Here is a 120000-nt window from a genome sequence, read left to right as displayed (position 1 = left end):
TTTCAGAATCGCCGCAGTTATTCTCAGTCATTTTTTCTTCTGCCAAACAGTCTAGAATGTTTTGTATCACCATCACTACGTCTGCTAACGAGCAATTGTCATCGAACAAATAACCACACAAATACTGGTTTATTAATCTGCGAATATGTTTACGGACAATAGCTTTTTATCACCTTCTGGGAGATTAGCACTTCATGTAGCAAACGAATCACAATCTCGATAAATGTGAGAAGCAAAACTAAGAACTGTCTCACCCTTTCGAATTTTGGGTTTGTAATTTTCTTTCATGTCCCCCTTTTTTCGCATTGGGTAAGCCATATTTCTCTATAAAACGTTGTTTTATTTCAGTATAACTTATTAAACTGTCTTTTGGCCAACACATTACCTCCATTGCCGGAGCATCTTTCATCAACCTAATTACTTGAATTTCTTTTCTCTTTCTGACCACCCTTATGTGGCTACTTCAAAGTCTATCAAAAACACTTCGATTGATTGAAACCCTTCTTTAGGCTACTGATCATCAAAAGGCCTAACACTTGCCTGGAGTTCTGGCAATTTTTGACGTTTTGCATATCTTCACTCGGCTGTACATGTGTGCTTCCACTTATGTGCGTTCGAACTTCGTTTATGTACGTCAGATATGCTGTGGTTGCGCACTGCTCCTCTTCTCATTCAACTAAGAATCTGTTCATTAACTCATCTAGGTTATCTAACCTATTTTCTAAGTCCTACATTCATTGTTCTCGTCTATATTCTTCATCGACATCACTATAACCAACTGCTTCTTTGTTATCACCTCCCACAGCAGCAGTGTCTGCTATGTTAGTCCACGCGTATCTAGGCGTCTTGAACTTTTATATTACCAGCTTAAAGAACAACTTCACTCACAGCATACACAAACAGATGTATTTTTAAACCTAGCACCAATAATTATGTCCCATTTCAACAGATAATAAGACATCGGAACATGGGTTTTTTCACTTTATTACAAAAAGGTTTGTGAATACACTATACACAGCCCAATCTCTCAGACGGGTACCCACTTTCTCTTATGTTCACTCGAGTGGTACTGCTTAACCGTCAGCAAGTAAAATGCAATGTCTCTCTGTCAATATGCTGAATTGTTAGATTTTGTGGAATTCTCCACTGTGATGGAATAATCTGTCACCAATAGGCTTTCAACACATTATCTTATGAGACTGGCACACGTCACCTATAACAGAGTTCAGTGATCGCGCACTACAATTTGTGATAGTCATAGTACTCTTAAAAAAGGTCATTAATCTCACTGTATAATACATATTTTGCATAAAAGGATTAGGACATATATATATATATATATATATATATATATATATATATATATATATATATATATATATATATATATATATATCATATATATGCATATATATATGTGTGTGTATATATGCATATATATATATATATATATATATATATATATATATATATATATATATGTATATATATATATATATATATATATATATATATATATATATATATAAAATTTTACACATATACACATACCATTATGATTATGTATGTATATATAGGTACGTAATAGTGTAGTTATTTATATATATATATATATATATATATATATATATATATATATATATATATATATATCTATATATATATATATATATATATATATATATATATATATATATATTCAACAAACAACCTTATTATTTGAGGTACTCTTTTCCAGCACAAGGACATCCACAAATATACACGGACTTCACAATGTGGCAATTACAAAAATCAAATAGATTACATAACCATTAATAAAGAGAGAAAGAAGACACTGAGACATGTAAGAAGCTATAGAGGTGCAGATATTGGTAGGTAACACCAGCTCCTCATTGCCACACTGTACCTAGGTTTGATACAACTAAGCTTCTAGAAGGTGAGAACAGAGAAACATTTGCTATTGAATGTAGGAATCGATTTCCTGTTTTAGGGACTTTAAGAGACGTACAGTAGATAATTGATGAAGAATAGTGTGAAATTAAGAATATATATCAGCAAGTTGGTAGTGAAATTTGGGACATGCAGTTACAAAGAGAAAACCATGGATACCAAATGATACTTGAGATACTATAAAAAGGAGACAAAGACAGAAATTGATTGTTGAAAGTTTTATAGGAAGTAATGAAAATTACAAAGTAGAGCATTCTAAGCTAGGAATGACTGGAGAGAATATTTAGACAGGAAAGCAGATGAGGCTGGCATAGTTATGAATTCATGAAGTGGCTATGGTGTAAGAATTGCACAAAGAATTATTAAGTAAATCTCTATTTGGGCAAAAAAGAAGCATATACCCATCAAAAATAAAGATGTATCTGTTATAACAACAGAAGATGAAAAGGGCAACGTTAGATGGAACACATTAGTGAGGTCATGAACAGGAGATAAGAAGGGAATAGTTTGATTTATATTCCTGATGCTGAGGAAGACCTTCCAGAGGCGTAACTAGGGTTACTGGCGCCATGGGCAACCACAGAAAATTACGCCCCTTGTGATGGAAAAAAATCTTATGGATTCTGGATCTGTACCATAATGATTCAGTTGACAATATGAAGATCAAGCTATCATTATTTACTGCCAGAAGATATATTGAATTTACAAATATAAATTAACATTATACATTACCTGGAGATATAGTCATGAAGTTTAGTGTTACCAGCATTATTAATGGAGTTACAATTTTTTATCAACACTATTATGCACAAAACAAAAGAAATTAAGTATGTATTTAAACAAACAAACAAATTTTCCTACATGATTCTGATGATCTAAACTGAAAAAATATCGAAATAAACATTGATAAATACAGTTTTAGACCAAAATTTTAAATGCACTGAAGCTCTACAGTGATTCAAATTCGTTCGTTAAAGTCATAGAATTTGGTGATACCATCATTATTGAGGAAGATACACATATATTACCTACACCATTATGCACAAAAATAAATAAATGAAATAAGGATTTATTACTTGTGAAAAATATAAAGAACAAGGCAAAATCCTGAAATTCGGAACTAAACTAACTATGAAAGTTATCATTGATAAAAACAGGTTTAGAGAAAATATTTAAATGTACCCGAGCTTTACAGTGTTGGAAATTTGTTAATTAGAATAATGTTTTGACTGATTATTCTCTAATAGCCCTTACCAATCAAAGCACTTTCATTAAAACTGAATAAAAATTTAAACTAATTTGTCAGCTTCTGAAACTACTTAGATTTACCATTTAAAATACAACAGTGATTGTAAAGAGATTAGAGAAAAAAAATAATAAATTGATGCCGATTAGGCTATATTTTGTCTGGGAGACTGCTGAAGCAAAATTATCAATAACATCATCAAAGATAATGATTTCTACCCGTCCACTCTTAATACTTAGAAATGCTATTATTATTATTATTATTATTATTATTATTATTATTATTATTATTACTTGTTAAGGTACAACCACAGTTGAAAAAGCAGGATGCTATAAGCCCAAGGTCTCCAATAGGGAAAATAGCCCAGTGAGGAAATGAAACAAGTAAAAATAAAATATCTTAAGAAGAGTAACAACATCAAAATAAATATCTCCTATATAAACTATAAAAATTTAACAAAACAGGAGGAAGAGAAATAAAAACGAATAGTGTACCTGAGTGTACCTTCTAGCAAGAGAATTCTAATTCAAGACAGTGGAAGACCATGGTACAGAGGCTATGCCACTACCCAAGACTAGAGAACAATGGATTGATTTTGGAGAGTCCTCCTAGAAGAGCTGCTTACCATAGCTGAAGAGTCTCTTCTATCCTTACCAAGAGGAAATTGGCCGCTGAATAATTACAGTGCAGTACCCCTTGGGTGAAGAAGAATTGTTCGGTAATCTCAGTGTTGTCAGGTGTATGAGGACAGAGGAGAATATGTAAAGAATAGGCCAGACTATTCGGAGTGTGCATATGTAGGTAGAGTTAAAATGAACCGTAACCAGAGAGAAGGATCCAATGCAGTTCTGTCTGGCCAGTCAAAAGACCCCATAACTCTCTAGTGGTAGTATCTCAACGGGTGGCTGGTGCCCTGGCCAACCTACTAGGGCGTTAAGTCTACCCTGCCCCATTGAGGCTCTGAGATAAGCCATAATCAATTTCAGTTAACTTAACAAACGTTCACAACTTGAAATTGAAATTGTTACTGTGGGTATAAGTTGGATTGGTACTCTTCAAGTTAGCAGAAACATTTTCATCACCTTATTGTATAATGAATTGGATGAGCTTCCCTGAAGTGGAAATCTAAACATCCGTTCTACTTGCCAAGAGCATTAAAAAATCTAAGATTTCCTCATAAAGTTCAATACCATACAAATAGTTACTGTAGAATTCGCCAACATGTAACAGGTTTCCTTTATTCTCTCGTCATCCAGTAATCCTGAACTTTTACCTTTTTAAAGAATTTATTCTACATATAGCAAAACCCCCAACTTGTCTATACTGTATATTCAAGTCTCGTGCTACGTTGTTTCATTTCAGTATGCAGTCTATCTATTGTACTTTTCATTAGACACATGATATCTTGTTTTGTACTGAGGCCCACATCAGTAGTTTTTTCTCCTGGCTTACTTTTCTTTATTCTGGTTGTCAGCTCTACCATGACATCATAATTCTCTCATAGTTCTAATGCTGCGCTGAGCAACTAATTACAGATGGCTTCTCTGTTTTCAATTAAATACATTTCTAGTGCCTTTAAATCTTTGACAGCATTGTGGAAGTATTTTGATGGTCTTGAAGTCTCTTTTGAATGCGGTCTATTTTTTATAATATAAGATTCCCAATGAAAAGTAATGTAAGGAAATGAAATGTAAGAATCTGGTGTAAACAGCTGACTGGCTTCACTTCATGTATTTACATTTTCTATCAGATCAGTAGACATTTCTTCCAGTAGATTAATCAAGTCATGAAAGTGGTGACAAATTGGTTCTTCTCTTGCATGATACCGGCTTTTAGATCAAGATTTTAGTGTGATTGCCACTAGTCTTCCTCAGCTTGTCCCATGGCATTGTTGGGCATAAGGAGACATTATACGGTTCGTCTAATATTCCCAAAAAGTTTTGCTGTAACTGATTCTTCGTTGGCTGTGTGAATACAAGTTTGATTAAGTGAGTGGCTGTCACAGTTGACAAATGCAGTTTTACTCTTATTTTCAATGATCATCTACTGCACACCAGATTTGTGACCCGCCATTACCGCAGCGTTGATGTAACATTGTGACCGACAGGACATTAGTGGCATATTGTCATTTTACTAGCTGATTACATATTACTTCAAATATGCTTGCTGCATCTTTTTGTTTAACTTCAGTGAAACCAAGAAAGACCACTTTTACAGGTACTGTTTTTGTCTCAAAGTTTATATCACATATCTCACGGTTTCAGACCTCGGCTCTCTTATATATGGGCGCTGTCGGGAGTAGAATAAAATAAAAGCTTATACTTTGGTCGACGGATATCATTAAATACTTTGTCCCTTGCAGTTAATGCTAAGAGTTGCATAAAAAGTTGTTTTAAGGATCATTATCTCTCTCTCTCTCTCTCTCTCTCTCTCTCTCTCTCTCTCTCCTCTCTCTCTCTCTCTCTCTCTCTCTCTCTCTCTCTCTCATTTCAGTTATTGTAATATGCTGATAGTTTCTATTTTTTAATAGTATATCACACCAATATACAGATACATGCAGATGTGTGTTTGCATGAAGACTACAAATACTAGCAAGTCCTTCATATATATATATATATATATATATATATATATATATATATATATATATATATATATATATATATATATATATATATATATATATATCGATATATATACATATATATATATATATATATATATATATATATATATGTATATATATATATATATATATATATATATGTATATATCGATATATATATACATATATATATATATATATATATATATATATATATATATATATGTATATATATATCGATATATATATATATATATATATATATATATATATATATATATATATGTATATATATATCGATATATACATATATATATATCGATATATATATATATATATATATATATATATATATATATATATATATATATATATATATATATGTATATATATATATATATATATATATATATATATATATATATATATATACGTGTGTATGTGTATCTGACAGTGATAGTGATACAATTTAGAAAATACTTTTTTCTCTTACAGTTCCCTGCAAGTCGCATAAATTGTTCTCCAGATTCATTTTGGCGCCACCTAAAGTCGGCACCCATGGCACGTGACCCCTCCCCCCCCCCCCCCTACCCCCACCTTAGTAATGCCTCTGGGACCTTGATGTGCCGATGAATGAATTCAGTGCGTTTGAAGTCGAAGCTATTATAAAAAAAAACTCAGGAGATGGAAAGCCCCTGGATACGATGGAATAACTGCTGTGGTGATTTTGGCCAAAATCGAATTGACTCCCAGAATACTTACAAGATTGTGTGGTAGAATTTGGTATGAAGAGGCAAAATCTGATGAATGGGAGCTATGGGTGTTGGTGAAAATTGAAAAAAAAAAAGAAAAAAAAAGAGAGGTCTGACTGATTGAAATGATTACAGACTCATCACACTTACGTCAGTTATCATTAGTATGCTCATTCTCAAGAGACTTGAGAGAAAGATTGATGAAATTCTGAGAGATGAACAAGCAGGATTTCGAAAAGGTAGAAGTTGTACTGGATAAATTTTCATTTCAAGACATTTTGTATAGCAAAGTGTAGAATATAGAAATCCATCTTTTATGGCATTTGTTGAGTATTAAAAGTCCCTTGATAGTGTGCACCGGCCATTTTTGTGGAGAGTCCTGCGTTATTATGGAGTTCCTCTTACATATGTAAATTTGATTAAGTCTGTTCATAAGAACAGCAAGTGCAAACTTGATATTAATGAAGTCCTATCAAACAAATTCCCAGTGAACAGTGGAGTATTCCAAGGGACTGTGTTGTCACCTATGTTGTTTATCCTCCTCGTGGATTTTGTAATTAGATCATAGTTCCTAAATATTTAAGTGATTCCACCCCATTAATCCTTTCTCCTTCCAATGATATTTCATCTTCCATTGCACATTCTGCTCTCATCATCTCTGTCTTTCTTCTATTTATCTTGAGCCCCTCAAGATAAATAGAAGAAAGACAGAGATGATGAGAGCGGAATCACTTAAATATTTAGGAACTATGATCTCTAATACAGGATCTAGAGAATTGGAGTTTAATTGAAGAATGAAAAAAGGCAAATCAAACATTGGATGATTATGTTTATTTTGAAGGTTGATTATCAACCTAATAACTACTACTCGATTCCTTTACTTTGTGATGGGCCGAGAGAAAGGTTGCGACTCAAAGGCAGGAAGCAATCAACTGAGTAACTTTATTATAGAACACTCTCCTTTATATACAAAACTTCAAGGCAACAGGCATTTTCATGTTCACAAGACAGACAATGTTACAGAGGAAAATCGGAGACATGATTATTCAGGTTCTTTTTAGTGCGAGGGAAGAGCGCAGATACAAGCATAATATATATAAAATAATTTACGTACGATCGTGTAACACACGGTTGGTACAACTTATTAATAATTGTAACAAATTCTTGGCTAGGTTAAGTGGAATTTGGAAATAAAATCTCCTGAAATTACATATAAAAATTAGGCTATATATCAGTTTAGTGAGATCGGTGTTACTGTGTGGACATTAGTCGTGGTATGACAATGAAACAATATCCAACAGATTTTTTAGATTTTAAAACAAAGCCCTCAGAAGAATATTGGGAGTTAAATAGCAGGACAGGATTAGAAATGAAACTATAAGAGAGATTACTTGATTTCCATATTTGGATGAGATGGTTTGGCATGCTCTTCGTCCCCAAGAGAGATTAGGTCACCAAACTCTCGACTGGGCCCCGCAAGGCACTATAAGAGCTGGAAGACCCAGGCCTACGTGGCTGAGGACTATGAAGCGTGAAGAAGGAGATGATGAATAAAAAAGTATTGATTTAAAAGCTCAAGATAGAGACAACTGTTGAAATCTAACCAAGGCCCTTTGTGTCAACAGGCGTAGGATGATGAAACTAGAAATTGAAGGAAATTAAAAAGATAAAAACTTAAAAATTGAAAGATAAAATTGGAACTGAAAAATAAATGATAGATATAAATCGTAAGTAAAACATGGTAGGATTAGAAAACTGATAGCCCAAACTTGATCAATATTGGAATGAGTTTATAGCTAAGAACTAACATCGTTAGCATTATTTTGGTAAATTCATCAAGTAGGTCTATCAGTATTTTATAATGATCATTGTGTACAAATTGTAATTGGTCACATACAAATCGTCCAAAAATGTTTTTTTTTTTTTTTTTTTTTTTTTTTTTTTTTTTTTTTTTTTTTTTTTTTTTTTTTTTTCTACAATCTGCTGTCAGATGCCAGGAAATCGCAACTAAGAGTGTTTTATTGTAATTTTTTTTTTCCGGGGGGGAACCATCACAGCCGCCCGCTGTCAGTCCCTTTTCAAACTTTAGCACCCCCACCTCAAAAGTTGCTCCTACGCCCATGTTTGGTATGACTTGACTGACGTCACTTTGGGTTCTCATGGGGTTAGCTTCCGAAAAGTGAGCCTTATTAAGGTGCCATATCAGGAGTTTTGTTCAAGGCATTATATTTTTATAAGGCGTGAGATGGAGGCAGGATTATGTTCAAAATACAAAGATCAATCTTGTAACTCTAGGGCAACATACATAATAATCCTACCTATTCTGGCATGCAAAAAGATAATAATGTAAAAAAAAAAAAATCATCAAAAGGATGGTGCAATGGAAATAACATCTTAAAACTGGCGGGGCACTCAGTAGAGTGCAAAGCTCCGCTGCGGCTGCTTATTTCTCGATCTTTTGCCTGATCTTGACCTTTGACTGTAACATGTATCAATTGGTATGGATTTTCATACACTTAAATATGAGCCAAGTTTGATATCCCAGTAACAAGGATGTCCATGGCCGTATTGCTCGTCCGTGACCTTGACCTTGGACCTTCCAAAATCTAATCCTTGCCAACTCTTTACCTAATAGTTTAAAATACTTACAAGTTTCATTACTTTGCAATTACAATTATGGCCGTATGGATGATGACCAGATTTTGACCTTTTGTTTGACCTTGATTTGGACTCGACCTTAACCCTAACATGGATTTTCATACACCCTACTAGGAACCAAGTTTGAAGTCCCTGTTGCAAGAATGTCCAAACTTATGGCTGCTTACGGGACATGGACGTTTTGCTCATTTGGGACCTTGACCTTTGACCTTCCAAAATTTAATAATTTCCAGCTCTTCACATAACAGTTTAAAATCCCTGCAAGTTTCATTTCTTTGTGATTACAATTGTGGTCGTATGGTTGATGACCGGAATTAACCCTTTTGCTTGACCTTGACCTTGGACTTGACCTTGACCATAACATGCATTAATTGGCGTAGATTTTCATACACTTTAATATGAACCCAGTATGAAGTCTCTATATTAAGGATGTCCAAACTTATGGCTGATTACATGATAGCTACACATTGAGATACTACCGCTAGAGAGTTATGGGGTCCTTTGACTGGCCAGACAGTACTACATTGGATCTTTCTCTCTCGTTATGGTTCACTTTCCCTTTGCCTACACATACATCGAATAGTCTAGCCTATGCCTTGCTAATTCTCCTGTCCTCATACACCTAACAACACTGAGGTTACAAAAAAAAAAAAAATTCTTCTACATCCAAGGGGTTAACTACTGCACTGTAATTGTTCAGTGGCTACTGTCCTCCTGGTAAGGGTAGAAGAGACTCTTTAGCTATGGTAAGGAGCTTCTCTAGGAGAAAGACACTCCAAAATCAAACCATTGTTCTCTAGTCTTGGGTAGTGCCATAGCCTCTGTACTATGATCTTCCACTGTCTTGGGTTAGAGTTCCCTTGCTTGAGGGTACACTCGGGCACAGTGTTCTAACTTATTTCTCTTCCTCTTGTTTTATGAAGTTTTTTATAATTTATATAGGAAATATTTATTCTAATGTTGATTCTGTTCGTAAAACATTTCATGTTTCTTTATTTCCTTTCCTCACTAGGCTATTATCCTCGTTGGGGCCTCTGTGCTTATAGCATCCTGCTTTTCTAACTAGGGCTGTAGTTTAGCGAGTAATAATAATAATAATAATAATAATAATAATAATAATATGGATGTTTTGCTCGTCCATGACCTTGACCTTTGACCTTCCTAGATTCAATAAATTCTACCTCTTTAAAGGTTTAAAGGCCACTCATGAATGGCAGATGCAAGGGACAGCAACATTGCCTTATCAAGCAGGACAATGCCCTAGAGACTGACCATATTACACATGATCTGCACCCAAGCACCCTCTCCACCCAAGCTAGGACCAAGGATGCCCAGGCTATGGCTGCTGATGACACAGCAGATAGACCTATAGGCTTCCCCAAACAACCCATACTTACCTCACAGAGATTGTGGGGTTGCAATGACCAAAGGAACTAACGAGTTTGAGTGAGACTCAAACCCCAGTCTCGCAATTACCAGGCAAGAATGCTACCACTATGCCACCACAACCCTGTTTAAAATCCCTGCAAGTTTCATCACCTTAAGATTAAAATTATAGCAGTATGGTTGATGACCGGAATTTTACTTTTTGCTTGACCTAGAAGTCGACCTTGACCTTCGACCTTAACGTGTAAAAATGGCAAGGATTTTCATGCACTCAAATATGAACTACATTCGAAGTCTGTGACAATGCTGTCCAAACTTATGGCTGATTGCGTGAATTCGACATTTTGCTTGACTGTGACCTTGACCTTCCAAAATGTAATTACTCCCAGCCTTTTACATAACAGTTAATCCCTGCAAGATTCATTATCCACAATTAATATCGTGGCCTGGGAGCAGTTCACTAACAAACGCAAAAACACACAGACACACACAAACACACAAACAAGGGGTACAACATAACCTCCTTCCAGCTTCGTAGGCGGAGGTAATTAATCAAACATGAACTGGTATTGAGAGATAAAATCTGCTAATAAGTCAACAATACTAAATTTATATTCAAACCAGTGTAATAATTTATCTCAATCCACGTAGATGAAAGAAAGAACCAACCTTACGCAGTGTATGGTCTTTGCCTGTCGTTTCTACCAGAGGTTTCCATGCCGTGACGTCACGAAAACAATGCATATTTGTCAACACTAGCTAAGCCTACCCATGCCTCGATAGAAGAAAACGTAAAGTGCGAAAGCAAATAATCAGGGGTAACTACTATATTAGTCGGAGCGCGGAAAAAAATACAAAAAGAAAGAAGAGGAGGGAAGAAAATCTTCGCACTCGAGGGTTTTTCGTCTTTCATAATAGCCATAAATATTTCATATGATTTATTTTTAAGGGAACTTTGTTTTAAATTTCTAATTGTGGGTTGCGTTACTATTTCCGTTATTTTTCGGGCTGTTTTTTCTCTCTTGTTTAATTTTGTAGGCCTTTGATAATTATCACTAAACATTTATTTTATCATTAACGTTTTATTTAGTATAATTTTTAGTACACTAGATCCTATTGCCTCTTTATTTTTTTTTTTTCTTGGAATTCTTTTTACCTGTTTCTCGGATATATAGGGATTTTCCATTAGTTCTGTTTTTCTTTATATCGAAGCTCTCATACGCATGTGCTCTCTTATTTCTCTTGGGAATGTCTGTTCTAGTGCATTTTCTTCCGTTTCTATTTCCTTGAATTCAGATACTACCGCTGGAGAATTATTGGATCCTTTGGCTGGCTAGACAGTAATATATTGGATTCCTCTCTTTGGTTAAGGCTTTTTTTTTTCTTTGCCTACACATACACCGAGTAGTCTGGTATATCTTTTACGCATTCTCGTTTTTCCTTATACACCTGCCAACACTGAGATTATCAAACAATTCTTCTTTACTCAAGAACCTAATTGCTGTACTGTAATTGTTCAGTGACTACTATCCTCTTGGTAAGGGTAGAAGAGACTCTTTAGCTACGGTAAGAGCTCTTCTAGGAGAAAAACACTCTACACCATTGTTCTCTAGTCTTGGGTAGTGCCATAACCTCTGTACCATAACAACTGTCTTGGGTCTTGGGTTAGAGTTCTCTTGCTGGAAGCTATACTCGGCCACATTATTCTATCTTTTTTTCTCTCTCTCTCTCTTGTTGTTTGAAATGGTGTGTTGGACAATCTTAATAGAAGAGCCATGGATTCCTGATGGTTTATCAAGAGGTTTCATTTTCTTTGTCTGTTTCTTCCCCTTTTCAAAAGCATCTTTACTGTCCTCCCTCCAGTTAAAGTGGCTCTGCTGGCCTTGCATGGTGTATGGGCTCATCCATGTTGACCAGTTTTTCCGATTTTTTTATAGTCTATGGGATTCATCAATCACTTTATTTATATTTCTGTACATATCGTTTTTTTATCATTCTAATTAATTTAGTTTTTAAGGATGATTTATCTTTTTTATTACCATTGATTCTTATGCTGTCTTGAGACATTGAGCGAAATCCGGGACCAGTACGTCCAAGATTTCGTCATTTTCGTCCACTGTATTGCACTATTCGTGGTCTTTATGCAAATATTCAAGACCTTACAGTTGCCTCCAGACAGTATGATATTCCTTTGGGCTCAGAAACTTTGGTTTCCAATATGAGACACTCATCTGAGCTCCATATAACTGGCTTTAAGAAGCCAATCATTGTGAAACGGGATGCCATTCCTAGGGCCAGGGGAATGGCGGTGTATATTAGGACTGAGTACCCCGCTTCTCATAAGTCCTGTTATGAATGTGGATATCATGAGACTCAGGTAATAAGATTTTGTGGCAGGCATAACATTTTTTATGTGTTCAATCTACCGAAATCCATACATGGATGATTCTATCTTCGATTGTCTTCTTACCATTATGGCTAAGATACAAGATGTTAGAAAAGCCTCTTTTGTCTTTGTTTGTAATTTAAATGTTCACCATAGGAAGTGGTTGAATTGTGTTTCTCCTACAGATCGTTATGGCTTAAGAACTTTAGACTTTTCCTCTGAATAAGGCTGTGAGCAAATCATAAGTGAAGCTACTCACAGGTCCAGTAACTGCTTGGACCTCATATACACCGACTCCCCTGGGGTTATAAAAAAGTAAGGTTGGTTCTCCAGTTGGGACATCTGATCATACTTTGATTTCATTAGTAGTGAAAACTGAGCAGCCTGTCCCTGATGCATCATACTCATGTAATATTTATGTGAAATCTCAAGCAGACTAGAATGGGATTTTGCATGATCTTTTGGTCTTGAATTGGTCTCAGTTGTATAGTAGCGTTGATCCTGATGTAACTTTGAATGAGAATCTAGTCATCATAATTGATAGGCGTATCCCTTCTCGTGTGCTAAGGTACCGAGTGAAGGACAAACCATGATTCATTAATGCTTGCAGACGTGCTTATTTGGAGAAGCAGGGGTCCTATCATCTTTGGAAAGGTAACAGATCAGATTTGACTTGAAATATCTATACTCAGCTTCGAGCTTTTGCTCAGGGAGTTTATGCTTCAACTGAAAAGTAATATAATTTGACCATAAAAGGAACCCTTTCTGGTACAACCCATGAACAAGTGGTGGACTACCCTTAAATCTGCATCCTTCTGTAGATGGAACAGTTCCTCCTTTACTTAAACCAGATGGCTCTGTCACTCACTGTCCAAAGGGAAAGGCAACCCTTTAAGCTGATGTGTTTTGACAGTAATGAGAAACTTAATCTTCCTCATTCCTGTTTTCCTGGGGCTAAACTAACTAGTTTAGCTTTCCGATCTCGTGAAATTAAAGCTCTGTTGATGAACCTTGATGCTTATGGAGGTGTAGACCCAAATAGTATTTTTCCTATGTTTTTCATAAAGACTGCAGATTTCTAAGCTCCAAAGTTATCTGTCCTTTTGCGCAAGTTAGCAAGAAGGTGAGCTTTTAGCACTTGTTGGAGAATTGGTAATGTTACTTCACTTTTAAAATGTGATTGTGGTAGCTCGAGTTCAGTTAATTACCACCCAATTTCCAAAATTCCAAAATTATCTAAGGTTTTTTTAACGTCTTTTGGCAAAACATCTTAATAGGTTTGCTGAGGTTAATCATCTGTTCCCTGTTTGCAATTTGGTTTTCGTAAAGGCCTTGGAGAATGTGATGTTGTACAAAAATCCCTTGATTGTGGTCAAGAAGTTCGTATGATTGGCCTTGATTTTAGTGCTGCCTTTGACCGTGTTAATCATGAGGCCCTTGTTTTCAAACTCAAACATTTGGGAGTGGGTGGGTCATTTCTTAGCATCTTTGTTGAATTTTTCAGTAATTGCACAAATAATTGGCTCATTAAAAAAGTCTTTTAAATTTTTCGGTGATCTATTCTAAAGAAGCATTTTAATTATTTTATTCTACCTTGTTTTGAGTATTGTTCTCCTGTCTGGTCTTTTCCTGCTGATTCTCATCTTGATTTGTTGAACAGGAACTTAGGGTCTATTAAATTTCTTATTCCTGATTTAGATATTGATCTCTGGCACCGTCGTTCAATTAGTTCGTAATGCATGTTGTATAAGATTTTTCATAATTCCGATCATCCTTTACATCCAGATCTTCTAGGAAAGTTCCATCCTGTTCGTAATACTAGACATGCAGTTAATAATAATAGTCAGGCCTTCTCCATCATGCAACTCAATAGAATCTACACAGTATTCTAGAACTTTTATTCCAGCTATGAGCAAGTTGTGGAATGATCTTCCAAATCGAGTAGTTGAATCAAAAGCTCAAACTTACAGCAAATGTTTTTACATTGAACAGGCTGATATATGCCGTTTTATAGTTTATGTATGAAATATGTTTTAATATTGAAACTTTCTTTGAAATATTTTATTTTAATTGTTCATTATTTCTCATATTGTTTATCTATTCCCTTATTTCCTTTTCTCACTGGGCTATTTTTCCCTGTTGGAGCCCTAGGGATTATAGCATCTTGCTTTTCCAACTAGGGCTGCAGCTAATAATAATAATAATAATAATAATAATAATAATAATAATAATAATAATAATAATAAATAAATAAATAAATAAATATATATATATATATATATATATATATATATATATATATATATATATATATATATATATATATATATGTATGTATATATATATATATGCATATGTAAATATATATCAATCTTTCTTCATCATTCCATACCTCTTTCATTTTAAATTCATGCAATTTGTATATGCTTTCTCTAACCCCTCAGAATATATCTACAATACAGTATTTGTTCTTCTGGTTGTTCTTTTGAATTTTTTTCTCAATTTTCATCACATGATTGTATTTCTTCTTCATTTTTCTTTTCGCCTTTCATAGATTATCAATATTTTGGAATATTGTTTTCCCTTTTCTACCTTACTTTATTAGATTTATTTTTTCTTCCTTTTCTCACGTAACTTCCTTTACCCTGGATGGGTATCGTTATTTGACTACCTTAAATAGGCATCGATGGGTCGACCTCGGCTCGAGGTCCAAAAAAATTTCATAAAAAATTAATTTAAAAATTAATTCACAACTTTTTAATATAAAAAAAAACTTCAAAGAATATTCTAATCTTCAAAAAAAGTAAATGAAAGCTGTCTAAAATAAATATTTATTACAAATAAATTGAAAAAAAACAAGTATACAAAAAAAATGACTTTACAAAAAACATTTCCTAAAATGTAAATATGGAAATAAACTAAAACTATTCAAAGCACTTATTCTATTATGATTGAGCACCATTTGTTGAGATCCATGAGTGGGGGGACCAAAAGGGAACGTTTCATGAAATGAGAAAAAAGTGTATGTTTTTTTGGCTAAAAAATCTATCCTCTTTTTAAAAATTTTTGGGGTACATAAATGACATAGTTAGTGGCTGAAATTTCTACAGGATATTACGTCATTATCGCACAACAAAAATGTGTAAAAGAATCTGGACTTTGATATTACTTATGTTATAAAAATGAGATTTGTTTTTTTTTAGTTCTATTTTGAAATTTTTCAAAAAAAAAATCCTTATATCCATTGCTGAGCATGGTATATATGCATGAAAATATCAGAAATTTTATAAAAAAAAAAAAAAAAAAAAAAAAAAAAAAAAAAAAGAGGAATACATAGAGCTATGCCAGCTTACCTGTCGGATATGCTCACAAAATGGCCGCCAACCACACCACCTCGTAAGGCCAAATATGCTACCTGGAATGGAGAAAGATATGTCAATATTAGCGAGTTATTTACTTATATAATTGTTCGAAGTTTTGCATGAAAATTTTATTGTTGCTAGAATGAAGTTTATAGATTATTTTGCAATGATAAAAAAGTTCTCATAAAGGTACAAACTTACACAAAATGAGAAAATTATAAATTATTTTATAAAATCAATGGATAATATGCAATTTCATGAATTATTGAATGGTCAAAAATACGAATATTTATTCTATTTTCTTACCTAAAACAACTATCAAACACATTCTGGACACAACACAGTTTGGTACTGCAGACACACAGGGTTGGGACACTTCAAACAAGCTGTGTTCGTTTTGTGATCGTCCTTGGATGGGCAGCTATGGCCTCTAACCCTTTTTGGCAGCTTGATGTGGCTTGAGTTTTGAGCTTGAAGGTGTCAAGCATTAGTTGATGGAGCAACTTTGAAAATTTCCCCGCAAACATGTCGTACCGATGTTTCACTTGGGGAGCACACAAATCAAAGGCGATTTCCTTGAGGAAAGTTCGCCTTGGCATCGGCTTGGAGAACGGCATGGACGTGTACACAATATAGGAATTTACCATTACTACATTCAGTATCCCATAAAAGAGACACAGTGGCCAGCGTCGTGTCTTACGAATACAATTGGATGTAGCACACATCTGATCAAATGTCTCTACACCCCCATTCGTGGAGTTACAGAACATTTTAATGTCAGTTTTCCTTTTCTTGATCTCAGTAGGATCGTGATGAAGTGAACTCAACAACATGACCTTCTTTGTTCTATTAACTTGCAGACATTGAAGGGTCAAATTGTGTTCGTAATTGAACACAGCTACTGAGTCCTTGATAAGAAGCACCTTCTCAGAAATCTGTTTGGGAATGTAAGGTTTCTGTCGATTGGTGCCACACAAGTACATGGTTTTTTTCTCGAGTGCCAAGACAAGTGGAAGACTCGTGAAGAAGTTATCCACTGTCACCGTGCGGCCCCTTCGATGAAAAGGGGCCACAAGGTTCATCGTGAACATTTCTCCAAGAGACGATCCTCTCGGCACCTTGTTTGCGTCCTTCCCAAGATATGGTACGGCATTACACACGTAGTGCATGTCTGCACCACATGCCAATAACAGCTTTATGCCGTACCTAGAGGAAAAGAAACTAGAATTAGTTACCAATAAAATGAAATAGGATTAGAAAATAATATATATATATGTATATATATATACATATATATATATATATATATATATATATATATATATATATATATATATATAAATATATATATATATATATATATATATATATTTATATATATATATATATATATATATATATATTTATATATATATATATATATATATATATATATATATATATATATATATATATATATATATATGTGTGTGTGTGTGTGTGTGTTTATATAAACATATATATTATACCCAATCTTTTGCATCTCTTCATGAGAGAGAGAGAGAGAGAGAGAGAGAGAGAGAGAGAGAGAGAGAGAGAGAGAGAGAGAGAGAGAGAGAGAGTTATCAATCTTTGCATCTTCACGAGAGAGAGAGAGAGAGAGAGAGAGAGAGAGAGAGAGAGAGAGAGAGAGAGAGAGAGAGTCTTACCTTATTGCCTTATTTTATGTTTGGGTTCCCCCAGGTCCCTCAGTGTGAGGCACCTCGTATATCCACCAGAGAGTTGCTAATGCATCTTCCGGTGTATTTTGCATCTTCCAGTCTTGGATGGTCTGAGATGCATCTTAGGTATTTATCGAGCTTATTCTTAAACACATCTACGCTCACTCCTGATATGTTTCTTAGATGAGCTGGCAGCACATTAAATAGTCGCTGCATTATCGATGCTGGTGCGTAGTGGATTAATGTCCTGTGCGCCTTCCTTAGTTTTCTTGGTATATTTTTTGGCACTATTAATCTACCTCGGCTTGCTCTTTCTGATATTTTTAGCTCCATGATGTTTTCAGTAATTCCTTCTATTTGCTTCCATGCTTGTATTATCATGGAGTGTTCTCTTCTCCATTCTAGACTGTATAGTTTTAAAAATTGCAGTCTTTCCCAGTAGTCAAGGTCCTTAACTTCTTCTATTCTAGCAGTATAGAACCTTTGTGCACTCTCTATTTGTGCAATATCCTTTTGGTAGTGTGGGTATCATATCACATTGCAGTACTCGAGTGTACTAAGTACATAAGTTTTGTAAAGCATAATCATGTGTTCAGATTTTCTTGTTTTAAAGTGTCTGAATAACATTCCCATTTTTGCTTTACATTTAGCCAACAGTGTTGCAATTTGTTCGTTGCATAACATATTCCTATTTAACATTACACCAAGGTCTTTAATTGCTTCCTTGTTTGTGATTGTCTCGTTATTAGGTCCCGTGTATGCATATACCATTCCTTCTGTTTCCATAATTTATTGATTCGAATTTATCGGAGTTAAATGCCATCCTATTTATCTCCGCCCATTCATATATTTTGTTTAGATCTCTTTGTAGTGAGTTCCTATTTTCATCACAAGTGATTTCTCTACTTATTCTTGTGTCATCGGCGAAACTTCTCACTACAAAGTTTTCAACATCACAGTCTATGTCTGAGATCATAATAACAAACAGCAGTGCAGCTAATACCGTACCTTGTGGCATGCCAGATATTACCTGAGCTTCATCTGACTTCTCGTCATTTGCAACCACTATCTGTTTTCTGTTTTGCAGGAATTCTTTCACCCATTTTCCTATCTTTCTCACAATATTATGCTTTCTCATTTTTTTCTCTAATATATTATGGACTACCTTGTCAAAGGCTTTTGCAAAATCTAGATAGATCACATCTGTGTCTTTTTCATTTATCATATTTTTGTATATGTTTTCATAGTGTGCTATCAGTTGGGTTTGTGTACTTTTTCCGGGCACAAAACCATGTTGACCTATATTAAACAAATTATTTTTAACCAAATGATTCATTATTTTCAGTCTATGTCTGAGATCATAATAACAAACAGCAGTGCAGCTAATACCGTACCTTGTGGCATGCCAGATATTACCTGAGCTTCATCTGACTTCTCGTCATTTGCAACCACTATCTGTTTTCTGTTTTGCAGGAATTCTTTCACCCATTTTCCTATCTTTCTCACAATATTATGCTTTCTCATTTTTTTCTCTAATATATTATGGACTACCTTGTCAAAGGCTTTTGCAAAATCTAGATAGATCACATCTGTGTCTTTTTCATTTATCATATTTTTGTATATGTTTTCATAGTGTGCTATCAGTTGGGTTTGTGTACTTTTTCCGGGCACAAAACCGTGTTGACCTATATTAAACAAATTATTTTTAACCAAATGATTCATTATTTTCTTTTTTTATTACCCTCTCATACACTTTCATAATATGTGATGTTAGACTAACAGGTCTATAATTGCTTGCCTCTAGTCTTGATCGTATTTTGAAGATAGGGGTTATATAAGCTAATTTATGTTTAACATATATCTCGCTCATATCTACACTTTGTCTTAGCAGTATTGCAAGCAACTTCGCGATAGTGTTTGCAGTTTTTTTCAACAAAATCGCTGGGACTCCATCTGGTCCGGCTGCCAATCAATTTTTAATTTCATTTATAGTCTTGACAATATCTACTTCATTAATATATATATCCGTTAGATATTCAACATTTTCTTCTCTCATTTCTGTTTCATTATTCTCATTCGCAATTCTTGGCGTGAACTCACTCTTATATTTTTCTGCTAATATGTTGCATATTTTCTTTTTTTCATCCATTAGCCGTCCTTCAATTCTTTGAGGGCCTATTTCTAATCTCCCTTTATTCATCTTTTTTGCATAGGAGTAAAGTACTTTGGGGGGTTTTTTTATATATTTTGAAGTGTCCTTTCTTCTAAGTCCCTTTTTTCATTTTCTTTCGAGTGTATAATCTTTTGTTCTGCACTTTCTATCTTACATTTTATTTCCATCATTTTCCACACATCTTTTTCTTTTGCAAGATTTTTCTTCCACTTTCTAATTTTCTGAAATAAGATCCTTCTGTCTCTTGGTATGCATGTCTTTTGTTTATTGATTTTTTTCGGCACATATTTTTCAACAATTTTCTCCAGTATTTTGTACAGTATGTCCATATTTACCTGTATAATATCACTTACAAATACATTTTTCCATTCTTTATTCAGTTCTTCATTTATTTCTGACCATTTTATATTCTTACTATGAAAATTATATTTTCCATATCCTTCCCAACGTTTCGTGCTTTGATTAATTCTGCGATCACTTGCTTTGGAATGGACTATTAATTCTATGACATTGTGGTCTGAAATTCCCGTGTTTTACACTATTATTTCTTTAACATAATTCACCTCATTCACAAGTACTAGATCTAGGACATTTTCCTTTCTTGTTGGAATGTGGTTTATTGTTATATATTATATTCTAATAGCATATCTTGAAGCTTTTCAAATTGCCTCTTATCTTCTGCGCTATTACTCTCTTTTTTATATGTATACATACAACCACTTTCTTCTATCCGTTCTTTCCAATCCACGAAAGGAAAGTTAAAATCTCCGGATAGGAGTATATTCCAGTCTTTATGGTTTCTACATACCGTATATCATCTATTTTTTTCTATTATTATGTCAAACTCCTTAGTATTTGGGGGTCTGTAAACTACAATATTTACTAGTTTTTCAAATTCAAAGTCTACCGCAATCAATTTACATTCTGTGTTGCTGTATTTTTCACAGACTTTTCCTTGATTTATGTCTCTTCCATATATTGCGGTTCCCCCTTGATTCCTATTTGTTCTGTCTGATCCATAAGTTTGGAAACCCTTTATCTGGTCATCACTGCCAGTCTCTTAGGAATACCATATTTCACTTATATTTAATATATATTTTTTCAATTTAGGTTAGTTCTTCTAAGAACTCTATTTTCCTTTTAGAGTTACTCGTGACTAAACCCTGTGCATTCATCACTATTATGGTTTGTGTTTCATCCCCATTATTTAATATTGGTAATAATATGGATTCTCCCATGCTTCCTTCCTGTTCTGATATGATGTTCTTTTCTTCATTTCCTGGAATTCTGCCATTAAAAAATCCAACTTTTCTATTATATTTGCTCTTTCGCCTTCATATTTATTTTTGTGTGTATACCTGCAATTATCCCCATATCTGCACCAACCCCTGGCATCATAGATGCATTCTTTGTAGTTGGGCTCTAAATGTGCATATTTGGGTTGAAAAGCCTCATATCTTGGGGCCTTTGGTGCATAGCGCGGTATATACGCGGCCTGCTTTTTTGTTTCTTTTTTTGTTTCATTTTTGCTTTCATTTTTCTTTTCAGTTTGCTGAGTTTTCTTACTTTCATTCATGGTTGCAGGATGCATATATCGACATTTTTTGTTGAAACTGCATCCTTTTCCTTCTTTTAAGTTTTTGCATATTTTTGGATGGAGATCTCTGCATTCGTCTCCATATCCGTCTAAATATGCACATTTACCATGTATTTCATAACTATGGCATATCTTTGGATGCTTGTAGTAGCATCTTTCGCCAAATCTGCAATTCCCTCTTTTCAGAGAGAGAGAGAGAGAGAGAGAGAGAGAGAGAGAGAGAGAGAGAGAGAGTCATCAATCTTTGCATCTTCACAAGAGAGAGAGAGAGTCATCAATCTTTGCATCTTCACAAGAGAGAGAGAGAGAGAGAGAGAGAGAGAGAGAGAGAGAGAGAGAGAGAGTCATCAATCTTTGCATCTTCACAAGAGAGAGAGAGAGAGAGAGAGAGAGAGAGAGAGAGAGAGAGAGAGAACAAAATATATTACAAACGAATAATATGAATAAAAGAAAATAAAATTAAAATACTTACCTGGCAGGTTTGTTTGGAATGTACATTTTGAAGGGGCACCGTCCAGTGAAAGCCACACATCTACAGTTAGGTGTGGCCCGGGCTATACAAGCGGCGGCAATTCTCGACAACACACTCCCACAACGTTCTGATCGGGGTGAGGTGATCTTCTCTCCTCCTCTCAGCTCTAGTGGTTGTGTCGTCAAACCGAGCACACGAACCAGCGAGGAAAATTGTCGCTCGCTCATAGTACATCGGTACAAAAGATTCCCTTCCACGATGTCCCATGTGTCCTTCGTGGTAGTGTGGTTGTCATTTCTCACTGCTGTCTTTACCAAAATCCCAATGAACCCCTTTAGCTCCCTCAAGTCAATATCCTTCAGGGTAACATTACCTTTCTGATGATATTCTCTTCTGAGAAGAGCAAGGCAGACATTGGAAAGAACAACGATTTCCTCAAGGATTTCATCATCCAGGAACAAAGAGAAAATGTCAACACCGCGCCTAGCACTCGAGACAGTGGACTTCGGGCCTCCTTGTTCAATGTGGGGGGTGTATATGGGTGGAAGAGCTGGGTTGGGGTCCTTGTGCCAGATCGTACCATCAAGACCTTGAACCTTGGCTTCCACTAAGCGACGTATAGGCGCTCCCCTGGCTGGCTGGAGTTCCCAACTCCTCCTCTCCTCCACCGGGGTAAGCCTGAGATAGGGGGAAAGCATGTGAGGTCGACGCCAAGGGTGGGGGGGGGGAATGTTGGTGTAAATACTGACGCACTATCCCACTCACCATATGCCAACGCACTAGCCCCCTCATTCTCCCCCTCAACCTCCATGTTGACAAAGGGAACTATCTCCTCCTCAACACTTGACTCATCCTCCCCCGCCACACTTCCCTCTATCTCAGCTACGTCGTCTTCGACATCTGAGATGTCACCAACTTCCAAATTGTCCTTAGAATCACTCTCCAACTCAAAGAGGAGAGAGTTGATCTGATCGAAGCTAAGAGCTTGACGTTTTGCCATTTTATATTGATAAAAACTGAAAAATGCAAAAAAAATTAAAATTAGCATTTGCAGAAAAATATGCTACATAGCAACTTATGAAAACTCAGCCCGCACCAAGGTCACGCATACGGGGTACAAGACATTCACAAACAATTTGCAATAGACCTTTTTTATACACGCCTAAACACTAATGAACATTCAATAAATGTATAAAAACTTTGATCATTCACAACTTATCTTAATTAGGTAGTGATGGGTCGAGCTCGACCCAAGGGTATCTCAGAAATGGCACAAGGATATAAGCTGCGGTGAAATGCATCCTGACCCAACTGCTGCGCGCACTGATATCGACCTGCAAGACCTCAGTCTTGCTGGTTGATATCACTGGCAACCAATACATACGAGAAATTATGGCAAAAAAAAGTGTTTTTCCGAAACCTCCTCGGGTCGTATACGACCCACCACACCTATCCGAGGTTTATTGCGATCAGTGTTTTCTGTTTTTGCTGTGCATGCAGTTAGAATGCTTTTTCCTTTTCTTCCCCTGTCAGATATTGTCACTTTTTACTTCCTTTCGGATTTTATGATTTATTCAACTTGGTTCTACCTTTGTCTTTTCTTGCCCAGCTATTCTCCATCTGTACTTCGTTTACAGTTCCTGCATTGTTGCCTCTTCTACTATCTCATCAAATTGTTTCATCCTTACTTACTTACTTTACTTTGACAGCAGTTTTTCCGGTCTCATACAGCAGGGAAATCCCACTCTCTAAAGGACCTCCACTGTCGTTATATTTTGTTCATTCAGTTATTCAACATTTCATATAATATATTGCTCATTTACTGTTAAATCCTCACTGTCAAATGACTCACAGAATAAGAAAGTCTTCAGTTCCCCTTGAAAGCCTCAATGTCTTCAATCATTTGGATGTCTCGTGGGAGCTTATTGTATTATAGTCTCGGAGCCGTATATCTAAAGGCTCCGGAGCCTACAGTAGACATATAACTAGGTTCCAATAGTTTGAAACCATCTGTAACTATTTTAATGTCTACACTATTTGTTGGCTGCAAAATATGTAGCAATTCTCTTAAGTATTTTGGATGACCAGTTCTGATAACTTAGTGGGTTATTGTACATATTTTAAATTCAATTCTTGCTTTAATCGGCAGCCAGCGTAAATCAATTAGTATACGGGTGATCCTTTCTCTAGGTGCTATACCTTTTATCAGTCTTGCTCATCTGTCTATTATGTTTTGTAATTTCTTAACTTGTACTTTTGGTAAATTGTAATAGATGGAGTTGCAGTAGTCAATCCTGGAAATATCACAGTTTATCACAAGTTTCTTTACAGAATTTTAATCTAGGTACTTTTTTTTTATAAAAGCAATGTTACTGAGATTATGAGGACAGGAAGATGAGTGAAGAGAGACTGACGGTTTACTAAACTTGCAACGGTCACTATATTACAGAGTGCGGACGAAAAAGTAGCCCCGGAAGGGAAACAGTTCCAACCGCCAAAATCATTGTGTTTTTTATACAAAACAAATTTACAAATACTAAAGCGGTAGCCTAAGGAAATATACAATATTATACATTAAAATAAAGCTCTCAAAGAGCGCAACATCATGATACAAAATTCCACTGCATGGAACAAATGATAAATTACAATCATCAGAAATGTGTCCAGGGGGAGAAAACACGACGGGTAAAATGATGTCCTTACAAGTATCCCCCCCCCCCAGACAGCGGGCATCGGAGATGGTTGATGCGATTAATCCCTGTATTCTGGAGGGAGACATAGTTCCCCTCTGGTGCTTGAACGGAGGGAAAGGTTGCTCTGCTTCGGAGGAATCATTTTCTTCTGTCGTTGCGTGGTTTTCTCCCGCTTGGTGGATGATTTGTTCTGAGGCAAAATCCTGGGTCTACCAGGGCCTGCGGTGATCTTCTCATTGCTTTCAAGCTGGTTTTAATCGGTCGATCGTCACCAAATCTTCTTGTCCGTGGACGTTCAAGAGGAAAGATTTGGCTGTTCTTCTGATGACCTTGTAAGGGCCGCGATAAGTTCTAGTCAGGGGTTGGCGATGAGCATCGACCCAGATAAAGGCGTAGTCGCAGTAATCTAGGTTCTTAGGTATGAAGTGTCTGGTCCTGTTCTCGTATGTTTTCAGGCATGGCCTGAATTTCCCAGTGATCTCTCTCAGGTGATTCAGCCTAGTGTCATCGGTAGTTGCCGGGAAGAACTCGCCAGGGACTGTAAGCGCCTCGCCATAGACCTTCTCCGCAGGGGAAGGTTCGCCGTCTGCCCGGGGAGCGGTGCGAAGGCCAAGGACGACCCATGGGAGTTGCGCTTTCCAATATTCGTCTGTACATCTCGCCATCAGAGCTGCCTTGAGAGTGTGATGAGTTCTCTCGACCATGCTGTTCTCTGCAGGGTTGCATGCCAGTGTTGTTCCCATCAGGTTTGCCAGAGAGAGCCGGATCTCTGACAAGAAGGCAGAACCTCAGTCCGTCATGATATCATCGGGGACACCGAAGCGGTTGATCCAACTCGAAAGGAGAGCTTCGGCGCAGGCATGGGTGGTTGCTTCGGACATCGGAGTCAGTTCTAACCATCTAGTGGAGCGGTCGACGATCATCAGTAGGTATCTTGTAGAACCTGAAGGCGGCAGAGGTCCCACGACGTCCACGTGGATGTGTCCGAATCATCTCTTGGGTTGGGGAAAATCGCCGACTCCCAACTCAGTATGGGGGTTGACCTTACTCGTCTGGCAGTTAATGCAAGTTCTCGCTCACTCACTGGAATCTGTCTTGATCCCTGGCCAGATGAATTTTTCAGATAGTAGACGGGCTGTAGTGCGACCCAAGGGGTGTGATAATCCGTGGATGACGTCAAAGATCTTCCTTCTACAGGAGGCAGGAATCCATGTTTGTGGACACCCTGTCCTGGTGTCACAGAGGATGGTTTCTCCGGCCGGGCCGAGGGGTATGTCCTTCATCTGTAGCCTTGGTGTTGTTTTACGATAGTCCTGGGCCTCTGGGTCGCTCTGCTGTTCTATGGCAAGGTTGGCGTGGTTGATCCCCAGGTGGACTGCGTTGATCTCGATCCTGGAGAGGGCATCGGCGACGAGGTTCTTCTTCCCTGGTACATAGCTGATAGTGCAGCTGAATTCTGCAATGGCTGCCAGGTGTCGTTGTTGGCGAGAGGACCATGCGTCTGAAGACTTCATGAAAGCATGGATCAGGGACTGGTGGTCTGTCGGGATGGTGAAAGGGGTACCTTCAAGCATGTATTTGAACTGGCCGACGGCGAGGTAGACAGCGAGGAGCTCCCTGTTGAACGTGTTGTACCTGGTTTCCGTATGTTTGAGTTTCTTGCTGATGAAGGCCAAGGGCTACGGGCAACCGTTGACGGTCTGTTTGAGGACAGCACTGCAGGCGCTGTTGCTGACATCGGTAGTCAACTTCAGGGGGCGCTGTCGTCGTGGTACACCACGGTGGTGGCTTCGGCGAGAGTGGTCTTCGTCCTGTTTAAGGCGCGTTGCTGCAGGGGACCCCAGGCAAGCTTCTTGGCTTTTCCCTTCAGGACGCCGTTGAGAGGAGTCAGGATGTGGGCGATGAAGCGACAGTAGTAGTTTAGCATCCCAAAAAACTCCTGAAAGTGCCAGATGGTCGTTAGGATTGGGAAGGTTTTCACGGTGTCTACCTTGGTCAATGTGGGCTTCACGCCCGCTGCGGATATTTGATGTCCGAGGAAGTCCACCCTCTCGGCGCCAAATGTGCACTTGTCGAAGCACACGATCAAACCGTTCTCCTGAAGGCGTTTCACCACAGTGCGGACGTGTCTCCAGTGTTCCTCTTTCGTCCTGGAGAAGATTAAGATGTCGTCCACGTAGCAGACACAGATCAGCAGGTCCCCCTGGATGCTGTCCATCAAACGTTGAAACTTGGCCCCAGCGTTGTGTAGGCCAAAGGTTGAATATGAGAAGGTGTAGGAGCCGAACGGCGTTATGATGGCGGTCTTAGGCATGACCTCTGGGAACACAGGAACCTGAAAGTATGATTTAAGAAGGTCCACTTTAGTCAAAATATTTGCCCCATGAAGGGCGCTGGTGAGGTCTTGCATGTTCGGCAGAGGGTAGTGGTCTGGCGTTGTGATGAGGTTAAGGCGCCGGTAGTCACCGCAGGGCCTCCTTGTCCTGTCCGGTTTCTTCACCATGTGGAGAGGAGACGCCCAAGGACTGGATGTCTTCTTGCATATGCCCATTCGCTCTATGTCTTCAAAAGCACACTTAGCATCTCTCAGCTTCTGCGACGGGAGGCGGCGGAACTTGGCATGCGTGGGAGGTCCTGTTGTGTTGATGTGGTGGTAGACCCTATGCTTGGAGGGGGACCCCGGCGACTGTCGAAGTTCCGGCTTGAAGACGTTTGGGAACTCCTGAAGAAGGGCAGCATAGGGCTGCGCTACGACGGCAGAGATGGGTGTGATATCAGGATCAGCTCTTAGTGGGCGGGTTCGGCATGTCTCGGTGTCGATGAGGCGTTTCCCGGCGACTTCGATGAGGCGTTTCCCGGCGACGTCGACGAGTAGACCATGGTGAGCCAGGAATTCTGCACCAAGGAGGGGGTGTCTGACATCGGCGATGGCGAAGGGCCAAGAGTAAAATTGCCCCATGATTCAGATTTCCAGCACCCTAGTCCCATAACACCGTATGGGAGATCCGTTGGCGGCGATGAGCGAGGGAGCATCACTGCTAGGCACACGGTTTAGGTCGGCCTGTGAGGTAGGAAATGTTGACTACATATAACCAGTATCAACCATAGGCCTACAGTTGGATACGGCGTCGAGGATGTAGAATTCAATCTTGCCGTAACCTGCTACTGCGGCTACGGTTGATGCCGGCGGTGGCTGGCATCGAAATTTCTTCGGAAACTTGCAAGGAGCCCTACACTTCATTGCGTTGCTCCCAAACTGCTGGTGGTAGAAGCACCAAGTCGGGTTTGGTCTATGGTTCTGCTGCATCGGCTGCGGAGGTTTCTTCTTCATCAGGGCGAGGATTTCGTCGTCATCAACAGAGGGCGCCGCTGAGGAGTCGAGGGATGAGCAGCTGAAGGAAGATGAAATGCCAAGGCAGGAGGCCTTAGAAGCTTCGTATAACTCCTGTGCCGTTGACAGGAGGTCGTTCATTGGCAGGGTGTCGGTATTGGTGAGTAGGGCTCTTAAGTCCTGCAAAGGCGTCGAAGGAATATTTCACGAGATAAGCTCATCTCTCGTCGTCGTCCATTGGCATCGGTCTCGGGCTGCATGAGAAGTCAAACCAGTTCATCCCACGCTTCTACTGGGGAGGTGTCGCCCATGGGTCTGTTGCTGAGATCAAGGACCTTCTGTGCCCTTGCCGAAACGGAGAGGGAGTATATATTAATTAGTTTGGTTTGCAGGTCGTCGTAGGATACCTGACCGGAGTAAGCGTTCAGCCATGGAGAGATCTTGTCAAACACCTCCTCAGGGATGGAGGTCAGGACGATGTCAGCTTTGGGCTCCTTCTTGCATATGCCCATCTGCTCCATGTCTTCGAAGGCACTCTTAGCATCTCTCGCTTCTCGACGGGAGGCGGCGGAACTTGGCATGGGTGGGAGGTCCCGTTGTGTTGATGTGGTGGTAGACCCCGTGCTTGGAGGGGGACCCTGGCGACTGTCGAATTTCCCCCTAGAAGACGTCGGGGAACTCCTGAAGAAGAGCAGCGTAGGGTTGCGCTACGACGGCGGAAATAGGTGTGATACCAGGACCAGCTCTTATTGGGCGGGTTTGGGCATGTCCCGGTGTCGATGAGGTGTTTCCCGGCGACGTCAACAAGTAGACCATGGTGAGCCAGGAAGTCTGCACCAAGGAGGGGGTGCCTGACGTCGGCGATGGCGAAGGGCCAAGAGTAAAATCGGCCCATGATTGAGATTTTAAGCACCCTAGTCCCATAACACCGTATGGGAGATCCGTTGGCTGCGATGAGCGAGGGAGCATCACTGCTAGGTGCAAGGTTTAGGTCGGCCTGTGAGGGAGGAAATGTTGACTACATATAACCGGTATCAGCCATAAGCCTATGGTTGGATACGGCGTCGAGGATGTAGAATCCGATCGTGCCGTGATCTGCTACTGCGGCTACGGTTGATGTCAGCAGTGGCTGGCGTCGAAATTTCTTCAGAAACTTGCATGGGGCCCTGCACTTCATTGCATTGCTCCCAAACTCTACTGGTGGTAGCAGCACCAAGTTGGGTTCGGTTTATGGTTCTGCTGCATCGGCTGCGAAGGATTCTTCTTCATCAGCGCGAGGATTTCGTCGTCGTCAACAGAGGGGGCCGCCGAGGAGTCAAGGGATGAGCAGCTGAAGGAGGATGATGGGCCAAGGCCTCGGAAGCTTCGTATAACTTCTGTGCCCTAGACAGGAGGTCGTTCATCGGCAGGGTGTCGGTATCGGTGAGCTGGGCTCTTACGTCCTGCGGAAGGCGTCGAAAGAATATTTCGTGAGATAAGCTTATCTCTCGTCGTCATCCATTGGCATCGGTCTCGGGCAGCATGAGAAGTCCAAGAAGTTCATCCCACGCTTCTACAGGGGAGGTGTCGCACATGGGTCTGTTGCTGAGATCAAGGACCTTCTGTGCCCTTGCCAACACAGACAGTGAGCATATATTAATTAGTTTGGTTTGCAGGTCGTCGTAGGATACCTGACCAGAGTGAGCGTCGAGCCAAGGGGAGATCTTGTCAAACACCTCCTCAGGGATGGAGGTCAGGACGATGTCAACTTTGGCACAGGGGTCGTTTAGCTTGGCCACCCTGAAGAGTACGTCCGCCCTCAGGAACCAGGAGGCGGTATTGTGCTGTGAGAACAGTGGCAGCTTGACTTTGGGCGCAGCTAAGTGGTTGCTGGGCACGATGGGCTGGGTGGTTTCGTCATGGTCAGTTGATGCATCGGGCCAAAGGCGTGACCTGGTTATGTCAGATATACTCATTGTTGCTGCCTCACGAAAACTGAAGTGAAGTGTGGGATAAAGCCAAAAAACGTCGTTAAACGTTAATGGCAAAAGGAGATATACGAAGGTAATGCAGCTGTAATTAGTCCGTTAATGGCAAGCCAAAACTGCTATGTGTTACCAACACATCCAGGGTCACCAGTTGAGAGGACACCAAGATGAGTGGAGAGAGACTGACGGTTTACTAAACTTACAACGGTCACTATATTACAGAGTGCGGACGGAAAAGTAGGCCCGGAAAGGAAACTGTTCCAACTGACAAAATCATTGTTTTTTATACAAAACACATTTACAAATACTAAGGCAGTAGCCTAAGGAAATATACAATATTATACATTAAAATAAAGATCTCAAAGAGCGCAACATCATGATACAAAATCAACTACGTGGAACAAATGATAACATTACAATTACCAGAAATGTGTCCAGGGGGAGGAAACACGATGCGTAAAACGATCTCCTTACAAGATGATAACCAGCAGTTTTTACTGTGTTGTTTAAGTGGGCATTGAGAGACAAGTTACAGTCAAGAAATACACCCTGGTCACAAACTATACTAGATATCGGGACAGAGTCGTTATTTGTGTTTATTTATGTTTCTTAGGCTGTTTGTCTTCCCAACCTCAATATACTCAGTTTTGTTCTCATTTAATTTTAGTTGTTTGATTGCCATCCGTTCTCTAAAACTATCAAGGATTCTGTTTAGAGATTCAGTAGTGTCGTCTCTATCATTTATGGAGAAATAAAATTGTGTTTCAATTTCACCCTATGATTTTGTAGTATTCTCGATAGACTAATGGTATAGATACAGAATAAGATTGGGCTAAGTACACTCCCCTGAGGTACTCCTCTGTTTAAAGGCTCATATGATGATTAAGAGTTTCCAATTTAAACAAAGTTATTTCTGCCATTCAAGTAGTCTTTTAGGTATTCAAAAGCTTGATCTTCAACACCGATTGACCGTAGATCATTTATTAGTAGTTCATGCACAACTGTATCAAAAGCAGCACTAAGATCGAGTAACATAAAAATTCCACATTTTGTTTCATCCAATATTTCCAGCATATCACTTACAACAGAACAGATGGTTGTCTCCCTAGAGTATAATTTTCCGCAACCTGACTGGTTTTCTAGTTCTTCTAAGTAGCTGATTAATTGTTCAGCTACTCTCGACTACTCTCTATGATATTGCATAGCTATTACCTATATTCTTTTAGACTTCCTCTGTTTTGTAATATATACTCTCTTCACCAACTTTTGTTTTTCTTGTAATTTTCTGTCCTCGTTTTTATATCTACCTCTAGCTGGATCAGATTGGGATTTTATATGTCTACTTACTCATTCTCTTCGCATATATTAGTTTCTTTACATTACTTCGTTTACATTATTACTAGGTCTGTGGCTCTCTTTGAGTTGCCTCTCTTCCCAGTTCCAAGTTCTTCGTTGCTCCCACCACAACTATGATTATGAGGCGCCCACTACATGTGGAGCCTAGGTGCAAAGAGCTGCAATTTTCAGAAAGTTCATATCCCTAAGTTGCCTCCTCCACAGACACAGCTTGCATTTTTAGCTTCCATATCCTGTCTGATATATCGGACAACTTCTTTGGTGGGTGATTCTATCCTCAATGCTAGTGCCACTGTTTCTAAATCTTTTTATTTCCTTACAGCTAAACATAAGCAATGTTGTATTATCTGCCTCACTTCGTAACACACAAGGATAGTAGGTTGGCATGGGCACCAGCTATTACATTTTAGGGGAGCCAGGAACTGAAGACAAACACGAAACTTAGAGGACAGGAAATCAACTACTTTATTAGCCACTAGGTGGCGTACACAAAGTTATCAGTTAGGGTTTTACACATGTATTCTGCAAGGCATCATACAACATCCCCCTTCCTTGGAAAGGAACAAAAATATTAAAACTTGGTCAATACCATAAAATGCAAAATCTCTGGGAGAGTATCATGTAAAGGACATAATAACCTAATGCAAAATTCTCTGGGGAATTATGTGGATAATACAAATTAACTGAATGTGGTTTACAGGGCTTCAGTTCAAAATATTATCAGTAAGTATTTGTGTACCTTAGTTAATACTTTCTAGATTCATTTGACAGAGGAAAATTATCATGATTTATGGGTAAGACATATCAAGGTCAAAAGTTCAATCAGTACACAATTCTTATATAGTAAAAAAAAAAAAACATAGTATTTACTGGCTGGATGGGGTAGACTGTCCATGCCAGCTGATTGGCTATCAATGAAGGTTTATTCTGCCATCAGTATAAATAGCTCAGTGCCTACACATTTATATTTGTGTGATAAGTCGTTGGGTAGGTTTCGTCAGTCTGTTAGAGTGGCGGGTTGGTTGTTGATTGGTTGCTGATGTTCGGCCCCGAGTTCGAGCTGGCGAAACCTTAGACGGTGTGGCGACATTTCCAGCGGGGATGGTCTGAGCTGCTGTTGTCTCGGGGAAGAGTTTGCGGTTCCGTTGGCCATGCGTCATCCTCAGTGGTGTTTCCGAGCCAAGCAGGGCTACTCGGGGAATCGAAGAATGTGACATGACGCAGACGCAAGAGCACACAATTTCGACGTAGAGCTCGGCCGGTGTTGTCACAAGTGATGGTGTAAGATCTTGGCTCTGGGCCATATCCAATGACGGTACCGGGAGACCACGTTTTGCGAGCGGCGTCCTGGTAGAAGATAGGTTGGTTCGGTAGGAGTTCAGGCAACTCCTTGCTGTGTTCATTGTATCGTTCTTGGCTCGCTTCCTGCCTACTTGCTTGATATTCCTCAAACTTGTTATCGCTAGGTGTGCGGTTGCATGCGGGCAGGGTTGTTTGTAGCTTCCGTCGGAAGAGAATTTCCGCGGGTGACGGGAGCTGAGGACCGAGGGGTGTCGTACGGTAGGCTAACATTGCCCTATCTGTGTCCTCTGCAGATTTACGGATAAGTGCCTTCATGCTACGGATAGCACGCTCAATAAATCCATGGGATTTCGGATGTAACGGGAAGCTGCTTATATGCGTAACGTTGTACGATTTGAGCAAATCTTAGAAGGGTTGTCCGATAAACTGCGAGCCATTATCGGTGATGATCGTACTGGGTATACCGAATAACGAGAATGTGCTGCTAGTCAGCTGAGCGACTGTTCTGCTTGTTGAGTCAACACTTAGTTGGTGAATGACAGGGATCTTGGAGTAGTAGTCGGCGATAATCACATAGTTCCGGTCATTTACGGTAAACAAGTCCATGCCAAGGGTGTGCCACGGTTGGTTCAGGAGGTTTAGAGTGATGGCTTCCATGGGCTCCTTGGGTTGTGAGGCTTGGAATGTCTGGCATTGTTGGCACTGATTGACGAGTTGTTCGATATCGAGGTTAATACCTGGCCAGAATAAACACATCCGCGCACGGGCCTGACATCGCGTGATGCCTTGGTGACCTTCATGAATAGTTTCGAGGTACTGTGTACGCAGACTTTCCGGGACTATGAGCTGTTCACCCTTGATCGTAAGACCATTTTTGATACTGAGTTCGTCGCAATATGGCCAATATTTACGGATCTCGGTAGGCAAGTCTCTCTGCTTCTCGGGAAATCCGCTGATGATATACTTCTGCAGTAGTACGAGTTCGTCGTCACTAGCTGTTGCGCCTCCGAGTTCCGCTAGCTTGTTGTTGCTGAACTGTACATAGCACACTTTGATATTCAAGTCTATCGGCTTGTCGGTGCCGTGTTTTGGGAGTCGCGATAAGCTGTCGGGCAAAGTCATCTCCCTCCCGGGTCTGTATTTTATATCGTAATCGTAGCGCTGAAGACGCAAGAACATCCGTTGCAGCCGTGCTGGGGCGGCAGTTAAGTTCTTCTTACTGATCATTTCGAGTGGTTTGTGATCAGACTCGATGACAAATGGTTTGCCGTAAATATATGTATGGAAACGTTCGGCACCGAAGACGCATGCCAATAGTTCACGTTCAATGTTGGCGTAGCGCATTTCGGTGTCTGTAAGATTTTTCGATGCAAAAGCGATAGGTCGGCCATCTTGAAGTAGTGCCGCACCAAAGGCTTCTTGACTCGCGTCTACTTGGATTACAGACGGCTTTGACGGGTCAAAGTAAGTGAGAGATCCTGCTTGGCAGATAAGCTGTTTTACGGACATGAAGGCTTCGTCGTGTTCAGGATGCCACTGGAAATCAATGTCCTTTTGAAGTAACTTGCGCAGCGGGGCGGTGTGGTCACTTAGGTTGGGTACGAACGGTGCCAGATGGTTCGCCATTCCGAGGAACGATTGTAGTTCACTGATGGAAGTCGGCGCTTTGAGCTGAGCGATGGCTTGGACCTTGACTGGGTCAGGTCGGACTCCACTTTTGGAATAGATGTTGCCAAAGAATTGTACCTCTAACATGGATATCGCGCATTTCGCGGGGTTAAACACGAGTCCTCTCTCTCTAGCTCGATTGAAAAGTGTGGATAGTCTCTCGGAATGCTCTGCTGGTGTGGATGCGTATACAATAATATCATCTGCAATCGACACAACGCCGGGTAGCCCCTGCAAGATCTCGTCTATCGCTCGCTGAAACAGATCCTGACTTACGTTGAGTCCAAAGGGGAGCCTTCGGAAGCAGTACCTCCCGAATGGGCTGTTGAATGTGGTCAGCAGCTGGCTGTCATGGTCGAGTGGGATGCACCAGTAGCCATGCTTTGCATCGAGCTTGCTAAAAACTGTTGCACCAGCAAAAACATGTGTTAGTTCTTCCACAGTCGGCGTGTGGTGTTGACCTCTCTTTAGAGCACTGTTGAGGTCTTTGGATCCAAGCATATTCTGAGAGATCCATCAGGTTTTGTCACATATGTAATACTGGACACCCAATCGGTGGGTTCTGCTACGGGACGGATTACTTCTAGACCCACCATACGATCGAGTTCGCTTTTGATCTGTTCGCGTAGTTGAATGGGCGCTCGTCTCGGCGGGTGTCTTACTGAGTTTGCGTCATCCTTCAGCGTTAGTTTCTGCTCAGAACTGAATTTACCGATACCCTCAAACCGGTCAGGGAAGTGACTTTTCATGTCTTCCAATGTGGTATAACGCACACTGCTGTCGGATTGAGTAACGGCACAGTTAAGCGTGATTAGACCGAGTTTCGTGCACATGGGTAGACCAAAAATAACAGGACCATCGGTCTCGGCCACATAGAACTCACAGTTCCCCCATTTATTTTTGGCAAATTTGCACGGCAGTACGAGGGTACTGTGCTGGCGGATGACGGTTCCATTGTAGGCGGTGAATGTCGTCTTGGAAGGAGTTGTAGATGTCGGGATGCCATCCAAGTTGACATAGTGAGGGAATATGTTACGGAATGTCCTGAGTGGAAGGATGTTACTCTGCGCACCGGTGTCGAACTTCCCGCGCAAGTTTGTCGTGCGATCAGGGTACGGCTCGATTTTTAGCGATGCGTAAGCTTCCGATCTGTTGGCATCATTGTTCACTGCGTTGAAAGACATGCTTTCAAAGTCACTGCTCAGGTTGTACGTATTCACGGTGCTAAATTGGCGGTCGAATCGCTGTTGCGGCTTTGGCTGTGATTGGTTCGCATTTGCGCTTGACTGCGATCGGCTGCTCTGAGGTTTGGAGCGTACACTAGACTTAGAACGGACTCGCTTAGTGTTTTGACAAGCCTTTGCCCAGTGACCGGTTTTCGAACACAGTTTACACATATCGTCTACGGCGGGACAGTCCTTGCGGTCATGCGGTTTTCCGCCACAGAAAAAACAGTTTTTTGCTTTCGGACGGCTCTTGTGTCTCGACTTCGCCTTCTGAAGGGAGTCGATGGATTTGTTAATGTGCCCCAATTGTTATAGCTGGGCCTGCGTTGCCTCAAAAGTTCTCGCAAGATCGATTGCTTTGTCAAGCGTGAGTTGTTTCGAATCTTAGTCCAAGAGCTTTTTTCTTACTGCGACATGTGCTGTATCTTTGATAACCTGGTCGATGAGGTTATCTTCAAGGTTGTTTCCTTCAAAATTGCATCGTTGAGCCTGCACCTTGAGACGGTTGATATAGCTGTCAATCGGCTCCTCCTGCCGCTGTATGAGTTTGCGCAGCTGGAAACGGGCGAGCCTGAAGTTTGACTTAGGCTCGAAGTAGTTAACAAACGCTTCCCACACATCGGTCGGACTGGAACGTTGCTCATCCGTGAGGTGAGTCCAGTTGTCAAAAATCTCTACCACTTGAGGCCCCATCCAGAGGAGTATGTAGTTTACTATCTCTGGCCCCTGTTTGCAAGTGTAGGTGGGAGTGGCAAGGATCAGTTCGCAATATCTTCTGAAAGTTTTGAATGAATGTGGCAAGTTGGAACCTTGCCAATCAAAGCTGGGTGGCTTTATGCCCATCAAGTCATTTGTGAATACATATGCTGGGTTGCCCCCTACCGCACCTGGGTCATCATTCCCCATCTTCAGGGAGTAAGATTGTCACAGTTCACAGGTAAACACAAGTATAGAAAGGTCACTGAAGCCAAGTGTTCAGGTTTTTTAAGATGGCGGCATCCATAAAACTCGCGTGGTCCAGGATCTGGGGTGGTTGATGGTCTGCCACAGTGGCTAGGCGTGATGGCAGGGCCTCTAAGTCGTCGAGAAAGATGGCTGGGATCTTATTTACACATTTATAGTTCGTTTGGCATGTAAATCACTCACTCGCTGCCACCATATTACATTTTAGGGGAGACAGGAACTGAAGACAAACACTAAACCTAGAGGACAGGAAATCAACTACTTTATGAGCCGCTAGGTGGGGTACACAAAGTTATCAGTTAGGGTTTTACACATGTAGCCTATTCTGCAAGGCATCATACAACACCAGCCACCCACTGAGATACTACCGCTAGAGAGTTATGGGGTCCTTTGACTTGCCAGACAGTACTACATTGGATCCTTCTCTCTGGCTACGGTTCATTTTCCCTTTGCCTACACATAGGCTACATCTAATAGTCAGGCCTATTATCTACAGATTCTCCTCTGTCCTCATACACCTGACAGCACTGAGATTACCAAACAATTATTCTTCTCTCAAGGGGTTAACTACTGCAATGTAATTGTTCAGTGGCCACTTTCCTCTTGGCAAGGGTAGAAAAGACTCTTTAGCTATGGTAAGCAGCTTTTCTAGCAGAAGGACACTCCAAAATCAAACCTTTGATCTCTAGTCTTTGGTAGTGCCATAAGCTCTGTACCAAGCATGGTCTTCCACTGTCTTGAATTAGAGTTTTCTTGCTTGAGGGTACACTCAGGCACACTATTCTATCTTAGTTCTCTTCTTCTTGTTTTGTTGAAGATTTTATAGTTTATATTGGAAATACTTATTTTAATTTAATCTATTTTTCCATGTTTCCTTTCTTCAATGGGCTATTTTCCCTTTTGGGGCCCTTGGACTTATAGCATCCTGCTTTTCCAACTAGGATTGTAGCTTAGTAAGTAATAATAATAATAATAATAATAATAATAATAATAATGATAATAATAATAACAACAACAACAACAACAACAATAATAATAATAATAATAATAATAATGATAATAATAATAATAATAATAATAATAATAATAATAATAATAATAATAATAATAATAATAATGATAATAATAATAATAATAATACCTGTTTCTGTAATTTTATTTTAAGTCTATCATATTCAACGTTGTCCTCATTACCATTTCTGATTCCTTAGTGTTGAATTCATCTGTGTAATAATTTATACATTTTAGTAGTAGCCTATGATTGACGCTATTTGTCAATGTCAGCAGTCAACACTCAGTCACAAGTCACAACTCAATTGGATTTGAAAGAAGAGAAGGAAAATAGTAGAATTACAGCAGCCGTACGAAGAAGAAAAGAAGATAATAGGAAACGTACTGTTTAAGAAAGAGGGAATAGAGGAAAGAAAAGAATATATTTATCAAATGTAAAAAAAAAAAGAGAGAAGAAAATAAAATAATTAGAATAAAGAAGAACACCTAGGAGGTGCCGATGGAAAGGCGAATTTACTGAACTGAACTGAAGTGAAGAAGAAGGAGTCAGCGGCGAATGAGAAAGCCACGGCTTGATGCATTTGTTTATTTAAACTAATGTTGTAATTAAAAGTGAAGTGACATCATGGCTGCAGGCCCCATAGCTGAAAGAAATCAAGGTAAAATCCTTCAAGAGCTTTAGCTATATAGTGCGAAGGTGTCCCGTATAATGCATAGCATAGGATTATTGTCACCACCTTAGGATATCTTTCATGACCAAGCTTTCTGTAGGCTACACTTCACTACCGGTACTTTAATGTCCAGCCAAATACATAAACCTTAAATTTTTCCTACCCGCTATCATATGTTTTATCAATTGATGGCCATAAATATTTTGGAAAATCACCCTTTCCCGAGCTTTACTACCTAACCCATACATGTATAAACACTACCGTTTTCCCAGTTTATTTCCCTACCCCCCTAAAGTCTTGGTTCCCACTGGGTGCTCCCCATTATCGGCTGATACATATTGATATATCACTAATTTTATTTTTTATTTGCGCTGAAAATAAGTGTTATTTTCTAAGAAAATTGGCTTTTTTTCCACAGGAAATGCATGTATTTTAGTAGAAAATGTCGCATCCGTAACAGTAATAACCCCAATTTTGGGGGAGGCCATTGGGAACTGGGATTTTGGGTAGGGAATCATGGTAAAATTAAAGAACAGTGCAATAATTGGTTTGTAGGGAATAAGACAGTGTATTTTGTTGTGTTTTCAAGGTTTTTTTTTGTAATGGTACTTGGTGGAAATCCATAATTTTGATTTATGATGGGTCAACTACTACATGTGAAAAGATATACATATTCGCTAGGTGTCGTCATCACTTACGTACGATCAAAACGACTTAAAATATACAGTGTTCCAGTCTAATTGTATGGTAGGAGCCTTTGTATAGCGACAGAAAGGTCCTCTCGTGTGCATAGAAGATGGGAATTTCTTTCGCATTTTGTATTTGTTTGTAAACCGTGGCTGTTGTACTACAAAACACGTGTCCATCGATCTGCAAAACCTCTGCACAAGAACACTCAACCTTAACTTCCCCACATAACCAAGCCTACATACCATGTCCTTACCTACATACCTAAGGGGTGGTGGTCATTGCCCCCTTTCACCTCCAGTAGACTGTCGAATTCTTACCCCATGTTTGCTTAACAACCCGCTTCTCTCCTAACAAGGTATCACAATCCTATTTCATAAAGGAAATCTATTTTAGAAGTAGTAAAAATTTTACACATTTCCCAACGAACTACATTCAGCCGTATCTTCTTTTCAAGGGACAACTTTTTATTTTGAGGCGGATAAGATGAACCGGCAATTAGTGAAGAAAAGGAATAGGTTATTCTGTCAAACCTCTATTCCCAATCGGATTGAATCACCTCTTGCTTACATTTAAGAATGATAGCAAACAAGTATTCGCTTATAGGTGTGCTAAGGCGGACAGGTGGACAGATGAAGGACTGATTGCTTTACTAGTTGCATGTCTTCATTATGGCCACACACATGCTTACGAACATCTTCACAATGCTACTGCTGGTCAATGATCAATTCCTTTTGAGCAATGGTGTCGCATACACATCATTCCCGCAAACGATTCCATGAGCTACCTTGGGGGTGCTTACACACGGAAACATGTTCACACTACTCTGCCTTGTGTACGAGCACTTACCACCCTGAATCAGGGAAGTTACGATTTGACATACCCGCATGCGGGCAAGAGAGTTACTACTGCCGATTAAGGTTGTTCGCTTTGCCAGTTGCATGTGTTAACCTCACAGGTGAATGCACTCCCGTGAGGGGTAGTAAGGGCTACTTACCATCGTAAAAAACAAATTGGAACCTTGTTTCAATACATCATTAGTTGTTCCCATACTAACAAACTTTGAATTATTTATTGTGGAGTATCTTTTGGCGAAGCTGGAAGGTAGGCATTAGACTAAAAATGGGAGGTGGCAACCCTGCCTAACCACTTGAGTGGGTAGGCTGGGGGTACTCAGCTGCCTGTATATACTCTCACAGCTGTGAGCTACGTCACTTTTTTCTTTTGGCTTGTAGAGAGCGGACATATCTTTTCTCTCCTCCAAAGGCTGTCATTGGACTTTGTAATTTTTTGCTTTTTCTTTTCAGGTGTGATTGTACTTCTTGACACCGTCATGCGTACGAGTCATGGCCGCGAGGGTGCTGTGTGCACTACCTTCGTGTCTTAAAAGGATACCGACTCGCACTCGTGTCCAACGTGTAGAGGGCTTCGCTGCGAGCAGGGTATGCCCTGCACCGAGTGCAGGGAGTGGTCTGCCTCCCTGTGAGAGAAGTTTGGACGGCATAAGAAGAAGGCGAAACGCGATCTCTCTCCCTCTTAGGCAAAGAAAGTGCGTTCTTCTTCTTCCCGCATTCTCAAACCTCTTTTAGAGCCCCTTCTTGCACGATTTCTTCTGGAGGGCGGTTGAGTAGCAGCACAGACTAAATAACACCTTGGCAACTTTGGGGTGTTGGGAGATTAGTGGCTTCCCCTAGATTAGCAACTTCCACCTCGATCCTCCCTGCAGCCATTTTCTCTTGCAGACGTGTTGCCGTCGTGGCTGCTTAGGAGTTTTTGCACCCCATACTAAGGAAGTATTACTTTGACTCCTTCAGCGCGGTGCCGGGAAGGATCCCTCTCCAACGGCCTCCAGCTGACAAGGTTCTTGATCGCCATCCTGGGACCTCATCGTCTCTTAACCTTCAGCCTTATGTTTCTCCCCACAGGAATCCTCTGGCTGTTGGTAATGATCTTCACGAGACCAGCGCTCCTACCAGTGGCGCTCGAGGACAAGACTCATCCTTCGGGACACTCGTCTTCTTATATCATTATAAAAATCGCAGGTCATTGTGATCTTAATGCTCATTTTCTAGAAGGCATTCTTGCTCTAGAGCTTCACGCTCATGAGATCGATGGTCTCAACGCTCTCTTAGAAGACATATCTCTTCTTGAGGAAAAGTCTCGTGATCGTGGTCATCACGATCACAAGCAAGACAGTCTAGATCTAGGTGTGGACGCTCGCGTTCTAGATCACGAGGATGACGCTCGCGTTCTAGATCACGAGGATGACGTTCGCGTTCTAGATCACGAGGATGACGCTTGCGTTCATGAGGGCAACGTTCGCGCTCGCGAGGGCACTGTTCACGATTAGGGGCTAGACGCTCATGATCACGAGTCCGATGCCCGCGTTTGCGAGCTAGCCACTCGGGACGTTCACGCCATTCTCGATCGAGGGCTAGACGCTCACGATCACGAACAAAACGTCCACAATTGGGAACTGCGCATTCACGATCACGATCTAGACATTCCTCACCAAAAGGAAGAGATAAGCGTACGCGCATTCCATCCACGCGTTGCTCCTCAACTCGTCACTTACCTAAACGACCTCGGACCGAACTTAATTTTGCAACGGAACACTCCATAGACAGGCGTCCTGCTAAGCTACCCCCAGTGCCTTTTGCTGCGTGGGGTGCTTTAGCAAAGCATCCGCCTAGGTGATGCTCTCCAACATCCTATGCTCCGGGTTTTCCCTGTTCAGAGACCCCTCACTGCCTACTGTGTCTGGCGTAGACAGTTCTCTAGAGAAACAGGAATTTATAGGGCTTCCACCTTCCAGTTCGGCTCCTGGTGCTTGAGAGAAGAGCACATCTACTCGTTAATTGCGCCCGTTATCACGCGAAACTCGCGATTTCGCATCTGAATCTCGGGATTTCACGCACAAATCAGCGATTTCCACGTGTGATTCATGAGTAAAGCTACTGGAATAGCGATCAAATGTCCCAACACCTCCGCCTCTAACCACTTCCACCATTAGCGGCAGGTTAATACCCTTCCCAGAAGGGTTCAAAGAGCCTCCTAATAGGTATGCTAACGTGCCTATTAGCCTTAATCGCCCACTTCGACTGACGAAAGAGCATTTCTTGTTGTAGTGGTTTGCAGACTGTGGCTAGACGTAGCACTACACCTATCCTGGTTTCGCAGGATTGGCTTCTGTCTCCTCCGTTTCTGGACGACTGACTGACTTTAGCAGACTTGGTGGCAACTTTGCATTAGCACCGGAACTTCTGAAGTCTTTTTTACCAAGATCCAGTGATCAAGGCAAACCTGTGGAAGTCTTCCCTACTTCCCTCTCAGAAGACTGGTGTATCTGGGAATGATTCTAGATATTAATCTCCTCAAACTTTCTCAAAATGAGAAGAACACCCATCCCAGAGTGACTTGAGTCCGATTGGAATCAGGCCTTCGATCCCCTAGACATTCTGACCCCCAGGTACCAGAAGTTTGGACGAACCTCAAGGGATGGGTGTCAGTCGAGAGTCTGCGGAGTGGTATAACCTTCTCATCCTTCCCCACCTCTCGAACTTGATACTGTGCTTTAGACACATCAAAAGAAGAGAGGAGGGAAATAGTGCTGCACCACACGACCTCAGCCCTCTGGACAGAGTCCGAAAGTACCTTCACTTAAATCTCCTAAGAGATGAAGGCCAACTTTCCGGTCCTTCAGCAGCCTCATCAGTTCCTAACAGGCAACTCAGTGATGTGATGAGCGACAACACCACACTCCACATAGAGGCTCACAGCGACAAGCTAGAAGGAACTTGCTCGCAGCCTTTTCCCATCTAGCAGTATAAATACAGTACTAAGATGGGCCAAAGTCCGTTCGTTACCACTATCAGCCCTTCATTCCAGACTAGAGGAATGTGCTCGCCGACAATCTGTGCACAGCATCTTAGATAAAGTGTACCGAATGGTCTTTGGATCACCTTGTAGCCGACAAAGTACCGACTTTACGGGGTTCTCCAACTAGGGATCTGTTCTTAACGCCCCTGAACCTCAGGTTTCCGTTGCTCCCCAGTCCTAGACCCCAAGGCTCTCTGGCAAGAAACATGCCAACACCGGTGGGTACAACAATGAAGTTTACGTCTCGTCCCTGTTTTGTCAGGAGAAGAGCACTCAAGAAGGCTAGAAGATCGGTCAGCCTCTCAAGGGCTCTCATAGCTCTGCTATGGCATTACGCAGAACGGTTTCCAAAACTTCTGCAGCTCCTGATAGTCTCTCCAAGAGAACCCTCTCCACATTACAGACAACGACACTTCGACATCTACCACAAGCTATAGCTTTGCTATGATTGTACGCCTGGAGACTACCCAGTACCTCCTCTCTCACAGAGGCTTTTTGCAATAAGTTGCAAAATGGTTGTCTAGATATCTGAGGAATTCCTCAGCATCAGTCTACCAGGCAGTATAACGTCTTCTGTGGTTGGTGTCATGGGAAAGTATCTCTCTCCACTTGATACCTCTATTCCAGGAATAGCGGAATCCTCAAGTATATGCAAGACCCCCTTTTTCAGTTTCAAAAGGTAAAGACAATCACTCAACTTAGAGCCTCGCCTTCAAACTGAAAGGAAAGGACATCCTCTCATCGCTAGATCTTTCGTAACTCATATGGACTTACAACTTGCCTTTTCCCAGTCGGAATTGAGACCTTCCTCTCGGAACATGGTTCAAAATCTCCGGTCTCTAAGGAGACCTCCTTATGTTCCACTTCACCAGGCAACAAATTTTCACCTGGTTTACAAGGCAGTGTTCCTACACACTTTGACAGCAGCCATACGAGTCAAGGAACTTCGTGGTCTCTCGTTCGACATCGCCCATTAATGAGAAGGGGGAAAGGCAACATTCAGTTTCGTCCCCGAGTATGTCGCCAGACACAATCTCCAGAGGTGACGGATCCTACACAAGTCTCCACTCGGTAACTGACGATCCAGATCATCTGTTACTGTACCCGGGGTAAGGTATGAGGCTCTACCTTAAGAGAAAGGCAACAGCCCACCTGGGTCCCTTCTCTTGTCATCAGCACTGGGAGAGACAAAAGGAGGATCACCAAAACATCATCTCTGTTGGATTCACAATCACCAATTATGCCCTGAATCCAGATCCTCACCCAACATGTCGACTCACAATGTCAGGGGCATAGCTATGCCCATGGCCCTTCTAAGCAGATTACTCTGCGACGTAGATTTTACAAGAAAGGGTATGAATGCTCCAGGGGACTTTCACAGCCTTTCTCCTGCAAGACGTAACCCAAAGGAACTTGATACGATCTCTATTGGTCCTGTGGTGGCTGCACAACAGCTGGTTGTATACCTCAAGCTCCTTATTGGACAAGTAGCAGAAGGTTGAGGACATTGTTACCCAGTTTTAGTCTGCGTGAATGAAAAAATTTGACTGACTCTTATTCTTTTCTTCATCCTTCCCTCCCATGGGGAAAGCAGCATCCTGTGTTCTCTGCATAAGCTGACCTCAAACCACTGCAGGTAAACCATGCTCCCTTGTGTACCTAGTATTAAGCTAATACTGTTGTGTCCCCATACCCTGGCGAGGTGGTATTGGGAAAGTCTTGGTTACATCAGGTGTTTTCTACAAAGACCCAGAATAACTTTACCTAGACAGTCACACTTCTGCATGTCTCAACACACAGCTAGTGTAGGCCGCGGACCTTGCGTAGCAAAGTTTTAGCGAGGGAAGGGACTCCTTATTTTTGAGTACTAACATACTCAGATAAGGAGCCCCCGGGCAAAGCCAAAAGCCAGATTGGCAGGGACGTCCACCCTTCCTAATGGGTGAGTCACCCCTAATAAATAGTGTGGTTTGTATTCCAGTTACGGAACAAATGACAAATTCGCAGATAATTTGTATTTTTCTTATCTATACAAACTTTAGCTATTTATACAAACTTGCCCACCATCCCTCTCCCCCTTGAAGTCCTACCTCCAAGCAAAGTGACTAAATCACAGGTGTGTGAACAGGAGTGGTAGCAAGCTACACCCCTACCCCCGCTAACTAGTGGTGTGGGTAGTTAACCCTCGCTAAATTTTAATGGCTCGTCAAATCAGCTCCGCCAAAAGTATAACCCCTAATAAATAGCTAACATTTGTATAGTTAGGAAAAATACAAATTATCTACAAATTTGTCATATTAAGACTAGCTACATTACAAGTATCACAAATAAACCACTTCTGCATGCCTCTAATTGTGTATCACAAACAAACCACTTCTGTATGCCTCTAATTGTGCATAGGACAACTATTTTAGCGAGGGCGGGACTCCTACTACTTTCGGTCTGTGTGTTAGAAGTTGACCACCTTTATTATTGCTATGCGTACGTGCCCTGGAATTGCCGGCCGCCCTTGTGGTACCTTTATGTCGGCCACGGATACGGATCCTCACACCCTTTACCCGCAGTGTCGAGGCCGACGGTGTGATCAGGAAAATATGTGTAGTGAGTGCAGGGAGTGGTCTGCCTCCCAGTGGGAGAGGTTTGGCCGCCGGCGTAAGAAGAAGTCCAAGAGGGACCGTTCTCCTTCTGGGGTTGCCTTGAAGGAGGAAGGTTCTCGGGACTCTTCTTTTGCCGCCCAAACCTCCTCTGAAGCTCCCCCTCGTTCGGCTCCTAAGGAGAGTCGGCCGAGTGGTAGCGCAGGCCCTAGTTCTGTTTCCCGACCTTGGGTGGGGGGAGAGGGCGTCGCCTCCCATAGTGGGGCGGTTCCCCCTCCTCCTCCGGGGGAGGTTATTGATGAATCACTGTCTAATGATGATTTTTTACAGATTTGGGCTTCCCTGGGGCTTAATGGCTTGCCCTCCAGGGTTGCCCTGATTGACCTTGTCCAGTTGGGGGCTGCCGTTAAGCAGTCGCCGGTGATAGCAGAGGTAGACCCTCTGTCTATCGTCGACGTCGTGGTGGCAGAGGCCTCCGACGGGGCGGGGCAATCCTCTGCAGGTGCAGTTTGGGATGTTTTTGCTGACGGCTCTCCTCCCCCTTCCGTACATCCTTCGAAGGGGGAAGGGAGTCCTATGGGCTCGTCTGCTGTCCAGCTTCCCTCTAAGGGGAGTGCCTTGACTGAGACTCCCCTTCGGAGGACTGATGGTCCTGATGATCTTCCTCGTGGCCGCCTTTGCCGTAAGGCTCACCGTCCGCTGCGTCACAAGGGCCTCCCATCTCCTTATAAGGGTGTTAAGAGGCGCCTTTTTGGATCTTCTTCTTCCGAAGGGGACTCTCCTTGTCGTAAACAGCCTACAGCTCCAGCTTCATTAGACCTCTCTGGGGATAGGTCTCCTACTCCTGCTAGAACTTCACCTTCTGGGGCAGATGTGAAGCAACCTGACCTCGTCACCCGACGGGCAACGGTCCCTTCGGGGCAAAGGGATTCTTCCCTTACACGTGCAGTGTTAGCGCACAGGCGCTCTCCTGCTCGTCAGCGCTCTCCTACTCGTCAGTGCTCTCCTGCTCGTCAGCGCTCACCTGTTCGCCGGCGCTCTCCTGCTGTTCGCCCTCCTTCTCGCCAGCGCTCTCCTGAGGACATCCTTCTACCTGTTGTTCCTGAAGAGCGCTCCAGCGTTCCCCTGCTCGACCTTCTGCAGTGTTAGTGCACAGGCGCTCTCCTGCTCATCAGCGCTCTTTTGATCGTCAGCGCTCTCCTGTTCGTCAGCACTCTTTTGAGGATCATCGCCCTCTTGCTCGCCAGCGCTCCCCTGTGGTCTCTGAATATCCTGCAGTCCCTGTTGGGCGCCCTGCGTGCCATCAGTCTCCTGAGCGCTCTCGCGATCCTCAGCTTGTTCCTGCACAACATCGCCCGCGTTCTCCAGAGCGTGTTTCTAAAGCACATGTTCGCCCAAGTGCCTACGCTCTTCATGTTCCTGTTCGTGAGCGCGCCGCGCCAACTGTTCCTTCACAGGATTTCACGCGTCGCCCTCTTGCTCGCCAGTGATCACCAGCTCGCCAGCGTTCACAGACAATTCAACAATTGCCTGCTCGTCAGCGTTCTCCTACGCGTCAGCGATCACCTGAACATCAGCGATCTCCGGATCGCCTGCGCACATGCGGTCTCCAACGCGCCGTCGCCCAGAGATTCTAGAAGGACATGGTTCGCCCTCTGCTAGCTCGCCCTCGCGCGATCGTTCGCCTGCGCGTCCTACGCGCTATCACTCGCCAACGCGCCATCGCTCGCCTGCGCACCAGCGTTCGCCAGCGCATTACCGATCGCCTGCTCGCAATCGCTCTCCCTCGCGCTACATGTCTCCTGACCAACGTCGCCAGCGATCTTCGGAACGTTCTCACTCGCCCGAGCGGCAACGCGTTCCCTCGCCATCGCGCCAACGCATTCGTTTACCGGCTCGCCCACGCTCTCGTTCGCCTGTACGCCCTCGTGCCCACTCGCCTGCGCGCAACCACCGTTCGCGCCGAATTTTGTAGCCAGTGATAGCAGCAGGAACGCGTGTTCCCAGACAGCACTCTGGATCGCCTCCAGCAAAACGCAGGACTGTTGTGCAGGACAAGGAAGACACTTCAGAGAGGTCAGTGCGTCTTTCTTCCCCCTTTCCTTTTCAGGCAGGTCCAGTGGTGTCCACTTCGAAGGATCGCCCGATCCTTTTTCCTCCAGCGAGGATTTCGGACTCTGTGCCCGTGGAACAACAGACTTGGTTTGGTCCTCTGATGCGGGCGTTAGTGAGGGTAATGAAACCAGCACTCGCCGATCAGGGTAACAAACCAACGGCTGCCTCACCTACGCTGAAGAGAAAGAGAGGAGTGGACTTCGTGGTGACTTCCCCCAGGGAGAAGTTGGTTCCTAAGAGGTCTGTCGGGAAGGCCCCTTCCCCTGCTCGAGCGTTTTCTCCTTCTCCCGTGGACGATGCTTTTCCGTTCTCGGGTGAGTCCAGTGAAGCGATAGTCTTCCCCTCAGCACCAAGGGGGGAGCCTTCTCTTCATGGAGGAGAATCGTCTCGTGCGGAAGGGGCTCTTCGAACCTCTTTGTTGGGATCCCGTATCCCTCCCAGGAGGGAACCCAAGGACTCCAAGACCATCCCGAAATCATCTTCGAGGATTCGCCAGGAACCCGCGGCTCCCCGGGGAACCTCCACGCTTCACCCCAGGAAGAGATTCCGGGGACAGTAGACTTAGCTGCCAGCCCGCAAGGAGGAGATCAGCAGGAGTCTGAACAGGCCTTCTGGCAGGTCCTGAGCCTGATGAGGCAACTCAACGGGTTCATGGACCCCGTGACCGCCCCCCCGAGAAGGCAAGGACACAGTCTTGGACGAAGTGTTCGACGTTCGGAAAGCCCCTAAGTCCAGTGCGGCTCTGCCCTGGTCTCGGGGTCTGAAGAGTGCCAGAGCCAGGGCCAACGCCCAGCTCGCGATTCTTGCCTCCTTCAGTCGTTCCTCTGCCGGGAACAAACTCATCCCTCCTCCTCGTCTCCAGCAGAGGAGGTATTTTGTGATCTTTTGTGAGTCCAGTCTCGCTCTTCCTCTCCATCACTCCGTGGAGGAGCTGGCGAAGGGAGTTCCTCTTGAGAAGCTCTCTGCCCGGCAGGTGTCGTTCTCGGCGTCGGAGATCCTGAGCCATGAGAAGGTCGCGAAGTGCGCCATGCAGGCCACTTCGTGGTTGGATTTTTGGCTAGGAACTCTGGGCATCCTATTGCGCTCCGAGGACTTGTCTAAGGAAACCAATAGGAAGGCCCTGGAGACCTTCTTACTGTCGGGCACCCGCTCCATCGAGTTCTTGGCGCACCAGGTCACCACCCTGTGGGCCAACTCGGTGTTGAAGCGGCGCGATGCGGTGACCGAGAGATTCCATCCGAAGGTCCCCGCCGTGGATGTGTGTAGGCTCAGACATGCTTCCCTTCTTGGGGAGAATCTGTTCGAGCCACAGGATATGGAGCGAACGGCTGAGAGGTGGAGGAAATCTAGCACGGACTCCCTCCTCCATAGGGCCCTTACAGCTCGGCCCTATAAGCCTCCAGCTCCGCCGCAACAGCAGCAGCAGCCTCGTAAGGCTCCGAAGCAGGCACCGGCAGTTAAGAAAGTGGTGTCTAAGCCCCAGCCCTTTCCAGCCAAGGTCAAGAGGGGCGGCAAGTCCTCCAGGGGAGGCAAGACTCCTAGGGGTAGTGGCCGCGGCCGCAAACCCTAGGGGTGGCAGTCCCCCTGCGTGTCCACCTGTAGGGGGATGCCTTCAGCGTTGCGTCCGCAGGTGGTAGCAACACGGGGCCGATGCTTGGACGGTTTCAGTGATCGGCCAAGGCTATCACGTTCCGTTCACAACATCTCAACCTCCCCTGACAGCGAATCCAGTGTCGTTGAGCTCCTATGCCACGGGGTCGGCAAAGGGGCTGGCCGTTCGGGCTGAAGTCGAGACCATGCTCAAGAAGGGTGCTCTCTAGGAGGTCGTCGACGGCTCCTCAGGCTTCTTCAGTCGACTCTTTCTTGTAAAGAAGGCGTCTGGAGGCTGGAGACCTGTCATCGACCTCTGAACGGGTTTGTCAAGCAAACCCGGCTCAGCATGGAGACAGCGGACACGGTCAGACTTGCGGTGACACCACAAGACTTCATGTGCACACTGGATCTAAAGGACGCGTACTTCCAGATCCCAATCCATCCGTCTTCCAGGAAGTACCTAAGATTCTGCCTAGATGACAAGATCTACCAGTTCAAGGTGCTGTGTTTCGGTCTCTCCACAGCTCCTCAGGTGTTCACCAGAGTGTTCACCCTGATTTCATCTTGGGCGCACAGGAACGGCATTCGTCTCCTTCGTTATCTGGACGACTGGCTGATCCTAGCAAACTCGGAGTCGACCCTTCTTCGGCACCGAGACAGGCTTCTAGGTCTTTGCCAGGATCTGGGGATCGTGGTAAACCTCGAGAAGTCCTCTCTGCAGCCGTCCCAACGACTGGTTTATCTAGGCATGCTGATAGACACCAATCTCCACAAAGCCTTTCCATCAGACGACCGGATAGCAAGGCTGAGGAGGGTGGCGGAACCCTTCCTCAGGCGAGAAGAGCTCCCCGCCCAGTCGTGGTTGCGTCTCTTAGGTCACCTGTCCTCCCTGCCTCGTCTGGTTCCAAACAGCCGCCTCAGGATGAGATCCCTGCAGTGGCGGCTCAAGTCCCGGTGGAATCAAGGATCCGATTCCCCGGACATTCTGATCCCGATAGGATCTTTGGAACGGACGGACTTGCGGTGGTGGCTGGTCGACGAGAACCTGCGGAAGGGAGTGAGTCTTCTCGTCCTCCCCCCGGAATTGACTCTGTTTTCGGACGCGTCAAAAGAAGGGTGGGGGCCGCCTCAGGCCTTTGGTCAGAATAAAAAAAGTGCCTGCACATCAACCTGCTGGAATTGAAGGCCCGTCTTTCTGGCTCTTCAGCAGTTCCAACGGACCCTGGCGGGTCACTCTGTGGTGGTGATGAGCGACAACACCACGGTAGTGGCTTATATCAACAAGCAGGGAGGCACTTTTTCGCAGCAGCTATCCCATCTTGCAGTAGAGATTCTGAGGTGGACCGAAGTCCACTCGATAATACTATCAGCTCGCTTCATTCCTGGCAAGAGGAATGTGCTCGCCGAGAGTCTGAGCAGGGCCTCGCAGATATTGAGTACCGAGTGGTCTTTGGATCCTCAGATAGCCAACAAAGTCCTGACTTTGTGGGGTTCCCCGACTGTGGACCTGTTCGCGACAGCGTTGAATTTCAAGCTGCCTCTGTACTGCTCCCCAGTCCCGGACCCCAAGGCACTCTAGCAAGATGCTTTCCAGCAACGGTGGGACAACATCGACGTGTACGCCTTCCCACCGTTCTGTCTGATGAGAAGGGTGCTCAACAGGACCAGACTATCGGTCAACTGTTCGATGACTCTGGTAGCTCCGCTATGGCATCACGCGGAATGGTTCCCGGACCTTCTGCAGCTCCTGACGGAGCTCCCGAGGGAACTTCCTCCACGACACGAGCTTCTCAGACAACCCCACTCTGACGTCCCTCACAAGGCCGTGGCCTCGCTTCGGCTTCACGCCTGGAGACTATCCAGCGTCTCCTCACGGAGAGAGGCTTTTCGCAACAGGTTGCGGAGAGAATGTCTCGGCACCTGCGAAGGTCCTCAGAGGGAGTCTACCAGGCGAAGTGGAGAGTCTTTTGTGGTTGGTGTCGTGGGAGGGGTATCTCTCCACTCGATGCCACTATTCCAGCAATAGCGGACTTCCTCGTTTATCTGCGGGAGGAAATGCGCCTTTCTGTCTCGGCAGTGAAAGGCTATCGCTCAGCCTTAAGCTTGGCCTTCAGGCTGAAAGGCGTGGATATTTCTTCCTCGCTAGAACTCTCTCTACTCATACGTTGCTATGAGCTTACCTGCCCCCAGTCGGAAGTGAGACCTCCTCCTTGGAACGTGGTTCGGGTCCTCAGGGCTCTTAAAAGACCTCCCTTCGAACCATTACGCCAGGCCTCCGATCGCCACCTGTCTTGGAAGACGGCTTTCCTGCTCGCTTTGGCTTCGGCCAAGCGGGTTAGTGAACTTCATGGTCTCTCGTACGACATCGCCCATTCAAGGGGATGGGGGGAGGTAACGTTCAGGTTCGTCCCTGAGTTTGTAGCCAAGACTCAGAATCCTGGAGTGCCGGATCCTCGGTTCGACTCTTTCAGGATTGCGAGTCTCCGCTCTGTAACAAGCGACCCAGACCAGCTGCTACTATGTCCAGTGAGGTGTCTGAGGCACTACTTGGAGAGAACGGCTGCAGTCCGTCCTCAAGTGCGAGCATTGTTTGTGAACACAGGCAAAACGAAGAGGAGGGTCACCAGGAACACCATCTCAGCTTGGATTCGAAGGGTTATCCACCATGCCTTGAATCCAGACCCTCCTCCGTCACATCGCCCTAGGGCACACGATGTCAGGGGTGTTGCTACGTCCCTGGCCTTCAAGAGAAACTTCTCTGTGACGCAGGTACTTCAAGCTGGGGTCTGGAAGCGTCAGACGACCTTCACAGCCCACTACCTGCAAGACGTGACCCACAGGAGCCTCGATACGTTTTCTATCGGCCCTGTGGTGGCTGCACAACAGCTGGTCTAACCTCAGGCTCCTTTATGGACAAGTAGCAGTGGGTTGAGGGCGTTGTTACCCGGTTTTAGTCTGCGTGAATGAAAGAGTATGTCTGACCCTTACTTCTTTCTTCATTCTCCCCTCTCTTGGGGAAGCAGCATCCTGGTCCTCGCATAGCTGACCTCGACCTCTGCAGGTAACCCATGCTTCCTTGTGCTCCTAGTATTAAGCTTAATACTGTTGCGTCCCCCATACCTTGACGAGGTGGTATTGGGAACGTCCTATCCTAGATTCCTATCTAAAGGTCTCAAGGTTAACTTCATAGGACGAGTCACACCTTCCTCCACACACAACTTATGTAGGCCACTCGTTCCTAGCGAAGCAAGGAACTTGTGAGGTGCAGGGGCTCCTTCTCTCAAGTGCTGCTCAGTGAGAGATTGAGTCCCCGGGCAAAGCCGAAGTCAGTAAGGCTGGGGACTTTCCACCCTTCCTAAGGGGTAAGTCATCCAATGTAAATAGCGTGGTTTTTATTTCGGTTACGGAACAAATGACAAATTCAAAGATAATTTGTATTTTTCCTAACCATACAAACCTTAGCTATTTACACATATTTGCCCGCCATCCCTGGCCCCCAAGTCAAGTCCGACCTTTAAGTGAAGTGAAGCAAATCACCGGTGTGCGGGGGGGGGGAGGGGTAGCAAGCTACCCTTCCCCTACCCCCTGCTAACTAGCGTGAGGGTAATTAACCCTCGTTAAAAACTGTTGGCTTCTTCATTTCAGCTACGCTAAAAGGTAAACCCAATGTAAATAGCTAAGGTTTGTATGGTTAGGAAAAATACAAATTATCTTCGAATTTTTCATGTTTGTATGTTAGGAAAAATACAAATAATTTAGAAATTTGTCAGTTTTATTGATTAGAGCCCTCAAAAATATATGCAAATAAAATGTTTTAGATGAATTTAGGTGAGAATTGTTCATATGCTATTCTGTCTTCATAATCTACAAAATCTATTAAATTTTAAATTCACCCCACAGTTGTAACTTTTTTTAAACGTGTTTATACCCAGGATTTTTGTACATGAATTTATAAGTTGTTTTTTTTCCCAGATGCAACGATATATGTTGGTGGTCTTGATGACAAAGTTTGTGAAGGCCTTCTATGGGAACTTTTTGTTCAAGCAGGTCCAGTAGTGAATGTTCACATGCCGAAAGACCGAGTTACACAACAGCATCAAGGTTATGGTTTTGTCGAATTTATGGGTGAAGAAGATGCTGACTATGCAATAAAAATCATGAACATGATTAAGGTAGGTATTGTAAGAACTTTTATCATCATAAACCAAGGTGCAACCCTAGTTGGAAAAGTAAAATACACTGAGAAGCATAGATTAAACTATAAAAAAAAAGATATACAGTATTGTAACATACAGGATAGCATTTGACCTTTGATTCTGTATTCCCCTATATTTATAGCTGTACTCTTCCCTTATGTACAAAATAGCTTATGCAATATTTACATGTTTATACAGAATTGCATAAAAAACAGCACAATGAATAGAGTTGATCTTGCCAATACTGTATGGGACATAGATTCCATATGAGTACTTGTTCCGTAACTGAATTACAAACCCACGCTATTTATAAGGGTATTACTTTTGGTGAAGCTGAAAGGATGAGTCATTAAAATTGGGGATGGAGATTCAGAGTCTAGCTTTTCAGGCTTTTCCGTCATCTACAAGGATACATCAAGCCCTCCTGAAACTTCGTACTTTTCTAGAGAAAAGAGTTTGTTCGGTAAGAGAGTGGATGAGTCTGCTGGGAACCCTCTCCACACTGGAACAATTTGTTTCCCTGGGAAAACTGAATCTCTGGCCTCTTCAATTCCACCTCAATCAGAGCCTAGAGACGGAAAGCTTTCCCCTTACGGAACCAGTAAGAAGGTGCCTCCTGTGGTGGAACGACCTGGGCAAGCTTCAGGAAGGTCTCTCATTGGAACAAAGGATCCCAGACCTTGCATTGTGTTCCGACGCCTCCGACTCGGGGTGGGGAGCAACACTGGGCAATTTGGAGATCTCAGGTCTGTGGACAAGGGATCAGGAGAGCCTCCACATCAATCAGAAGGAGCTGTTGGCAGTCCTGTTGGCCCTCAAAGGTTTCGAAGGGTTGGTGTTGAACAAAGTGGTGCAGGTCACCGCCGACAACACCACAGCATTGGCCTACATAGCCAAACAAGGCAGGACTCACTCGAGGTCACTTTACGAGACTGCAAAGATTCTTCTCGTTTGGGCAAAGGAAAAAATGTAACCCTGCTTACAAGATTCATCCAAGGAGAGAAGAACGTGATGGCAGACAGCCTCAGCAGGAGGGATCAAGTTCTGTCCACGGAGTGGACATTGCATCTAGAGGTATGCGAGAAGCTATGGCGGATTTGGGGTCGTCCGTCCATAGACCTGTTCGCAACCTCGAAAACAAAAAGGTTGGAGACACTGCTCCCCAGTTCTGGATCTCGAAGCGACACACATAAACGCTTTCCTGCTGGATTGGTCTCACCTGGACATGTACGCGTTCCCACCATTCAAAGTTCTGTACAAGGTGTTACAAAAGTTTGTGTCACACGAGGGAACCAGGTTGACTCTTGGCTCCCTTTTGGCCCTCAAGAGAGTGGTTCTCAGAGGTACTGGAATGGATGGTGGACATTCCGAGAATCCTCCCATTGAGAGTAGATCTTCTCAAACAACCTCACTTAGAAAGACACCATCAAAACCTCCAAGCTCTACGTCTAACTGCCTTCAGGCTATCGAAAAACTCACAAGAGCTAGAGGATTTTCGAAGGAGGCAGCTAGGGCTATCGCTAGAGCAAGGAGAGCTTCTACCATCAAGGTTTACCAGTCCAAGTGGGAGGTTTTTAGAGAATGGTGCAGAACTAACTCAATTTCTTCATCCAGTACCTCTGTAACTCAAATTGCTGACTTCTTTTTAGACCTGAGAAGAAAACGCTATTTTTCTTCCTCTACCATCAAGGGGTACAGGAGTATGTTAGCGGCCATCTTCAGGCACAGGAATTTGGACCTCTCTGATAATAAAGATCTTCAGGACCTTCTCAGATCATTTGAAACTTCTAAGGAGCGACAACAGGAATCACCAGCCTGGAATCTAGATGTTGTTTTGAAGTTCCTCATGAGTGACAGGTTTGACCCCCTTACACTCGACTTCTTTTAAAGATCTCACTTTAAAGACTTTTCTTGGTTAGTCTGGCAACAGCTAAGAGAGTCGGTGAGGTTCACGCCTTTAGCAAAAATATTGGCTTCAGAAACGGCAAAGCCATATGCTCCTTGCAACTTGGATTCCTGGCCAAGAACGAACGTCCTTCTCATCCATGGCCTAAGTCTTTCGAGATTACAATCCTTTCCGATGTGGTTGGTGAAGAGTTGGAGAAGGTCCTGTGTCCTGTAAGAGCACTGAAGTTCTATCTGGACAGAACTAAAGAATTAAGAGGCAAGTCAGAAGCTCTTTGGTGTGCAGTCAGGAAACCCTCGTTACCAATGTCAAAAAACGCCATCGTTTTTTATAAGACTTTTAATAAGAGGGGCTCACTCACACATGGTGAGGCAAACCTCAAACTGCTGAAAGTGAAAACTCACAAAGTTAGAGCTGTTGCAACTTCTGTAGCTTTCAAGCAGAATCGTTCTCTGCAGAGCATCATGGACACAACCTTTTGGAGTAGTAAATCTGTGTTCACCTCACATTACTTGAAACGTGTCCAGACTCTTTATGAGGACTGCTACACTTTTGGACCATTCGTAGCAGCGAGTGCAGTAGTGGGGGAAGGATCTACCACTATGTTCCCCGAATCCTAGTACCCTTTTTCTTCTCTTGGAACTTTTATATTTTTTGGTTGTTTGTGGAGATTGGTCGACAGTCTTCCGCAATCTTTGATTTTAGTCAGGTGGTCATTTTGTTCCTTGAGAGCGCCCGGAGCAAGGGTATTGGACGAGATCCTGTCACATAGAGGTATTTACACCGGTTTGACAGCTCCTAGAGGTCTTCAGCCCCCTGGGTGGATCGCTGGATCTCATAAGGAAAGCGGACATAATGAGGCAGAGAATCATTGAAGTCAGCTTCCTTATCAGGTACGAACCCTCAAGCTTGTTTTTATTAACTCTTAAGTAATATTCCAACAATGTTGGCTGTCTCTAACCCTCCACCAAGGGTGTCAATCAGCTATTTTTATATAACCACCGGGTAAGTTTGATGTTTAAAAATTATATTTTCATAATAAAATAAATTTTTGATCATACTTACCCGGTGGTTATATAAACTTTATTCCCCCTATCCTCCCTTTTGGAGACCTATGGGCATGGAAGATCTGAGGAATTATGGAATGGTTCTGTGTATCTCGCGTGAGAGGGCGCTGGTGTACACCTGGCTACTCTATCTGCGATTGCTGCGAGTTTTGAATTTCTGCCGGACGTCAGAGACTAAAGCTATTTTTATATAACCACCGGGTAAGTATGTTCAAAAATTTTCTTTTATTATGAAAATATAATTTTTCCTAACAATACAAACCTGTAGCTATTTGTACAAATTGGCCCACCAACCTAGTCCTCCTTGCAGTCCTACCTCCAAGCAAAGTGAAGTACAGTCACAGGTGTGTAAGTGAGATATATTGTTACAAACTCCCCCCCCCCCTCCCACTAATGAGCGTTATGGTGGTTAACCCTTGCTAAAATTCTAATGGATCATCTTTTAGCTTCGCTGAAAGTAATACCCTTATAAATAGCTACAGGTTTGTATCTTTAGGAAAAATACAAATTGCTTCTAAATTTATAATTTTATTTATCTCTGAATATTATATTATATTTTATTTAATTATTTATCCAGTATATTTACTTTGTTTTATTTTATTTATATTTTAGTATTAATATAAATAAAATTTTTTCTTCCCAAATTAGATCAGGCCAGCTCTGTAAGAGTGAAGTTTGACTTCATTGGTGTTGTTAATCTCCTCCTTTTAATAATAAGAAAACCTGCAGACCTATCATCACAAATCTGCAAACTAGGCTCACTTATTACAGTATTGACTGTTAGTGTTTATTGCAGAGCTATTTCATCAATAACTCTTAGTGTGTGTAACTGAAAACTGTATGTGGCTTGTGTGCACAAAGAATTCTAGTTTAATTTATTCTTTCTCAAATCATAAATATGTTGAAATCAATGACACTAAATATAATGGAAACAAATATTTTATGAATAGTACTTACCTGGCAGTTATATATATATAGCTTAGTCTCTGACTTTCGGCAGAATTTATTCAAAAATCTCGGCAACCGCCTTGTGGTGGTTGTGCGGTTAGGTGGTTAACAACCCTTACAGGGTGGTACCTGGAGTCATTCCCGTTTTCTGTTCCTCAGATCATCTTTGCCAGCCGGATCGACAACATCGTTGGTCCGCCATTAAGAGTTTTTCGAATTGCTGTTTTGGACTTCGTTTGGTGAAGTACACTGATTTGGGGAATTGGGAATCGTGTTTTGTTATTGTTATTGTACTATTTGCTTTGTTTAACATGAGTGAAAGACTTCATATTCGTGTATGTGCGAGTGATGTATGCAAGGTGAGGTTACCGAAAGTGTCGGTTGACCCTCACACAGTGTGTATGGGTTGCAAGTGATTTGAATGTGCACTAAATAATAGGTGCAAGAAATGCGAGGGTTTAAATGAAGATGATTGGTTAGCTATGAAGCGCTCTATGCGCAAACTAGAACTCGATAGTTAGGAGAGCTAAATCAAAGTCAAAGTCTGCTAGTGAAGCTAGTTTAGATTTTTCTATTGACCCTTTAATTGTTTCCTCTTTGGAAGTTGTTCCTTCCCCTGAGGTAGTAACTTCTGCCCCTTCTACAGGATCTGCGCCTGCGGATGACCCTCGGTATGCCAGGATGGCTGCTGAGTTGGAGGCCATTAAAGCACAATTTGCGGCCTTTAACGGTAAGCGTGAAAGTGGTATTAGTGCTTTTGAAAGTGCAGTGGAGGTGGCGGCTGATCGAATCTGTCATACCCCTAGGTCTAGACCACTACCGAGCTCCCAGGACCAAGGGAGAAGGCACGTCGACAGCCAAAAGGGGTTGAGAGGTGCTTTTCCTCGGTCAGTCGTCTCCTTAGACAGTCCTGTTGCGCCCTCCCAGGCTGCTCTTGACCGCCATAGAAAAGGCGTGTCGGATACGTTAGTGTCTTCACCTGATCCTTCTCCCAGACGCAAGTGGCAATACGAATTGTCAAGACCGACGAAGAGAAGGTGGGACCGGGATGTGCAGTCTCGCTCTCCCTCTCTCGGTTCGAGTAGCCGAGAACCTGAACCTTCTGAGGACGACTTCGATGTTGTTCCTGCTAAGAGGACGAAACCGAGAGTCCTTAGCCCAGTTAAGCCTAGTAAAATTCCTGCTTCTGCTACCAGCACTCCCAAACAGCCACCTCCTTCGGAACCGCGAGAACCAGCAGAAGTCGCAAAAGCTTTTATGGCTGTTATGCAGGAACAGGTTTCATCGCTAGTGCAAGCTTTCAGCCGCCCTCCTTCCCAGTCCGACAGACGTAAGGATGTCTCTTTGCCGGTTAAGAGATCGTCTTTTAGGAGGGAATGAAGTGCCTCTCCAAGGGAACCTCTATGCACTTCGTCGGCCGTACGACACCGCGCACCCTCTTCATCGGCTTGACGCCAGGACGTTACTTCCTCTCGCTCTAGGCGCCAGGACGATACTTCCTCTCGCCCTCGGCGCCAGGACGATTCCGCCTCTTGCCCGAAACTCCAGGACGATTCCGCCTCGTGATTTAGGCAGCAGGACGAATGCAGCCTGCCTTATCAGGACGATACCTCTTCTCGCCGCCAGGATAATAGCAGCGCTTGGCGCCAGGACGCTTCCTTCTCTAGGCGCCAGGACGACACGCTCGGCGCCAGGACGCAAGCAGCTCTCGGTGCCAGGCTGCTTGCAACCCCCTCCTTCAAGATGTAGACCCTGATCAGGACCTCGATGATGTATCGGAAGAGGAAGAGAAACCTACCGACTCTGCTAGCGACTATAAGGTTCTGTCTCGCTCCCTTTTGGAACTATATGGGGAAGAATTCCAACCTTCGGTTCCTCGTTCTCCTCAGTCACAATTCACCAGGAAGAAGGCTACGAAGCATTCGGCCTTCATCAAAATGAAGCTTTCAATTTCTGGCAGGGAAGCGCTCGCTAAGGTGGGTGATTGGATGAAGGAGCGGAGGCAAGCGGTCAAGACCACCTTTTCTTTCCCTCCATCTCGACTCGCTTCCAAGGCTGGTATGTGGTATGAGACAGGGGAATCATTGGGTCTAGGAGTGCCTGCCTCCTCCCAAGGTTACTTCTCTGGTCTTGTGGACTCGGCAAGAAGACATGCTCTGAACTCTGCCAAGGTGATGTGGTCCATGTCGGAACTTGATCACCTCGTCAAGGGAATTTTCAGGGTTTTCGAGGTTTTTAGCTTCCTAGACTGGTCTCTCGGGACTCTGGCCAGGAAGACAGAACTTCTGGAAGGCATGAAGGATCTGACGAGTATGATGTCCTGCATGGACAAAGCTCCTAGAGATGGGGCTAATGAGTTGGATTCCCTTTTCTCAGCAGGGGTCTTGAAGAAGAGGGCTCTGTTGTGCTCCTTCACCTCTAGGTCGTTGACTGTTGCCCAGAAGTCGGAACTGCTTTACGACCCTCTGTCACACCATCTCTTTCCCGAAGCTCTGGTCAGAGGTATCTCCCTTTCTCTGGCACAAAAGGCTACTCAGGACCTTTTATCTCGGTCTGCTAGAAAGCCTTTGCCTGTCGCTCCTGCTCCTCTGAAGAAGGAAGAGAGAAAGTTCCAGCAGCCCTTTCGGAATAGGGCTTCCTCGAGAGCGGATTTCAGGGGGAGAAGACAAGAGTCAGGGCCAAGGACCAGCAGAGGTTCGTTTAGGCCCCGATCCAAGAAATGAGATGGAAGTCCTCCAAACAACAGTAGGGGCAAGACTGTCACTTTTTTGGCAGTCTTGGAAGAGAAGAGGGGTGGACACCTGGTCCCTCTCGGTCATCAAGGAAGGTTACAATATCCCTTTTTTAAAGAAGCCTCCTCTCTCAGATACTCCCCTAGCCTTAGTGATGCAGTACGCCGATGCGGGGAAACAAGAGGCTCTTCTGGAGGTAGTCGACCAGATGGTCAAGGGAGACATAGAGCCAGGTCGGGACCTTGCCTCCCCAGGCTTTTACAATCGCCTGTTTCTGGTTCCCAAGAACTCGGGTGGATGGAGACCAGTCCTAGATGTCAGCTCTCTGAACGCCTTCGTGGAGAAAACAAAGATCTCCATGGAGACGACTCAGTCCGTGCTGGCAGCAGTTCGTCCAGGCGACTGGATGGTATCTCTCGACCTGCAGGACGCTTATTTTCACGTCCCCATTCATCCGACTTTCAAAGGAAATAAATAAGATTTGTGATTCAGGGCAAGTGCTTTCAATTCAGATCATTTTGCTTCGGTCTTAGCATGGCTCCTCAAGTTTTCACCAGGCTAATGGCGAACGGGGCAGGCTGGTTACATCAGGACGGAATAAGGGTATCCTTCTATCTGGACGACTGGTTGATCCGATCGCAGTCAAAAGAAAAATGTCTGGAGGCCCTACAGAAGACGTATACGATGACTCAGGACCTGGGACTCATCATCAACAGGGAGAAGTCTCAGACCGAACCGAATCAGACTATTCTCTATTTGGGGATAGTTCTGAATTCAGTTCTTTTTTGGGCTTCTCCCTCCCAGGAAAGGCAGACCAGGTGCCTAGAGAAAGTCAGAGAATTTTTAAAGAAGCAGGAATGCTCAGCGAAGGAGTGGATGAGTTTGCTGGGAACTCTATCCTCCCTAGAGCAGTTTGTCTCGTTGGGGAGACTGCACCTAAGACCTCTGCAACACTTCCTCGCAAAGGCATGGAACAGGAAGACCCAGGAGGACGTCTTTTCTTTTCCCATTCCGACAGAGATCAAGGATCTTTTGATGTGGTGGCTGGACCCAGCTCTGTTATGAGAAGGGATCTCCTTGTACAAGAAGAACCCCGACCTAGTGTTATTCTCAGATGCGTCGGAGTCAGGCTGGGGAGCAACACTAGGGAACAAGGAGGTCTCAGGCATTTGGGAAGGAAGTCAGGTCAGTTGGCATATCAACAGGAAGGAGTTGATGGCCATTCTGTTGGGGCTAAAGGCCTTCGAAACCTCGGTGTCAGGGAAGACTGTGGAGATCAACTCAGACAACACCACAGCTCTCGCGTACATCAGGAAACAAAGGGAAACTCACTCCCCCTCTCTGTTCAGAACAGCAAGAGAGTTTCTTCTTTGGGCGAGCGAGAACAGGACTCAGCTGTTAACGAGGTTTGTTCAAGGGCAAAGAAACAACAGGGCAGACATGCTCAGCAGGAAGGGACAAGTTCTTCCCACAGAATGGACTCTCAACCCGCAAGTCTGTCAGAGGCTCTGGAAGTTGTGGGGCAGACCTGTGATTGACCTTTTCGCCTCCAACTTGAACAACAGGATCCCCAACTACTGCTCCCTGGTCCCGGACGAGGAAGCGGTAGCAGTGGACGCCTTCTTGGTGGATTGGAGGGGGATGGACATGTATGCGTTTCCCCCGTTCAAGATCATCAATCTGGTTGTCAGGAAATTCGCTCTCCTTGATTCGGGACGAATGATCCTAGTGGCTCCATTCTAGCCTGCAAGGGAATGGTTCACGGAAGTGGTGGGCATGCTGATGGACTTCCCAAGAAGACTCCCGGGAAGTCCAGATCTTCTCTGACAGCCCCACTTCGCCACTTCGAGAGGTATCATCAAAACCCCCTCGCTCTCAAACTGACTGCCTTCAGACTGTCGAGAAGCTTGTCAGATCTCGAGGCTTTTCGGCACAAGCGGCGAAAGCTATTGCCAGAGCAAGGAGAATCTCTTCACAAAGAGTCTACCAGTCTAAGTGGGAGACCTTTAGAGCTTGGTGCAGGCGGCACAAGATTTCTTCGACCACTACCTCGCTGAGCCAGATTGCAGACTTTTTATTGTACCTCAGACAGGATGCTAAGCTGGCTGTATCTACCATCAAAGGATGCAGGAGTATGCTCTCAACCGTCTTTAGGCATAGAGGCCGAGAGTTGTCCCAAAATAAGATTTAAAGGACCTCATTAGGTATTTTGAGACGAAGAAACAGGTACAATTAAGACCCCCATCTTGGAACCTGGATGTGATGTTTAAGTTTCTGTGCTCCAAGAAATTTGAACCTATCTCGCAAGCCTCTCTTCGAGATGTAACGAAGAAAACCCTCTTCCTTATGACTCTAGCGACTGCCAAAAGGGTCAGCGAGGTCCAGGCGATTGAGAAGCGGGTAGGCTTCAACCAGAATGGAGCGGTTTGTGCCTTAAGGTTCGACTTTTTCGCTAAGAACGAGAACCCTTCGAAACCCTGGCCTAGGACGTTTGAGGTCCGTAACCTCACGAACCTAGTGGGTCAAGAGCAGGAAAGACTCCTCTGCCCAGTTAGGGCCCTTAAAGCTTATTTGGCTCACACTAAGAACGTGAGAGGTGCATCCAGCTCGTTATGGTGTTCAGTGAAGGATCCACAAAAACCCCTGTCAAAGAATGCTTTGTCCTTTTTCCTGAGGGAAACTATTAGGGAAGCCCACCTCTTATGTGAGGAGGAACACTTCGCCCTGTTGAAAGTACGGGCTCACGAAGTGAGAGCCATTGCTACCTCACTGGCATATCAGAAAAATATGTCAGTTAGGCAAATCATGGACGCAACGTTCTGGAGGAGCGACTCTGTCTTCGCTTCTCATTACCTCAGAGAGGTGGGAGTAGACTATGACAAGTGTTATGCCTTGGGCCCATGCGTAGCTGCGTCTTCTATATTAGGCAAAGGAGTTACTACCCCCTCTCAACCTTAGTTTGTATGCATGTATGAGGGTTTGTGTTTTTATGGTTGTCTGAGGACTTCGTCTTGTGGTACGGTTCCCTCAGTCTAGATAAATAGTTTATATCCATTCTGCAAGGTTAGGTGGTTAGTTTTAGTAAGTTTGCAGGTTTTTATTATATGGGGCAAAGGTAGTTTCTGAAGTCTAGTCAAGTTGTTGGTCTTACCCCTTTGACAGACTCGATTGAGTTTTTTACAGCATAGCAGGTCTACTCCTGGCTGAACACTCCTAAGGGAAAGCGACTCTAGAGGCAGTAACCTTTGAAGTCAGCTACCTTAGCAGGTAAGGAATCAAGGTGTTTTTTCTCCTACAACTCTTTTGTTGTTTCCCCAACGCTGTTTACTGTCTGTTTCCCCTCCTCCAAATGTGTGAATCGGCTATATATATATAACTACCAGGTAAGTACTATTCATAAAAATGGAGTTTTTATGATAAAGTTTTATGAATACTTACCTGGCAGTTATATATATCCTAAAGCCCACCCACCTCCCCTTAGGAGACAGGTCGGGCATAGATGATCTGAGGAACAGAAAACGGGAATGATTCCAGGTACCACCCTGTAAGGGTTGTCAACCACTTAACCTCACAACCACTACAAGGCGGTTGCCGCGATTTTCAAATAAATTCTGCCGAAAGTCAGAGACTAAGCTATATATATATAACTGCCAGGTAAGTATTCATAAAACTTTGTTTTATCATAAAAACTCTATATTAACAATACAACTTACAAGTACTACTGAATACTTTATATTCAAATTGCAATGGGTATTTAACTTTTTTGCCAATAGAATCTCCTTGGGATAATTATATTACTTAAAGGTTAGAATGAAATAAAAATAACTCTTTCAATCATATGTATGTTATTGTATAGCGTAGTCTAATCTTCAAAATCTATTTAAAATTTACCATATGAAAGTGTACTATGGTAGAGTTGAACAGTGTTGGACAATGGATAGTAGGGCATACAGTAGTACAAAAATATCCTGATAAGGGAAATCCTGTGATCCCAGGAAATTTCATGATTTTTTCCAGAATATTTGGATACTAAGATGCCCCTACAAAAGGAAACCATAGTTCCAAGTACCCATTCATCAGTCTTCTCGAAGATACCTTCACTTCTTTCTCTTTGGGTTACAAGTTCAAGACTGTTCTTCGGACTGTGTAATGCTACTACTGTGTTTACTCGGGTGTTCACTTTGGTAGCAGTTGATCCTGGCCTTCTCTGTGAGGCAGTTACGGGATTGAGTTGCTTTTTTGGCATGATCTGAGAATTAATTATGATAAATTGGGAGAAGTTAAATCTCATACCTAAACAGGTTAAAATACTTTGGCATGCTGATAGATAAACAACAGAACCGAGAGTTTTTCCATCAGACGATGGCATCAGTAAGCTCAAGGAGGTAGCAGAACCATTCCTGTCCAAGACAGTACTCCCAGATTCATTTCAGCCAACTTAACTCGCTGCAGAAGCTTGTTCTTCACGGTGATCTTCAGTGGTCAGCCTACAGAGATCACCCAACCTTTTTGTTCCATAGGAATGGGAGGCTCAGGATGAACTTGCCTAGTAGCTAAGCAAGAAGGAAAACCTCCCCTATGGAGTCCCACTTGACTCCCCACCTCAGGATGCTGCTGTTCTCAGATGCATCAAAGACGGTGTGTGCCGCACACCTGGGCGTTATTATCAGGAGTGTGGTCAGAAGGAGAGAGATATATACTCATCAGTCCCAAAAATGTAAAGAGCAGTTCTAGCCCAGCAAGCATTCCAAGAACGTTTGAGGAGCAACACCACCACTCTAATAGCCTACGTCAACAAGCAAGGGTACCATGGCTTTGCTACTTCCTTTGCTAGCTGATAGAGCAGATGCACATCTAGGTGGCATATAACGCCATAGTTGTGAGCTTGGGACATTCTGTGCAAGAAGTAATGTACTAGCAGACACTCAGTCACCAGGGGCAGGTTATAGGGTCGTAGTAGTCCCTGCATCCTTTCCTAGTGGAAAGGCTTCTTGCCCTGGGGAGCTCTCTGGGGATTGAACTTTCCATTACACAGATAAACAGGAAACTCCCCATATTTCATTCTCCAGTTCCAGAACCGAGGGAAGTGATCGCATAAACACCCATAACACACAGGAGCACTTGGATGCTTACGCCTTTTCTCTGTCCAGCCTGATCCTCCCCCTAATCAACCAACTGGTATTCTGATCTTTTAGCACTTTTAGTTGAGGTCCCAAGAGAACTACCCTAGTGGTCGACACTTCTTTGTCACCCGCATCTTCAGAGACTTCCAACATCTCATCTGACCAAAGGCCTTTTACAAGGCACTGCGTAGGAGATGTCTGGATGCCTATGATGGTTCTCTGTAGCTTTCTACCAGGAAAGTGGGCCATCTTCTGCCATTGGGTTCTTAGAAGGGATACTTCTCCAGCTGGAGTATTTCTAGCATAGATCGTGGATTTTTTAGTCTTCCTTTACCAAGAGAAATGCCTCTCAGTCGTGTCTGTCAAAGGCTACCCCTCAGTCTTGAGTCCTGTGTTTCGACTAACGGGTGTAGACCTCTCCTCCTTGTGGAGGTGTTAGGAGCAGCGTCGAGCAGTCTTATCTACCCCAGGACCTCACCCCTGGAATGATACATGACTATAGTGCTCAAGGCTTGTACTCATACCCCGTTTGAGCCTTTGAGAAGGTCGTTAGAAAGAGATCTGACCCTCGACTGTCTTTTTGCTAAGCCTTATCAGGAGTTGAGAGAGTAGTCACCCATACTATGGGTTAGAAGGTCTCTTTTGAGTTTGGGCTAAAGTTCATGGCCATACCTAAATTCCTGCACAACCTCAGACTAGAGACTTTCATCCCCTCTCTACTTGAAGCGATGGGTGACAATCGAGAGATGCTTTTGTGTCCCTTGAGGGCTTTGTAGTGCTAACTGTTGACTACCGAAGGTTTCAGTTCTAAGTGCCAGTACCTCTTCTTTAGCACTGGAAGAACCAAGAAAGTGGTGTCGAGGAATTCGGTGTCTTTCTGGCTTCAACAACTTAAACCTCGACAACTGAGAATGTTGAGGTTCCATCCAGGAGCAGGGCTCACGAAATCACGGGTATAGGCCCCACTCTAACCTTCAAAAGGAATCTTGTAGTCAGGCAGGTGTTAAAGGCTGGAGTTTGAAACTTCAATCAAGCTTCACGGCTCTTTATCTATGAGACCACACTGTACACAGTACTTATATGTCCCTTGACACTTTTTCTCAATCCTATGGTGGCTGGCCAAGTAGTTGTGTAGCCAGCCCATTTCCCTCATGGGATGGAAAGCATCTTATCTATGGGATGGAATGTAGGATGACTGGTTCTGCATCATTCCTTCCCCTCTATTGAGCATGAATCAGTCCTACCATTACTAAGTGGATCTGACTTGATGCTGGTATGTTACTCTTCTAAGCTTTATTCTTTAGAATCTAAAGAAGTAGCTCCCCAATCCTCCTTTGATGAGGGTTAGGAGGGTGGAATATATACCAAGCTATTGGCCATCATATGCCAGGTATATAATTCTGAACTGCTCTCCCCTTTTGGGGGAAAGGATTCCTCTTGACCATGTACTAATCTTTTTGTACGGCCAGGCCCTATTAGCCCAATGCTCCCTATGATGGACAGATAGGAAGTTGTTGGAGTGTTCTCCTTTGATCCTGTTTGGGATCAGGTAGACTTGACACTTCCAGAGAAGAAAAAGAACCAACCAGTTCAGTTCTAGGGGACTTCCAGTCCACCAATAAGGGAGTATCCCTATTTTAAAGAATGAAAGGTTTTAATATGTGCAGGAACAAATATCAAAATGTGAAGTTGATTTGTATTTTTCTAGCTATGGAACCCTGAGCCTTTTAAAGTTAACTTCCCTCCTCAACCATATTTCTCAGTCCTGAGGTGAAGGTCAAAGGTAAAGAATCTAAGATTTCAACAGATTTTCCAACTCTGCTAAAGACATTCCATGTTTTAAAGGACTCAGGTTTTGTAGCTAGGAAATATAGAATTTACAGTACTTTATAAAATGTATCAAATGTTGAATCTTATTATAAAGCCATATAAACATGTGTGTGAAATTATCTACCATATTTGGAACTGATAGGATATGGTATTAGGATGGTAGAAACTTTTTTTTTTTAAATTTGAAAGCACAACTGTAGTGAGACGTTTCATTAATCAGAATTTAGATTTGATGACAATAAGAGCCAGTAAGGTAATTATCATGGTCAGTTATTGTCAATGGAATTATCAGTTTCAAGAAATTGAAATTAGTGTGAACATTAATTAATTAATTAGAATTAATCTTGACAATATAGGAATTTAATTAGGTAATTCAATTACATTATTTTATTGTGATCCCCTATTAATTCAAGACTGTATATTGGTTATATGAGAATAGACCAAGATGTGTGCATAAAAGTTAAGACTTTGTCATTTATACCCTACTTTTGATAGACTGAGTACCACAGTCCCTCCTACCATGGCGATGTGTTATTCAGCACATAATTCTTTGGGGAGTTTCAGGGAAATAAACGACTTACAAATTAAAATTGATTATTTTAATACTTCCCTGAGAATCATATGAGTTTCCACCCTCCTCCCCACTCACAATTGTTCTTATTTTTCTCTACAATACTTGCTGCTCAGAAGAATGAGGATGCAATATGGCACCAACTGGTTTACCGTCATAAGACACTACCGCAAGAGAGTTATTGGGTCCTTTGACTGGCTAGACAGTACTACATTGGACCCCTCTCTCTGGTTACGGCTCATTTTGTCTTTTCCTACACATACACAAATAGTTTCCACATCCTCCTCTGTACTCATACACCTGACAACACTGTGATTACCAAACAATTCTTCACTCAAGGGGTTAACTACTGCAATGTAATTCTTCATTTCCTACTTTCCTCTTGGTAAGGTTTGAATAGACTCTAGCTATGATAAGCAGATCTAGGAGAAGGACACTCCAAAATCAAACCATTGTTCTCCAGTCTTGGGTAGTGCCATAGCCTCTGTACCATGGCCTTCCACTGTCTTGGATTAGAGTTCTCTTGCTTGGTGGTGCTCTCATGCATGCAGTTCTATCTTATTTCTCTCTTTCCTTTTGTTTGAAGTTATAGTTTATATACGAAAGATCTAATTTAATGTCGTTACTGTTCTTAGTATATTTTATTTTGATTGTTTGTTACTTTTCTTGTAGTGTTTCATTTGCTTGTTTCCTTTCCTCACTCGGCTATTTTTCTCTGTTGGTGTACTTGGGCTTATATCATCTTGCTTTTCCAATTAGGGTTATAGATTAGCTTGTAATAATAATGTACTGTATTCCTCCGCTATATCTTAAATATTTGGAACAAAAGGTTTATACACATCTTTTTAAGAATTTTTATTTTTGTTTATGGAAGGAGTGAATAACACAAAATTCTTTGGTATTAAATTAATTCATTTTTAATTTGAAAACTGTTTTACCCCACAGTACTTCCATCTGTTTATTCTCACATATTGTTTTCTGGGTTACACTGACGTTACTTTTCTTATCCTTTCCTTTAATTCGGTGAATAACTCCTAAATTCTAACATGCACTGGATATTTACTATTACCCAAAGAGTTTATATTTGTGAGTGCATTGTTTTCCCAATACTGTGAAATGTGAACATTCGCTTAGCTACAGAACCATGAAAGTGAACTGTTTGAAAAAAAGCTAAAACTTTTCCTTGTCATAAGTTAGTGTGATTTTATTTTATTTCTGTTTTTACTTACAGCTGTATGGTAAACCTATAAGGGTTAACAAAGCATCAGCCCATCAAAAGAATTTGGACGTTGGAGCAAATATATTCATTGGTAACTTGGACCCTGAAGTTGATGAGAAGCTTTTGTATGATACATTTTCAGCTTTTGGTGTTATTCTTCAAACTCCAAAGGTAAATGTGTTACCATTCTTTACTCTACTTAGATTTCAGACTTGTAACAAATTATTTAATTTGGTTACTTGTTTAATTTTCTATTCATTACAAACAAGGCATGAGGATTGCAAATGTACAGGCAAAGCTAGAAAGCTCTCAGACAGAGCCATAAATCTATCATGAGAAAATGAGTATAGGTATACCTCGCCTTACGTCGGTAATTGGTTCCAGGAGAGGCGACCGAAGTTGAAATACCACTTGAGTCGAATATACTTGTCTCTGAATTTACTTGTCACTAGGCTAAACTTCAAATAACCATTCCCAGTTCTGTGTTTTATTTGTAAATGCAATTCGGATAATATATGGTCAATTGGAATCTTTTGCCCCCTGTGGCCGCAGGGGCATGAAAACAATTTGAATAGCGCCAACGTATCCCTGCGTGTCGTAAGAGGCGACTAAAAGGGACGAGACGAAGGGGCTGGGAACCCCCTCTCCTGTATTATAATCCTGTGAGACATCAAAGAAGTGGAGCTGGGGGGAGAGTGACTGCTCCCCGCACTCTAGTATTGAGGTGTTTGAATGTGCATGGAGGGTAGTACGATAGAGAGTAAAAGATGTGAGATTGGAAGTATGTTTAGGAATAGAAGGATGGATATATTGGCTTTGTGTGAGACAAAGATAAAAGGGAAAGGTGAAGTGATGTTTGATGAAATGTCTGGTAGAGTGTCTGGGATTGAAAGGGAAAGAGTAAGATACGGTGTGGCTTTATTGCTGAGTGAATGGATGTCAGGTATAGTAGTGGAATGGAAGGAGATATCATCTAGGTTAATGTGGGTAAGGGTTAGGTTGGGTAGGGAATGTTGGGCTTTTGTCAGTGCGTATGGGCCAGGTTGTGAGAAAAGTGAAGAAGAGCGGAATGATTTCTGGAATGAATTAAATAGGTGTGTAGAAGGAATTATGTAGTTGTCGTAGGTGACTTAAATGCTAGAGTGGGCGCTGGAGAGGTAAAAGTTGTCATTGGGAAGTATGGCGTACCAGGTGAAAATGAGAGTGGTGAGAGACTGGTAGATATGTGTTGAGCAAGAGATGGTGATAAGTTTTAGCTTTTTCAAAAAGAAAGATAAAAACAAGTATACTGTACATGGGTAAGAGTGGCAAATGGAAGAGGGGTAGAAAGGGCGTTAATGGATTATGTGTTGATAACTAAAAGAATGTTTGGAAGATTGAAAGACGTGCATGTGTTTAGGGGTATGGCTAACGTTATGTCTGATCATTTTTTGGTGGAAGGAAAATTAGTTGTAGCAAAAGAGGGGGGGAATAGAGTAGGTGGATGTAAAAGGGAGCTAATGAGGGTTGAAGAGCTAATAAAACTGGGGGTGAAAAGTAAATATCAAGAAAGGTTGAAAATGGCATATGATGGAGTGAAAGTAAGAGAAACAGGTAATTTAGAGGAGTGGAAGTTAGTAAAAGAAAATTTTGTTGGGATTGCAATTGATGTGTGTGGCAAGAAGTTTGTTGGAGGCAGCATGAGGAAGGGCAGTGAATGGTGGAATGAAGGAGTGAAGGTAAAAGTGGAAGAGAAAAAGAGGGCTTTTGAAGAATGGCTGCAGAGTAATAGTGTAGAGAAGTATGAAAGATATAGAGAGAAAAATGTGGAAGTAAAGCGCAAGGTAAGTGAGGCAAAGAGGGGCAGCCGACCTGAGGTGGTGTCAGGGATTGGGTCATGCATATAAAGAGAATAAGAAGTTTTGGAAAGAAGTGAAGAGAGTAAGGAAGGCTGGTTCAAGAATTGAGGAGACAGTGAAGGATGGAAATGGAAGGTTGTTAAGGAGAGGAGGCAAGGAACAGGTGGGTGGAATATTTTGAAACTTTGCTGAATGTTGAGGATAATAGGGAGGCAGATATAATTGCTGTTGCAGGTTTTGAGGTGCCAGTGATGGGAGATGAGAATGAGAGAGAGATTACAAGAGAGGAAGTGAGGAGAGCACTAGATGAAACGAGAGTAGGAAAAGCATCTGGTATGGATGGTGGGAGAGCCGAGATGTTGAAGGAAGGGGGTGTGACTGTACTTGAATGGTTGGTGAGATTGTTTAATATGTGTTTTGTGTTGTCAATGTTACCAGTAGATTGGGTTAGTGCGTGTATTGTACCATGATACAAGGGTAAGAGAGATATGCATGAGTGTTGTAATTCAAAGGGTATTAGTTTGTTGAGTGTGGTGGTGCAATCTGAGAAGTACAGGGTGGTTTTAGAAGAGGTAGGGGTTGTATAAATCAGATTTTTACAGTTAGGCAGATATGCGAGAAATATTTAGCAAAGGGTAAGGAGTATATGTTGCGTTTATGAATCTGGATAAAGCGTATGATAGAGTTGATAGGGAAGCAATGTGGAATGTGATGAGGTTTATATGGAGTTGGTGGAAGGTTGTTGCAAGCAGTGAAAAGTTTCTACAAAGGTAGTAAAGCATGTGTAAGGATAGGAAATGAAGTGAGCGATTGATTTATGGTGAGAGTGGCGCTGAGACAGGGATGTGTGATGTCGCTATGGTTGTTTGACTTGTATGTTGATGGAGTGGTGAGAGAGGTGAATGCTCGAGTGCTTGGACGAGGATTAAAACTGGTAGACGAGAATGACCATGAATGGGAGGTAAATCAGTTGTTGTTTGCGGATGATACTGTACTGGTTGCAGACGCGGAAGAGAAGCTTGGCCGATTAGTGACAGAATTTGGAAGGGTGTGTGAGAGAAGGAAGTTGAGAGTTAATGTGGATAAGAGTAAGGTTATGAGATGTACGAGAGGGGAGGGTGGTGCGAGGTTGAATGTCATGTTGAATGAAGAGTTACTTTAGGAGGTGGATCAGTTGAAGTACTTGGGGTCTGTTGTTGCAGCAAATGGTGGAGTGGAAGCAGATGTATATCAGAGTGAATGAAGGATGCAAAGTGTTGGGGGCAGTTAAGGGAGTAGTAAAAAAATAGAGGGTTGGGCATGAATGTAAAGAGAGTTTTGTATGAGACAGTGATTGTACCAACTGTGATGTATGGATCAGAGTTGTGGGGAATGAAAGTGACGGAGAGACAGAAATTGAATGTGTTGAGATGAAATGTCTAAGGAGTATGGCTGGTGTATCTCGAGTAGATAGGGTTAGGAACGAAGTAGTGAGGGTGAGAACGGGTGTAAGAAATGAGTTAGCAGCTAGAGTGGATATGAATGTGTTGAGGTGGTTTGGCCATGTGGAGAGAATGGAAAAGGGTTATCTGCTAAAGAAGGTGATGAATGCAAGAGTTGATGGGAGAAGTACAAGAGGAAGGCCAAGGTTTGGGTGGATGGATGGAGTGAAGGAAGCTCTGGGTGATAGGAGGATAGATGTGAGAGAGGCAAGAGAGCGTGCTAGAAATAGGAATGAATGGCGAGCGATTGTGACGCAGTTCCTGTAGGCTCTGCTGCTTCCTCCGGTGCCTTGGAAGACCGTGGAGGTAGGAGCAGTAGGGGATTCAGCGTTATGAATCTTCATCTGTGGTGGATAACGGGGGAGAGTGGTCTGTGGCACCCCTAGCAGTACCAGCCGAACTCGGTTGAGTTCCTTGTCAGGCTGGGAGGAACATAGAGAGGAGAGGTCCCCTTTTTTGTTTCATGTGTTTGATGTCGGCTATCCCCCAAAATTGGGGGAAGTGCTTTGGTATAGTGTATGTATGTATGTAGGAATCTATATAAATTTACAAACAATAAATTTTGTATTTTAATTTAGCGAAATAAAAAGTAATCTAATTTTACAAATAGATATACATCCATAATTGTAAATGAAGATGTTTAAAATTTAGCATGTTTACAATACATCGCGGGCTGTTCATTTATGAACGTGGTTTGCTCTGAGATAGTCTAAAATAGAAAGTTGTTCCAACACGGAGTACTTACCTCGAACTACTTCCTTAGGAGTATCTGGGATTCTCTTTCCAACCGACCAAAATTTTGTGTAGTTTCCCCTATCTCCGTTTTCTATAGTGGGTCCCTCTGTGGCGGATGAATACTCGTCCTGAGGCGACCCGGGTCAGCGAGAGCGCGTGGCCAGGTCTCGGTCACCAGTAAGTTTCTAGTCGCGGCGTGATTAATATCTCACCGCTCTCTCACATTACGTGCGACCCTTTGTGTCCCCACGTGGTTCCCGCGTGTTTACCGATTACCTTATTTCCTATCATCTACCTCTTTCCCCTGTGTTCTTGTGTTGCTTGGTGCTTTGGTGTACTATTATGGATCACCAACGTCGTTGCCCCGGGCCTAATGCCGGTAAATCGTGTGGTGCGTTCCTCTTTAAACCGGAGGTTGATCCGCTTACGCTGTGTTCGTCGTGTAGGGGTAGTCTGTGTTCCCCGTCCGCCACGTGTCCGGAGTGCGAGTCCTGGCCCGAGATCCAGTGGGCTCTCTACGGTACCAAGAAGAAGGCGTCCAAGAGATCTCAGGGCTCGTCTCTACCGAAGACCCGGTGTGGGGGAAGACTGCTCTGGCTCCTTCCCCCGCATCGTGGCTGTGTGTCTCAGGTGCTTCAGCAACCGGGGGAGAAGCGGACAAAAAGAGTCCGCCGACAGGCTCGTCGAATCCAGACTCCATCGCATGGACGGCCCCTAGGACGCCCTTCAGGTCCTCTATGCGGCTAAAAGAAGAGTTCGGTAGCTGGTACGCCCCCAAGAAGACTGTGCGGTCTCCCCCGGCGCCGTCGTCGACGCTCCCGCCCGTCGTTATGCAGCCGATCACGCCTGTGAAACGACACGCGGACCCTCCATCAGCATCAGACGTCTCGGAGGACTCGGCGAGCTCGTCTTCCTCCCCGTCATCGGCCTCATCTTCATCATCTTCGTCGGACTCGTCCTCCTCGGAAGATTCCGGTCCCCGGGACTCTAGGAAGAAGCGGAAGAGGTCCCGAAGGAGGAGGTCTTGCTCGCGGTCAGCCCCTTCCAGGAAGCGTGCCAGGACCTCCAGGAAGAAACATAGGAAGGGTCCAGAGACAAGTGGGTCCGTGTAACCATCCCACGCAGCGAGCTCATCAGGGCAGCCTCCACTCCAGGCTCTTCCGGGTGGCTCCCTAGAGCCGCGTCATCGCCCTCGCGACGCGGGTCCTCCAGTCGGTCCGCCCGTCGCCCAAAGTCATCGACACAAGTCTCTTTCGCCAAGCCTAAGCCTGCGAAGACACCGGCTCCATCCGCCCAGCGGAAAAAGCCGCTCCTTCGGCCCGGCAGCATGGCCCCTGGCCCCGGTTCCATGGCAGCTCTACCCAAGCGCCAGGAGCAACCGGGAAACCTTGGTAGGCCCCCGACACCACGAAGCTCCGTTGGAGGGGGTAGACCCGTGACGGCTGCTCGCGTCCCAGCGGATCCACCCGTACTGTAAGTCCCCGCGCCAGTGGTGCGGCGAGAGAGAGGAGATCTAGCCTCCCACGCGGCTCCATCCGTGACCGACGGATCGCCTGACGTGGATGATCAAGTGGCTGAAGGCCTTATAGAAGGGGAAGAGTGCTCGGCGGATGACGTCTCCTCCTACAGAAAGTTGCTCGCGCTCATCAGGCAGCACCACAGGCTTGACGACACGAAACCCTCGACGGAGCAGGCCTGGCTCTCCGGTCTGGTCAGGTTAGTGAACAACCCGGTCCAACAGAAGCAGTCCCTAACCCTTCCTCTAGCGCCAGACATGAAATTAGGTATGGACCATATAGACAGGTACGTCGCGAGCCAAGCGGACGCCCCCAGGGGTCAAGGGTCCTCCAAGCTACTTCCGAGCCTAAGAACACAGAAACGGTTCTACGTCCCGGACGGTCGGCGAGGAGATCCCCGTGCAGTCGAAGCGGCGATAGGCACGCTGAACCAAGGAAGTGCGGAAGACAGGGCTTTCTCTGACCCAGTGTGTTTCTCCCCAGCGGAGGCCGCAATGATGGAGGACATGGCCCAGGACTTAGTCAACGTCACGTCTTGGCTGGACTAGTGGGCCTGTACCCTAGTGGGTTTCCAGTCCTCTCATGACCTCTCTGTGGCAGAGAATCAGACTTTACTGCAAGAACTAATCCACTCAGGGGGGAAGGCGATGAAGTTCCTCACTTTCCAATCCCTCACGCAGACGGCTAACTGGGTCCTACGGGAGAGAGACACTGTCCTTAATAAGCTACTCCGTAGGCTACCCGAGTGGGAGGCAAGGTGCCTGAGGAGCTCCCCGGTGTGGGGCGACTCCGTCTTCCCCCTGAAGGCAGTTGAGGAAGGGATGGAGAGAGTCAGGAGGCTCAAGAAGGCAGGAGAGTCCAGGCCCCCAACTGCAAGGCATCCGGCGCATAGAAGAGCCGCTCCAGACGGCCCCCACTCCTCGTCAGTCCAACCCTGAAGAGATTCCCCGTCGGGTTCCTGGCATCAAGCTTCGCAGCTCTCCCGTAGGGGAAGCACAACCCCACAGGCCTCTTTTAGGACTACCTACCCTAACTCAAGGAGAGGACGTTCGAGCCGCGCCTCCAGGTGAAGGTAGGGAGAGAGGCCCCCTACTCCTGCCAAAGCCTCAGGTAGGGGGATGCCTCAAACACTCTTGGCAAGCTTGGCGGGACAACGGAGCAGATTCATAGACCGTAGCAGTCCTTAAGGACGGGTACAGGGTGCCCCTTCCTGGCGGACCCGCCCCCTCTAATTCCTGACCGACAGGCGTAGTGGTTGGCTCCCAAGGACCCCTTAAAGAAGGTGGCATTACAGGAGGAAGTGTCGGCCATGATCGCCAAAGGGGCGTTGGAATTAGTCAAGAACCCCACCCCGGGGTTCTACAGCAGGCTCTTCCTGGTGAAGGAGGCCGGTCATAAATCTGTCGCCCCTCAACAAGTTCGTATGCAAGACTGACTTCAAGTTGGACACCCCGAAATCGGTAATGGCAGCCTTGAGGGAGGGGGACTTCATGATGTCCCTAGACCTCAAGGACGCCTATTTTCAAATCCCTGTCCACCCCTCCAGCAGGAAGTTCCTAAGGGTGAAATGGGGTATCCAGGCGTTGCAGTTCAAGACCCTATGCTTCGTGCTGTCGACAGCTCCTGAGGTCTTCACGAGGGTCTTCACAACAGTTTCAGTCTGGGCCCACGAACAGGGCATCCGCCTGATCCGATACCTGGACGACTGGTTGTTGCTTTCAGTCTCAGAGGAAGTACTGAAGGAGCAAGGCGCGAAGCTTCTATGGTTCTGCAAAGACTTGGGTATCACCATCAACCTAGAAAAGTTGCAATTGATACCCTCCACCAGGATGACCTACCTGGGGATGGTTCTAGACACCAAGTTGGGGAGGGCTTTCCCCTCATCAGAGAGGTTAGAAAATCTAGACCAGATAATTCTCCCCTTCCTAGCAAACCTTCCAAGGAGAGCCAAAGACTCGCAGAGGTTAGTGGGCCACCTGGTGTCGTTGGAAAAAGTCCCCCGGGGAAGATTCAAACTAAGAGCGGTTCAGTGGAACCTAAAAGAATTCTGGACCCCGGGGAAGTCCCCGCACAAGATGGTCACGGTGTCCTCGGAGACGGAGGAAACCCTGAAATGGTGGCACGACAGGACGAACACCCTCAAGGGAATGCCCTTCGCGATCGATCCCCCGGAGATACTGCTATTCACGGACGCATCAAAGGAGGGATGGGGAGCCCATCTTCTTGACAAATAAGCAAAGGGGAAGTGGTCCCCCGAAGAAAAGAACCTTCACTTAAACATCCTGTAACTGATGGCGATTCAGAGGGCATGCGTAAAATTCGTCCACCTTCTCCGAGGAAACACGGTGGCGCTGATGTACGACAACGCCACGGTGGTAGCCTATGTGAAAAAGCAAGGACTAAAGTCGAAAGAGTTGAGCAGTCTCACGACAAAGATCCTGGAATGGGCGGCAAAGGAGCGAATCGAGGTCACAGCCAGGTTCATTATAGGGAAGAGGAACGTCCTAGCCGACGGCCTCAGCAGGATGGGCTAAGTGGTAGGGTCAGAGTGGTCCCTACACCCAAAGGTGGCTCAGACGGTCATCCTCAAGTGGGGGTCGCCGATAATGGACCTCTTCTCCACAAAACTCAACGCGCTGCTCCCCGTGTTCTGTTCTCCAGTGCCAGACCCAACAGCAGCGTTCGAGGACGCCTTTCAACACTCTTGGGACAACCTCGACGTGTATGCCTTCCCTCCCTTCGGGACGCTCAGGCAGGTCCTCAACAGAGTGAGACAAGCAAAGAACCTGTGGATGACTTTGGTAGCGCCCTGGTGGCCAGAGAGAGAGTGGTTTGTGGATCTAAAGGAACTGGCGCTCCTTCCACCCTGCCCTTCCGGACAGAGAAGACCTCCTCCGTCAGCCCCCCTTCCAAAGGTTTCACGAAAACCCTCGGTCCCTCTGCCTACATGCGTGGAGGTTATCGAGCGGCTCCTGAGGAAGGAAGGATACTTATCGAAGACCACAACAAGGATGTCGGGTTACCTGAGACGGTCTTCAGTCGCGGTTTATCAAGCCAAATGGGCCACTTTCACAAAATGGTGCGCCTCGCAGAACCTCAGGCCGTTGGAGGCCTCCATTCATAGGATAGCAGATTTCCTAGTCTATCTGAGAGACGACATAGGCATGTTTATCCCAGCCATCAAAGGTGTCCGAGCTGCCTTGGGCCAGGTCTTTCTCCTCAAGGGTCTAGATCTAGGAGCTTCCCGGCAGATCTTGATGCTCATCAAGAGCTTCGAACAATCATGTTCTCCCCGTTCCTCTAGAGTGCCGCAGTGGGACGTGGCCAGAGTTCTTAAGGCTTTGTCTGAGCCACCCTTCGAGCCCCTCAGGGACATTCTGGACAAAGAGCTCACCCTCAAGACTGTCTTCCTTCTCGCCCTGGCCTCGGCTAAACGAGTGAGCGAACTCCATGGGCTGTCGTACGAGGTTTTGCACTCGAAAGGTTGGAAGGATTTGAGTTTCAAGTTCCTGCCCGATTTCGTGGCCAAGACGCAGAACCCAGCCTCCTGGGACCCTAGGTTTGAGGGTTTTTCAGTGACAGCGATTCCGCGATCTGACAATCCGAGAGATTTGTTGCTATGCCCGGTCAGGGCAGTTAGAAAATACCTGGAAAGGACAGCCAGACTTCGCCCTGGGATTAAGAGTCTGTTCGTCTCCTCGGGCGTGGTGAAAAAAGCAGTGTCCAGGAACACTATTTCCTGGTTACGGCAAGTGATTAAGAGAGCCTATGACAGTGCCGGATCCTCAGTGCCGGGTAAGCCGAGACCCCATAATATTAGGGGCCTGAGCACTTCGCTAGCCTTCGAGAAGAACATGGCTGTGGGCCAGATCCTGAAGGCGGGCACATGGTCCAGGCAGTCCACCTTTACGGCCTGAAGGACTGTACTAGGAAGTCTCTGGACTTCTTCTCCATTGGTCCGGTCATTTCTGCACTCCAAAAGGTTTAAGGTTGAAGCCCCGGGGAAGCTGGTGGAAAGTAATTCCAAGCGACACAAGTTCCTTCCTTACTTTTTCCCCCTTGTCCCCGCTTCCCCTCCATTCCCTTTTTCCCTTACTCCTCCCATATAAGAAACGTTCAGTGGAGACGCCCATGTCCGGAGATCCTTACAGAGGTGAGTTACTTAGACACTAAATAGTTTTTTGCGTAGTTCTCCCCAAGTCTCATATCCCGTTAGTGGTCAGAAGAACCTAGCCTCCTATCTAGGTTCAATCGTTATTATCCAGCAGGTCTCTCGGTCCGTAAGACTACCCCCCGCCTCCTAAAGTATAAGTCTCCTAAGAAAGTAGTTCGAGGTAAGTACTCTGTGTTGGAACAAATCACAAATTTTAAGTAATTTGTGTTTTTCCTAACAGTACTTACCTCGAACTACGTTCGGGTTATTGCCCGCCCATTCTTCCCCGACTGTCTTACAGAACTTTGATCCCATATTTATCAAAAACTTACTGGTGACCGAGACCTGCCCACGTGCTCTCGCTGACCCGGGTCGCTTCAGGGCGAGTATTCATCCGCCACAGAGGGACCCACTATAGAAAACGGAGATAGGGGAAACTACATAAAATTCTGGTCGGTTGGGAGGAGAATCCCAGATACTCCTAAGAAAGTAGTTCAAGGTAAGTACTGTTAGGAAAAATACAAATTACTTAAAATTTGTGATATTTTTTATGGTTAAATAACAAATTAAGTTGTAATTATTATGCGATAGTATAAAATAGACTGAGAGAGAGAGAGAGAGAGAGAGAGAGAGAGAGAGAGAGAGAGAGAGAGAGATCTTATTTACTGTACAGTATAATTTTGTGTATTGTTAATATTTCAAATGATAGATAGTTGAACTATCATAGAAAACGTCTGTTAAGCTCTAAAAGACTGCTGATTAATATAAAAACAGTCACAGCTATTTTCATAGCTCCTTCGCTAGGATTTATGTTAATTATGTGAACGTTTACATGAAATATTAGAATTTTAAGAGGCTTTTGTATACTCTAATTCTTATTTATAGTAAAGTAACATGTTCTGTGTTCTTTTAACGCTATTCTAGTGATATTATGACTTCGATATTTGTGGCAGACAAACGGGAAGTCAAACAAAAGGACTCAAAACTGGTTTCTTATTTTTCCATGTATTATATTTGAAAACTGACGTAAATTCGAAACCGACTTAACTCGAGACGACGTAAGTCGAGGTATACCTGTATAGCATTTGAAGTGAAACTACATATGTCAAGTCCATGACATCATAAATAATTGTAGCTTTTTACTGTAGAAATCACTAGATACTACATTTTATAGTCTTAGTGTAGTGATAAGTACTGATCTGTTTCGTAGTTCACAGGTTATTTTTCTACAGTACGGTATTGTATTTAAGTTGAATCCATCTATAACCTATTCCATGGTTTTTAGCAAAGATAACTACAACCTTATTTTTTATACTTTTACAATATGTAAAGTTAATGTAATGACCATGCTTCCATATGAAGCATAGAAGCTCTAATTTCCCTTGTGATTAAGTGTTCTAAAGACATTATTTGCTAAAACATGAATAACAAACTAATTGAACGATGGTACTAGAGATCAATTTCTAAATCAGTAATAAGAAATTTAATAGACTAAGTTCCTGTCCAATATGGGATTTATGTAAACTGGGCCATGGGATGCAAGGATTTTTTGCTCTGATCTTTTCTCTAGACTGGGCATTATGACATCAGGTTGTTAACCATCCAATTGGTAGAGTGAGACTTCTTTCTTCATAAGGATGACTCCCTTACTAAAGGACGAGGGAATGTATTCAAGTAGGAACAAATCCTAAATTTTAAAAGTACACTAATTTATATTTTCCCCACTAGTCTTAGGTAGAATTGGAATCAGTGCTCTCATTTTCAAGGTGATTACTTCAGATTAAGTAATTTGGTTGATTTAATGAAATTTCTAGAGTAATGGTACTTTCAAGGTAAATGTAAGGTAATTTTTTTTATCAGGTAATTTTTTTTTTTATTGTAGAGTAACATTGTGTATCTAAAATTTATTTGTTCCAACACAGATACAAACCTTCGCTATTTATAGGGTATTACTTTCAGCGCACCTGAAAGACGAGCCATGATAATTTTAGTGAGGGATAACTACCCCATCCGCTAGTTAGCGGGTGGGGGGTGGGGTAGACTGGCTACCCGCTCACTCACACCTCTCGGCTGAGTAACCACTTTACTTTTTGGCTCGGTAGAGGACGGACATGCTACCCTTCTCTCCCGCAAAGACTTGCCTTGATGTTTTTTGTTTTTCTTGTGTGTTTTCATCTATCTTACATATATTTGAGTGTATATGTATAAATGGAAATATACAAGAGGAAGGCCAAGGTTTGGGTGGATGGATGGTGTGAAGAAAGCTCTGGGTGATAGGAGGATAGATGTGAGAGAGGCAAGAGAGCGTGCTAGAAATAGGAATGAATGGCGAGCGATTGTGACGCAGTTCCAGTAGGCCCTGCTGCTTCCTCCGGGGCCTTAGATGACCGCGGAGGTAGCAGCAGTAGGGGAGTCAGCATTATGAAGCTTCATCTGTGGTGGAAATGTGGGAAGTTGGGCTGTGGCACCCTAGCAGTACCAGCTGAACTCGGTTGGGTCCCTGATTAGGCTGAAGGAACATAGAGAGTAGAGGTCCCCTTTTTGTTTTGTTTCGTTGTTGGTGTCGGCTACCCCCCAAAATTGGGGGAAGTGCCTTGGTATATAGATAGATAGATAGATACGTGTAACTTTAAATGCTGTTGACATCGTATCCAAATGCCTCCGCCATAAGGGATTTGTTATTGCCGCCCTTCCCTGCGACTGATGGTCGGCAGGTTCTCAACACTGCCGTGTATTTGTTTTGTTACAGAATTAAAGTGTATAACAGTTCAGCTCCCTTTCGAGGAATTATCTTACTAGGAAGGTGACTTATTCCCCGAATAGTGTATTTTGTGCAACGGAGCATGAATTGTAATTGATTACAACTTCCTTTTTTCACAGGTAACAGGGACGTAGAACACAAGGCCGAGTGCTACGACCGCCCTGTTTGTTATTCTGCGCTCCATGTGGTAGCTCGTGAGCTGCCCTCATTACGAGGTAGCATTTGCTGTCAACCTTCAACTTGATGTTCCTCCTCCGAGGGGAACTTCTCTCTCTCTCTCTCTCGCGAGAGAGAGAGTGATTTTTGTTTATGCCTATGCTTTTTTTCCCATAGAGCTGGGAGAAAGCTTTACTTAGGCTATGTCCTCTTGCGGGAGGACTTCTATCTCGTTCGTGAGAGAGATTTTTACGCCTATGCTTTTTTCCCATAAAGCTGGGAGAAAGCTTGCCTTAGGCGATGTCCTCCTTCGGGAGGACTTCTCTCTCGTTCGCGAGAGTTTCTTACGCCTACGCTTTTTTCCCATAGAGCTGGGAGAAAGCTTGTTTTAGGCGATATCCTTCTTCGGGAGGACCACTCTCGTTCGCGAGAGAGATTTTTAAGCCTACGCATTTTTACCCATAGAGCTGGGAGAAAGCTTGTCTTTGGCGATATCCTTCTTCGGGAGGACTTCTTCCTCGTTCGCGGGAGAGATATTTTACGCCTACGCTTTATTCCCATAGAGCTGGGAGAAAGCTTGTCTTAGGCGATCTCCATCGGGAGAACTTCCCTCTCATGCGCGAGAAATAACTTGTAGGAGCTTGCTGATCCACCAGGGGCGGTGGCAGAACTTTCTCTGAAGTAGGTTATCCCTTCGGGGGAATGAGTCTCTCGTCCTCGAGAGAAGATCGCCTCTGGGCATCGGCAGTCCCCCAATAAGCTTATGGTTCTCCTTTAGGGGCGGAGCGAGAGCCTTCTCTTAAGCGACATTCTCCTTCGGGAAAACAAACCTCTTATGCGGAGGTGTTATCTTGAACCTGCTGGTTCTCCCTGATCCTTCGGGGTCTTGATCACCCTTTGGGCTGGCGTGATCGTTGAGCCTTCGGGCTCTCGTCATGTTGATCCTGCGGGTTCTCATGACAGTAGGAGTCCTTCAGGACTCCGCTCGAAACCTTCGGGTTTCAGTTACGCTGAACCTTTGGGCTCTTGTAACGATGGTAACGTTGAGCCTTCGGGAACTTGTGCCATCAATCACGCTGACCTTTCGGGGTCCCGTGACAGAGGAACCTCGGTTTCTCGTTACGCTGATCCTTCGGGGTCTCGTAACATTAGTTATGCAGAACCCTTGGGCTCTTGTAACTTTAGTCACTCTGACACTTTGGTGTTTTGTGACAGGGAAACTTCGGTTTCTCGTTGCGCTGACCCTTCGGGGTCTCGTAACATTAGTTACGCTGAACCCTTGGGCTCTCGTAACTTTAGTCACTCTAACACTCTGGTGTGTTATAATAATAATAATAATGATAATAATGTTTATTGGACAAAAACATATTTACATACAAAATATTTACAAAAAAAGACTCGGTCCAAGCCCATGTGGAACAGAGCTCTTCGGGCAATAATAATACAAATAAAATAATATCATCAATTAGAAAAAAAAAATATAAAAGTATATATTGATATAGATAAACTAAATGTACACATACATATACACAAGTATATACATATGCATACATATACACATACATATACATACATATACACTCACATGTACATATACATACACATATACACATAGATACATATAAATGTGATTTTTAGCCTAAAAATAAATGGAAATGTATATTCATATAATAAAGAAGGGCAGAATAATAAACAGTGCAAATTTTGAATTTAAACATTGATATGGTAGAAATGCTAGAATTACAAATGTATACAAGCAATAAACAATATAAGAATTAAGAACATTATAATGTGCATTAATGGTTAGGTCATGAAGAAATGTCTACTAATAAAACTTAGTACACAGATAATAACAGATTAGTATATGATTTTTTAAAAGATCGAATGCAAGCAGGCAGAGTATTCCATTGTTTAACTCCCTGATAGAGATAAAACTGTTCACATTTCTTTACACGTACGAAGGGAAGAGTTAAGTTAGAGTCTCTTGTTCCATATTGGTGTGCTGATTGTACCTGAATTATTTTTTATCTAATGGATGGATATTTATGCAGCGAAAGTGTTTGAAACTTCAAATTCATTAAGGAGAGTTTTTAGGTGTCCTCCAACTTCAGAATCGAGAGAGACCGGAATAGAGGTGATGTATGAGCTAAATAATCACTCGAAGTTGTTATTCTCACCAGTTTTTTTTGCATAACGATTAGTGGTTGCAGGACGTTTCTACTGCAACTCCCCCATGCTGTAATGCAGTAATTTAGATAAGGAGATATTAAAGAGTGGTAGAGTTGTTTTAATATATATAGCGGGAAATAATCCTTTAGCCTATATATGATACCTGTAACTTTGGAAATTTTATTGACTATCATATCCACATGCTTACTGAAGGTTAATTTATTGTCAAACATTGCTCCTAAAAATTTTCTGCTGGACTTCTGGTCAAGAGTGTGATTTCCTATTGCAACTCTTATGTTACCGGGAACTTTGCGCAAAGAAAATATTATGAAATATGTTTTTCTCTCATTTAGGGTCAATTTATTCGATAGTAACCAATTTTTAACATTAAGTTAGCAGTTAAAGAATTACAAAGAGAATAAATATTTTTATGACAAAGATGGAGCGTGGTGTCATCGGCAAAAAGTATGGAGTTAAATGTGCCAACTGAACGAGGCAAATCATTAATATAGGTGAGGAAAAATAACGGTCCTAAGACTGATCCCTGAGGGACACCTATTTTGACATCCATAATCTCTGAAAGATGACCATCGAGCGTGACAAATTGTTTTCGATTTGTTAGGTAGGATTGGAGTAAGAGTAGTACATTGCCTCGTATAACATAATGTTCCAGCTTTTGAAGTAGTATATCATGAGACACAGTATCAAAGGCTTTGCTCAAATCCAAAAAAACCGCACCAAGGTATTCATTTTTATTCATTGCATTATAGATATTTTCAAGAAGGTCATGAACGGCATCACTAGTACTTACGCCTCGTAAGAAACCATACTGACACGTAGAGAAGATGTTACAACTATTGAAGAAAGAGTAAAGTCGACTATACAATAGTTTTTCAAATATTTTATTCAACAAAGGAAGGCAGCTAATTGGTGTATAGTTATTAACATCTGATATGTCACCAGATTTGTGTAACACAGTCACACACGCAATTTTCAAAATTTCAGGATAAATACCAGCATCTAAACAACGGTTGAATAACATAGATATAGGAAAGGCAAGTAGGTTAGCATTGTTTTTATATAATCTTGTAGGAGGAGAATGAATATTTGCTTTTTTGTTTTTCAGTTTTTTTTATAATGTTTATCACTTCAAATGGAGATGAAGGGGTAAAAAAAATAGACTGCTGATTTGAGGGAGGCAAATAGGTACGGAAATCTAAGTTAATATTTTGAGGTAAAGCATCCCTTAGAGTAACGCCTATTGTAGAGAAATGAAGATTAAAAGCATTTGCAATTTGTTTAGTGTCAGTAATGGTTTCCCCGTTTCGAATCAGTTTTCTGAGTGAGCTACTCTTTTTTGCTGCCCGGCCTTAGTGACGAGTTGATTAAGTCCCAAGATTTTTTGGCATCTCTACGGAGTTGGTCAAAAGTACTCTCAAAATAGTTTTTCTTTGCCTTGCGTATTAATGTACATAACAGATTACAATAGTTGTTGTACTGTTGGCTACTGTGACGAAGGAAGGAGAAGGGTTGTGAACTCAAAGGCCGGATGTACCAACCGTGTGTCACACAATTGTACATAATTTCTTTTGTATATATTATGCTTGTATCTTCGCTCTTCCCTCGCATTAAAACGAACATGAAATTGAGTTCACAACCCTTCTCCCTCCTTCGTCACATTGGTGACCCCGGAGTGACTGTCCATAAGGGCACGAAGTAGGTTCACCTCACGAGGAGAGCTGTCTGCGGCAATGTTACAGAGGACACCGTTGACATGAATTTTCATGACCGTTGACATGAATTTTCATGTTCGTTTTAGTGCGAGGGAAGAGCGAAGATACAAGCATAATACAGTATATACAAAAGGAATTATGTACAATTGTGTGACACATGGTTGGTACACTACTATAATTACCCAATTTCATTCTTCGGTACAGATTATGTTTAATATTAATTGATTTAAGAAGTCCTTTGGAAATCCACCTATTCACCAATCTTTTAACACTAACAAATTTTGTTTTTAGGGGAAAACACTCATTGAAGAAACTGTCAATCTTGTCACTGAAAGAGGACACACCTACGTGAGGATTTAATGAGGCGTGACCATATTCTGCTGACCAGTCTCTACCCCGGAGTAGTTCTGTAAATTTTCTATCATTAATTTGGCTCATGTCTCTAAATTGAATTCTTATTTTGTCATTCATGCTGCTTAGTGCAGGCAATAAAAGGCTACCAAAAATTGGGAAATGATCTGTGATATCAGCTAAAAATATCCCAGAGTTACTAACAAGGTTGTTATTGGCCCAAATGTGATCGATACTTTTGGTCAAGAGTGTGATTTCCTATTGCAACTCTTATGTTTCCGGGAACTTCGCGCAAAGAAAATATTATGAAATATGTTTTTCTCTCATTTAGGGTCAATATATTCGATAGTAACGGTTTCTCGTTACGCTGACCCTTCGGGGTCTCGTAACATTAGTTACGTTGAACCCTAGGGCTCTCGTAACTTTAGTCACTGACACTTCGGTGTTTTGTGACAGGGAAACTTTGGTTTCCCGTTAGGTTGACCCTTTGGGGTCTCGTAACATTAGTTACGCAGAACCCTTGGGCTCTCGTAACTTTAGTCACTCCAACACTTCGGTGTTTAGTGATAGGGAAACTTCAGTTTCTCGTTTGCGCTGACCCTTCGGGGGTCTCACAACGCAGTTCACGCTGAACCTTTGGGTTCTCGTGACCATAGCCATACTTATATGACAGAGTTTGCGGGCTCTCGTTGTGTTGACCGTTAGCGCTCACACAACACAGGGTATCGTGAACCTTCGGGTGTACATAGTAGCAAGTACTCTCGACACACTGAGAGCTCTTGCGTGCAAATTGACGCACACGACCAGCCTTTTGCGCGCAAGAACGATCGGGCGTGCACGACCGGTTTGGCGTGCATGACCAAGTTGGCGCGCACGATCGGATTGGCGTGCACGACCAAATTGGCGCGCACGTCCAAATTGGCGCGCACGTCCAAATTGGCGCGTAGGACCAAATTGGCGCGCACGACCATTTTAGCGCGCACTCACAAACAACGAGGTGCACGCAATCAATTGAAGTGCGCGAACAACTCTTATGACAGTTTTTTGGACTCTTGTTGCACGAAGTATTCATGAGTGCACGAGAGTTTTACTTATATGACAGAGTTTTCGAACTCTGGTCCCGTGAATTGTTCGCGCCCGCCCATCGTCATCAAGAGTTTTACTCTGATGACAGAGGGATGCCTGCTGCCTAAGGGTTTACGAATCTCTTCAGATAACTATGACACAGTTCCTTTGGGTCCTGGTCTCGTAACACGATTCCTGAAAATTCCATCAGGAATCAGTGACAGAGTTCCTGCGGGTTCTCGGCACAACATCCCTTAAGGTCGTGAGAAAAGAATTTACAAATAGGTTCTGAATCCCTAGGTTTTCATCCGAATCTCTCTGTTTCCGTGCTCCAGAGTTTTCTGAGAACTCTATGGTCGACCCCCCCCCCCCCCTCTACGGGATGGGTATTCCAAAGGTGTGACTTGATACGTCACTCTACACTCCCAGTTGATTACTATATCAGCTAGTCTGGTTTCGCCAGCACCGTTCCTTTCGTTTTCGAACGAACCACCATCATCTTCCCACTTCGAGAGGTTTGGTTAGCAGACGGAAATGAGCCGGGAATGAAAAATTCTTTACATTCTAGTTCATTTCCCCTGGCAGGCCTTGCCTGATTTAGACGGTAGTTTTCTCACTAGCAAGAAAGCGTTCGATGGCAACCCCTTTGGGTAAGCGGTCGATGGCAATTATGTCTGGCCTTCTTGAAACAAACCCCCACATACGAGACTTCACCCTTTTTCGGAAAACTCGTTCCTGAGAAGTTTTTACAAAACTTCAATGGGTGTTAAAACTTCATGAAGGCCGTAAGCCTTCCCGGAGCGTGCACTCTAGCCAAGACAAAACCGCGAGTTATTGTCTTAAACTCAGTTCTACCGTTTGATGGAGGCAGCCTCCCCCATCATTGTACCCTGGGTATAACGACTTGCCGATTTACACGATAGTCTTCCGAGACTTTTTATTCTATCCTTACAGGGTTATTGCTTCGAACAATTAGTCCCGAAGGAACATTGTTAGCTGACGTTAAAGAACGATAGAAACAGCGTGGGCATCTTTTCATACATTACGAACGTTTCAAACCCCGCCCACAGGTAAACAGACATCCGTTTCTGTGTAATGCACTGGCTAGCCCCTCACATAAAGAGGAGGGGTAAACCAAAGGGGAAATGATCGCCTCTATACAGTAACTGTATATTTTGTTTGAGAACATGTTCGCTCTCATTCAAGAAAATATTACAGTTAGTCAACGATCAAAATTCTTTCGGCAATAATTTTGCGATTTGTCGCACATGCATTATTCCCGCAACCGGATTCATTGCAAACGTTTCCTGGAGGCAGAGAATACGCATGCGCTAACGCAAATGGACAAGTACATATATGCGTGCAAGCGATATTTCTACCAATAAGGGCTATATACATCCTCCAATTAGAACTCCGTTCTATTAAGTTGTGTATTTATATCCGTTACTGAAACCAGGTTATTCAGTACATTACTTGGCTACTTTCCTGTAACCAGACATACGGCATTTACGTTTTGCCTCCTTGTAGGCATTTTTTTTTCCTTTCCCCCAATTGGAAGTCTTAGTCTCCTACAAAGGCTTTGGCTGGAAACTTCTCATAAGCATTTCTGTTCCCTAGTAGGGAACATTTAATATAAATGCTAGTACACCGATCGGAGACGGAGAAGTACGAACGTCTTTCGGTCCTAAGAAGGAGAAACCTACGTAGGAACATTTCCAACGTTCTCCAACTTAGTTCCGGACACAACTTTTAAGTCGAACTACGCATGTATGCTTGTCATGCGCACATTTTGGTGTTACTACTCCGTAGTAGACTTATGCTCTACCCACCCAACAATAGATTGAAGATACGTCTCAATCCCGTCTAGGGTTTGGTTGGATGCGTTCGGTGATTACCATACAGTCTCTTGTCCGGAAAGCGATCTCTATGGAGATTCGCTATTATAACATAAGCTGTACTGATTAAATGGTTTACCGTTAGGTAGTAGGTTGGCCAGGGCACCAGCCACCCGTTGAGATACTACCGCTAGAGAGTTATGGGGTCTTTTGACTGGCCAGACAGTACTACATTGGATCCTCCTCTCTGGTTACGGTTCATTTTCCCTTTGCCTACATACACACTGAATAGTCTGGCATATTCTTTACATATTCTCCTCTATCCTCATACACCTGACAACACAGATTACCAAACAATTCTTCATCACTCAAGGGGTTACTGCACTGTAATTGTTCAGTGCCACTTTCCTCTTGGTAAGGGTAGAAGAGACTCTTTAGCTATGGTAAGCAGCTCTTCTAGGAGAAGGACACTCCAAAATCAAACCACTGTTCTCTAGTCTTGGGTAGTGCCATAGCCTCTGTACCATGGCCTTTCACTGTCTTGGGTTAGAGTTCTCTTGCTTGAGGGTACACTCGAGCACACACTCCTATCTTATTTCTATTCCTCTTGTTTTGTTAAAGTTTTTATAGTTTATATAGGAGATATTTATTGTTGTTACTCTTCTTAGAATATTTTATTTTCCTTTTTTCCTTTCCGCACTGAGCTATTTTCCCTGTTGGAGCCCCTGGGCTTATAGCATACTGCTTTTCCAACTAGGGTTGTAGCTTAGTAAGTAATAATAATAATAATAATAATAATAATATCGGTCTTATTCGGCCAACCACACTGGATTAGTGGCAGTTGGAGGGAGAACAGGCTGTTCCCCTTCGTTGCAAGAACGTACAATTAGTTACATGTCTCGACATCATCTCGAGTTGTGTTTATTGCTATGCTCTCCCCCCCTCACCGCTGGACAATCCGCGGATGATGGGGGGCAGACGAGAGCTTCTGCAAAGAGGCCTGTCTTCTCGTCTTCCCTCTGGACCTGATGCTCTCTATAATGCATCAAAAGAGAGACGGGAGGGGGGGGGCGCATATGCCATATCATTCCATCCTTGTCTGTTGGCCCGATTCAGAAAGGTACCAGCATTCACCTCTCTTAGAGAACTATCTAGCTGTACAAACCTCAGATGGACAGAGGACAACTAGTTCCCCCCCTCTGCTCGTGTCATTCCTGGTATAGGAATGTGCTTGCAAAACCACCCAGATAGTGGGCTCCTAGTGTCTTGGAATTATCTTGTATCTAACAAAGTCTTAACTCTGTGGGGTACCCGACTGTGGTTATGCTCGCAGCGGCCCTGATCTTCAGGCTCCCACTCGACCGTTCCCTAGGCCCTCAAACAAGATATATTCCAAGATCGGTGGGGCGGCCTAGAGGTGTGCCTTGTTTTTTCCACCCATTCGGTCTGGTGAAAAAGTCCTCAGCCAAGTCAGGATAAGCAGGATCTTATCAATGATTCCTATAGCTTTGCTATGGCATCCCGCAGAATGGTTCCCAGACCTTCTGCAGCCCCTGATGGAGCTCCAATAGCTTCGCTATGGCAACCCGCAGAATTGTTCCCGGACCTTCTACAGCTCCTGACGGAGTTCCGAGGGTTCTTCCTCCACGGCACGATCTTCCAAGCAGCCACATGCTAACACTTTCCTAAGCCGTAGCTTTGCTTCGACTTCTCGCATGGGACGATCCTACACCACCCCTCTCAGAGAGGCCTTTCGCAACAGGTTTCGGAAAAGATGTCTAGGCACCTCAGACACTTTTCAACGTCGGTCTTCCAGGCGAAGTGTTCGGTCCTTTGTGACTGATGTCGTGGAAGGGGATTCTCTCCCATCGATGCCTTTACTTATACAAGTGTGAGATAACTTGTATCCCGTCGGATCTCAACCTCCTCCTGGGAACGCGGTTCGGGTCCTTCAGTCTCTGAAGGCCCCTCTCTACGAACCCTAGGCCCAGCAGCAGATCGCTTCCTTACACGGAAGACGCCCTTTCTACTCACTTGGGCTTTTGACCAAGAGAGTTAGTGTGTTGTGATCCAACCTCTGATATCTCCTACCCTAGGAGACGGGGAGAAGTAATCCTCAGCGGCGTCCCTGAGTTGATTGCCAAGACTCAAATCCGAGTGTGCTGTATCCTAGGTGCAGCCCATTTCGAATAAAGTGTCTTCGTCTGGTAACCGGAAACCCATCAACTGGGGTTTTACCCAGTTAGGAGTCTGTGGAGTTACCTTAGAAGAACGATACCAGCTCGCCCCCATGTGTCGGCACTGTTGACCAGCACGGGAAAGGTCAAGAGGAGGAACTCAAGGATTTCCTTCCCCTCTGGATCGGAAGGCAATTGAGGTTACTCTTAATATAAACTCTCTTCCATCCTAAGACCCAGAGCTCGTAACGTCACTGGCGTTGCTACGTCCATGGCGTTCAAGAAACTACTCTGTGGTGCAGATACTTTAAGTGGGCATGTGGAAGCGTCAATCGACCTTCACGGCCCACTTCCTGCAAAGACGTAACCCACAAGAACATGGAGACCTTTTCCCTTGATCCTGTGGTGGTCGCACAACAAATGGTCTAAACACCTCAGGCTCCTTGATGGACAAGAAGCAGAGGGTTGAGGGCTGAGGCTACCCGGATTAGTCTGGGGTGAATGAGTAAGAATGCCTGGCTCCTTTCTTCCTTTCACCTTCTCCCCTCTAGGGAAAACAGCTCCGCAAGCCTCAGCATAGCTGACCTCACCTCGCTGCAGGTAAGACCCATTTCCCTTGTGCCTCCTAAGAATAGATGAATACTTTGTTACGTCCCTAATATCTTTTAGAGGGACGGTATTGGGTAAGTGTTTAAGAACAATAGGTTCTGTACTCGGGTTCCTATGTTAAAGACAAGCCACACTGTTAGTTCCACTCACACACAAGCTTGTGCAGGCCGCTATCAATGCATTACCTCATATCGGCACTTGATTTTAGCGAAGGTAGGGTCCTTTCTACTATCGATCACAGATTGAAATAGAGAGGAGCCCGGGTCATGACCAAGGCCAGTTGGTGAGGACTTCCTCCCTCCTAAGAGTAAGTCACCCTATTATAAATAGCGAAGGTTTGTATCTGTGTCGGAACAAATAACAAATTTGGAAATAATTTGTATTTTTCAATATTTAACTTAGCCGGTGATTATAATAGCTGCAACTCTGTTGCTCGACAGAAAACTCTAAGGTAAAATTCGCCAGCGATCGCTACACAGGTTGCGGGTGTGCCCAACAGCGCCATCTGTCGTCCAGATACCCAGTACTCAATGTAAACAAAGAACTCAATTTTCTCTCTGTCGTGCTACCGACAAGACGTACTTATTCGCTGTTGCTAACTGGATTTGTTTTCACAACTAATTGGTGAAGTACACTATTCTAGTTTTGAGCTTTCGCTGTGCAGGCTTTCTCTTCGCAATTCCTTGAACTCTTTTTGATTACGGATTCTTTGTTGATGACTTTTTGATAGTTTTTGAATTCCCCTTTGACCAATTCAAAATGGCTGACCCTTCACAAGTCCCAAAATTTAGGAAGTGCAATGCTAGGGTCTGTTCAAGGCGTCTTCCGAAGGCCTCTTTCGACCCTCACACTGTTTGTTCCAATTGTCGGGATAAAACCTGTCAATTGGAAGATCGATGTGAGGAGTGCGTTGGGCTTTCGGAATTCGATTTTATCGAATTCCAAAAGTATACACGTAGGCTAGAGAGAGATAGAGTTAGGAGAAGTTCCTCTCGTTCTGTTGACATTTCCTCTCCTCATGCCCCACAACCTATTCCTTCCCCTGTAGTGGTTGCTCCTAATCCCCCTTCTGGCACTCAGGAACCTTCGCTGGCTGATATGATGCGTGCCATCCAAGCTCTGGGTGAGAGAGTTGAGTCCCTGGCTAGTGACCGTAATCAGCTCATGGCGGATGTGAAGGAGCTGAAGTGTAAAAGTGCAGTGGGAAGTGTTAAAGTGAGTGATAGTGTTGTGGATAGTGTTGCGCTTGAGGGTTCGTCTGTTCGTGCCTGTCGTCCTCCTAGTCCGGGACCTCTTGCAAGCTCCCAAGTCCAGGGGAGAAGCAATGTCGTACGACAAATGGGTTCGAGAGGCTTTAATCAGCGAACAGACGTTCCCTCCGTGGTATCGGGCGTATCTACCCAAGATCGCCCCTGCCTAACAAAGACGAGAGAGCCCATTTATACCTCGTCTTCGGAAGGTGTTTCTCGAAAGAAACCATGGACCAAGGTCTCACGACCGTTAAAGCGCAAGTCCAACGGCCCAGCTGTAGCCACTGGGTCAGTTCGGACTCGCTGCAGTCATCCGATGACTGCTCACCTCCTAAGAGAGGCAAAGCGGTACCGCTTCAGACAGTTACACCGTCTGTCGCCGCACCTGCTCCTGTAGACCCTAAGTGGTCTTTACTGCAAGACATGCAGTCTCAACTAACGTCGCTTATGCAGGACTTTCGTGCGGAGAAGGTTGCTGCCGCACCAGCTAGTGCAGCTCCTTGCCTACAACCACCCACACGATCGGTTGTGCGTCCTGGGGACGCTGAGGTAACCTTCTCACGCACTCCAGTTGAGAGAGTTCCGCCACCCATGCGTTCCAGTGTGATCTGCCAGCCGCATGTTGACGTTCAGCGACGCACGGAGGTATCCGTTGACGTTCGGGAGGTTCAACAACCGTCAGAGTTATTTTGTTTTGACGCGGTGCGTCAACCTCCGCAACCCAGTGTGGTTGCCACTGCTCACCCACATCGGTCTAGACAGTCTGGAGTAGACGCTGTGCGTCCCCGCGCTGCTATGGTTGTTGCCAGCTCACAGACTGGGCAGCAGTTCCATGACGTTGCGTCCGGCTCAGTCACGCATGCACCCGTGCGGCCGGACTCAGCCAACCAGCCGTTACCCACTCCGTTGCCGTTCCCTCATCAGTTATCAGATGAGGGACTTTCTGATGATGATGGTGCTGCACATGAAGATGAACCGCACTCAGAACTGGACGAGCCTAAGTCTACGCAACCCTCTTTGGACTTTAGGAAAGTTTTGGCCCTGTTCAAAGAGATGTTTCCGGACCAGTTTGTGTCTGTAGCTCCGCGTTCGCCTCCGTCAGAGTTTGTGTTAGGCATGCCGTCAACCACTCCTGCCTTTACTAGACTCGTCCTCGCACGCTCGTCCAAGAGAGCTTTGCGAGTGATTGGAGAATGGCTGCAGTCCAAAAAGAGTTTAGGGAAGACAGCTTTTACGTTTCCCCCTGATAGACTCTCTTCTAGATCGAGCGTCTGGTATGCCACGGGAGAAGTTCTCGGCTTGGGAATTCCTGCCTCTGCCCTGGGCGACTTCTCAAGCCTTGTAGACTCTCCCCGCCGCCTAGCCATGAGACGCTCGAAGATATGTTGGTCATCTTCGGACCTGGACCACCTTTTGAAAGGGATATTTAGAGCCTTCGAGGTATTTAACTTCTTAGACTGGTGTCTAGGAGCTCTAAGCAGAAAGATCTCTCCGACGGAGAAGGAGACTTCCTTGCTCATTATGTCCTGCATGGACAAGGCCGTACATGATGGGTCTAATGAACTTGCTGCATCCTTTGTGTCCGGAGTCCTTAAGAAGCGTGAAAACCTGTGTTCATTCCTTTCAGCTGGAGTTACACCATGCCAGAGATCCGAACTTCTGTTTGCTCCTCTTTCTAAGTGCCTTTTTCCAGAGGACCTGATTAAGAAGATTGCCGCTTCTTTGATACAGAAGGATACTCACGATCTTGTTGTGTCCTCTGCTCGCAAAGCCACCCCTTTGCCTACCTTGTCAGCTAGACCAAGGTTGGACACTCCAGCGTCCCGTTTTATTCCGCCCTTTCGTGGCAGAGCCTCCAGCAGAGGAGGTGCTCGTGCCGAAGGGAGACGTGGAAAGAAGAAAGGAACCAAGTCCTTTAAGGGCAGAGTCTGACTGCCAACTTCTTCAGACAGCAGTGGGAGCCAGACTCAAGAACTTCTGGCAGACCTGGGAAAAGAGAGGCGCAGATGCACAATCTGTGAAGTTGCTCAGAGAGGGGTACAAGATCCCGTTTGTACGAAAACCCCCTCTAGCAACGTCCCCCATCGATCTCTCTCCCAGGTACAGAGAGGAAGACAAGAGACGAGCATTGAAACAGGAAGTGTCTCTCTTACTAGAGAAGGGAGCGGTAGTCAAAGTCCTGGACCATCAAACCCCAGGATTCTACAACCGTCTCTTCTTGGTGTCCAAGAAGACAGGAGGGTGGAGGCCGGTGCTAGACGTCAGTGCGCTGAATGTCTTTGTCACAAAGCAGACGTTCTCCATGGAGACCACAAAGTCGGTTCTAGCAGCGGTCAGAAGGGAAGACTGGATGGTCTCGTTAGACCTAAGGGACGCCTACTTCCACGTCCCCATCCACCCGGACTCCCAACCTTTTCTGAGATTCGTTTTCGAAAAGGTTGTCTACCAGTTTCAAGCCCTGTGCTTTGGCCTAAGCACAGCTCCTCTTGTGTTTACGAGGCTGATGAGGAATGTAGCCAAATTCCTTCATTTAGCGGACATCCGAGCCTCCCTCTATTTGGACGACTGGCTTCTCAGAGCTTCTTCCAGTCGTCGCTGTCTGAAAGATCTAAAGTGGACTCTAGATCTGACCAAGGAATTGGGTGTCCTTGTCAATATGGAAAAGTCACAAGTGGTCCCATCCCAAACTATTGTGTATTTAGGGATGGAGATTCACAGTCTAGCTTTTCGGGCTTTTCCGTCGGCCCCCAGAACAAGCCAAGCCCAGTTATGCATCCAGAACATGCTGAAGAAGGAACGATGTTCAGTCAGGAAGTGGATGAGTCTGATAGGGACGCTATCATCCCTGGAACATTTCGTAGCATTAGGAAGACTACACCTCCGTCCTCTTCAATATCACCTAGCATTTCACTGGAAAAAGGACAAGACGCTAGAAGCGGTCTCGATCCCCATTTCCGAGAAGGTGAAGTCTTGCCTGACATGGTGGAAGGACAGTATCAGCCTCAGAGAGGGTCTGCCCCTGGCTGTTCAGACTCCCAACCACGTTCTCTTCTCGGACGCATCGGACGTAGGCTGGGGCGCGACATTAGACGGTCGGGAATGCTCGGGAATATGGAACTCGAGTCAAAGGACAATGCATATCAACTGCAAGGAGCTACTGGCAGTACATCTGGCCTTGAAAAGCTTCAGGTCTCTCCTTCAAGGCAAAGTGGTGGAGGTGAACTCAGACAACACCACGGCTTTGGCGTACATCTCCAAGCAAGGAGGGACCCACTCACTGACGTTGTACGAGATCGCAAGGGACCTCCTCACCTGGTCAAAAGGTCTAAACATATCGCTAGTTACGAGGTTCATCCAAGGCAACTTGAATGTCATGGCAGATTGTCTCAGTCGGAAGGGACAAATTCTTCCAACAGAATGGACCCTCCACAAGGATGTATGCAAGAGTCTTTGGGCCACCTGGGGCCAGCCGACCATAGATCTCTTCGCAACCTCGATGACCAAGAGGCTCCTAATATATTGCTCACCAATCCCGGACCCAGCAGCAGTTCATATAGATGCCTTTCTCCTACATTGGTCACATCTAGATCTATATGCATTCCCTCCGTTCAAGATTGTCAACAAGGTACTGCAGAAGTTCGCCTCTCACGAAGGGACAAGGTTGACGCTAGTTGCTCCCCTCTGGCCCGCGAGAGAATGGTTCACCGAGGTACTTCGATGGCTATTAGACGTTCCCAGAACACTTCCCCTAAGGGTGGACCTTCTACGTCAGCCACACGTAAAGAAGGTACACCAAGGCCTCCACGCTCTTCGTCTGACTGCCTTCAGACTATCGAAAGACTCTCGAGAGCTAGAGACTTTTCGAAGGAGGCAGCCAGAGCGATTGCTAGAGCAAGGAGAACATCCACCCTTAGAGTCTACCAATCGAAGTGGGAAGTCTTCCGAACCTGGTGCAAGTCAGTATCCGTATCCTCGACCAGTACCTCTGTAACTCAAATAGCTGACTTCCTCCTATATCTGAGGAAAGAACGATCTCTTTCAGCTCCCACTATCAAGGGTTACAGAAGCATGTTGGCATCAGTCTTCCGTCACAGAGGCTTAGATCTTTCCAACAATAAAGATCTACAGGACCTCCTTAAGTCTTTTGAGACCACGAAGGAGCGTCGTTTGGTTACACCTGGTTGGAATTTAGACGTGGTACTAAGATTCCTCATGTCAAACAGGTTCGAGCCGCTACAATCAGCCTCCCTGAAAGATCTCACCTTAAAGACTCTTTTCCTGGTTTGCTTAGCCACAGCTAAAAGAGTCAGTGAGATTCATGCCTTCAGCAAGAACATCGGTTTCTCATCTGAAACGGCTACATGTTCTCTACAACTTGGGTTTCTAGCCAAAAACGAGCTGCCTTCTCGACCTTGGCCAAAATCGTTCGATATTCCAAGCTTATCGAATATGGTTGGAAATGAACTAGAAAGAGTCTTATGCCCTGTGAGAGCTCTTAAGTTCTATTTAAAACGAACTAAACCTTTACGAGGCCCGTCTGAAGCTTTATGGTGTTCAGTTAAGAAACCATCTTTGCCTATGTCAAAGAATGTTTTATCCTATTTTATCAGACTGTTGATACGAGAAGCTCATTCCCATCTGAATGAGGAAGACCAAGCTTTGCTGAGGGTAAGGACACACGAAGTTAGAGCTGTCGCAACTTCCGTGGCCTTTAAACAAAATAGATCTCTGCGAAGTATAATGGACGCAACCTATTGGAGAAGCAAGTCAGTGTTCGCGTCTTTTTATCTTAAGGATGTCCAGTCTCTTTACGAGGACTGCTACACTCTGGGACCATTCGTAGCAGCGAGTGCAGTAGTGGGTGAGGGCTCAACCACTACAATTCCCTAATTCCATAACCTTTTTAATCTTTCTCTTGAAATGTTTTTATTGTTGTTTTTTGGGTTGTCCGGAAGGCTAAGAAGCCTTTCGCATCCTGGTTGATTTGGCGGGTGGTCAAAGTCATTTCTTGAGAAGCGCCTAGATTAGGGGTTTTGATGAGGTCCTGTTGTATGGGTTGCAACCCTTGATACTTCAGATCCTAGGGGTCGATCAGCATCCTGAGAGGATCGCGAGGCTCCGTAAGGAAGACGTACTTAAAAAGGCAGAGTAATTGTTCAAGTTGACTTCCTTACCAGGTACCTATTTATTTTGTTTTTGTTATTTTGATAACTTCTAAAATGAAATAAAAATTCTTAGCTCATAATAATGTAAACATATAGTGCTGGTCTCTACCCACCCCCCTGGGTGTGAATCAGCTATTATAATCACCGGCTAAGTTAAATATTGAAAAATGTTATTTTGATAATAAAATAAATTTTTGAATATACTTACCCGGTGATTATAAATTAAAGGACCCTCCCTTCCTCCCCAATAGAGACGCAGTGGAACGAGGAGAAAATTGAGTTCTTTGTTTACATTGAGTACTGGGTATCTGGACGACAGATGGCGCTGTTGGGCACACCCGCAACCTGTGTAGCGATCGCTGGCGAATTTTACCTTAGAGTTTTCTGTCGAGCAACAGAGTTGCAGCTATTATAATCACCGGGTAAGTATATTCAAAAATTTATTTTATTATCAAAATAACATTTTTCCTAACATACAAACCTGGAGCTATTTATACAAATTGGCCCGCCACCCTGTCCCCCGAGAAGTCCTGCCATAAAGCAAAGTGGTTACTCAGCCGAGAGGTGTGAGTGAGCGGGGTAGCCAGTCTACCCCACCCCCCCACACGCTAACTAGCGGATGGGGTAGTTATCCCTCACTATATTTATCATGGCTCGTCTTTCAGCTGCGCCAAAAGTAATACCCTATAAATAGCTCCAGGTTTGTATGTTAGGAAAAATACAAATTATTTCCAAATTTGTTATCTTTCAGACTTTTCTCAAAATAGAGAGCTTTTGTTAATCATGATATAATGTTTTGCGTATTATGAGTTTTTGAGTGTTTAAGGTAATTTTTCTAAATTTGAGGTAGTTTCTGAGTAATCCCTTAAACATCATATGAGAGCCCTCATCTGAATGGAGGCTCAGAGTGCTGGGCAGACACTGTCCACCAGTGATACTTGATGCCTGTTGCCAGAATCTACCCCTACTAAAGGACTTGGGTTTGTATAGCTAGGAAATATATAAATTACGTTTAAGATTTTTTATGTTAATAACCACACTAGGATATATATCAAGTGCCCCAATCCACTAGTATAATACAAATAAAGCTGACTGGGATAATTTCAAGTTGTACAAGGGTCAAGTGCATCCCTTAAATTATTCACAAGATTGTAATGAAACAAATGATTTCTTTGTGAAGTTCTTCACACAAGCAGCTGACAAATTATGCCTCTAATTAATGCCTGCCCAACGAAACGCTTGGTCCCTTAGTGGTCAGATACAATTAACTAATTAGTAAAAGAAAAACACGCAATTGGAAGAAAACTAGAAACTTCGATTGAAAAATTATAAAATTTGAGTATTGGTCCCATAACGTTAGGAAATACAGTTAACAAACAGGTTTTTGTAGCAGTAGAAATTACTGAAGTGTACTGAATCTGTATTTTAATCAAATTTCTGCAAAATTTAGAAAAGCAGTAATTTGAGGAAGGATAATAGTGGGGCAAAAATATGTCTCTAGTCTGTCAGAAGATACTTCAGTGCAGAAGGTTTGGCAGAAATTTTAAAAATTGATGGTTCTTATAGCAGACCTGTGAGACATACATTAATGGGTCACTAGTTCATGATATACAGGTAGTCTCAAATATTATTGTGCAAAATATTGAAAGCATAAGCAGTATCAATAATCAGGAGGCTCACTTTCTACCTGTCAAAAGAAGAGGAGAAGCAAATACACTGAATTTAGATAGTGTGGAAGATATCTGTTGCAATAAAATATTTACTGAAGAAAAGCTTTTGCTCTATCTCATTGTAGTTGAATGGTCCCTGGTAAAGATGATGATAATTTTGATTTAAGAAATCTAGCTTTATAGGCAAAGTCCTATGTTATTGTAATTTTATAATCGTCCTTGGACCAAACATCTATTTCCAAAGACATGGTAATATGCAATAGTAATACCAATAGTTAAGCCAGGAAAAGATCCTATTAATCCAAACAATTACAGACCAATCTCGCTGGCCACTTGTGTTTGCAGATTACTGGGAAAAATAGTAAATTGTGAATTGAATTGATGTTTACGTTGTAATAACATTTCATTATCTTAGTAATTTGGCTCACAAACAGAGTGATCTACCTTGAACTCTTTTTCACACTTGGAAAATTATATAAAGTACATAGAGGTTTTGAATGAAAGTAAATGACAGTAACCATATTTTTTGACATTCAGAAGCCATATGATACAACTTTGAGGTATTCAGTACTAAAATCTTTGCTTTATAAATGTTTCTCGTGGACACCTTCCTATTTTTATTAGAATTTTGTTGGTGGAAGAGTATTCCAATCTCATAGAGAGAATGTTTTTTCCTAAATCTTACAACCTTGAATGTGGTGTGCCCCAGGGTAATGTTTTAAATTGGACTCTCTTTGTATTGACAGTGACAATTGCTCACATGCCATAAGAAGTAAAAAGTAGCCTTTACGTGGACAACCTTGCAATACTATGTACTACTCAAACAATCTTCGTCACTTGCAAAGAATTCTAAATAACTCGGAAATAGAAGTTTGGACTGCGTCTGTTGGTTTTAGGCTCTGCAGAAAAAAAATCGAGCAATAATGTTTTACAAATATAGCCGATGGAAACAAAAGCTAGAAATCAATTTTGCATTGGGTGCCGCTCAAATCCAATTCCAAGATAAAGTAAATTTTTAGGACTAATATTCTATACTCACCTTAATTGAAAAGCATATATATCTTACATAAAACCTAAATGTAATAATGTTCTAAACCTAATGGAAAAGTTGTCTAATACAATATTGGGTGCAAAGAAATCAATTTTACAGATGATCTATTCCTGTTATCAAGAATAGATTATGGTAGCCCAATGTATGGATCAGGATCTGAAGCTACTTTGAATTCTTTAGATCCTATACACACTCAAGGTCTGAGACTTTGCCGTGGAACTTTTAGGTCTTCCCCAAATATCTCGGTATTATGTGGAAGCGGGGAACCACATTTGTCCTTACATCAAGATTTTGTAACAGTACGAAGTGCATTAAATATTCTATCCACTAATTCTCCGGTAAAGAAGCTCTTGAACCACAGCAATGTATTTATAAACAAAACCCCCTCTCCCAATGAGAGAAAATATTTTATTACAATCCACAAACATCAGAATGAATCTTATTCATCCACTCTTTCTGCCACCTTAGATCATAAAGAAAACAAAAATGTGCTCCTATCTTGTTTATTTAGCAAAAAAGATATTACTATATTCAGTCACCATAAACACCAGGCCTTGGAACATATTCAACGGAAATCTTCTTTGGGTACTGGCTGTGCTGCTGTATCCTTAGACAAAATAATTTGTTGGCTCACAATACCTAGTGAATCATCAGTATTTACATCAGAACTATGCAATATTTTATTAGTAATTGACATTACCATTACCAGTGTCCGTGGTAGCCGACTGTCCACCATCTTCATGTCATGAAGATACATCAGGGGACGGTGATCAGAATGAATTATGAAATATTAAGGAAGGCCCTGAAGTTTTTCACTACCCATCGCAGAGCAGCCAACTCACGCTCAGTGGTAGATTAATGGGTCTCGCAGTCAAAGAAGGTCATGGAGTTGTAAGCTATCACCCGACACTCCCCTGGATGCTCCAAGGACTCGAGGCACAGACAAGCACCAGCACCCTCACATAAAGCATCAACAAACAGCTTCATGGGGTTTAGCATTAGCGGAGTAGTCAGGGAATGACAATATAATGTCCTCCTTGATTAGTTCCTTCAAATGCTCAAAGGCACAATCCATTTCTGTAGTCCATTTCAGTTTTCTGGTCCCTAGCAATTTTCATCCTCCAGTCTTTGTAGATAACAGTTTGGCTATTTGTGAGCACATGGGGATACCAGTCCCAAGAATCTCCATAGCTCACGCATAGTGGTAGGTTTAGGGAAGTCCTCAACTTTCTGGATGTATTCTGGTATCTTGCGCATACCATAATGACCAACCAAATGACCAAGATACCTAACTTTGGCTTGAACCCAAGAACACATCACAAGTTTTATCTTTAGTCCATGCTTCTGAAGAGTAGCCAAAACTTGTTTTACCAGTTTCAGGCATTCCTTGAAAGAATCCCCAAGGATCAAGATGTCATCAATGTAGATAATCACCTTGGCTTTTGGGAACTCTTGTAGAATACTCTGCATTTCTCTTTGAAACACAGCAGGTGCATTTTTCTGTCTTAACAATGTGTCTGAACTGCCAGTGTCCAAAGGCTGTAGAGAAAGCCGTGTATTCTTTATTGTCCTTTGCCAACAGTAACTGGTAGTATCCACGAACCAGGTCAAGGGTTGTAAAATATTTGACTTCTTGTACCCCGAATACAGCACAGGATCGGCCATGTTTGGCATCGGGAACTTATCAGAGACTGTCACTTTATTCAGTCTTATGTAATCCACACACAACTGTAACAGTACTGTTGTCCATTTTTTCAGACTGGAACAATGGGTGAAGATCAAGAAGAGATGCTTGGTTCACTAATACCCAGTTCATGCAACTCCTTGCACTGTTCCTTGATGGCATGAACAACAGGTTTTGCAAACCGTCTAACCCTCTGATAAATGGGTGTCTCGTTATACAGGTAGATAGGTATTGGTGTGCTAGAGCACTCTCCCACATCATCGTCACCAGTACTGATGTGATGACCGGAAGATGACGATGAAGCATCTGACTGAATTGGGCCTTCTGAGAAAAGTCCAGTTCTTCAGAGATAGACAGATTGTCTATCTCTTCCAATACGCTTGGTTCAGGTGTCAAGTCGCACTCTTGTGCTATCAGGCAGGATAGAGGAGTATCCACCATGCCATTGGTGAACACCTTCCCCAAGAGAGCATCCTTCTTAATCTTGGTACTGTAGTTCCTTCAGATGAACCCTTGAATAAAACTGAGTCTTGTCCATCTTTCAGTGTTAGGATGCCATGGATTGCTGTAGCTTTTCTTGACAGACCAGAGGTTATGATGTCTCCATCATAATACATCTCCGGCCAACAGTTGGATTGACAACCAGGGCACCTATAAAAGGTGTCAAGCCCCCCAGGAAAATCTACAGTGACAGGAACAAGTACGGACTCAGTACCGGCAATCCTGATCGAATTGGCCGTGTGGACTTCAAGTGCGTAAAGCACTTGCTGACAACAGGCTCCAGGTATTGGGATATGATACTCCTAAAGAGGCTCTTTGGTGAGTACCACTAACACACACACTCAGCTGATGTGGGGCTGCGTCAATTATCACCCCATTTGCTCTCAAGAACTGGTAACCAAGCATCTTGTGCTCAGTCATAGTCCCTGAAAGCACTACATGGAACACACGTGGGGTGAGTGTCATTCCTTGCAGGATAGGGGTCAACAGTACAGTACCTGAGGTCATAGGTCCTATTTGCCCTAAACTCTTCAGTCCAATGGTGTCGGGGATCATCTGCAGCTGGTAACCCTGCACTACACTCGATGACAGAAGGTTGACCTCAGCTCCGGAGTCAATGAGAGTATCCAACGCTCCCGATGGGAACTTAGACATGGTCACTGGGACAACCATGAGCGGTAGAGGAGCCAACTTTGTCAGGTTAACCCTACGAATGGTTTTCAATATAGCCTCAGTTCCTGCTTCTTCCCTGGAGGAGTCAGTTGGAGAAGCTTTGGACAGTGTCGAGGATAGGTTATCACTGGCCAATCCTGAAAGAGTCATTGGATGTGCAATGACCTATTCAGGTTGAGGGGTAACTTTGGAAATCAAGATTCCAGAGGCTGCCACCATGATATTAGGAGCAAACTTCCTACCACTCACACCCTACTTCAATATAGCCTCATCTTCTACACAGAAGGTCTGGTATTTAAAGCCCCATGATATTCCTCGGTTCTGGATGGCTTCATGGTCTTTGACCTCTTGCTCTTCTTCTTTTCAACAGTCTGAGAAGAAGCAGTGGATTTACTCCCACTTCGGCTCTCCCTGCTGCTGGTCGAACCAGTGTAGGACAACAGGTCGAAGTAGTGTTCACAGGTACTGCTCTCCATCTAAGAGGAGTCTGGATGAAAGTGTTTTCCCTCCCAGGGCTGTAGGCAATACCTGTATTCTGGACAGGTGATCTGTGCATCGGAGCCGCCTGTTGCCCTTGCCCTTGCCCTTGCCCACACTGCACGACATAGTGGTTGGCCGAGCCACAGCATAGGCAAAGGTTGAGGAATTTGCGACACTCGTTCACAAGGTGCCCTGGTTTCTTGCACCAAGTACAGTACCTCCTCTGGAACTAAGGAGATCTATTTGGGGTGTGGGATTGTGGCAGGCCTACTTCCACAGGTGCAGGCTTGGGGACAGGTCGAGGAGTAGTGTGTGGATAAAGTCGGTCAGGTAGACATGAAGGGTTAGGGGTAGTTATGGCAAATCTGTCGGCATACGAGCCGTGCCATGACTTTCCCACACAACTAATGGCCAAGTCCTCTGCCTTCTGGCTTTGTTGACGGTATGCCTCGTTGAGAACACTCAACAGATGAAGGACATCCTGCCAAATGGCCTGACGGCCAGCAGAGACATTGATGGTGACCAGAGACTGTTCCAGCAAACTCGCAGCTTTGCTTGGAACCGTTTTGAGGAGCTTTCGTTTTGGCTTTCTCCAGTCCAAGCTACGCGGAGGGTATGCCGACTTATACAAGGAGGCCAACCGCACGGCACAGGTCTTCAGCAGTTCGCCCTCTCCACAGGTAGCACTGCTGAAAGGGGCTTTTCTCCCTGCATCGCGTCACTAAGGTTCCTCGGCACCAGTCAAGGAGGTGTTCCTTCGTATCGGGGTACAAGATTTCGGAACCCCCTATTGCCAAGAAAACCTCCTTGATATCCCCCTTCAGGAACCTTCCCAGCTCAGCTGTCCACCAACTGGAGCTTCCTGTGTTATACCTACTGACACAGTAAGCCTCAAAATCCCTTAGGGATCGGGCAAAACTTTGGCCAGTTTCTAGCTGGAAGATCCCTGGCTTGGGGCTCTTCCTGGAGTCAAGGGCCTTGAATAGGTCAGACAGACGGCGGTCTGACGGGAGGGACTCGACTTTGTGGCTTAAGACACTAACACTGGACCAGGAGCTGGATGTGTCACCAGAACCCTCCCTGCCAGAATCTTCAATATTGGACTTCAGTGATGAAGTCGGCATTTCGGGTATGGCTGGTCTGGTCGTGTCGTTGGCCTGGCGTGTGTGCTTTGCGATGGCCCCTGTCCTGGCTAGAACTGCCTCAGCTCTAGCTACTGGAGCCTTTTCCAGTCTGCTGAACATTGCCTGGTCAACCAAGATCTGCACCCCTAGTCCACATACTGAAGTCTTTGGTGGACTAAAAGGGTTGGTTGCCGGAACAGGCGAGGAGGCAAAATGTCCACTCCAAGCACGAGACTCCCAGAAGTCTGGTAAAGATGGTAGTGCCCATGAGAACCCTGGAGGAGGCTGGAGACCTCCAATCACTGGCCCTTCTTCAGTTACAGAAATTTCCAGACCATTGACATTTGTCTAAGCCGGGGATGTAGAAGGGGCACTGGTGTTCACTGTGGTCGTAATCCCAGTGGCAGTGTGGCATGTTGGTAACGAATGGATGCTCTTTAGTGCTGCCACCTGGAGTGTCAGGGACCTCACCTGAGTCGCCAGGTCACTGACAATCGAGATGAGGACCTCCACATCTCGACTAAGGCTCTTCTTAGCCTTTCAACTCTTGGCCTATGACAATGCCATACCTAAAGGCTAGGTTTTTCCCTGGTCTTGGCACCAAAAAATATTTAGTGGTTTGCAGACTGTGGCTATCTAGCACGCAGACTGCTTAATTTCCGAATGCCGACCACACCCCAACTTTCCACTACACAAAACAAAATACTGTGGAATACCCAAAGATTTTATTGAAAGGTAAACAGTCAAGAAGAACTGGGCACCGGGCACCACCCAGCTAGTATCTCAGAATTTACTAATACTCTAAAGTACACAGTTCTCCAGATCAATGTCATCGCTCTATGATTTAAGTAAGATTTTCAAATTTAAGTGAATCTTAGGAACATTAGGAAAAAAAAATCAACCAAAAAGGAAAATATTTAAGGCTTTCACATATTAGGACACACACACTAGTATCTACACAGGTGCAGATGTGTTCAAAATAGTTGAATGATAAATTATATAGCCTCTTCCAGGCAGACTTTAGTCATTCATAGTAAAATAAACTACGATTACTTCTTTAGATTTTCATGAAGACACTTGAGTCAGGTTTAACAAGGCCATTAAGTTTGTGACGTAGATTTCTTCACAAAAAAATTACACAAATCATGTGGTCAGAACCTTGAAATCTTTGTATAACGTCCTCACGATCTATGCACTATCACCTGCATTAAAAGTGCAACTAAGGCCAATTTCCAAAGGGATTTTGACACTTGGTCGGCTTCTTATCACGACGTTTACCTTCAGGAACAGTGCCGTGGAAGTCAAGTTCCACCGTCTAGTAGATGTAGACACGAATGAATGTTGTACACAACACAGACAACTAACTTTCTTCGCTGTCTGCCATAGTTTGCCCTCACTTAAAACTCTGTTCAATGTTCAGGAAACACCACCAGTAATTATGTAACAATATGTAGTCAACACTATCAGTGAGGTCAAGCTTTGCACTTCTAAATTCCTCAACAGTACCCTGTCTTCTTGGCAAGATTCTCTGTCTTTCTAAATCCAAAATCTGATCCCTGCTGGGTGCAGGACACCGTTACTTTGTAGAGGGGCCGTGAGACGAAGGATATGGAGAAGAACTCAACAAATTAACAAGAAATAGTAAAAAACTGAAACATTAAAAAAGTAAAAGCTAAAATATGTGAAGTAATTTGTATTTTTCCAAGGTATATTTTTTTCACATGTTCAGCCTTCCAGTTTCCCTCCTCCACCTATCATAATCTATGTCTCTGATCGCCAGTCATCTGTCTCCAAGTCAAAGCTTTATATTGAAATAATTATTTACTCATAATATAATTTATTATGTTTAATTAATTGTTTAGGGTATATTTCAAAGTTTTTAGGGGGTGGAACACATTATTTCCTATAGAAAATTTTGACGTATGATTATCTCTACATACAAGCTTTTTTGGAACGAATTAAACTTGTAAGTCTAGGTACTACTGTATTACAAATTGAAGAGCTCCTTAATAAATTCTATTCCTAAGAGGTGAATGTTGAAATATGTTGAAATGATGTGGTTGTTGGCAATGCAGCTAAGGATTATATAACCATCATAAAGAATTTCATTGTTATAAAATGGCATGCAATGTGGAATCATGAGTTGAGAAAATGATAAATTAAAACAAATGAAACCAATTGTTTCTCCTTGGAAATGAAAATGCTAGAGGGATAGGAGGACAGAGGTAATTTTGTGCAAGATGACATATTGGTCATATAAAATTTACCCATCACTTTTTAATGCACACAAACTCACAGAATTGTCTCCAAGTGCTGTGAGTATGGTGCTATTTTAACCATTCAACATATGTTTTATGGATGTACTTTTTTTTTAAACCAGAACTTTATGTTTTGGTCAGAAAACTTTATCTGACATTTTATCTGATTCTGAGTATTTTTCAGTTTTTTAAGATTTTAATGTTTTCAGAAAGCACAAGTTTAATAGATTAACTTTAAATATCCCTTTATCAAAGACCTTCATTTTCATCTTTTTTTTTATCAATAGGATTTAATATATTTTACCTTTCGGGCGAGATTGGTAGGAGTTTGCTTGGTAAATCTCCATCCCTTTAATAATGATAACTGAACAGGTTTGCATGTCAAACAAAGTTCAGGGTAGAAACAGTTTGATTGTGCTAAGCTCCATCAGAGTTAGAGACTTCATGCTTTCAGGGCCTGTTCTTAAAAGCACCCGTTCGTCAATCCTCTTGGAGGTCCATCCATCCATATACCAAGGCACTTCCCCCAATTTTGGGGGGTAGCCGACATCAACAAAGAAACAAAACAAAAAGGGGACTACTCTATGCGTTCCTCCAGCCTAACCAGGGACTCAGCCGAGTTCAGCTGGTACTGCTAGGGTGCCACAGCCCAACCTCCCACAATTGGAGGTACCTCTGCTTTTCCCTCTATGTACCAGTACAAGACTGCTTTGGACTCTGTGCTGCTGCTCAAGTGTTCAACTGCACGGTAATCTTGGTAGCAGCTTTGGTCCATTCACAAGAGATACATCTCTTTATATATCTCGACGATTGGCTGATCCTGGTCCCCTCTGAGAGGCAGTTGCTACAGGATCAAGTTCAGCTTCTCACATTTTCTAACACTCTGATGTTTGTGATAAACTTAGTCAAATTTCCTACCTCAAGCAGAGGCAGCAGTGAAAATCTTCATCATACAATTACATAAGCATTGAGTGTCCTCACCTGATAATATCCTTATCATCATCTTCCTGACAAAACAAACATTATTCCTTATCCAGTGGACATGTACAAGATTTTGTGAATATTGTCAATGGGCCTGATTCTTCCATTAAAGTACTTCCTCTTTTCCATCAATATTTCTTGGCAGTGTGGTGGTCAGTAGCTAATGCATGTACATGACAGTCTCAGGCATATTTAATTCCTGTTAGTTGCTAGCAACTTTGAAGATAGATTGCCTGATTTGTACTGTGTATTTTTTATCAGCTTTGCAGTCTTCATTGGACCTCAACATAGTTCCCATCATGCACACTTGTCCTCTCTTGTACCAAGTTCAGCACACACTGGTATGAGTCTATCTGGGGATATTACACCAATTATTCCTTTTCATCATTAGACTGGCTCAGGATACACTTTTCAGTTGATAGACTCCTGACCTTAACAAGGAGCTTCTTCACCAGCTTGTGGTTTGTCTCTCACATTTGGAGCCATCAAAAAGAATATATAATACAGCCATCACCAATTTACATGTAGGATATAGTAAACTTTTCAAAATACATGTAGGCCTACTGAGATAATCAGACTACTAGATAAAAGTGTTCTTGTGCTTGTGCTTAGTATGGCCCATGACCAATTTGTCTTATGAATTAAGTATTTGCAGGAACTACTGTAACAAATGTCTCAACACTTCTACAACTGTCACAATTGGATTCGTTGGCCTTGAAAATTTTAGTTAAGCTATCAGAATAAAAACTAGGTTATTTAGAAGTTCAGATATTGAAGAAAATGTTTTACACTAGCTATTTTCTAAGATTTAAGATGGCAGCCATGTGGTACTCATGGCATATGGAAACATCGTTTTTCTGATTACTTATGCTGTAAGGTTTCCAAAATATAGTTTTCACACTTCACAAAATTCTAAACAAAAGTTACAATTCAAACATAGTGAACCTGACCATAAACTGCATTTAGAATTACAATTTTGGGAATAATACAAAATGAAGTTTGTTGTCTATGAGTCATTTGGTTTATTATAAAAATAGGACTTTATGAAGTCTGTATTTAGACTTTAAGGGAGCTGGTTGGCCAATGTGGTTTTAGTAAGAACAGGACTTTGACATAAATACCACTTTATACGGTGACCTGGGACATGTGACCGCATATGATATTCACTTCTGACCTTTGGTTTTGTGACACCCATCCGATTTATCTCGAAAGTAAGCGTTTTTCAGATTCTATCTTCTCCCTGATACCTAATACTGTGCATACTACCATATATAGACCTGATACAGACCTCCCAACAAACAAAGAGTTTTTTCTAGAAGTAAATTTTTGCTAGATATGAATTTTTCATTATGGTAAAAAAAAATAAACCCCATAAATCAAGGGAAAAAAAATGAAACAAAATTTTGAAAAAAATGTAGTTTAATTGTTCTGTAATGTCTAAGTTATATACCAAATTTCCATGCTAAAGCTTTAAAACTAAGGGAGAAGATGGAATTTGAAGGTCACTGAGTATAGTTTTGAGATATAGCCATTCAAAGGTTTTCTGTGTATTTTTACAAAGACAATATTAATAAATCATGATTATTAAGAATTTTTTTCTTATTATTATTACTTGCTAAGCTACAACCCTAGTTGGAAAAGCATTATTCTATAAGCTCAGGGACCCCAACGGGGAAAATAGCTCAGTGAGGAAAGGAAATGGAAAGTTAAATATTTTAAGAACAGCAACAGCATTAATATAGATATTTCCTTTATAAATTATAAAAACTTTAACAAAACAAGAGGAAGAGAAATTAGATAGAATAGTGTGCCTGAGTGTACCCTCAAGCAAGAGAACTTTAACCCAAGAAAGTTGAAGACCATAGTACAGAGGCTATGGTACTACCCAAGACTAGAGAACAAAGGTTTGATTTTGGAGTTTCCTACTCCTAGAAGAGCTGCTTACCATAGCTAAAGAGTCTATTCTACCCATACCAAGAGGAAAGTGGCCACTGAACAATTACAGTGCAGTAGTTAACCCCTTGGGTGAAGAGGAGTAGTAGTTAACCCCTTGGGTGAAGAGGAGTTGTAGTTAACCCCTTGGGTGAAGAGGAGTTGTTTGGTAATCTCAAGTGTTGTCACATGTATGAGGACAGAGGAGAATCTGAAAAGAATAGGCCAGAGTATTCAGTGTATTTGTAGGGAAAGGGAAAGTAAACCATGACCAGAGAGAAGGATACAATGTAGTACTGTGTGGCCAGTAAAAGGACCCCATAACTCACTTGTGGTAGTATCTCAATGGGTGGCTGGTGCCCTGGCCAACCTACTACATATATTCCTTTTTGGGTATTAGTACACCATCACTATGTTATTTATCACAATTTAATCATAAGTGAAGATCCTTTTCCCAAAATCTTTCTTCTTTAGTCTCTTGGTGCCCCCATGCTTTTCCTATTCTCTCTCTCACTCTCTTTCTCCTTCATTAACTCCACTAATATCACCGATATTATGCGAATATTAAGGGGAATTTTCTTTTGTATGTTAGCGAGATGTTTTTATTGTCTTTTCCTCAATGGCATGTTGAAATTCTTTCTAAAACAAAAAAAAAAAAACAAGTAAAAGCAAGTGAAAGTCAGAGGTCAAACTCAAATGTTTAGTATTGTAATAAATCTTGATTATTGGGAATTTTATATTCCTATTTGGGTACTAATAAACAAAATCCTATCAAGTTTATCATAATCTAATCATACATGAAGATCCCTTTTCACAATATCTTGGTTTTTTAGGCTCCTCATCCCCCATGTTTTTTCCTAATATATATATATATATCTCTCTCTCTCTCTCTCTCTCTCTCTCTCTCTCTCTCTCTCTCTCTCTCTCTCTCTCTCTCCCTCTCTCTCTCTCTCTCTCTCTCTCTCTCTCCAGATTTTCTTCTTCTGTATGTTAGCGAGATGTTTTGATTGTCATTTCCTCGTTGGTATGATGAAATTCTTTCCAAAACAAAGAAAAGGATGTGAAACAAAGGGAGTGCCAGAGGAAAAATAGAACATGTAAACTCTCCCCAAAGGTTTCACCTCGCACTGAAAACTCAAGTGACTAAGCACTCTATACGTGACTCAAGGAATGTCTACAGATGCCATTGCTCACAATTTGTTTGATATTCAAATGTAATAATTATCAAAATTTGCAATAACCGAAGAAATACTGCATTTTCTTGTACGGATCAACCATTTTTGTCTTATTGTGATACTCTTACTAATTACCCTATAGCTGTGAATGTAAAAGGAATTTTGTCAAAATATTTTGTATATGCATTCTCCATTGCCATACGAAGCCCCTTTAATTTTTTCAGTATTTTCCGTTTTTCTCCCTACCCCCAATATATTGGCTTACCAACCGGCCCCCTTAAAGGCAGCAAGAATTTCTGGTTTCCTCTTCATATTGAGAAATTTAAACAGTAAATTCTTTACAATTTAATTTCGTAATTATACAGTACATTTTAAAAGAGTCAGAGGTCAATCCCTAATGGCATACACTATCATATAACATATGCACTTTTAATAGGTCAGTGATCAAGGCTAATATTCCTCTTTTGTTTGTACAAAGAAGGCCATTGTATGGTATGGTGGAAGTGCCCTGGCTACAAAGTGGTTTTGTTGGTAATATTCTAAAGTATATGGTCAATTGTATTGTTTTGTTTGAAAAACTTGAATTGTATTAAATTTTAAAATTTTCTTATTGGAGTTGATGCTTAAAATTACTTTCATTTACAGATTATGCGAGATCCTGATACCGGTAACTCCAAGGGATATGCATTTATCAATTTTGCCTCGTTCGAAGCCTCAGATGCGGCTATAGAGGCTATGAATGGTCAATACCTATGTAATCGAAGTATATCAATTAGTTATGCCTTCAAGAAGGACAGTAAAGGAGAACGACATGGCACTGCTGCTGAACGTCTCTTGGCTGCCCAAAATCCATTGTCCCAGGCTGATAAGCCACATCAGTTGTTTGCTGATGCCCCTCCTCCCCCAACCCAGTCAGCTCCCCCACCTCCTGCCCCTCCTCCCCCACCTACTTCATCTGGGGTGGTCACATCAAATGCACCTCCTGGTATGTCTGTACCTCCTCCTGGTATGCTTGTCCCACCTCCTCCACCAGTTCCACCTCCACCAGGTACCTCTGCTTCTTTCCCACCTCTCCCAAATGCTCCACCAACAACATCTGTACCTCCCCCGCCAGGTTCTGCTCCTCCATTACCACCAGTTCCACCTCCTCCTTCAAAGCCACCTCTTCCAGGACAACCTCCTTTGCCCACTTCAGGGCCACCTGTTCCTCCAGTGTCATCTGCTCCTGTTTCATCGAATACTGGGCCTATGCCACCATACGGCCCATATCCACCTCGTCCTGGTATGCCTCCACCACCCTGGCAAGGGGGTCCTGGAATGCCTCCACCACCTGGAATGCCACCACCACGACATGGTCCACCAGGAATGCCCCCTCCACCTGGAATGAGACCACCACCTCCAGGCTGGAGACCGCCACCACCTGGTGGGCCTCCTGGAAGGCCACCTTTTGGAAGACCACCATATCCCCCCCGCGGTCCACCAGGACCCCCACCTATGCCTGGAATGGGACCACCTATGCGTGGAGGACCTCCTTTGCCTCCAGGTCCCCCTCCATCGGGTGGCCCAATGCCTCCAGGTCCCCCGGGCCCCCCAGGTCCACCTCCACCGAGGGGCATGAGACCCCATCCTCCAGGTGGTCCCTCTGGGGGTCCTCCGGGACCTCCAGGTCCACCAGGCCCTCCAGGCCCCCCACCACCAGGTATGGGACCCCCACCGCCACCACGTCCACCATTACCCCCTCCTCCTCCAGGAGGGGAAAAGTAAAATTTATTGGTTTTTAGTTCAGCAATTTGTCATACATTTGTTAGATAAAATATATGAAATATGTATTTGGTAGACTTTGGTACTAGCTACTTTAGAATTTTTTCATAAATGGCCAAACATTTTCTGTTTTGTTTTGTGTATTATTTCATGAAGCCTACAAAAAAATTTGTACACTATGTGAAATGGGAATTTTAAAAAATACATTTATGGTCCTCACTATATAATTTTTTAATCTGGTCTGTGGTAGATTTAAAAAATGTGTCCCAGAAATTATTTCATAGAATTACCGGATAACTTTGTTAGAATATTCCAGCAGCTCTAAAATCAGTTTCATCTTGAGATGCTATGAAAAGTAATTATGTATATTATATTGAATAAAAAATACAACTGTTTACTATTCAAGGAATACAGAAATGTACAGCACACATTGAGCTTTTTAAAATTTAAATCACTTATTCAGTACATATGTCTGACATAACTGTTAATAATTTTACAGATGAAAAAAGTAAAATATTTGATTTTATTAGTTTTCATGGCTACAGGTAATGACCATGTGTGTTATTGATTAAATTGAATTTTACCTCGCCACTAGGATGATGTAAATGGTGTTTTGCCGGAGAAAATTTTTAACTTCTCCGGAAAGACACTTTGTGTATGTAGCATGTGCTCATCCGCATTGAAAGAAATTTACACTTAAAATGTGTCTGGTAACACCATAACCATCATCACATAACATGCTACAATATTCAGTGTAAAATTCTAAGCATAAGGGATTGTGCAATTGACTACTGTTTTATACAATGCACTTTTATCACTTTAAGGCATGAAGGAATAGGAATAATTTTTTCATAAAATCTTGACCCTGACAGACTCTGGAGGCAGTGAAAATGTTAATCTTGGAGGAGCCTATGGTATTAACTGATTTTGTTTAGTAATATGAGTAATAGTGGTGCAACAGGTTTGAATGGCACCATCTGGATTTGTTTAAATTAAAATGATTGTATTTATTAAATATGAATTTTATGTGGAGATAAAATTTATATTGAGTTGATGGAGTTACTACAGTACTGAAGAAAACCTACTGTAGAGGTTTATTTGAATTTTAGGGTTCTATATTGACATATTAGCATGGATGTCTATGTTCCCTATAAATAACAAAGAAACGACCAAGGTCTATAACCAAGTACTGTACAAGTAGATGTCAGAGGTCTTGGGCTAATATTCATTGATAAAATCCAGGAAATGTTAGAAGCATTTTTTTTAATATATAATTTTTCTTGTATTCCAATTTATGTGTGTGCTATAATTTGAAATATTCTTAGAATTTAAATTGGACTTTTGCAGTCTTAAAAAGATAAAAAATTTAATTAAGAGTTTAATTTGCAAATTTTGTGAATATCAAAAGTTTAACTAAAGAAAGCAGCCCAGATAATTCTTTAGTTTCATCCTGTTACAAACCCTCATACTTCATAAACCTAAATTTCCATTTAGGTTGAATGATTCAAGGGTCAAATGGCTCTGAATGAAATAAGTGAATTTTTATCTTGTCTTTTTAATATAGTACCTATTTTGTAGGCTATGGCGAGTGGCAATCTACATTTGCTTCTACAGGTAATACAAACCCTCATCTGTTAATAGAAGTATGACATTAGCGAAGCCGGCACAGCTGTTCAACTTTTAACTAGGTAAACATAGTTGTCTGTCTGGTACACATTCTCGACTGGTGCAGCAACCGGCACTTTAACTTGGGCTGCGGTAGTTTACTAACTTATGTCACCGCGTCCTATTTCTGGTTACGTATTGCGCTTTCTCTTTCTCTTTTCAGAGTGTAGTTGATAATTATGCTGTTTGCTGATGATGATCGTTTCATGGGCAGACATGCTGCTTTTTCCTGGCAAGCCAGGCCAAATTTGTGGATGGTATATTAGTAAGCCAGATGTGGATCCCCATTAACTTTATAGTTTTTGCAGAGGACATGACTGCTCTGTCTTTTCTTGTGACGAGTGTATGGAGTGGCCTCTTCTTCAATGAGTTGAGTTCTCAAAGAAGAGGAATAAGACGTCTTGAGATGAATTCATCGGCATTGGACTTGACAACACCCAAGCTGATAGGGAAGAAACTCTTTACTAACTTTTCTCCTTTAACTTCTTCAGGACTTGGTCCTCTGGAAGAATTTGTAAGGGGAAAGGAAACCCTGCCTTTCTCTCGGTGAGGGCTTTTGAGCGAAATGGGAATATTGCCTTCTTCCAGCAAAGATAATTACACTTTACCCCTCTTTCAAAGGACTCTTCTCTGTGCCTTTCGACGACAACTTTCACAAGGACCTTGATCTTAGTAAGTTATGACCTTCCCTTTAGTCAATGTTTTTTAACGGTGCATATTTGCACCGACTCACAGGGGTGCCCTTTTAGCTCGGAAAGGTTCCTGATACCTGATTGGTCGAAAGTATTTTTGTCCGAACACCTTCATTGTTCTCAAATAATTACCAAGTAATGTGAATCGAAACTTATTTATTAACCTATATTTCTCCATCAGGTATATGTTTTGTTAATAAACAATGTGAAAGAATAAATATAATATAAAGTATCGTCATGGTAAGTCTAAATTTAATAACACAATCCACCGAAGTCAACGACAGCAGCTTATTTTCGGATGCATGTTTCGTAATTTTGTAATTTTTCACATATTTTAAAACAAATTGGGCTAAATTACACTCAGCATAAGTTAAAAATTTTATTATTAAATTTCTTTGAATACCAGAATTTACCAAAAACATGGAATTGATAGAACTCGATATTTGTGAAAACTTATGGAGAGGTAAAAGAACAGCCTGTAGCGGCCTGGTGGGAAAACAATCCCTTCTGACTGTCATAGACGCAGTTTTTATTTCGTAATATAGTTCGGCATATTCCTTTCAGTTTAAATAGTCTTGCATTGTCTCTCACCTTATATCTATCTATTTTCTCCGATATCCCTTCTTTCATGTATGGGATATCCGCACTACGATTCCTTATTTCTTAACCTCTGTGGAAAGTGTTGGCTTAAAGCAGTGTTTCCCAACCCTGGGGTAAATTACCCCCGTGGGGTAATGGACCCGTATTTTTGGGCTAACCAAGATGTTCTGAAATTGAGTTATTCACATTCCCATAATTATTGCCAAAATTCATACAAAATCTGCAATAATTATTTTATAGGAAAACTCAATAATTTTAACATTGCTGTACTGTTGCTACATGATCCATACAGTTCATCAGGTGGCTGCAAAAAAACATCCGATGTTACCGGGTATATGTTCAATGGGGTAATTGATTAGTTGGAAATAAAATTTTGGGGTAATCATTTAAAAAAGGTTGGAAAACACTGGCTTAAAGGGAAGCGTGTGCTAGTCTCATTACAATAGTGTAGAGGCGGGAATAAAAAAGAAAAATACTATGCTTAATTTCATTTGATATAATGTGAGCTACTGAACAGGTTTACAGAATAGGCTATACTTGCTACACAGCATAAAATTTATTTTGTTATTATCATTTACATACCTACTGACGTAAGGTACAAAACATAAGGAATCGTAGTGCTGATGTCCCATATATGAAAGAAGGGATATCGGGGAAAATAGATAGATACTAGGTGAAGAACAGGAATGTGGGAAAATACTTAGCAAAATATTACGAAGATAGATAATTCAAGACTATTTAAACTGAAAGGAATAGGCCGAACTATATCACAAAAAGAAAAAAAAAAAAAAAAACTGCGTCTATGACAGTCAGAAGGGATTGTTTTCCCACCAGGCCACTACAGGCTGTTATTTTACCTCCCCATAAGTTTTCATAAATATCGAGTTTTAATAATTCCATGTTTTTGGTAAATTCTGGTATTCAAAGAAGATTTATAATAACATGTTTAACTTATGCTGAGTGCAATTTATTCCAATTTGTGTTAAAATATATGAAAAATTACAAAGCATGCATCCGAAAATAACCTGCTGTCGTTGACTTCGGCGGATTGTGTGTTATTAAATTGAGACTTACCATGACGATACTTTATAATATATTCATTCTTTCACATTGTTTATTGACAAATCATATATCTTATGGAGAAATATAGGTTAATGAATAAGTTTAGATTCACATTACTGTACTTGGTAATTATTTGAGAACAATGAAGGTGTTCGGACAAAAATACTTTCGACCAATCAGGTATCAGGAACCTTTCTGAGCGAAAAGGGCACCCCTGTGAGTCATTGCAAATATGCACTGCTAAAAAAAAAATAGACTATAGATATTGACAGTACACTATCGGCAAACTTCTCGAGTTGTTAGTTGTCGCTAGAACCCAGAAGGTTTCCCTTGCTATGCTTAGTAGGCCTCTTCGGCTATTCCACCTGCATAGGGTAGACTTCATGCAGTGCCCATCGATGTGTCTTGCCTGCTGCAGTGGAGGAGCCTTTCAGAAATCCGTAACATCTGTGAAGAGGTTTGCATGCCACTATGATTAAAGTGGGTATGATTTTGTTCTTGAAATCTCAGTCACATCAAGCATGATTGGGTTACACTTGAGGCACTAATTGTAGTTACCGTCCCATCATGGTAGAGTAAGGACTGGATATTTAGAGGCTAGTGAGGTCTCTTAGGATGTCAGACTTTCTAATATTTTCTTTCCCTTAAACTTACTGTATTATTTCCATTTGATTTGTTAATTGTTTTTATCATTCCCTCTTCCCTCCCATAAAATTAGTAGAATTTGTTTCTTTCAGCCTTGTATCAAATAGTAAATCCCAGACACTATTGACGACCTCTGTTAGTTAAAATGAGTAAAATTCTGTTGACAATCTCGGCAATGAAAAGGATCAATCTGCCAATGCTTATTCCAGTGTTTTCACATTGTAATCTTTAGTTCCGTCTTCTGCAAAACCCCAAGGTGCTGAAAGCATTGGGGGTAAAAATTAGAATAGGAATTTTCTACATTGTGTAGGTATTTGCCTCCTTATGAATTATAAAATATTATACAAACTTTTGAATACTTTAGGGGAAATTGAAAGGATGGAATTAAAAACTTTCAAATGACAAAGATTTTCGAGAGCTATGTTATTTTTGCTGATCCTTTTGAAGGCTAAAATGGCCTCCATTAAAGTTGAAAATAAATAAGTCCCTGGCATTTGTACATTCAAAATGTTACAAACTGAATTTGACTTCGTACCCAAGGACATTGATCTCCAAGGGGACAAGAAACAAATTATGCCAAAAGTCATGACCGAACCCGTCTGCCATATTGATTCCTACAAGGAAGGTCATAACAATATGATTAAGGGCTATGAGTCTCTGGAAAAAAGTATGTACAATTCTTCAAGGTAACTTGGAGAGATATGGTTATGGTTTGCAATTTTAAGCTGGTTATGAAACAGAAGCAATGCTGCTTACTAATTTTGCATCTTCCCTATGTGATAGTAGTGAAAAAGTATCCCCACAACCGACATTTAATCAAACTTACGATTAATTTATTGCAGAGATCTGTATGGATTCTCAGAAAAGGACATATTGAAGAGGTGTCCTCCCAATATTTCCTAGGCTAAAAATCTGAAAGGAACCAATAAAACAATCTTGATAGTATCAACTCACCGTATATGCCAGATTATATAAATATTCGACATTTAAATATTTGTCTAAAAATTACGTCCTTGGCCTGTTCGATCTTATAAATGTTACAATTTTGGGCACATTAATATCAAATGTAATATTGGCCAAAGATGTTTCAAGTGTTCTAAGTTCCATGACTTTTCTGGAGATTGTTTAAAAGATTAATTTGTTTTCATGGTGAAGGCGTTCACTTGCCAAATTTGCAAGTGCCTTATTATTGACTTGAACAAACAATCATTGAAACGGTAAATAACAAAAACATAATTGTTTCGACACTAATACAAACCCTCGGTATTTATAGGTATTATACTGTCGGCAAAGATGGAAGTCTAGCCATAAGACTTTTTGCGAGGTATAACCAACTACTTGCTAGTTAGTGGAAGGAGGATCCGGCTACCCCGCGCGCACACACCTGTGTTGTATCATTACTTTTTACTTTTGGTTCGGTGGGAATGGACGTTCGTCTGTTTTTCCGCCCAACTTTCTCTGGCCTTTGACTTTTTTTATGCTTTTTACTCCTTGTGTTTTTATATTTGTGTAATGTTTATATATATATATATATATATATATATATATATATATATATATATATATATATATATATATATATATATATATATACATACATATATATACAGTGGAACCTCTACATACGATTGTCCTAACATACGAATTTTCCAACATCCGAAGCAAAATTCGACCAAATTTCTGTCTCGACACCCGAAGTAATGCTCCTTCATCCGATGTAGATCTTGTTTACGCCGGTAGATGGCAGCACGTAAGAGGGACGCCATTGAGCGTCGAGTGCTCTGTTCTCTGTTCTTGTGTGTATCGTGTGGTTGTCCTCTGTTTGGTCTGTTATTAACAGTGCTTATTTTCTTCCTTTTCTCACATTTCCTTTTTGATTTTACCTATAATCATGGTGCCTAAGAAGCTAAGTTTCAGTACAGGTAGTGGTGAGAAAGGGAAGAAGGCAATTCTTTCATTAGAATTGAAGCAAGAAATTATAGAAAAACATGAGAGCAGTGTGCATGTGAGTAATATGGCTAAACAATATGGCCGGAATAGGCATATGATATTGACGATCATCAAGCAGAAGGCAGCCATTAAAGCAGATAAACCATCAAAGGGGATCACCATATTAC

General features: G+C 43.0%; 2 protein-coding genes across 2 annotated transcripts; one reads left to right on the top strand and one right to left on the bottom strand.

Annotated features, from left to right (window-relative positions):
* Positions 1-35071: 35071 nt before the first annotated feature.
* Positions 35072-36001, bottom strand: LOC137624726 (uncharacterized). Its single transcript, XM_068355678.1, has one exon. The coding sequence runs from the start codon at positions 35999-36001 to the stop codon at positions 35072-35074; it is 930 nt and encodes a 309-aa protein (XP_068211779.1).
* Positions 36002-38301: 2300 nt separating this feature from the next.
* Spx (Spliceosomal protein on the X) lies at positions 38302-113351 on the top strand. The gene is made up of 4 exons (XM_068355143.1): positions 38302-38463; positions 53316-53515; positions 68948-69106; positions 112104-113351. Exons 1-4 carry the CDS (start codon positions 38430-38432, stop codon positions 113220-113222), a joined length of 1512 nt encoding a protein of 503 aa, XP_068211244.1. The 5' UTR covers positions 38302-38429; the 3' UTR covers positions 113223-113351.
* Positions 113352-120000: the final 6649 nt, after the last annotated feature.

Source organism: Palaemon carinicauda, chromosome 31 (genome assembly GCF_036898095.1).
Source record: "Palaemon carinicauda isolate YSFRI2023 chromosome 31, ASM3689809v2, whole genome shotgun sequence".
Taxonomy (NCBI): domain Eukaryota; kingdom Metazoa; phylum Arthropoda; class Malacostraca; order Decapoda; family Palaemonidae; genus Palaemon; species Palaemon carinicauda.
The sequence above is the reverse complement of the archived record's forward strand: the minus strand, read 5'-3'. Positions and strand labels throughout refer to the sequence as shown.

Excerpts from the sequence above, each read along its gene's own strand:
- LOC137624726 (XM_068355678.1), bottom strand. The coding sequence starts at position 36,001 with ATGTGTAAACTGTGTTCGAAAACCGGTCACTGGGCAAAGGCTTGTCAA.
- Spx (XM_068355143.1), top strand. The coding sequence starts at position 38,430 with ATGGCTGCAGGCCCCATAGCTGAAAGAAATCAAG. Across the intron at positions 38,464-53,315 it reads CATAGCTGAAAGAAATCAAG|ATGCAACGATATATGTTGGT; the intron begins GTAAAATCCTTC and ends TTTTTTTCCCAG. Across the intron at positions 69,107-112,103 it reads TTATTCTTCAAACTCCAAAG|ATTATGCGAGATCCTGATAC; the intron begins GTAAATGTGTTA and ends TTTCATTTACAG.